The following is a 144,179-nucleotide window of genomic DNA, read 5'->3' as shown; positions in this document are numbered from 1 at the left end:
AGGGGGTTTCGTTGCTACATGAACAAGTAGCTGATGCTCCTGAGAAAGATGAGGTGCCTTTTGAAGTTCAACCATTAGAGGAATCTCCTGTGAAAGCGGGAAAAAGATGGGATGATTTGTCAGATGATGAGAGAAGTCGAGCATGGTTTATGGATGGTTCTTGTCAATATCAAGCAGGAAAAAGGCGATGGAAAGCAGGAGCTTTCAACCCACAATTAGGTCAATCTTTAGAAAAATTAGGAGAAGGAAAAAGAAGTCAGTGGGCGGAGTTGAAGGCTGTGCATATGGTGATCATGCAGGTAGGAGAAAAAGGAGTTAAGCCGAGTGCCCCTCCCGTTGAGGAGGAAGAGGAGGAGGATTCCGATGATGACATGGTGCACATAGCTGCTACGCGTAAGGTCAAGAAAGATAGAAAGAAAGGAAAGAATAAGGGAAGGCGTTCCCGGAGTCTTGATTGTTATGATGAGGATTAGGAAAATGGTCAAGCTCTTGTGGCCCGCCGAGATTTAACACAATGGTCCACAAGTGATATTAGGCCCTATGTTCGATTGGAAATTTATTGGATTAAATCAGTTCAAGTTACTTCGGCTTTAGTGGACACAGGAGCAGAGGCCTCATTAATTCATGGCAATCCAGAAAAAATTCAGGGACCAGCTCAGACCAGTACAGGTTCAAACTGATAATGGTACTCATTTTACGGGGAATAAAGTAAAAGAGTGGGCCAAAGAACATCATGTTGAATGGATTTATCATATTCCCTATTACCCGCAAGCGGCGGGACTAGTAGAACGAATGAATGGGCTCCTTAAAGAGACCCTATTGAAGCTGTCAAAAGATCGCACAATGCGACAATGGAAACAGGACCTGACTACTGCAGTGGATCAGTTAAACAATCGACCTATAGGGTCCGGATCCACACCATTGATAAGGATGATTTCAGGAGAAATGATAGAGCATACTACTGACAGCATCAAAATGTGGAAAATTGATCCACAAGCGGAATTACCTGTCAGAGCAACTCCAGGCTCAGCAGGACTGGATTTGAGAACATTGGCAACTGTTACATTGGTACCTGACCAAATTCAAGCGGTAAAAACAGGACTAGGTTTACAGTGTCCAAAAGGGACATATGGGCATGTCCTGCCACGTAGTGGTCTATCACTCAAAGGGCTAACTATTCAAGCCGGAGTGATAGATGCAGATTATCAAGGTGAAATTGGAGTGGTTTGTAGATTGTCTGGAGAACAACCCCTGATATTGAACAAAGGGGACAAAATTGCTCAATTAATAATTAAACCCTGTGAAATGGGGTTGGTACAGGAGATACCAAAACCCGTAGTAATAACTACACAAGGAACACAAGGTTTTGGTTCCTCAGATCAAGCAGGTGCCAAAGTTTGGGTTAAACAACCTAACGGACCGCCTAAAGCAGCAGAAATTATAGCTCAAGGGAATGATGCAACTGTTAGTATACTCTATCAAGGTGAAGAAAAATGGGTAAATGTGCCCATATCAAAGTGTTATGTAAGAGAAGATTAATCATTGTCATTCTACGATTAGTTCTCTTGTTTAATTTAGATCCAAATGCCCTGGTGGGAGCTGTTGATCGGGAAACCAACGAACACAAGAGGCGGACGTCGTCATGGCAACCGGTGGAGGCCTCGTGACTGGAGGTGTCGGCTGCTGGGTCATACTCCTCCTTGTAGGTGGTGCCATGGTCTCCAGCTGCTGGGGAATGACTGAAGGACATCCATTAACAGAACAGACTACAGTGACCCTTTCCTGGAAAAATTACACAAAAGAGAACACAAGATAATTTTGTATGTGAACCCAATAACAAATGTACCTTTGGCAATATAAGTAGCGATTGTACCATTTATGGATGTAGACAATGTTATAAAAAACTGAATATACCTGTAATAACTAAAGGGTGTAAGATAATTATTAATTCATCAGTGCATGTGTGTATATATAATCAAACGGCTGATAAATGTGAAGGTACACAAAACGGTACACAATGGAATATTACTGCAGAATCTAATATATGGATAGCAAATGGCACTGTCATAAACAATAGGACATCTTGGGGATATTTGATTTGGGTATTACCAAAAGAAGCTAAGGCAACACAAACCCAGGTTGCACCTTTAATTGATACCTGCACCTATTTGGCACAAGCAACTGTGAAAACAAAGGTATATTGGCAAATTACCTTTCCAAAGATTCCAATTTGCAAAAGACGTCGAAGGGCATGGTATGACACACTATTAGGAGGAACAGGAACTGTCTTAGGAGTATCAAACACAGTTGATAATGAAGTGACCAGAACAATGTTATCAAACACAGGGAAATATTCATCTCAAGTAATCCATCAGGTAGGAGAATGGATGCCTAAAGCCTTAGTAGGGCAAGTACAAAATACTAATTTGTGGCAAAAGAATTTCAAATGGCAATTGGCATTATGGAATGAAACATTTAATGTCTTCCAAAATTTATCTCATATGGGAAATTGGACAGCATGTGCTATACAAACTCTTCATGCTGAAGCTCAAAGAGAAAGATTTCAGCGTATAGTTACCACAGGGAACTATCATGATTGGAAATGGATTTGGAATATAACTGATACCTTATGGTTAAAGTTACATCCAGAATTTACACAGTGTAATGAAACAGTATGTACTGGACACTGGACCCAGTACAATGTGACACAACCAAAGGTTGTTTGTAAATATCAAGTGTTACCGGTAATTACGACTAATGGCTATTGGTTCTTGCATATGGATGGAGAGTGGTTAGAACCAAAAACTAATACGACTTTTGATACCAAAATGTGTGATACCACAGATAAAGGTATGGCCTGTGTGCTGCAAATGGGATATGCCAATCCATGTCTAACCGACTCAGAGGTTGTACTTTGTGATTGGACCAGGGAAACACCAAGAGAAATGTTGTGGCAAATTGGCCCACATGCTCTGTGTGTTGCAACAATGAAAAATAATTCACAGGTACCTTCGGTTCCGTATACTGGCTGCCTGAACAATGTGCATTTATGGCATTGGGGTGACCGGACGTATCGTTTGACTAATTATTCTGTATCGAGTCGGCTGACTTCGGTACAATGGGATGTATTGCATTCCCCATGGAGTCTTTCCCTGGAGCGTTTCAAATGCGCATTGGAACAATCTACGGAAATTCAGCAATTAATAGAGTCACATACGTCCAACATCTCCAGTCTCATGGTGTCTACATTGATAGCTAGTGACCGGGTAAAACGTGACAAAATTAGTACAGCAAGCATCAGCACATCATTGGTGGGACATCTTTTCAGGGATGTCTGTCACTGCCAGGAGTACCTTAGTGCCACCTTTGACAATATTAATTATAGCAATATGTGTGATGACTTTTTGTAACATTTTTACATGTATCTATGTTATACGTTTAAGGCGAGAGGTGGAATGGGTAATATTTCAACGAATGAGATGAAATTAACTTTGTTAATTCATGATCCTTTTGGAGTGAACGAATACAATGTCACATTAGACCCCACATCATCAGGTTTTGTATATGAGTATATTGTTTGGAACAGGTATAATCAAGACTATATTACTCAAAATTTTGTTTGTGAATCACTAGAAGAAATGTGGGAAATGCTATGGCAGGTCCAGCATTACCTGAATCGGCTAGTGGTTACATAAATTGACTGGTGCAAAACACCAAGAGTGGAATGTGTGGAGAAAAGATTATGTTGTTTTGCCCCTGTCTTAAAATAACCCTAATGATGTACTTGTTATTATTACACTGATTGCACAACTTTGTTTTTGTAGCCACTAACGACTGGGAGTGAAGCATGCTGGGGTCATTCTGAACTGGGAGTGAAGAGCTGGGGTTATGTTTTTGCAAGAGGAAATACCTTTTTGATGCCTGTTGATTAAAGGAATTATGTGCGCCAGAGAGTTTGAGATGGCCACTCACCCTCCCTTCGCGCACACACTAGAAAAGAGGGGGCAGAGCCATGCTCCGATAGAGTCTGCTGCGGGTTTCGTACGAATGCCCAGCCGGTTGACAAGCGCACTCTACCGAAAGGTGTTGGCTCTCCACCTTAAAGGCGTCACAGTAAGAGAGAAAGAGATATTTTATGCGCTGCAACCACTTGTGTTTGATGTAACTGCTTTTGTGGGGAATAAATATACGCCTGTTTGTTCTAGCAAAATGCAGTCTGTGTGATCATTTCTGTGTGCCGATCTGACCAAACCTTGTTTCAAAACAATATCGCATACCAGGTATCATGGATCAGTTTGGATATGTCAGAATACTTGAAGAGGTCATGTTGCCTTATGCTGAAGAGGACATGCCCTTGAAATGGGTGTTTCAACAAGACAATGACCTCAAGCACACTAGTAAACGAGCAAAATCTTGATTCCAAACCAACAACATTAATGCCTCGCAGATGTGAAGAAATCATGAAAAACTGGTTATACAACTAAATACTAGTTTAGTGATTCACGGAATTGCTAAAAAAGCAGTTTGAACATAGTTTTGAGTTTGTAGCGTCAACAGCAGATGCTACTATTATTGTGAACACCTCCTCTTCTACTTTTTTTTTTTTTTTTTTACCAATAGCCCAATTTCATAGTCTTAAGAGTGTGCATATCATGAATGCTTGGTCTTGTTGGACTTGTGAGAATCTACTGGTACCTTGTTTCCCATGTAACAATAAGAAATATACTCAAAACCTGGATTAATCTTTTTAGTCACATAGCACTACTATTATTCTGAACACTACTGTATGCCTACCCCCAGAGGAGAAGACCGGCTCAAATACTGGGCAACACGAGTCGCAGTCTATTCCAATTTACAGAGAATGGCAAAAAAAATATTTGTCGATGCCAGCAACATCTGTTGTGTGGGCTGCCAGAAGAGGAGGTACTGCTGGCCCACCACCAGAGGGCGCCCTGCCTGAAGTGCGGGCTTCAGGCACGAGAGGGCGCTGCCGCCACGAACACACCCGGGGGTGACAGCTGTCACTCATTATCTCATGACAGCTGTCACCCATCTACGCTTCATCATACTACTCCATAAAACCCGGACGTCATCTCCACCTCATTGCCGAGATATCATCTATCTGTGAAGGTAATTTCTCTGCTGACTTAAAACTAAATAATAGTCTGAACTCTTTTGCAGCCGTTTTCCTGTGGTGTGCCTTATCTGCTGGATTGGCGTTTGGTGTGAACAGCGACGGCTTCGCTTCACACCCAAACCAGATAAGTGGTTAACAGGAGCTGCACGAGTGTGTGATTAGAGGTGGAGGTGACTTTCCACCTTCTGACTGTTTTTGTTACTGGGTGTGCACACACCCACATCTCACTGTTTGTGCTCCTCACCAGCAGTACCAGATCCGACAGTCGGGGATGGTGATCACCTGGGAATTCGGGACTTAGCGGCTCCAGTATTCACCAGGTTCGGTGGCGGCGGAAATCGTGTGGTTCCGGCTCTTCTCAGGACAGACATCTTCTATCCTCGAGCCTGCCCACACATCACCTTTGTGTAATGACTGCTATCATATTCTGAGATTGTCTGTATATTCGTTGTGCACATTCACAACATTAAATTGTTACCTTTTGGCTCATCTATTGACCGTTCATTTGCGCCCCCTGTTGTGGGTCCGTGTCACTACACTTTCCCCAACAAACATCAGTGCCTTGCGAGCAGGTCTTCTCCAAAGCTGGAGAGGTGGTGAGGCAGAAGAGGAGCCAATTAAAGCCCAGCACCTTTGAAATTATTGTTTTTTTGAATAAAAATTGTTGAAAGTTGCACAATCACCCTCTCCTATCCTCTCTATTCTAATTTACAAATTACAGTAACATAAGCACCAGTTGCAGAAGCACATGCCTTTCTCACTTTTCCTGTCACATTTTATCCAAATATAGTTTGAGGAATGATAACACAAATCTACATATAGTCTACAATAAAGGCTTTCATAACCATTATGTGTGCATCTGTAGGGACTATTTATTACATTAAAAAGACACAATCATACATATGACGTTTTTTTATTATTATTTTTCAAGAACAAACCGCATGAGTCATGAATTAATGCAAATATTTGTCAGGGCACTCGCTCAAGGTAATACTCAAAGCAATCCAGCAGATGTCACCCTTCAAACTATCAAACACATCAAAGCAGTGTGTGGATTTTCAGCCAGATGTGTTACAGTGGCTCATTGGTTCATGAGGCTTCGAAATTGCCATCACTACTAACCAAAAGAACGCCCGAAACGTTCATTCTAAACGTGTAAATCACATGAAAACCGTGTACCAACCTTTAAAAAAAAAACCCAAACAGATCCACATAAAGGAATAAATTACAGTATAATGCCCTGAAATAAAGATTTTATTTTACCACTTATACCGAAGTCTACAGTCATGAACCCAAAAAGGATTCAGCGTATTGAAGTGTGGTTCGTTTCTATTTTTTCTTCTGATTTTAGTAGAGAAGCTTGAATCTTCGACTGGACTGGGTTGCTTGACGCGAGGACGTTTCGCTTCAAATCGCAGAAGCTTCCTCAGCTAAAATTCTTGCTCTGGAAGTCTGACTTCTGTCTTGACTCTTGTAGAGAAGAATAATCAAGAAGTCACAAAAGCTGGAGTTTTAAACCTAACCAGACCCCTCCTACCGAGAGGCAGACTGCTATAGGCTAGTGACTAAACAATAGCTCTAATTAGCACCTATTGTTCTCTAGTTAGCACCCTCCTAATGACAGGGCAGCTGCCCCTCTCCTGATGGCTCCCTTGACGACTCTGCTGATGATGTGAATCACTCATTACCATGAACAAAAGACTGAAACTGCTTTGACCTGAGTACCCCATTGTAAACAGGGGATAAAGCGTGTCTCAGACCCCCTCCCCGGTTAAGGCTGGGTTTCAAACGTTTCACAAAGAATGCCTCCTTGACCCCTCTCTCAAACCATTTCTTCTCTCTGGCTAATATTTTAACTTCTTTGTCCTCAAACATGTGGTTAGTGTCTTTAAGGTGGAGATGAACTGCAGACTGAGATCCACTGGCGCCCTCTCTGTGGTGCTGGTATAGCCTTTTTTGTAAAGGTTGCTTAGTCTCACCTATGTAGTGTTCGTTACAGTTTTCCTGACATCTGATAGAATACACTACATTGCTCTGTTTGTAACTAGGGATCCTGTCCTTAGGGTGAACTAATTTCTGTCTCAAGGTGTTAACCGGTTTAAAGTAAACTGGGATTTTGTGCTGTCTGAAGATCCTCTGTAGTTTTTCCCCTACTCCTGCTAAATAAGGGAGAGACACTCCTCTTCTTCTTGTCTCCGTCTCCTGTCTATCTGGTCTCTTTGTTCTCTGGGACTTCTGCACTTTGTCCAGGGACCATTGTGGGTCTTCTGATTTTGTTTACTTTTTTTTTTTACGACTGTTGCCACTTGCCAGCCAATTTTTAGTTGAAATACTGACACCTGCTGGATTGGAGTGTAAATAATGTTTCTTTGTGCAAGAAATCTCCCCGCCCTCCCCTAAAACACTTTGTGACATCATCAAGCAAAACCTTTTGATGCACGCTTGTAAAGCGCTTTTAGTCTAAACGTTAGTGATTAACCGTCAACACCATTTATTTTGTGCGCGTGTCTGGAAGCAGAAGGTTTTCTGGTTTTCTACTCCTTCTGTTTTCTAACACTCAGTACTGCCATCTCTTGCTGGACAAAGGTAAGTGCTCTTTCTTCAAGATACTTCTTCTTCTTTGTCTTTCGGCTGTTCCCGTTAGGGGTCGCCACAGCAGATCAATCATTTCCGTCTCACTCTGTCCTCTGTATCTTCCTCTGTCACACCAACCACCTGCATGTCCTCTCTCAGCACATCCATGAACCTCCTCTTTGGTCTCCCTCTTCTCCTCCTGCCTGGTGGCTCCATCCTCAGCATCCTTCTCCCTATATACCCTGGGTCCCTCCTCTGCACATGTCCAAACCATCTCAATCTCGCCTCTCTGACTTTGTCTCCAAACCGTCCCACCTGAGCTGTCCCTCTGATATGTTCATTCCTAATCTTGTCCATTCTTGTCACTCCCAAAGAGAATCTCAACATCTTCAGCTCTGCAACCTCCAGCTCTGCCTCCTGTCTTTTTGTTAGTGCCACTGTCTCTAAACCATACAACAAAGCTGGTCTCACTACTGTTTTGTAAACTTTCCCCTTCACTCTTGCTGATATTCTTCGGTCACAAATCACTCCTGCCACCTTTCTCCACCCACTCCACCCTGCCTGCACTCTCTTCTTCACCTCTCTACCACACTCTCCATTACTTTGAACAGTTGACCCCAAATATTTAAACTCATCTACTTTCACCACTTCTACTCCTTGTAACTGCACTATTCCACTGGGCTCCCTCTCATTCACACACATGTACTCAGTCTTGCTTCTACTGACTTTCATTCCCCTTCTCTCCAAAGCATATCTCCACTTCTCCAGACTAGACTCAACTTGCTCTCTACTCTCACTACAGATCACAATGTCATCTGCAAACATCATAGTCCATGGGGACTCCTGTCTGATCTCATCTGTCAACCTGTCCATCACCACTGCAAACAAGAAAGGACTCAGAGCTGATCCTTGGTGTAATCCCACCTCCACCTTGAATGAGTCTGTCATTCCGACTACGCATCTCAGCGCTGTCACACTATTCTTGTACATGTCCTGCACTACCCTAACATACTTCTCTGCCACTCCAGATTTCCTCATACAATGCCACAACTCTTCTCTTGGCACCCTATCATAAGCTTTTTCTAAGTCCACAAACACACAATGTAACTCTTTCTGTCCTTCTCTGTACTTTTCCAACAGTATTCTCAGAGCAAACATTGCATCTGTAGTGTTCTTTCTCGGCATGAAACCATATTGCTGCTCACAGATCTTCACCTGTTTTCTAAGCCTAGGTTCTACTACTCTTTCCCATAACTTCATGCTGTGGCTGATCAGCTTTATGCCTCTGTAGTTACTGCAGCTCTGCACATCACCCTTGTTCTTGAAAATAGGAACCAGCACACTTCGTCTCCACTCCTCAGGCATCCTCTCACTTTCCAAGATTTTATTAAACAATCTGGTTAGAAACTCTACTGCCATCTCTCTTAGACATTTCCATGCCTCCATTGGAATGTCATCTGGACCAACTGCCTTTCCACTCTTCATCCTCTTCATAGCAGCCCTCACTTCTTCCTTGCTAATCTCTTTTACTTCCTGATTTACTGTCACCACATCATCCAGCCTTTTCTCTCACTCATTTTTTTTATTCATCAACTCTTCAAAATATTCCCTCCACCTTCTCAGCACACACTCCTCACTTGTCAGCACATTACCATGTGCATCTTTTACCACCCTAACCTGCTGCACATCCTTTCCAGCTCTGTCCCTTTGTCTGGCCAATCGGTACAAATCCTTTCCTCCTTCCTTACTATTCAACTTCTTGTACAGCTCGCAATATGCCTTTTCCTTTGCTTTTGCCACTTCTCTTCTCGCCTTACGCCGCATCTCCTTGTACGTCTGTCTACTTTCTTCATCTCTCCAACTATCCCAAAACTTTTTCGCCAACCTCTTTCTCCTTATGCTTTCCTGGACCTCTTCATTCCACCACCAAGTCTCCTTGTCTTCCTTCCACTGTCCAGATGTCATACCCAGTACTGCCCTAGCTGTCTCCCTCACCACATCTGCAGTACTTTTCCAGTTGTCCAAAATTGCTTCCCCTCCAACTAGTGCTTCTCTCACCTGCTCGCTAAATTTCACACAACAGTCTTCCTCCTTCAGCATCCACCATCTGATCCTTTGTTGAGCTCTCACTCTCTTCTTCTTCTTTACCTCTAAAGTCATCCTACAAACAACTATCCTATGCTGTCTAGTGACACTCTCTCCTGCTACCACCTTACAGTCTGTGATTTCTTTTAGCTTGCATCTCCTATAAAGAATGTAGTCCACCTGTGTGCACCTTCCTCCACTCTTATGTTACCCTGTGCTCCTCCCTTTTCTTAAAGTAGGTATTCACCACAACCATTTCCATACTTTTTGCAAAATCAACTACCATCTGTCCTTCCCCATTCCTATCCTTGATACCTTATCTACCCATTACTTCCTCATCACCTCTGTTCCCTTCACCAACATGCCCATTGAAGTCTGCTCCTATCACCACTCTTTCATGCTTGGGCACACTCTCCACCACCTCATCTAACACACTCCAGAAATCTTCTTTCTCCTTCATCTCACAACCTACCTGTGGAGCATATGCACTGATGATATTCATCATCACCCCTTCAATTTCCAACTTCACACTCATCACCCTGTCAGACACTCGCTTAACCTCCAACACACTTTTAACATACTCTTCCTTTAAAATGACCCCAACACCATTTCTCTTCCTTTCCTCACCATGGTGCAACAACTTGTACCCACCGCCGATGCTCCTGCTCTTACTTCCCTTCCACTTGGTCTCTTGCACACACAATATGTCTACCTTTCTCCTCTCCATTATATCAGCCAGCTCTCTCCCTTTACCAGTCATACTACCAACATTCAAAGTCCCCACTCTCATTTCCACCCTTCTAGTTTTCTTCTTCTTCCGCTGTTCGTGGCAACGTTTTCCTCCTCTTCTTCGTCATCTTCGCCCAGCAGTAGTCCAATTTCCACCGGCACCCTGTTGGGCAATAGCACCGGTGGCGGACGTTGTTAACCCGGGCCGCAACCGATCCGGTATGGGAATTCGATTCTGAGTCTGCATAGTTGGGTTGGCTTGTTTTATGCCGGATGCCCTTCCTGACGCAACCCTCATTTTATCCAGGCTTGGGACCGGCACTCAGAATGTACTGGCTGCACATCCCATGTGGCTGAGTTTTCTTCAAGATACTTGATGTTTATAAATTATCATCTCTATTGACAGATAGTTTTTCTTGAAAATCGATAGTAGCGTGATATTTGGGCCGATGTGGAAAATATAAGTTTTTTTTTTTAGTGGATCAGGTATTATCATTATGAGACGTTTGAAAAATATATTTAATTTGTCTAAGACTCCTACCAAAGATCCATATTTTGTGGATCAAAAATATGAATTTTAAGGGGGTAAATTAAGAAAGTGGTCTCTGAATCAGCTCTTTATTTGTCACAAAAAATATTTATTTCATTCTCACGGAGTGAACACAACAAAATAATTAAACTTTTATGGTGTTAAGCCAAGTTTGTCAACTTGAAGATGAATATTTCTCGTGACGTTATCGTCTTTTATGTCAATCTTGGTGGAGACATGTTTGTTTTTTTGTATATGCACCCAGCATTGTTGGAAATTATGACTATTACTACATATTTCAGCATAATGTGTGTTTCAAGAGCGGTTTTGCAGCCTGAGGTTTCAGATTCAGACAACTTTATTGATCCCTAAAAGGACAATTCATTTCACACCCAATTACCTCAGATTGAGGCAATGTGAGTGGTGGGGGGGCGCAGCCATGAGTGAGTCAGTTAGAGGTGGGCGATACCGGGATTTTTGGTATTGATCCGATACCAAGTAAATACAGGCCCAGTATCGCCGATATCAATACCGATACTTTTTCATATTTAAGCTTCATAGATCCAAAGGATCCAAAAGACTGAGGATAGAATTTCATCAAACATTGTACAAAATACAAAAAAATACTTTTTAATCACAATCAACATTTTTGTTTAAAAAATATCACTCAACACAACTTAAAACAAACTCTCCTGAAGTAGAGAGCAGACAAACCACAATACAAGGGTGCGCTGCTCCGTGTTGTGTGACACAGCGCAGCACTGCTCTTACAGACAGAGAGTAAATGTTGATGAATCTCCGTGTGCAGCAGTCAGTGTGTGTGGGAGAGAAAAGAAAGCTTGAGTATTGATCTTTTTACACGAGGATCGTTCAATATCAATACTAGCATTGGTATCGATATTATCGATATTAGGATCAATCCACCCACCTCTAGAGTCAATCCCGAAAGTCACTGGAAAAGGCCAAAGTGATGTTTTGGCTGCTGCAGACTGACGGCTGCTTTTAGGAGACCAGGTTGGACCGTGGGTCTGCCAGCTGCGTTCTCAGTTTGGATCTGGGTTGGCTTTGTGAGGTGGTGGAGGAGGCAACAGGCAGCATCGTACAGATTTCCTGTTTGCACACCAGCACTGAGGCCTTAATGTTTCTGTGTTGATTTTCTGCTTCTTCCACAGCTCAGAATGGTGCTGACCACTTTGTTTGTTGTGTGCGTGAGCGTCCAGCTCGGTTCCTCCCTCGGCTGCACCCGGTGTTTCATCAACCATGATGATTTCACCACAATGTGCCAGAAACACCACGACGTCGGTCTGTGCGAGCGGAGGGTGGACCAGTTCTTCACTCACAATCAGAGAGTGATTGAGGCCGGAAAAGTGGGTGCGTACGACTCAGATTTCATCTTTTTTCTTCAGTCCGCTCATCATGAACAAGGAGTTGATGAAAGGATGAAGGTCTCTGATGTCACTCGTGTCCCTTTTGCAGGATGGGGCTACCACAGGCGTCTGGAGGACATCCCCAGACGAGAGATTCTGCCCATTGTGAAGGACTTCAAGAACTTCCGAGGAGGTAGGAAGGAAATTAGTGTCCGAATTGTTGAATCAGACCATAAACATGAAGTCGTTGGAGAAAACAAAGTGCAGACATTTCAGCAGAATGTGTTTGTTTCCCTCCTTTTCCATCCATCAGTGGCAGAGTTGGATAGAAGGCTGCAGACAGCAGCCGAAAACTTCATCTCAGCTGCTTCCAAACTGCAGAGAAGTGAGACACGATCACAACTCTCCTACATCTGCTCACATATATTGTTTTATCTTGATAAGTCTCTAAATTAATATAATAAATACACACAGTAGTGTTCAGAATAATAGTAGTGCTATGTGACTAAAAAGATTAATCCAGGTTTTGAGTATATTTCTTATTGTTACATGGGAAACAAGGTACCTGTAGATTCAGTAGATTCTCACAAATCCAACAAGACCAAGCATTCATGATATGCACACTCTTAAGGCTATGAAATTGGGCTGTTAGTAAAAAAAAAAGGCAGAAAAGGGGGTGTTCACAATAATAGTAGTGTGGTATTCAGTCAGTGAGTTCGTCAATTTCGTGGAACAAACAGGTGTGAATCTGGTGTCCCCTATTTAAGGACGAAGCCAGCACCTGTTGAACATGCTTTTCTCTTTGAAAGCCTGAGGAAAATGGGACGTTCAAAACATTGTTCAGAAGAACAACGTAGTTTGATTAAAAAGTTGATTAGCGAGGGGAAACTTATATGAAGGTGCAAAAAATTATAGGCTGTTCATCTACAATGATCTCCAAAGTTTTAAAATGGACAAAAAAAACCCAGAGACGCGTGTAAGAAAATGGAAAACAACCATCAAAATGGATAGAACAGTGGTGGCCAAGTTCGGTCCTCGAGAGCCACATTCCTGACACTATTAGTTGTCTCCCTGCTTCAACACACCTGAATCCAATGAAAGACTCGTTAGCAGACTTTTAATGAGCCTTTCATGGGATTCAGATGTGTTGGAGCAGGGAGACAACTAAGAGTGTCAGGAATGTGGCTCTCGAGGACTGAACTTGGCCACCACGGGGATAGAAGAATAACCAGAATGGCAAAGGCTCACCCACTGATCAGCTCCAGGATGATCAAAGACAGTCTGGAGTTACCTGTAAGTGCTGTGACAGTTAGAAGACGCCTGTGTGAAGCTAATTTATTTGCAAGAATCCCCCGCAAAGTCCCTCTGTTAAATAAAAGACGTGCAGAAGAGGTTACAATTTGCCAAAGAACACATCAACTAAAGAGAAATGGAGGAATATTTTGTAGATTGATGAGAGTAAAATTGTTCTTTTTGGGTCCAAAGGCCGCAGACAGTTTGTGAGATGACCCCCAAACTCAGAATTCAAGCCACAGTTCACAGTGAAGACAGTGAAGCATGGTGGTGCAAGCATCATGATATGGGCATGATTCTCCTACTATGGTGTTGGGCCTTTATATCGCATATCAGGTATCATGGATCAGTTTGGATATGTCAAAATACTTGAAGAGGTCATGTTGCCTTATGCTGAAGAGGACATGCCCTTGAAATGGGTGTTTCAACAAGACAATGACCCCAAGCACACTAGTAAATGAGCAAAATCTTGGTTCCAAACCAACAAAATTAATGTTTGGAGTGGCCTGCCCAATCCCCGGACCCAAATCCAATTCAGAACTTGTGGGGTGACATCAAAAAAGCTGTTTCTGAAGCAAAATCAAGAAATGTGAATGAACTGTGGAATGTTGTTTAAGAATCTTTGAGTGGAATAACAGCTGAAAGGTGCCACAAGTTGGTTGACTCCATGCCTCGCAGATGTGAAGAAATCATGAAAAACTAGTTTAGTGATTCACAGGATTGCTAAAAAAGCAGTTTGAACATAATAGTTTTGAGTTTGTAGCATCAACAGCAGATGCTACTATTATTGTGAACACCCCCTTTTCTACTTTTTTTACTAATAGACCAATTTCATAGCCTTAAGAGTGTGCATATCATGAATGCTTGGTCTTGTTGGATTTGTGAGAATCTACTGAATCTACTGGTACCTTGTTTCCCATGTAACAATAAGAAATATACTCAAAACCTGGATTAATCTTTTTAGTCACATAGCACTACTATTATTCTGAACACTACTGTAACTAAAACATTTTCTTTTCTTTTGACAGAAACTGGATGCGTCCCTCCTTGTGGTGCGTGCTTTTATTCTGTTTCATTGCTTCTGTCATAAAGCTACAGTGTGTAGGATTTAGTGCCATCTAGTGGTGAGGTTGCAGATTGCATTATGCCGTCACTGATCGTGATTTTGTTTCCTGCTGTGTTTTTGGTTCTTTCTGACGGAGTTCATGGCTTCTCATGTGATAATCAATATGTTTGATCCTCCATTTGATAAAAATGAAAGTTCTTACACTTGCTGTAGGTAATTATATGCTATTGACCATGTGAACAGCCCTAAATCCTGCACACTGTAGCTTTAAAAACCTTATTTTAACCTGTAAGTTGCTGGTTAAAAACTTGCCGTGTTCACATTGTGTTAAGAACAGAACATCTTGTAACACGTGATGTTTTCCTGCTGTCAGGTTACCAGAACCCAGTGGCTGAGTATAGCTGTGCTCGCTGCTGGTACCAGTCCTGTGGGTTCCCTCTGGACTGTCCAGATACGTATCAGTGTGACATCACAACGTTCACACAGTCCAGAGCTTCAGAACAACACAATCCTTGTTCCTTCAACCGTTTTTAGCACAAAGTCAGCAGAGCTGATGTTTGGATTTCCACATGTTTGTTTCAGTTGAAGGTCTGCAAGTGACGGAGAACCACAGGGCCCAGTTGTGGTGCGACGCCCCGTTCTTCATACGCAGTGAGGTGGTGAGGATCTGGAGTTTTGCAGCAAAGGTACACGTTGCTCACAGACACCATTCAGGCTCCTTCGTCTGTGAAATGTGTGTGTGCAGCTGTGCAGAGAAGCACCACTGATCTGTGTGTGTGTGTGTGTGTGTGTGTGTGTGTGTGTGTGTGTGTGTGTGTGTGTGTGTGTGTGTGTGTGTGTGTGTGTGTGTGTGTGTGTGTGTGTGTGTGTGTGTGTGTGTGTGTGTGTGTGTGTGTCACAGGTGAAAACTACCAATATGGCGTCATTTGAGGAGGTGATGGCGGGGCAGGACAGACTGTTTTCTTTCCGATCTGTCATACAGGAGCATGAGGGGACATACCGTTGCCAGGTCGTCAATGAGGACGGGCCGGTTGTCACCCTCTATTTTTAACTCACAGGTGCCACTTTGTCACAGTTTGATGTTTAGCTGCTTTTAAAGCTTCATCTTGTAAACCGTGTCTCCTTCAACTGTCTTCTTCTCATCACTGTGTCCTTTGTATCCTTTTAATTGACCCCGTCCACGAGTGGAGCATACCTCGAAGAAGCCCGGGAATTACAAAAGATGTATGACTGGATTGTGCTCACAGGGGATGCTGTGACGACCACCGGCTCCTCCGACCTGCTCCTGTCTCTTCTCCTGGTCACTGCGTGTCTCTCTGCGGTGTTCCTCCTGTTCCACCTCTCCCTGTGGTAAGACAACATCATTAATTCCACAAAACAAAAACACACACAACAAACATGCCGCTGCTTTTTTGCTTCTTTTTAACTCCTTGGAAAATGTTTTCTTATTGGAGGATTTTTCTTCTCCTGTTGCAGGGCTCTCTACCTCGGAGTCTGTCCACCTCAGGCCAGGATTAAATATTATCATGTTCTGCTTCGTTCTGCAGAACACAATCCTGTTTGATCCTGATCCATGAAGCCTGTGTCTGACTCCTCCCACCACCAGAGGGCAGGACTGCATTACTGGTGAGTTATTGTTTTACTCAAATACATTTTGTCAATCCATAGCACACAGTCTAATGTTGCGTTCAAAATCCTCGGAAGGTCAGAGATTCCAACCTGTAGCTCAGGGAAAAAATGCCTTGAATGTCTTGTCTGGCCGTAATTTTCGCTCAAACTTGTGAGAAAATTGAGCAACCCGAGGTATCCGAGTTGGCATCAAAGTCATGGCGGCTGCATTTGCGACTAGTGAGACAGCATTACTTATGTGAAAATGCATCTTTAATCCTCTGGGGTCTGAGGGCATTTTTTTGGATAGTTCACTCGCCTAGCATAAATGTTTCATTATTGCTGTTAACAGCTCTCCCTGCATCCCACAATCAAGTTTTATGTCTCTTTTTTTCAGGACAACCTATGCTTTCAGAATATATATGTTTTTGTTGTGTTTTATAAGTGTAATAAAGGTTTACAATCAAAAATAGGCAAAGAAAAAATAAAGCGAAAAATTATTTTCCACACACATTTATTCAAAACACACAGCAAACTATAATAAACAACTGTTTTGACACTTTATAAAGGTAATTTGAGGTCTTATGTGAAAGTCTGTACAACAAAAATGTTCAAACAATAAATGGTCTATGCATTTTGTTGTCCATTGATATGGTAAACAGTGCTTTATGCAGAGAAAGCTGCCGAGTCATCCAGTAACATTCACATGCAAACTAGTGGAGCAATCCTGATAGTTACACACTCTTTGTTTGAGCATGTGAGATTGTCATCAGAGGCTCTCCGTGTGCTCCTGCTTTCACTGATCGCTGTGCATAATGGCGCAAGGCACACTGAGTATGTACTAATAGTATGTACTCATTGGAGCTATTCAAACGGGCCACCTAGTAACACATCACTCTCACTCCTGAAAACAATCTTTGGCTTTTCACGTAAGGTAAATCTGCCCTATGATTGGATTTTGGAAAACCATGTGATGATGAACCAATTCCGATTGGACACTCACATTGCGCACGTCATCACACAGCTTCTATGAGGAGTACAAAGATGGCCGATGGCTGGCTGAAAAGTCTGCGGAGTTAACTTTTCTGCAAAAAAAAAAAAAAAAAATGTAAGTTTCTATCTCATATCATTAAAAAGGTATTTATAATTTAGTAAAGCTTGGTCTTAGCCGACCCCAGAGGGTTAAAAAGAATTTTTAACAAGACCTTACTGCTATATGTAATATATTAACATTCTATGTACAATTAGTTAAGCGAGCGGCACCACATATCAGTAAAAAATAAATAAATAAAATCATTTTGCCCAAAAGATAACGTTAGCCTAGCTCTTGTAGCGGGATGAAGGTCCCGGGTCCTGATTGAAAAGATGTTCCCGCTAGCTTGGCTAACGGGGAATTCCCCTTTGGCTGACCTGGTAGAGGAATGATCTTTAGTGCGATCAAGCCGTCCAGGTTCGATCCCACCGCTATCCCGGCCGCAAGGGTCCTGCGGTCACAATCTGGCGTTACGAACAGGATGTGGGTTTTCACAGAACATGCTTAAATGCACCTGTGACTTCGGGATGAAGTCAAAAATGGTGGGCAGATATGTAGCGGGATGAAGGTCCCGGGTCCTGATTGAAAAGACATTCCCGCTAGCTTGGCTAACGGGGAATTCCCCTTTGGCTGACCTGGTAGAGGAATGATCTTTAGTGTGAGCGTCCGGGTTTGATCCCACCGCCGTCCCGGCCACAAGGGTCCTGCGGTCACAATTTATTGTGATAGGTTGATCCATATTTGTCTCCAGTGTAATCTCATGAACGCACTTTTTCCAGAAGTAGGGCTGTTTTTTTATGTCAGGTCTTTCCAAGCTTATGAAGGTTCTGAATGCAGCATCAGTCACATAGAGAAAGTGCATTTGGGGATGTGTCCAACTTCACTTTATTTACACGGCAAAGGTTGTTGTATTTAGTCTGTTCAGTAAATGTGGGTGTGTTTGGGATCAGGTGTAATATGAAATAAACCAGTTATGGGGTCATCTGGCTTTTCTTTTAAGATCTGTGTGAAATTGAAGCTGACACATTGCTGTTTAGATGGTGGACTCAGAAGTGAGATGTTTTCTGGCGAGGAAACAGATCTGCCTGCAAATTGCCAAAGTCCACGTGCAGCTACGGTGCCATTGTTAGAGATTAAATGTGACATAATTTATATGTGTCATCAGTCTACTGGTGTACTGCTGAATGCATCTGCTTCAGAACTGTCACAAAGCTACGGCCTTTATCTGGGTGATAATCAGCAACTGAAAGTTGTGAAGTGATTGTTGCGATAAATGGCCGTGAGATATGCTGGTGTCCTGTCCGAGGTGTACCCTGCCTCACGCCCTGTGACTGCTGGGATAGGCTCCAGTCCATGAAGTCATTGAAAGCCTAGATCTCAGTCTTAATTCAGGACCATCACAAACCCAGATCTGGGTTTTCCATGAGATGTAACATCCGTTTCCACTTTTAGTGGTCCTGTTGTAATCTAGTCATCCCAGGGAATTATGGCTTGACCATTATTTATTAATCCGATTGAGAATAATAAGTCTTTGTGACAGATAGATTACAGCAGGACCATTGAAAGTGGAAACGGACGTTACAGTCTCATGGAATTGCCCAGATCCTTTGGTTCTTCAATCATCTTCCCAAGTGCTACAAACAGGGTATTTATAGATCCTGCAAAGATCATATCATCATCTGTGACATCAAGATCAGTCAACCATTCAGTGCCAACAAAGGTGCCTAAGATACTGGTTTCCACAACCCTACCCAACACCCAATCCATGCAGTCTTTGAACAGCACCAGCAGGTGTCAGTGTTCAGCAGGTGGCAGCACAGCATGCGATGTCTTCCTTTTCTGGGGTAATAGTTTGAACCAGGTGGTTCAAAGGTTTTCCTACATTTTGGAATTGTATTTTGAGTAATTTGCAGTCCTGGTGAAGAGTCTTGGTGTCATCCCCAGCCATACATTCTATTGATTCTTTCATTACTGTTCTACTTTCCTGATTTGTGTGTCTCATATTTTCTGATGTCGTTGTCACCATGTTTTTTCCCTTTGGGCACTACCTTAATGTTAGCTCACATGCAGGCGAGCGCCACATCCTGCGGTAAGCATTTATTGGAAGGAGTGCTTTCTTAGTGCAAAAAGAAGACTTTAGAGTTCTCAACACCTGTTGAAGGAGTATCTTATCCAGAATCAATATATGTGATGTCTTCATAAAAATATTGTCATATTTTTGCTTTTGCATTGAAAACTTTTTTAAGTACAAATCTTTTAAGTTAGCTTTTGTTGCATATATAAATTTTGTCCTCTCTGTGTTTGTCTCTGCAGGTATTGACACTGTGGCGTTCCTCGTGCTGAAGCAGCTGATTGGCACCCTGACTCACCCCGTGGTCCAGATGAGCCGGTGTACTCTGACCCCACTTATACAGCTAGTGCTTTCAGAAGTGTGTGCGCCCTGTTCACAGCTCCTCATACACTGCTCTTCTCATTGGCCAAATTGGGCTCCTCTGCAGACCGTGGACCATCCCTTGTGGGAGAGCGTCAGCACCTTACAAGTGGAGAACAGACTAAAATCCTCCACAATAACAGAGAATTGATCCAATTGTTTGATGGTGGAGAGTTACTATAATAAAGTGTTTGCTTCACAACCTTTCATACGTCTGCTTCACCTTATTATTTTTTATCTTTTTTTGTTGCATCCTGTAAATGACAGCTGTATGAACACAAAGAGATTGACACACACACACACATATATATATATAGTGAGAGACATAATCTAAAAATAAAAATCCGGAAATCACAATGTATGTTTTTTTATATATATATATAATTTATTTGTATGTTACTGCTGCAAATAAGTATTTGAACACCTGCCAACCAGCAAGAATTCTGGCTCTCAGACCTGTTAATTTTTCTTTAAGAAGCCTGTTTGAACTTGTTACCTGTATAAAAGACACCTGTTCACACACTCAATCAATCACACTCCAACATGTCCACCATAGCCAAGACCAAAGAGCTGTCTAAGGACACCAGGGACAAAACTGAAGACCTGCACAAGGCTGGGATGGACTACAGGACAACAGGCAAGCAGCTTGGTAGAAGACAACAACTGTTATGATTATTTATTAGAAAGTGGAAGAAACACAAGATAACTGTAAATCTCCCTCGGTCTGGGATTCCATGCAAGATCTCACTTTGTGGGGTAAGGATGATTCTGAGAAAGCTCAGAACTACAGAGGAGGACCTGGTCAATAGCCTGAAGAGAGCTGGGACCACAGTCACAAAGATTGCATTAGTAACACATGATGCTGTCATGGTTTAAAATCCTGCACGGCAGCAAGGCCCCCCCCGCTCAAGCCAGCACATGTCCAGGCCCGTTTGAAGTTCACCAGTGACCATCTGTATGATCCAGAGGACATTGGAAGAAGGTTATGTGGTCAGATGAGACCAGAATAGAGCTTTTTGGAATCAACTCCACTTACAGTGTTTAGAGGATGAGAACAACCCCAAGAAAACCATCCCAACCGTGAAGCATGGGGGTGGAAACATCATACTCTGGGGGTGCTCTTCTGCAAAGGGGACAGGACAACGGCACCGTATTGAAGGGAGGATGGATGGGGTCATGCATTGTGAGATTTTGGCAAACAACTTCCTTCCCTCAGTAAGAGCATTGAAGATGGGTCATGGCTGGGTCTTCCAGCATGACAATGACCCCAAACTCAGCAATATTAATATTAAATTCAGCAATATTTAAGAATTGAATAATTTGTCACAAAACTGCATATGCTGCATACTAGGGGTCTTACGGTACACAATAGTCACGGTTCTGTTCACACCTCATGGTTCAGTGTGAGTTCAGTTTTTGAAAATTCTTCAAATCTGTATTGAACATCTGTACATCTTTTATTTCATGTGGATAAACTGCTTTGGTGCTAGAAATGGGTTTACCAATGTAAATAAATGTAAACTAAATTCACTCACCCTTTCCAGTTAGACAATTTCTGTCTTCATGTCCATAAATATGTCACTGAATGAGACATTTCATGCATTTGATGTTATGCATAGGTCATAAATAATGTTTGAAAGGTTAAAAATACATTATTATTCTATGTCTTTGACGCTGCATGCACTCTGATTGGCTGATTTCTGGTCTGATATTTTCTCATATCAAACTTTTACCATCGCAATCACCCTGATCACGTATCAGATTTGTTACAAACCAGAAAGCTAAAAACGATTAGAAAAACCAAGTCGGACATAAACATACACCATAAATATCTAAACGGCATCAAAAAAAAACCACACAGATTGAAAGTAGAGCATGACACGGGAGTGGATTTTCACTCCCGTCCCATCCCGCTCCCAGAAAAAAAATCCTATCCTGTCCTAATCCTGGACTAGAGTAAAAAAATAAATCCCATCTCGTCCCACTCCTGTAAAGACTCCCAATCCCATCCCGCTCCCACTCAAAATCAGTCCCACTCCCATGCCACTCCCGTATGTCTCGCGCCGTGATGATCAATCAGGGACTGAATATGTAGTGACGTGGAGATGTCTGGAGTTTGACTGAAGATGTGAACATGTCCTCTATCTGGTAGCAGCCTGTGAGCAGGACTTATGTCTCTTTTGTCCTTTATTTCACAATTATGACAGTTTTTGGAGCGAACAGCAGCACCAGCAGCAGGGAGCGGAGTTTCTTTTTATTTTTATTTTACGTGCGCGCACGAGCAAATCATCCATGGAGATTATTTTACTTATTAACTACACAGATCTATAATAAAACAAATGGTGACTGGTTTCTAAACACAATTATGACAGAGTTTTTTGGGAAAGAGCGAGGAGCAGCAAGCAGCGGAGTTTTTTTTTTTTTTACATGCGCGCGAATCGTCTGTTGAGAATATTTTATTAATTAACTACACAGATGTATAATAAAACAAATGGTGACTGGTTTCTAAACACAATTATGACAGAGTTTTTTGGGAAAGAGCGAGGAGCAGCAAGCAGCAGAGTTTTTTTTTTTTTCTTTTTTCTTTTTACACATGCGCGCGCGAGCGAATCGTCTGTTGAGAATATTTTATTAACTACACAGATCTATAATAAAACAAATGGTGACTGATTCTAAACACAGTTATGACAGAGTATTGGGGGGAAGAGCAAGCTGCAGTCCCATAGCAGGCAGCAGAGTTTCTTTTTTTTATTGTTTACACGTGTGCGCGTGAATGGAACAGGAGGTCCTCAAACTGGGTCCTGCGGCGGTGGAAGGACCACTGAAAGCAGCCGTCATCCAGACGCAGCTCCTGCAGCAAATAATGATACTCTCTGTATTGGGAGCTTTTCATAACAACTCGCTCCGTGTGATGAAGGTCCATCATGTTAACTTGACTGACAGCCGGAGCCGGCGAGTGGAATGGAAGCTCCTCCTATTTGATGATGCACCGGGGCGAATTTTCGCAGCAAAAGCAGAGCGACACACCGGGCGAAGGAGGCGCGTCCCTCGCCACACAACCCCCGCAAATTTGGAGCGTCTGATCGCGCCCGGTGTGAATGCGTTTTGGTTGTTTTAAATAGATGAAAATCATCATCTATTTTTGTCATTCCCGCTCCTGCCCGCTCCCGTTCATTTTTATTCCCATCCCAATTACGGGATTGATAAAATTTTGACTCCCATCCCGCGGGAATCACGTGACCCACGGGAATTCCCGAAACATTTCATCCTCTACTTGAAAGCTTACCAGCTAATGACCGGACCATCTGTTAGCAAGTTCTTCACGGAAGGAACGAGCCCAAAACTGTCAGTAGCTTTCATATGGTAAATATATATATATATATATATATATATATATATATATATATATATATATATATATATATATATATATATATATATATATATATATATATATATATATATATATCCCGTACATACCTCGTGCTCGGGTAATAACCCTTTAACACTGGATGGAAAGAGTTCTCATGTTCAAAACGTATGTTTAATCTGTGAAGTCAGTGGAGGGCACTTCCAGTTGACGTCACTGGTTGGGTTCTCCTCTGCTTGGGATGAGTGCAGTCGAGATCCAACATGGCGAGCAACGCATCGCTGCACAAACACAAACAGAAGGCAAGTGATTCTGAAGATGTGCTTTCACTTGTTGATCCCAAAGCCATGTTGTTGGTGCCCAAAGAGGTTATATATAAGAACTAGAGTCCGCACTCGCACTGAGCCATGTCCCGGCAAGGAGGCGTGGTCACCATTTCATTTTAACTCTGGGCAGTTTACTGAGCTCGCTTATTGAGAGCAGAGTAGCTACCTAAACTCTGTAAGGGAGTTAGAGTATCTTGTCAATAGTTTTACATCCTCATTGAAGACAACTTTGGATGCTGTAGCTCCTCTGAAAAAGAGAGCTTTAAATCAGAAGTGTCTGACTCCGTGGTATAACTCACAAACTCGTAGCTTAAAGCTGATAACCCGTAAGTTGGAGAGGAAATGGCGTCTCACTAATTTAGAAGATCTTCACTTAGCCTGGAAAAAGAGTTTGTTGCTCTATAAGAAAGCCCTTCGTGAAGCTAGGACATCTTTCTACTCATCACTAATTGAAGAAAATAAGAACAACCCCAGGTTTCTTTTCAGCACTGTAGCCAGGCTGACAAAGAGTCAGAGCTCTATTGAGCTGAGTATTCCATTAACTTTAACTAGTATGACTTCATGACTTTCTTTGCTAACAAAATTTTGACTATTAGAGAAAAAATTACTCATAACCATCCCAAAGATGTATCGTTATCTTTGGCTGCTTTCAGTGATGCCGGTATTTGGTTAGACTCTTTCTCTCCGATTGTTCTGTCTGAGTTATTTTCATTAGTTACTTCATCCAAACCATCAACATGCTTATTAGACCCCATTCCTGCCAGGCTGCTCAAGGAAGTCCTACCATTATTTAATGCTTCAATCTTAAATATGATCAATCTATCTTTGTTAGTTGGTTATGTACCACAGGCCTTTAAGGTGGCAGTAATTAAACCATTACTTAAAAGCCATCACTTGACCCAGCTATCTTAGCTAATTATAGGCCAATCTCCAACCTTCCTTTTCTCTCAAAGATTCTTGAGAGGGTAGTTGTAAAACAGCTAACTGATCACCTGCAGAGGAATGGTCTATTTGAAGAGTTTCAGTCAGGTTTTAGAATTCATCATAGTACAGAAACAGCATTAGTGAAGGTTACAAATGATCTTCTTATGGCTTCGGACAGTGGACTTATCTCTGTGCTTGTTCTGTTGGACCTCAGTGCTGCTTTTGATACTGTTGACCATAAAATTTTATTACAGAGATTAGAGCATGTCATAGGTATTAAAGGCATTGCGCTGCGGTGGTTTGAATCATATTTGTCTAATAGATTACAGTTTGTTCATGTAAATGGGGAATCTTCTTCACAGACTAAAGTTAATTATGGAGTTCCACAAGGTTCTGTGCTAGGACCAATTTTATTCACTTTATACATGCTTCCCTTGGGCAGTATTATTAGACGGTATTGCTTAAATTTTCATTGTTACGCAGATGATACCCAGCTTTATCTATCCATGAAGCCAGAGGATACGCACCAATTAGCTAAACTGCAGGATTGTCTTACAGACATAAAGACATGGATGACCTCTAATTTCCTGCTTTTAAACTCAGATAAAACTGAAGTTATTGTACTTGGCCCCACAAATCTTAGAAGCATGGTGTCTAACCAGATCGTTACTCTGGATGGCATTTCCCTGATCTCTAGTAATACTGTGAGAAATCTTGGAGTTATTTTTGATCAGGATATGTCATTCAAAGCGCATATTAAACAAATATGTAGGACTGCTTTTTGCATTTATGCAATATCTCTAAAATCAGAAAGGTCTTGTCTCAGAGTGATGCTGAAAAACTAATTCATGCATTTATTTCCTCTAGGCTGGACTATTGTAATTCATTATTATCAGGTTGTCCTAAAAGTTCCCTAAAAAGCCTTCAGTTGGTTCAGAATGCTGCAGCTAGAGTACTGACGGGGACTAGCAGGAGAGAGCATATCTCACCCGTGTTGGCCTCCCTTCATTGGCTTCCTGTTAATGCTAGAATAGAATTTAAAATTCTTCTTCTTACTTATAAGGTTTTGAATAATCAGGTCCCATCTTATCTTAGGGACGTCGTAGTACCATATTACCCCATTAGAGCGCTTCGCTCTCAGACTGCGGGCTTACTTGTAGTTCCTAGGGTTTGTAAGAGTAGAATGGGAGGCAGAGCCTTCAGCTTTCAGGCTCCTCTCCTGTGGAACCAGCTCCCAATTCAGATCAGGGAGACAGATACCCTCTCTACTTTTAAGATTAGGCTTAAAATTTTCCTTTTCGCTAAGGCTTATAGTTAGGGCTGGATCGGGTGACCCTGGACCATCCCTTGGTTATGTTGCTTTAGACGTAGACTGTGTTTCATAATTATTGTATGGCCTTGCCTTGCAATGTGGAGCGCCTTGGGGCAACTGTTTGTTGTGATTTGGCGCTATACAAGAAAAAAGTTGATTGATTGATTGAAGTTCTATTAGTCTCCTCAAAAAACGGGTGGAATATGCCGGAAAGCTGCGCATATTGGCAAAGCCACAAATGGAGGAAGAAGGGACACAATATTTCCTTCCATACGTGAGTGGTTTTGGTTATTCTTGTCACTTTGTCCGTGACATTTGGTTGATAAACTGGTGTATGTTTCCTGCCAGTGCCTGTGTCATCCGAGGACATGGACAACACTCACACACAGAGATGTGCACACACACCACTGACTTCATAAATGAAACTCAGTCAGTAAAGGATAATTGTGTAAAAATATAATATATAAATATACATAAATATATATAAATGTTTTGTAATGGTTTTAGGAGCCGTGCTATGCTGAAAACAGCAGCAGCTGGGTTCAGCGCAGCTTAACAGCACAGATCCGTGTAACTTTCAACACTAACATTTCGGAATGTGTAGGTGTCAGAGTAAGTTTTATACTTTCCTGACAATGTGTAATGTTAGGGTGATTCTTTACGGGCACTATTGGCCTTGTAAATGTAATTTCCACCACACCATTGCCTTACAATATAAAGCGCCTTGGGGCAACTGTTTGTTGTGATTTGGCGCTATATACATGTGCTCTGATGTCACTGTTATCTCCATAGAAACTACCCAAACAATCTTTCATACAAACTGTTTAAAGGGACATTACAGTGTTGTGGTGGAAATTCCGGCAATAGTGTGGGACAACTACATTTTGTTTAAAAAAAATCACAACAGTTGTATGACATTGAATACCCCAATTATGTTTTGATTATTTTACTGATATTTTATTCAGAGATATTTTAAAATATTAGAAAAACGTTTCTTTACCATTCATTTTTCTCATTGAAGATCAAAAGTCTGGGTGTGGGACAAGCACAAAACGGCAATATTTGCATATAATGATGCTGAAAAAAGCTGATAAAGTCATCATAGACTACTAGAACAAATTTCTTAACACACTTTCATTGTAAAGATAACTATAAAAGTGTGAAATTTCCCCTTTTTTCTGTTTTTCATACAATATGATCAAAGGACATAATAAGTGCCCCTAGTCTAAGAATCACCCGTTAATTCATTTTACTGGCTCGATATCCAGGTCAGAATGGCATTTTAACATGTGTTTTTCTGAGTGTGTTCAGTTGCAAATCCCCATTGAAAATGCATTAACGTCCGGGAACTTCGTCAATATTTTGCCCGTTAGGAGGTGTCATGAAGGGACGTTCGCATTTGGTGGACAGCATAGGTAGTGCGGACTCTAGTAGTCATATATAACCTCTTTGTTGGTGCCTCTGGCAGGGAATCTAAGCATGAGGCTCATCTCCCCCCCAACCAGTGACGTCACCCGCCTGAACTGCATAAATGGTGGCAGCCGGTCGACGTCAAAGCCTCTCAGACCACGACTAAAACAAGGTTTTCTATAGCTGTTTTATGGTCTTAGTGTTTCTTGAACTATCAAAAGAACACGTTTTGTGTTTATTTATGCTATAAATAATCCATGGGTGTTTCTGTTCCCCTTTAAACTGATTACTGATTTGGAAATATTAACGCATTAGATTACTCATTAGTGAAAAAAGCAGTCAGATTACAGTAACGCATTATTACATGTCACACCAAAATCATAATTAAGATTTAGGCTGTTAGTGACCATCCAATGATCCACTGGGATTACTTTGTGCACTTCCCTGACCGGTTTCAAAGTATACGGCATTCACAGCAGACAGCTTTGTAGACTTTCCAAAAACAAACTTCTCCTGTGTTTCTGACAGGTGGCTAATTGAAGCATCCCAGCTTGTGCTTCAATGGAATGTAGCTGCTAACATTAAGAACTGAGGCACAGATTTTCCAAAAGTTGCTTAAGTGTGATGTCGTGTTATGATGACTTATTTTTAAGTGAAAACTGTTCATTTTGATGCAGTCACAGTAAAAGCAGCAGTTCTGAGAAGGTTTAGTGCAGCTGCAACCATGAGCCATAAATGCAGCCTGTCAGTTACCATCTCTGCTCGAGGCTCAGCTTTGTCCACGATTAATTATGAGTGTTGTTATCAATAAAAACAAAAACAAAAAACATACCTCTGCTGCTGGGGAAAAACATTGTAGAGCCATTCATGTTCAGTGGCAGCTGCCCATCTCATCAGCTGCAGAGCACACATACACACAGGCAGGTCCAAATTCACACTTAAAAAAAAAAAAAAAAGCTTGCCACAAAAGGGGGGGGGGGGGGGAATCCTGAACATGCCAGACTCACCCAGTATTAGATTTATTTCCAAAAGTAAACTCCACACAATCAAAGCACTCGCACGCGCGATCACCGGCTGCAGCTCCGTCTTTAGTTCTCTCAAGATTGTGGCACATTAAATAAAGTCCATTAACTCCTGGAGATAATGCATTCTGACTATTTCCAATATAACAAATCCATCTCCGTGTCAGGAAGTCCCCACGTCTATGTACACAGCTTCAGTAAACCAGCACCCACACAAACAGCACGTCACCACACTTTCGGTTCCAAAATCTAACACTCTGAAAAAGTGAAGAGTTTTGGGGTGAAGTGTATCGTCTCCTGTCTGTAAATCCGAGCCATCACTTTCAAACAAAAGCTCAGTTTCATTTTCGGACGGAGCAGGTTCGTTTCCCTCTGTCTGTCAGTCATTGGGATGTTTCTGCTCATTCTAAATGTACGTCACACGCTGAAAATTGCTGAGTGAGACGTTTTCCAGAAATGCACCTGCTAACGTTCAGAGTGAGAGGACTAAAATGCATCAGAGATCACTCATTATTAGCGCATGTGTGTGAAGAGACTTTCAATCACTTTTATGTTGTCTTGCTAACTGGGACGTTAAAAAAACGTGCGACATGTCCTTTAAGTAACGCATTACCAGTATCCCTGCACATAACTAGGATAACATTTTAGAAGATTTATTTAACTGTTGATTAGGAAAATCACATTTACTGATTATTTGTTGGAAGAGTTTTAACATCTTTGTTTACCTGTTTTTGGGGGCTGAGGAGTTTAATTAAGGAAGGAAGTGGAAGTTGGAATGAAAAAGTAAGAGCGGCACTTTTTTCTTGCAGTCACGATTTCTGAGAAACCTTTGATTCTCTGTGTCTCTGTGGATAGCTACTGGTGTCTTTAAAGAACCATCCATCCATCTTCCACCGCTTAGTCCAATTAAGGGTCGTGGGGAGCTGGAGCCTATCCCAGCAGTCATAGAGTGCGAGGCGGGGCACACCCAGGACAGGACGCCAGTCTGTCGCAGGGCCACAAATAGACAAACAAACACAGACACACCCACACACACACCTACGGACAATTTTAAAGATTCCAATCCACCTAACCCGCATGTCTTTGGATGTGGGAGGAAACCGGAGCACCCGGAGGAAACCCACACAAACACGGTGAGAACATGCAAACTCCACACAGAAAGGCCACGGGAATTGAACCCACAACCTTCTCGCTGTGAGGCAACAGTGCTAACCACTAAGCCACCGTGCTGCCCTCTTTAAAGAACCAAAGTAAGAATTAATGTCATTATATTTCACTTGTAAATTAGTCTTATTCTATTATGATTACTGATAATTTACAATCTTTTATACATTATTATGTTCCCTTACCTGGAATCATGCATTCAATTGTTCTAATTGTTATTTTTAAAGGCACATGAGTGAAATGGCCAACATCTCTTCCAGGAACATGTCAGAGACACACTGTCTTTTCAGTGTGACACCGGTTTACCTCTAAATGAAGGAATAGCCAATCATCTCTTTGATCAATTGACTCTTCTTTTCTTTTTGTTTTTTTTTTAAACAACATTCTGGTTCCCACAGTAACTTGACCACAGCACCACAGAGGACTTCATACACTGAGAGAAGGAGAAGCAGTAGGCAGACTGCACAGAGTTTTAAGGAGGCGTGGGCGCTCCACATCTGGTCCCAGTTCTGACTCATGTGGAGCTGATTTAGGTTTTGGACCAACACTCAGGTCTGCTGCAGCTAAAAATGTACACTGTTTTTCAAATGTTAAAGCGGTGTTGTGGTGAACTCGGGTTACCTCTGGGCTCTTGTGACTTGTAACTGTGCAGTAAAACTGGAACAGCCACTGTGTCCTGTGTCCTTGTCCACTGGTTCCTGGTTTCATAAGACTTTGTGCGCCAGAGGAGGTGTGGCTGAGCCGCCACACATTCCACATACAGCACACAGTTAAAAAACAAAACACTGGGCCGTGGATCAGCGTTTTTGGGTGAGTCAGCTGGAGCCTCAAACCGCTGTTTGAGCGGAATTGGCTGGTTCTGTTCAGTTAATCCTGCTGCAAATTCAGTGTGCCAATCTGTGGGTCACAAAACAGGTTTCAAGCCTGCGTTCTTTCAAGTACCAAAAATATTTGTGCTTGTTGGCGTGTTCATTCGATTTTGATGCACTGCAGGTGGAATACAATTGTGCAGACACAGAAAGCATTTGCACCACAGATCAGCTGGTCTGAACTTCAGGGTCGTGCGTAAAGACCACAGCAGTCAAAGTCTCACGTGGCGGGTGCACGATGCGCAGGCACTGCACAGAGTCGCTGTCGGATATGGATTATTTGAAGGAGTTCAGACATAATTGCAAACCTCTCTCCAGGCAAAGGGCAGCTACACAAAAAAATGAGACTTTATTCAGTGTCATTACTGATTGAAACATGATTCAAACTCAGGGTTCTCTAGCAAGTCCCTTCAGCTTCTCCTTTATTTGACTCTTGAAACAACTGATCACTGTAGTGACATGAAACTCAGGGTTCTCTCTGGGGTTCAAAACTGTTGGCCACTGTGGCAAATTGGTGGAAATTTCTATTAGCCACATGGGAAGTTGATCCACCAAACACATACAAAACAAGAGCAGTCAGAGATTTCTGATGTTCGCCAATCTGAATCCGGATGGCCTCCAAAATTCAGTGGAGTCTTCCATGCCTAATATCTATCTGTGGTGCAAATTTGGTGAGAATTCGTGAAGTAGTTTTGACGGAATCCTTCAAAGCCTATATGAAGTGAAATCAATCCAGATATGGATCCGGATCACCTCCAAAATTTAATGGAGTCTTCCCTGGCCTAATACGTATCCAAGATGAAAATTTGGTGACAATCTGTGAAGTAGTTTTGAAGTAATCCTTCAAAGCCTATATAAAGTGAATCTTGATCCAGAATTTGGATAAGGATCACCTCCAAATTCAGTGGAGTCGTCCATGGCCTAATATCTGTCTGTGGTGCAAATTTGGTGATAATCTGTGAAGTAGTTTTGAAGAAATCCTACAAAGCCTATATAAAGGGAAAACCTTTATCCAGAGTCTGGTTCTGGAGCACCTCCAAAATTCAGTGGAGTCTTCCATGGCCTAATATGTGTCCATCATGAAAATTTGGTGAGAATCCGCGTAGTTTTGACGTAATCCTTAAAAGCCTATAAAGTGAAACTTGATCCAGATCACCTCCAAAGTTTAATGGGTTCTTCCATGGCCTAATATCTATCAGTGGTGAACATTTCATCTAAATCCGTGCAGTAGTTTTGACGTAATCCTATTAACAGACAGACAGACAAATAAATAAATAAACACTGATGATTTTATTACATCCTTGGCGGACGTAAAAAAAATGCAAATATGCACAAGTGCATATTAAAAAAATTCAACTCATAAACTTTAATATAAACTGTTGTTAAAAAAAATTCTCAAACGCATGAGAGGTTAGACATGTCTCTTCTGATTTCAGGTGACACTGTCTGTAGACTCGTCTGCGCCTCACTCAGACTGAACTCTGTTGCTTCTTAATGCATTCTTGCTGGTGATAATCTTTTATTATTTTATGTGTTCATGTTATGTGTGTTCACCAAAAGCATTCTAGAAAGGAAGACCCTGTTAGTGTTGGATGTTGGCAGTGATCAGGATCAATATGGAGGTTCAACAGAAACACATGACATCACTATTTTGTTTCTTGTGAATTAAATATCAGATTGTAACATCTTGATCAGTAGGACCATTCTGGATCAGCATGCAATTATTGCATTATGGTGTGGAATCCAGATCCAGGTAAAGTCCGGGTCCCGATGTGAATCGCAGATCTTTTATTTTGAGTCCTCATCAACCCTTGGCGGGTGTCAGAAATCTTATATTGCTCTTGTTTTATTTATTATTTAGTCTGTTGGTTTGGTTTGCATTCTCAGTGCTCACGCTGTGTTAAGGCACTAATAGGGCACCAGTCAGGAAGGTTCTACACAAAACCTTACTGAATTTGATTTGAGAGTTGTCCCATTTTGTAAAGTAGCATGATGATTGCAACGGCTGAGGCTAGCAGCCCATGTTGTGTAACTGTTACAGCCGTTATATAATAGCGGCTGAGTGACATGGATAATTCGTCCCATTGTTGCATTTGGGATGCATTTTGGTACCATTGCACACTTCTGCTGTGACAGTCCCGAATGGGAGCAGCCAGAAGAAGAAAAGAAGAGCATGCTTCCACCACCACCAGCGCCATCCCACTAGTGTCAGCGTGTGCGCAGTGTGTGTGCACGCTCACACAAGTGGGACAGTGCTTAGCTTTAAAACAAACATGGCGGCGTTTGTGTAGCTGACGGACGAGGATTTGAAAAAGCTAATTGATGGTGCTAATTCTTCTAACACACGCAAAAAAAATCCACTCTGCTGTACGCTGCATGCTGTTCGGATGAAAAGATGCAAAGCGGACATGATTTTTCGCTGGACTGAGGAACTACACAAAGTTTGTTTTTTTGTTTTGTTTTTTTTTAAGTATGAAGTCAGCGCACAGCATCACCGGACTACACGTCGCAATTTGGACTCCTATTTAAAATTCATGTTGGACTTTAGCAGCAGAGGAACACCAAAATGTAGCTCCCTTTTCTGTTGTTTGTAAATTAATATAATATCAAATGACAAGGATCTATTTTAGCTGTTATATAAAACAAATAATGAATGTTTTTACAGTCTTACAATGGAACGAATATTTGTAATGCAACATGTTGGCACTTCGCCTCGTTGAATGGTATGTTCCAGCTTTGACCTCATGAAATATTCATACCATTGAACTCATAAACATTATTTGTATACCAGCGTTCTCTTTTGCCAGCTGTTCCTGTGTGCGCTCTGTGTCTACACAGTAGTGGTAGGCAGATTGATCAAAATAGTGATACTAATGTTGATATTTGTGACAAGGAGTTTTGGGGGCTGAATAATGATACCATTGTAATGAGATTGATGCTTTAGTTTCAGTTTCTCTCCTGTTTGCACTGCTGCATTCACAAAAGGAGGGGGGGGGGGGGATTTTGTTTTACTTTTGCATTGTATTTCCTGAGCACACGTTCTACTTCAAATTCTTCTTGTTTTGTAACATTTGTGGTGGAGTGGTAATTTGGTACTTTGTTTATTTAAGAAAAAAATCCAGAAAAGAAGTGCCATGATGGGAGAAATTTCACTTAATTTTTTTTTTTTTTTGTACTTTCTGAACACTACCTGGGGAAAAAAAGAATTGGTTTCGAATGGTTCTCAAGTGATAATTTTGTGCACTTTGTTAATTTAAGAAAACAATCCAGACATGCCAATGAATGGGGAAAAAATTGTTTTGTTACTGTTCTGTTGTTTCTGAACAAATACTTTTATTATGATAATAAAGTATTTTATATTTAATCATAAACCTTGCCCAAATTCTGCCCTGGTTTTAACTAATTAATTATCCAAAGGAAAAAAAAAATCACAAAAAACACTTTGCCATGAAAATTAATTAAGATTTAGCAATTTGATGATGTATTGGTATCTGCGATACTGGACCCGTATTTACTTGGTATCGGACTTTTATTGAATCACTGCATTTAAATCAGTACATTATGACTGATGAAAAGTATCATTCAAACCACTTTGCACTGAGTTGATGTTTCCTCTGTGTCACAGTAAGGACTTTGAAATGCCCTCAGTGCGTTTTTGTGTAACGTGCCAACTGTTTGTTCTCAGCCACTCCATCACTGACATGGTATGATTTTTGCTGTGCGTGTTTTTTTTGTTTGTTTGTTTTTTTTTTAATAGGACCCTTCCACACCAGTACTAGTAATGTTTCAGCTCGCTATGAGACGGACATCACTCCCGCTCGATGGACCTTCTCCATTTGGATGGTCATCTACACCTGGCTCTCCCTGATGGTTATATACCTCACTGCGTACACATGCCGAGGGTAAACCTGTGCTATTGTCTGTCTGTGGTGTTCTTGTTTTTAAATTACACCCACTGCTTCTTAATAAGATAAGATCAACTTTATTGATCCCACAGCGGGGAATATCACTTGTTGCACCTGCGACCCTACTCCGGATAAAGCGGAAGAAAATGGATGGATGGATGACTAAAGTATATTGCAGTGTTTGCTGGTGGGCGCATAAATACTGATGTGATCAGATTACGTGAAAATAGAATATACGAGGGCTGTCAATAAAGTAACGGTCCTTTTTATTTTTTTTTTTAAGGACTTTTCACGGTGCGAGACGTCGCGCAGCGCTCTCAGGCGGCGTCATCAGCCTGTTCAAGCTGAAAACCTCCACATTTCAGGCTCTATTGATCCAGGACGTCGTGAGAGAACAGAGAAGTTTCAGAAGAAGTCGGTTTCAGCATTTTATCCGGATATTCCACTGTTAAAGGAGATTTTTTTAATGAAGACGTGCGGACGGGTCCGCGCGTCGGGACGCAGCCGCCGCGACGCTCCGCCACAGGAAAAACACCTCTGTTGAAAGCCTTAAGGACAAGTTGGAACATGTGCTGCCTGTTAAACAATTTCTCATATACTCACTCCACTGAAAGCCATCAAAAGCCGCCTGGATTTTACAAATGGTTATCAACACGGAGGTGTTTTTCCTGTGCCGCCGCTCCGCGTCGGCTGCGTCCCGACGCGCGGATCCGTCCGCACGTCTTTCATTAAAAAAATCTCCTTTAACAGTGGAATATCCGGATAAAATGCTGAAACCGACTTCTTCTGAAACTTCTCTGTTCTCTCGCGACGTCCTGGATCAATAGAGCCTGAAATGTGGAGGTTTTCAGCTTGAACAGGCTGATGACGCCCGCCTGAGAGCGCTGCGCGACGTCTCGCACCGTGGAAAAGTCCTTAAAGCGACAGAATCACCTCAAAATCTCTCATCAGCCGTTAAAATTTTCACTGAAAACCAGCTTAATTTTTCGAACCGTGTCCACTTCGATGTGTCTCACAGGTTTAGAAAAAATTTTGATCAAATAACGCGCCAGTCTCTCAGCAACTTCTCAGACAAAGGAATTCCGACGAGGCGCTGGACGACTCCTCCCACAAGGAGTGCTCACAGGCGAATGACGTCACTGACAGGCGTGGAAAAACTCACGCATGTGCACGAGGGTTCAAGCATGTCTGACGTAAAAACATATGAATGAAATCCATATAGTTTTTGAAAAAAATAAAAAGGACCCTTACTTTATTGACAGCCCTCATAAATGAGTATGAGTATGTATAGATATGATAAAATTATTGAACAGGATAAATTGCACAGTTGTGCACGCAATAAAGCACAAAAGGTAGCGGAAGTCATAGTTAATAGTGCAAATCAGCAGGTAGTTATGGTGCTAAAAAGATTTTTAGGTATTATACAGTCTGACTGCAGTTGGAATAAATTACCTGCCATAGCGCTGTGTTTTGCACTGAGGGGGCAGCAGTCTATTATTGAAGGAGCTGCTTAAGGCTCCCACAGTCTCATGTAAGGGGTGAGAGGGGTTGTCCACAATTGATGTCAGCTTAGCTAACATCCTCCTCTCACCCACCACCTCTATAGGGTTCAGAGTACATTCCAGGTCAGAGCCAGCCCTTCGGACTAATCTGAGTCTCTTCCTCTCCCTCTCAGAACTTCCACAGCGTAAAGTATGGCTGATGCCACCACAGAGTCATAAAAGGTTTTCAGCAGTGCTCTGTACACAGTTTTCTATGTGAGTTAACTTAGAAAAGGTAAGACGTAGACTGTTGGTGTTTGTCTGAGCACCTTGGAACAGTGGTTGAGATACGTTCTCGTTGTTAAGACCGCGACAGATACTTGGTTCAGTCATGTACACAGGGTTCGTTAAAATGTTTTCACAGCTGGGGATTAAATCATTAAAACCTCTTTATTAGCACATGATTGAATTAATATGCAAATTTGTTTCTGGAACTCAGTTGTTTGACGTGAGCAACACTAACAATGGCAACTTCAAAGGTTCAGCATTACGTTATTACTGTGTGTGTGTGTGGGGGGGGGGGGGGGGGGGGGGGGTGAGCACAGTGCTGAAAGTGACATTTATCCTCTTTTTGTCCAGGTCCTGGTCTCAGTGTTTGCTGCCTTACGCCTTCTACTTCAGCTGGCTCGCCAACATGGTGCTGAACATGATGTGGCTTCTGCTGTTTGACCGAGAGTGAGCAACCTGCTGCTGCTATCTGCAGCTCTGAGCATTTTTACAGATGGGACCATTTTGAATGTTATGTGTTTGCGTGACGATTTAAAGGTGACATGTTGATGAACTGTTTTTGTGTAACAATATAACGTGTTGTGAACGTGACTTGTTGAAATGCTCTGAGCACCTTCATGACAGCACGTGTTTGCGTAGCATTTGGAACATGACTGTGTTGACACGTGACGTTTTGAAGGAGACTGTTTGACGTGTGACATTTTGAAGTTGACGGTACAGACGCGTGGCGTTTTGAATGTAACTTTGTTGACATGCAGTATTTGCTTGACATTTTGAAGATGACTGTGTTGACGTGCAGCATTTGCTTGACATTTTGAACATGACTGTGTTGATGCATGACGTTTTGAACGTAACGCGATGTGACTATTGATGCATGATGTTTGCTTGACATTTTGAAGGTAACAGTTTTGATGCATCGTGTTTGCGTGATGTTTGGAAAGTGACGGTATTGACACGTCATGTTTGCGTAACATTTGTATTGTGACATTTTGGTGCATTGAAAAGACCTTATCCACAGACATAGAAAACCTAGCGGATTTTCTTCAAACCTGGAGACTCAAGCTGAGCACAGATAAAACCACCTCAACCCCCTTCCACTTGAACAACCGGGAAACTCGGCGACAATTAAACATCAAATTCCACGGAAACACTCCAACACAACCCGCATCCTAAATATCCTGGAGTGAAGTTGGTCGGCAATTGACTTACATCAAATTGAGGATCTACGTGGGAAAATTTCTGCCCGTAATAATCTTATTCCATGCTTGGCGGGATCAACTTGGGGTGCAAATGCGACAACTCTTCGCACTGCCGCTCTTTTAGCGTTGCAGAGTATGCTGCCCCTGTTTGGAGCCGAAGTGTCCACACTTCCAAGGTAGATGTATCGCAGAGCGACACAATGTGGATCATAACTGGCTGCCTTAAGCCCACCCCCACACATCTCCTTCCAGTTCTTACAGGAATTGCTCCAGCCAAACTGAGAAGGGAATGTGCATCATAAAAAATATCCCAGCAGGCTTGGGCAAATGAAGAACATCCTTTACACAGCCTAGTCCCAGATCCCCAAAGCCTTGGCCCTCAATACCTGAAATCACGTTGTCCCTTCTACCGCCAATTTCCATAGCCGCAACTACGAAATCATTGAGGCGTAAAACAAAGAGTGGGCTCAAAGCCATCACCCTGCCCAGCTAACGGTAGCCCCTAATACTATCACACCCTCAGGTTCTGACCTCCCCCGTAGCTTGTGGGTAACCATAAATCGTCCCAGAGCCGGAGTGGGTTGTCTTGGTGCAGATATGCATCGATGGGGGCTGAAACCATCAGCTTCATGCGAGTGCGGAGCCCAGATGGCTCACATACTCGGTGAATGTAAGCTCCTTCGCTCTCCCCCCACCCGTCACTACCTTACAACCATAGATGACTATATGGAGAGATGGCTTCAACGCCTGACCAACATTGTTGGATGAGCTTTACAACACTCATACGCAAGAAGAAGGCGCGTGACGTACGAGGTCTGTTACAAAAGTATCTGACCTTTTTTATTTTTTTCAAAACCTGATGGATTTGAATCACGTGTGCTTGCATGAGCCAACCTTGAACCTTCGTGTGCATGCGTGAATTTTTTCACACCTGTCGGTTGCGTCATTTGCTTGTAAGCAGCCTTTGTGTGAGGATGGGTGGAGTTGCTTGTCGTTTTTTCTTTGCAAGAAAATGACGGAATGACTGGAACAGCGCAACTGCATCAAATTTTGCCAGAAACTGGGCGGCAGCCAGGTGGAAACCATTCGGATTATTCAGATGGCTTTTGGTGACGATCCTATGGGCATCACACAGATTAAGGAGCGGTACAACCGGTTTAAAGACGGCCGCACAACGGTGGAGAGCGAGCCGCGCTCCGGTCACCCATTAACATGCTGAAATGACCGGATCATTTCCAAAGTGAACGTTGTGGTGATGTGGGATTGTCATGTGATTATCCAAGAAATTGTGGAAGAAGTGGACATCAGCACTTTTTCTGCATATTCCACTGTGACAGAAGATTTTGCCATGAAAAGAGCGGCGGCGAAATTCATCGGCACGAAGCTGATGGTGCAGCAACAGCACCTCCGTGATGAAGCCTCACAGGACATGTTGTGGCATGTCCACCTCGTCCACAATTTCTCGGATAGTCACATGACTGAAAAGCCACCGAAAGCCGTTTAAATCTTCCGAATGGTGCAAGATCTGGGCATGTCAGGGCATGTCCTGTGAGGCTTCAACACGGAGCTGCTTTTGCTGCACCACCAGCTTTGTGCCGATGAATTTCGCCCCCGCTCTTTTCATGGCAAAATCTTCTTTCACAGTGGAATGTGCTGAAAAAGTGCTGATGTCCACCTCTTCCGCAATTTCTCGGATAATCACACGACGGCCCCACATCACCACAGCGTTCACTTTGGAAATGATATGGTCGTTTCAGCATGTTGATGCCGATCGGAGCGCGGCGCGCCCTCCACCGTTGTGTGGACATCTTTAACGGTTGTACCGCTCCTTAATCTGTGTGATGCCGAGAGGATCATCACCGAAACCCTCTGAATAATCTGAATGGTTTCCACCTGGCTGTGGCCCAGTTTCTAACAAAATTTGATGCAGTCGCGCTGCTCCAGTCGTTCCGCCATTTTCCTTGCAGAGAAAAAACGAAGAGAGACTCAAATCCATCAGGTTTTTGAAAAAATAAAAAGGTCCGTTAGTTTTCTAACAGACCTCGTATTGGCACGTGATGTTTGGAATGTGACTGTTGATGTGGCAGTTGCGTGATGTGTTGACGTGCACTGTTTCTGTTGCAGGCTGATGCTGACGGCTCTGGTGGTGTTGGTGCTGATTGTGGTTTCCAGCTACAGTGCGCTCTTCTTCTGTTGCTTTGCTGCAGATCACTATGGACTGTGGTTGAAGAGGTACCATCCCAAAGACCTGACCTGTGTCAGGATACTGGTAGGTCATTGCACGTGCACAGCTGGTTTCAGAGAAGCCACTGGCATGCTGAGCGCACTGCGGTCCTTCCTGTGTGTGTAGATCCAGAATGGTTTGGCTCTCTACGCCACGTGGACATCAATCGCGTCCCTGATAAACTTCTCACTGGTTCTCCACCTGTGGGGTGTGGACAAGAGCACTGCAGCCACCACGTCTCTGTGCATCCTGTTTGCAGAGCTAGTGGGATGGTAAGTTCTGATTGGAGGTCACACACCCACACAGGCTGCTGGGCGGAGCCGAGAATCCTGAATGTGGCAGAATGAATCAGCTCGTGACACTTCACTGGATCAGTAGTTTTCTGTTGCCATGGTTACATGAACATGGGAATGGGAGACTGACAGACGAGGTCAATTCAACACAGCAACATGACAGCACATTGAGGCTTGCATGTGCCTCGACTGCATACAGTGCTTTTTCATAGATTGCATTTTTTACCGTGTGACATATTTTCTTGAGAATGATCAAACAGGTAGCGATCTCATTGCTGAGGACAGCGGAGACTGTTGCACACTTAAAGGCTGTCCTCATAATCTCTAGCTTTGCCACTTCCCAGGATATGAGGGAAGCCCACAGAGTCTACACGTCTGACCTGCCGTGAAGCTAATCACAGCTACTTGAAGCCTATAACACCTTCAGAGGTGTCGTGAATGTCTTGGTGGCTTCCCTCGCTAGTCTCCATCATGCACACTCATTCTGGTTTTGAGGATATCCTACTCAGAACAGATTTTAAAGACTGTCATACTCTTCATATGTCTTAAGACTGAGTGAGGTGAACTCAGACTTCCTCTGTAATTTGTAAATGTCCCTCTGACGTGTCTAAAGAAAAGCAGCTGCATTAGTGATGATTTAGTCTGATGTATTTGAATTGCCAAATCCATTATTTTGTCTCCTAATGTAGCTCTATAAACCTCCATTGAACACTTAACAGTGCTGCTTTTGGCTCCTCCCATTTGTTTAGCCCCCTACAAATTAATTTTTATTTTATTCAACCAGGAAAAATCCCGTTGAGATTAGGGCTAGGTGATATGACCTAAAATGCACGTCGCAGTATAATTCGAATCCCTTCACAGTAATGGTATATATCGCAATATAAACTTACAGTAAGTGTAAAAATTGTAATGGAAGTGTTTCTGAATGGGTTATAAGGTCCCTTAACAAAGCTAAATTCATAAGATATAAAATGAAAAACGACAACAAAAAGCAAAAACAGATATAATGTAATTTTGAGAACATTTGTGCAGATCTCAAAACTAAAATTCAACACTTTATGGTGCAAAATAGTGCAAACAAACACCATTTTTATAAATTGTAAATTTCAAAAATGTGAACAAATATAGCAAAAAACAAACTTATATACAACTATTTACACTAAAATCCAGGAAATGCTTCAGGCATTTTTTTTGTACAACTATGTACATACAACCCCTGGCAAAAATTATGGAATCACCAGCCTCGGAGGATGTTCATTCAGTTTAATTTTGTAGAAAAAAAGCAGATCACGGACATGACACAAAACTAAAGTCATTTCAAATGGCAACTTTCTGGCTTTAAGAAACACTATAAGAAATCAAGAAAACAAATTGTGGCAGTCAGTAACTGTTACTTTTTTAGACCAAGCAGAGGGAAAAAATATGGACTCACTCAATTCTGAGGAATAAATTATGGAATCACCCTGTAAATTTTCATCCCCAAAACTAACACCTGCATCAAATCAGATCTGCTTGTTAGTCTGCATCTAAAAAGGAGTGATCAAATCAAAATCAAATCAATTTTATTTATATAGCACCAAATCACAACAAACAGTTGCCCCAAGGTGCTTTATATTGTAAGGCAAAGCCATACAATAATTACGGAAAAACCCCAACGGTCAAAACGACCCCCTGTGAGCAAGCACTTGGCGACAGTGGGAAGGAAAAACTCCCTTTTAACAGGAAGAAACCTCCAGCAGACCCAGGCTCAGGGAGGGGCAGTCTTCTGCTGGGACTGGTTGGGGCTGTGGAAGAGAGCAGAGATCAATCACTAATGATTAAATGCAGAGTGGTGCATACAGAGCAAAAAGAGAAAGAAACACTCAGTGCATCATGGGAACCCCCCAGCAGTCTAAGTCTATAGCAGCATAACTAAGGGATGGTTCAGGGTCACCTGATCCAGCCCTAACTATAAGCTTTAGCAAAAAGGAATGTTTTAAGCCTAATCTTAAAAGTAGAGAGGGTGTCTGTCTCCCTGATCCGAATTGGGAGCTGGTTCCAGAGGAGAGGAGCCTGAAAGCTGAAGGCTCTGCCTCCCATCTACTCTTACAAACCCTAGGAACTACAAGTAAGCCTGCAGTCTGAGAGCGAAGCGCTCTATTGGGGTGATATTGTACTATGAGGTCCCTAAGATAAGATGGGACCTGATTATTCAAAACCTTATAAGTAAGAAGAAGAATTTTAAATTCTATTCTAGAATTTACAGGAAGCCAATGAAGAGAAGCCAATATGGGTGAGATATGCTCTCTCCTTCTAGTCCCTGTCAGTACTCTAGCTGCAGCATTTTTAATTAACTGAAGGCTTTTCAGGGAACTTTTAGGACAACCTGATAATAATGAATTACAATAGTCCAGCCTAGAGGAAATAAATGCATGAATTAGTTTTTCAGCATCGCTCTGAGACAAGACATTTCTAATTTTAGAGATATTGCGCAAATGCACAAAAGCAGTCCTACATATTTGTTTAATATGCGCATTGAATGACATATCCTGATCAAAAATGACTCCAAGATTTCTCACAGTATTACCAGAGTAAGGATCTGGTTAGACACCATGTTTCTAAGATTTGTGGGGCCAAGTACAATAACTTCAGTTTTATCTGAGTTTAAAAGCAGGAAATTAGAGGTCATCCATGTCTTTATGTCTGTAAGACAATCCTGCAGTTTAGCTAATTGGTGTGTGTCCTCTGGCATGGATAGATAAAGCTGGGTATCATCTGCACAACAATGAAAATTTAAGCAGTGCTGTCTAATACTGCCTAAGGGAAGCATGTATAAAGTGAATAAAATTGGTCCTAGCACAGAACCTTGTGGAACTCCATAATTACCTTAGTCTGTGAAGAAGATTCCCCATTTACATGAACAAATTGTAATCTATTAGATAAATATGATTAAAACCACCGCAGTGCCTTTAATACCTATGGTACCTATGGTCTGTGATCACACCTTGGAGAGCTGTTGCACCAAGTTGACTGACATGAATCATGGCTCCAACACGAGAGATGTCAATGGAAACAAAGGAGAGGATTATCAAACTCTTAAAAGAGGGTAAATCATCACTCAATGTTGTAAAAGATGTTGGTTGTTCACAGTCAGCTGTGTCTAAACTCTGGACCAAATACAAACAACATGGGAAGGGTGTTAAAGGCAAACATACTGGTATACCAAGAAAGACATCAAAGCGTCAAGACAGAAAACTTAAAGCAATATGTCTCAAAAATCGAAAATGCACAACAAAACAAATGAGGAACGACTGGGAGGAAACTGGAGTCAACGTCTGTGACCGAACTGTAAGAAACCGCCTAAAGGAAATGGGATTTACATACAGAAAAGCTAAACGAAAGCCATCATAAACAAATAAATTGAAATTGAATTGAAATATTCATACTCACTCACTTCTGACAAATACCCAGTCAGTAGACAGACTCAGTGCTCAAAATGACACTCGACATGATTGCACCACCTGTGTTGAAACCGCGCTCCCCCAAATCGCAGTCACCTTGGTTCATTGATTACCTGTGTGATCTGAAGCATAAAGCAAGAGGTCTAGAATGGAATTGGCGTCGTTCAAAATTAGAAGTATTCCACCTTGCATGGCGTGATGCTATCTTAGACTATAAGCATGCACTATTGGCTACAAAGCGGACCTATTACTCTGATTTGATCAGCAGAAACAAGCATAACTCAAAGTTCTTGTTCAACACAGTGGCAACACTTATTTATGGACAACCACCTGTAGTTCGCTCTCCTTTTACAGCACAAGATTTCCTGGATTACTTTGAGAAGAAAATACATAACATTAGGTTGAACATATTCCAGCATGCCTTAACCCAGCCACTACACCCTGCTGTTGAGGTGGGCGCCACTACTGAGGTATTACCTAGATTTACAGAATTTGATGGTATCTCTCTAGACATGCTGACGAAACTCATAACGTCAACAAAAAGCACAACCTGTTTATTTGATCCTATACCAACAAAACTGTTTAAGGACCTGTGGTCCACTCTTGGGCGATTGTGCTGGAAATTATTAATCTTTCTTTAACTTCTGGATTTGTTCCTAAACGTTTCAAATATGCAGTGATTAAACCATTACTTAAGAAACCTAATCTTGACCCTAGTGTATTGACAAACTATCGGCCGATATCAAATCTATCATTTTGCTCTAAAATTCTGGAAAAAGTGGTAGCTTGTAGACTATCTTACTGAGAATAATCTCTTTGAGTCGCTGCAGTCTGCTTTTAGAAAATATCATTCCACAGAAACGGCTCTCACTAAAGTAGTGAATGATCTTCTGCTTACAATGGATTCGGACACCACTACGGTTCTGTTGCTGTTAGATCTCAGTGCTGCATTTGATACAGTGGATCATCATGTTCTACTTGATAGGCTGGAAAATCATTTTGGGATTACTGGGAGTGTCCTTGCATGGCTGATGTCATACTTGACCAGTCGTTCTCACTGTGTTTTGTACAGTAACACTACCTCTAACCTTAGTGACATGAAATTTGGGGTTCCTCAGGGGTCTGTCTTAGGCACCTTGCTTTTCTCCCTTTATATAGCACCCCTTGGGCACATATTGCGGCATTTTGGGATTACCTTTCACTGCTATGCAGATGATACGCAGTTATATATGCCGATAACTGCTGGAAATCTCGTTCACATAAAATCCTTAGAAGATTGCCTTGCATCAGTGAGAAGTTGGATGTCTAGAAACTTCCTACTTCTAGATTGGACTACTGCAATGTTCTATTTTCTGGTTTACCACAGTCTAGCATTAGGTGTCTCCAATTGGTTCAGAATGCTGCAGCCAGACTTTTGACACGAAGCAGAAAGTTTGACCACATTACACCCATTTTGGCGTGTCTTCACTGGCTTCCTGTCCCAGTGAGTTCAGATTTTAAGGTTCTGCTACTAACCTATAAAATTATTCATGGACTGGCATCTCCTTACCTAGCTGACCTAATTAAACCTTATGTACTGGCCCGGGCTTTACGTTCTCAGGGTGCAGGACTACTTTGTGTCCCTAAGGTGAATAAGAAGTCTGCGGGTCACAGAGCTTTCTCTTATCGTGCCCCTGTTCTGTGGAATGATCTCCCTGCGTCAATAAAACAATCAGATTCTGTGGAGACTTTCAAGTCCAGACTTAAGACGCACTTGTTTTCATTTCATATGGCTAGCATACTGGTGCAGTTTTGTTTTATGATTATTACTCTTTTAATTCATGTTATTAGTAATTGAAGTGGGCCGCGGCCTCATCTTCACCTAAATTCTGGGTCTTTTAGTGAAGCTTAGGGCTAGTGGCCGGCGATCACCTTAGTATTTCTTCTGTTTTTCTTGTTGATTAATGCTGGCAAATTATACAGTATTTTTGTCTTTCTGATGCCTGATTGTGTTTTTTCTCTGTTTAAGGTGCAGCTCCATCCAGAGATGGGAGTTGTTTGTGTTGGCGATCCTCCTGTCCTGTGCACCAACAGCAATTCTTGTATATTCGTCCGTGAATTGTTCTGTGAATTATTTCTGTAATTTATGTTTGTAGCATGGCCCAATCAGAGGGTCACCCCTTTGAGTCTGGTCTGCTTGAGGTTTCTTCCTCAGAGGGAGTTTTTCCTTACCACTGTTGCTCTGGAGGTTGGTAAGGTTAGACCTTACCTGTGTGAAGCGCCTTGAGGCAACTCTGTTGTGATTTGGCGCTATATAAATTAAAATAAATTGAAATTGAAATCATTAACACCTAAACAGAAAAAAACAAGGTTACAATGGGCTAAGGAAAAGTAATCGTGGACTGTGGATGACTGGATGAAAGTCATATTCAGTGATGAATCTCGAATCTGCATTGGGCAAGGTGATGATGCTGGAACTTTTGTTTGGTGCCGTTCCAATGAGATTTATAAAGATGACTGCCTGAAGAGAACATGTAAATTTCCACAGTCATTGATGATATGGGGCTGCATGTCAGGTAAAGGCACTGGGGAGATGGCTGTCATTACATCATCAATAAATGCACAAGTTTACATTGATATTTTGGACACTTTTCTTATCCCATCAATTGAAAGGATGTTTGGGGATGATGAAATCATTTTTCAAGATGATAATGCATCTTGCCATAGAGCAAAAACTGTGAAAACATTCCTTGCAAAAAGACACATAGGGTCAATGTCATGGCCTGCAAATAGTCTGGATCTTAAGCCAATTGAAAATCTTTGGTGGAAGTTGAAGAAAATGGTCCATGACAAGGCTCCAACCTGCAAAGCTGATCTGGCAACAGCAATCAAGGGAAGTTGGAGCCAGATTGATGAAGAGTACTGTTTGTCACTCATTAAGTCCATGCCTCAGAGACTGCAAGCTGTTATAAAAGCCAGAGGTGGTGCAACAAAATACTAGTGATGTGTTGCCAACCACCAGTAGGCCTCTACTGGTGGTTGGCTCTCACTGCGGTATTGTATCACTTCCTGTTCCGGAGCACAGCGGTGTTTTTCTGTATCTGTTAGCTGTTTAATCTGCGCAGTTAGATTGATCTAGTTATCTAGATTACGATTTGTTTCCCAGTGTAATCTTTACGTGCCTTAACTAAAGCACTCCTTCTGCTGAATCACCTCTAAATTATTTACACATTATTCACTTTGCGTGTTTTTAGGAATCCGCTAACTTAGCGTAGCTACTAGCTCTTAGCCGATTTAGCATGGCGGCTTCTCCTGTCTCTCCCGCACTTTTCTGCTCTGGGTGTGAAATGTTTAGTTATTCCTCGGCCTCCTTTAGCAGTAACGGTACTTGTAATAAGTGTAGCTTATTCGTAGCTTTGGAGGCCAGGCTGGGCGAATTGGAGACTCGGCTCCGCACCGTGGAAAATTCTACAGCTAGCCAGGCCCCTGTAGTCGGTGCGGACCAAGGTAGCTTAGCCGCCGTTAGTTACCCCCTGGCAGATCCTGAGCAGCCGGGAAAGCAGGCTGACTGGGTGACTGTGAGGAGGAAGCGTAGCCCTAAACAGAAGCCCCATGTACACCGCCAACCCGTTCACATCTCTAACCGTTTTTCCCCACTCGACGACACACCCGCTGAGGATCAAACTCTGGTTATTGGCGACTCTGTTTTGCGAAATGTGAAGTTAGTGACACCAGCAACCATAGTCAATTGTCTTCCGGGGGCCAGAGCAGGCGACATTGAAGGAAATTTGAAACTGCTGGCTAAGGCTAAGCGTAAATTTGGTAAGATTGTAATTCACGTCGGCAGTAATGGCACCCGGTTACGCCAATCGGAGGTCACTAAAATTAACATTAAATCGGTGTGTAACTTTGCAAAAACAATGTCGGACTCTGTAGTTTTCTCTGGGCCCCTCCCCAATCAGACCGGGAGTGACATGTTTAGCCGCATGTTCTCCTTGACGGCATCCATCCCACTTTGGATGGAGCAGCTCTCATTTCTAGAAATCTGGCCAATTTTCTTAAATCCTCCAAACCGTGACTATCCAGGGTTGGGACCAGGAAGCAGAGTTGTAGTCTTACACACCTCTCTGCAGCTTCTCTCCCCCTGCCATCCCCTCATTACCCCATCCCCGTAGAGACGGTGCCTGCTCCCAGACTACCAATAACCAGCAAAAATCTATTTAAGCATAAAAATTCAAAAAGAAAAAATAATATAGCACCTTCAACTGCACCACAGACTAAAACTCTCTCTCTTCTAAGTCCCTGTTGGTAAATGATATAATAATTGATCAACATATTGATTTATTCTGCCTTACAGAAACCTGGTTACAGCAGGATGAATATGTTAGTTTAAATGAGTCAACACCCCCGAGTCACACTAACTGTCAGAATGCTCGTAGCACGGGCCGGGGCGGAGGATTAGCAGCAATCTTCCATTCCAGCTTATTAATTAATCAAAAACCCAGACAGAGCTTTAATTCATTTGAAAGCTTGACTCTTAGTCTTGTCCATCCAAATTGGAAGTCCCAAAAACCAGTTTTATTTGTTATTATCTATCGTCCACCTGGTCGTTACTGTGAGTTTCTCTGTGAATTTTCAGACCTTTTGTCTGACTTAGTGCTTAGCTCAGATAAGATAATTATAGTGGGCGATTTTAACATCCACACAGATGCTGAGAATGACATCCTCAACACTGCATTTAATCTATTATTAGACTCTATTGGCTTTGCTCAAAAAGTAAATGAGTCCACCCACCACTTTAATCATATCTTAGATCTTGTTCTGACTTATGGTATGGAAATGAAGACTTAACAGTATTCCCTTAAAACTCTCTTTCTGTCTGATCATTTCTTAATAACATTTACATTTACTCTGATGACTACCCAGCAGTGGGGAATAAGTTTTCATTACACTAGAAATCTTTCAGAAAGCGCTGTAACTAGGTTTAAGGATAGGAGTCCTTCTTTATGTTCTCTAATGCCATATACCACACAGTGCAGAGTAGCTACCTAACTCTGTAAGTGAGATAGAGTATCTCGTCAATAGTTTTACATCCTCATTGAAGACAACTTTGGATGCTGTAGCTCCTCTAAAAAAGAGAGCTTTAAATCAGAAGTGCCTGACTCCGTGGTATAACTCACAAACTCGTAGCTTAAAGCAGATAACCCGTAAGTTGGAGAGGAAATGGCGTCTCACTAATTTAGAAGATCTTCACTTAGCCTGGAAAAAGAGTCTGCTGCTCTATAAAAAAAACCCTCCGTAAAGCTAGGACATCTTTCTACTCATCACTAATTGAAGAAAATAAGAACAACCCCAGGTTTCTTTTCAGCACTGTAGCCAGGCTGACAGAGTCAGAGCTCTATTTTGCTGAGTATTCCATTAACTTTAACTAGTAATGACTTCATGACTTTCTTTGCTAACAAAATTTTAACTATTAGAGAAAAAATTACTCATAAACCATCCCAAAGACGTATCGTTATCTTTGGCTGCTTTCAGTGATGCCGGTATTTGGTTAGACTCTTCTCTCCGATTGTTCTGAGTATTTTCATTAGTTACTTCATCCAAACCATCCACAGTTTATTAGACCCCATTCCTACCAGGCTGCTCAAGGAAGCCCTACCATTATTTAATGCTTCGATCTTAAATATGATCAATCTATCTTTGTTAGTTGTCTATGTACCACAGGCTTTTAAGGTGGCAGTAATTAACCATTACTTAAAAAGCCATCACTGAACCCAGCTATCTTAGCTAATTATAGCCAATCTCCAACCTTCCTTTTCTCTCAAAAATTCTTGAAAGGGGTAATTGTAAACCACTAACTGATCATCTGCAGAGGAATGGTCTATTTGAAAGAGTTTCAGTCAGGTTTTAGAATTCATCATAGTACAGAAACAGCATTAGTGAAGGTTACAAATGATCTTATGGCCCTCGGACAGTGGACTCATCTCTGTGCTTGTTCTGTTAGACCTCAGTGCTGCTTTTGATACTGTGACCATAAAATTTTATTAGAGATTAGAGCATGCCATAGGTATTATGGCACTGCGCTGCGGTGGTTTGAATCATATTTGTCTAATAGATTACAATTTGTTCATGGTAAATGGGGAATCTTCTTCACAGACTAAAGTTAATTATGGAGTTCCACAAGGTTCTGTGCTAGGACCAATTTATTCACTTATACATGCTTCCCTTAGGCAGTATTATTAGACGGTATTGCTTAAATTTTCATTGTTACGCAGATGATACCCAGCTTTATCTATCCATGAAGCCAGAGGACCACACACCAATTAGCTAACTGCAGGATTGTCTTACAGACATAAAGACCTGGATGACCTCTAATTTCCTGCTTTTAAACCTCAGATAAAACTGAAGTTATTGTACTTGGCCCCACAAATCTTAGAAACATGGTGTCTAACCAGATCCTTACTCTGGATGGCATTACCCTGACCTCTAGTATACTGTGAGAATCTTGGAGTCATTTTTGATCAGGATATGTATTCAAAGCGCATATTAAACAAATATGTAGGACTGCTTTTTTGCATTTACGCAATATCTCTAAAATCAGAAAGGTCTTGTCTCAGAGTGATGCTGAAAACTAATTCATGCATTTATTTCCTCTAGGCTGGACTATTGTAATTCATTATTATCAGGTTGTCCTAAAAGTTCCCTAAAAAGCCTTCAGTTAATTCAAAATGCTGCAGCTAGAGTACTGACGGGGACTAGAAGGAGAGAGCATATCTCACCCATATTGGCCTCTCTTCATTGGCTTCCTGTTAATTCTAGAATAGAATTTAAATTCTTCTTCTTACTTATAAGGATTTGAATAATCAGGTCCCATCTTATCTTAGGGACCTCGTAGTACCATATCACCCCAATAGAGCGCTTCGCTCTCAGACTGCAGGCTTACTTGTAGTTCCTAGGGTTTGTAAGAGTAGAATGGGAGGCAGAGCCTTCAGCTTTCAGGCTCCTCTCCTGTGGAACAGCTCCCAATTCAGATCAGGGAGACAGACACCATCTCTACTTTTAAGATTAGGCTTAAAAACTTTCCTTTTGCTAAAGCTTATAGTTAGGGCTGGATCAGGTGACCCTGAACCATCCCTTAGTTATGCTGCTATAGACGTAGACTGCTGGGGGGTTCCCATGATGCACTGTTTCTTTCTCTTTTTGCTCTGTATGCACCACTCTGCATTTAATCATTAGTGATCGATCTCTGCTCCCCTCCACAGCATGTCTTTTTCCTGGTTCTCTCCCTCAGCCCCAACCAGTCCCAGCAGAAGACTGCCCCTCCCTGAGCCTGGTTCTGCTGGAGGTTTCTTCCTGTAAAAGGGAGTTTTTCCTTCCCACTGTAGCCAAGTGCTTGCTCACAGGGGGTCGTTTTGACCGTTGGGGTTTTACATAATTATTGTATGGCCTTGCCTTACAATATAAAGCGCCTTGGGGCAACTGTTTGTTGTGATTTGGCGCTATATAAAAAAATTGATTGATTGTTTGATTGATTGTTGGAGCGTTCTTTTGTTTTTCATGATTCCATAATTTTTTCCTCAGAATTGAGGGATTCCATATTTTTTTCCCCTCTGCTTGGTCTAAAAAAAGTAACCGTTACTGACTGCCACAATTTTTTTTTTCCTGATTTCTTATAGCGTTTCTTAAAGCCAGAAAGTTGCCATTTGAAATGACTTTAGTTTTGTGTCATGTCTGTGATCTGCTTTTTTTCTACAAAATTAAACAACTGAATGAACATCCTCCGAGGCCAGTGATTCCATAATTTTTGCCAGGGGTTGTATAGCGCTTTTCCATCTGCATCAGACGCTCAAAGCGCTTTACAATTATGCCTCACATTCACCCCGATGTCAGGGTGCTGCCATACAAGGCGCTCACTACACACCGGGAGAAATAGGGGATTAAGGACCTTGCCCAAGGGCCCTTACTGATTTTCCATTCAGGCAGGGATTTGAACCGAGGATCTTCTGGTCTAAAGCCCAACACCTTAACCCGTGGGGGAGGAAGGTTTCCAGTTTGGTGGGCTCAGGGTGTTATCACTGCTTTTTGCAGATGATGTGGTCCATCGGCCGGTGACCTCCAACACTCACTGGATCGGTTCGCAGCCGAGTGTGAAGTGGCTGTGATGAGGATCAGCACCTCTAAATCTCAGGCCATGGTTCTCAGCAGGAAACCGATGGATTGCCTACTCCGGGTAGGCAATACAGCCTTGCAACAAGTGAAGGAGTACAAGTGGGTTTAATGGGCTTCCTCAGGAGGGTGGCTGGTGTCTCCCTTAGAGATAGTGTGAGAAGTTTGGTCATCCGTGGGAGGCTTGGAGTAGAGTCGCTGCTCCTTCACGTTGAAAGGAGCCAGCTGAGGTGGTTCGGGCATCTGGTAAGGATGCCTCCTGGGTGCCTCCCAAGGGAGATGTTCCAGGCATGTCCATCTGGGAGGAGACCTCGGGGAAGACCCAGGACTAGGTGGAGAGATTATATCTCCACAATGGCCTGGGAACGCCTCGGGATCCCCCAGTCAGAGGTGGTCAATGTGGCCTGGGAAAGGGAAGTCGGGGGGTCCCCTGTTGGAGCTGTTGCCCCCAGGACCTGAATCCGGAAAAGCAATTGAAGATGAGTGATGATGAGAATTTCCACTCCTCTTGCAACTTATTCCAAGTAAAAGGTGTGGAGTGGACAAAAGCCCTCTTACCCCAGTTCAGTACGGGCATATGGAACAGAAAGCAACAAGTCATCTTGCGAGTGGAACGAGTAAGGACCAGCACTTCTCTTTACAAATGGAGGAAGGCAACAGTCCGAGTATTGCCATCCATCCATCCATGTTCTTCCGCTTTATCCGGAGTCGGGTCGCAGGGGCAGCAGCTCAAGAAAAGCCGCCCAGACCTCCAGATCTACACACACCTCCCCCAGCTCCTCCGGGGGAACCCCAAGGCGTTCCCAAGCCAGCCGAGAGATGTAGTCCCTCTAGCGTGTCCTGGGTCTTCCCTGGAGCCTCCTCCCAATGGGACGTTCCCGGAACACCTCTCCAGCGAGGCGTCCAGGGGGCATCCGGAAAAGATGCCCGAGCCACCTCAACTGACTCCTTTCGACGTGGAGGAGCAGTGGCTCGACTCCGAGCTCCTCCCGAGTGAGGAGGAGGAGTATTACTCCGTAGTCAGCTGCTGGTGCCTAGCAGCTGACTTAGAACTGGTGCGGACCAGGGGAATTCGACTGTTTAATTAAAACAAAGCATCGCCCTTATTGCCAGTATTGGACTCCGAGTATTGCTTTATATATATAAAAGTATACCAATGACTGATTCTTCTGGTGATCAGAGCAGGTCCGTCCCACCCGAGAGTATAATTCAGAGGTGTGTCACACTTTGCAGTTTGTAATGAACCTCAGAGAAGCACGGTAAACAGTGTCTACTGTGTGAAAACATCAAGCAGAAGCATTCATATGTAAAAGATCTCCATAATCCAACACAGATTAAAAAAAAAAAATTGCGGCAATAAGCCGCAAAACAGTGTGTGTTGAACTGCTTGGATTTGAGGAGCTTGTAGGGGGCAGTCCTACAGCCCAGTGATGAGCTGTTGTTGTGAATGGAGACACTGTCTAAAGATGGTCTTTGTGCAGGTTCATCCTGGAGAACTGGGTGTTGGACCGCTGGGTGCGGAACATCCTGACGATCTACCCCGTGGTGATCGTGGCTCTGGTTGGAAACGTGCTGAAGCATTTTCACCCACATGACCCAAGTCCAAATTCTGTCTTCATGGGTAAGTTTCATAGGTGGCCAGCCTCATAGGTGTCAACCTGACTTCAGAAAGGGCAAAGAGGGTGCAGGTGTCTTTGTAACCACCAGGTGATTTAACTGATTAACAGCATTAACAGGATGAGTTCATCAGTGAAATCACCTGGTGGTTACAAAGAAACATGCACCCTCTTTGCCCTTTCTGGAGTCAGGTTGACACCTATGCAACCTTCCAAATGTCATCAAAACCAATTGTCTTAAAAATAAATGACAGTTTCCATGTTGTGACACAGATGTTTAATATTTTCTGATTTAATGAGTGTCATCCTTGTTGTTGTTAGTGGTGCTGCTGGTGTTAACGTGCATCATCCTGGTGCTGCGAGTGTGCACGGTTATCTGGAAAAACCGAAGGCAGCCTCTCCACTCCATCTTTGCACGTCAGCTGATCTCCTCGCCCCTTGATGGCAGCAAAATCAGGATCTTCACTTAAATCCTGACTCTGCTTCAGCCTGGTCAGCACAGCACTTAGCGACGACCTACAGGCTGCTTTTTTCCTCGTCTTCTCTTCACCTTCCTTTCCTCATTAGACGTCTTGGCTTGTATTACCCCCGGCACCGTCTTGTCACATACAGATGTTTGTTCGGGCACACGACCAGCTGAAGGTGGATCGTGGACGGTAATCTACCCTAACCTGCCTGTACCAGGGTTTTCCTGAGTAGATCTAGTGTATTTCACCTTTGTCAAGATATTGCATATACAAGATTGCACATACTTTGCCCTCTTGTGGCCACAATTCAAATCTAAACACTCAACACGTGGACTTGGTCTGAGGTCTCAGTGAATTGACCATGTGTATCAAGTTTATCTTGATAGCTGAAGACTTTGTTGGGAGCACGTCGACCACACAGACGCAGCTCCTGGACCTGCTGGACTTTCCAGGACTGTTGCACCGCCTCTGACGTTACGTGCACGCTGTCACAACAAGACACATAACTGTGGAATCACTTCCTGATCATAAAGTAAGGTTAGGGTAAGTTTTAAGCAAACTCACTGAAAAATAAACAGTGGCAGAGCACACACATGAAATCAGAAGCAGGGGTTTTTTATTTTTTAAATTAAGGATGTATTTTAATTCATTATAAATTTTAAAATGACATACCAGTACAGACACATTAAGCCCCACCCCTGCATGTGGGCGGGGCATATAGTCTTATTTATTTGAGGCATTATTAATTTACTGTTCTCATTTAAGTGCGTCATTTTACACGCGGACACCTTATCAAACATGATGTAGACAATTTTCTGGAGTTCTGAGTCTCTCACTGAATCTGGCGTGGTGCACATGTGCCAGGCCATCGTACTAAAGGTACAAGACATTTCTTAAGTAGACAGAAACGTTGCTTGAGGACCATTGTGTGTCCAGGATGGATTTGATCACATACGTTCTGTGTGCTGCTCTCACCAAGTGCCTCACAAAATGAAGAAAAAACAAATCTGTAAAATCTGCAGTGAAAATCTGATTAAAGATTTTGTAAAACCGTGTAAAGGTGTAATAAATGTTTCAGGTGTCGGTAACCTGACAGGTCCGTGGGTTTGATCCCTGTCCCGCTGAGTGTCTGTGGCCCGTACAGCACATAGAACAGAATAAGCAAACATTCAGCTTTGCATCACAAAGCACTGACTTTTATTCCAGTTTACTCATGTATTCTTACTGAGAATGAACTGTTTTTTTTTTTTTCCTCACTTCACTCCAAGCTGAACGTTTTGTGTCTGCAGCCAAAATGCAAAAATGTTTTTTTTTTTCTGAACTCTGAAATATTTTCTCTGTAACACTGAAATAATCTACAGCAACTCTTATGTCTGTTGTAATAAAGTTTATTGCATAAAATAAGCACTTGTAAAGATGTTAAAGTAACAGTTTGAGGTGATGTAAGAACGGCACGAGATATGACGACTGTTTCCGATCAAATTTAAGTGTTTGTAGAATCAGGTTTGTTCAGTAATTTCTGCTGTTTCTCTGTCGCAGTGCGCTCGCTCAGAATCGAAATAAACCACTTTGATTACACATTTGCTTGTTTGTGCTCACCTCAGGAACATCACAGCCGCGGTAAACTCCAGTCTTCCTGTCTGCAGCAGAGCAGCTCGCTGGCCGCGAAGGTGCGTTTGTAGACGGCTGCTAATCAGATACAGATTTCAGTCTCCCTGGCCATGCCCTGAAAAGCCCTGCAGGAGCCCGAGGCAGCCTCAGTCCAAATGGATGTTCAAGATCGTCTCTGACCGTTCTGACCTCGTTCAACAAATGGACTGCATTTATATAGCACTTTTCCATCTATGTCACAAGCTCAAAGTGTTCTATAGTAATGCCTCACATTCTCACACACACACACACACACACACACACACACACACACTGATGTCAGGGTGCTGCCACGAAAGGCGCTCTCTACAGGCTGGGAGGAACTTGGGGACAAAGGACCTTGCCCAAGGCCCCCTTAGTGATTTTTTTTTTTTTTTTTTCCCCCCAGCCAGACGGGGGTTTAAACTGAGGATCCTCTGGTCTCAAGCCCACTGCTTAACCACTAGACCATCAACCTGACTTCAGAAAGGGCAAAGAGGGTGCAGGTTCCTTTGTAACCACCATCTCCACCAGGTGATTTCACTGATGAACTGATCCCATCTACTGTTAGTCAGTGAAATCACCTGGTGGAGTTGGTGGTAGCAAAGAAACCTGCACCCTCTTGGCCCTTCTGGAGTCAAGTTGACACCTGTGAAAATATCACTGGAAGGAGATTGGTTTTAATTTCTTTTCTACTTGACTTCATCCTCAACAGTGTGAAAGGGTTGATCCCCTCCCGGTCGTTTTATGTGGTGAGCGAACTCAAAGACTCAAAAGACTGACAGGAGATGCACTTCAAAACCAGATACTGAAGAACAGTCAGCTAAGACAGCACTGGGGTCTTTAGGTTCAAATCCCAGCCTAACTGGAAAATCACTAAGGGCCTTAATCCACTACTTGCTCCCGGTGTGTAGTGAGTAGCCTGTATAGCAGCACCCTCACATCGAGGTGACTGTAAGGCATTAGTGTGTAAAGCGCTTTGAGCGTCTGATGCAGATGGAAAAGTGCTATATAAATGCAGTACATTTGCCATTTGAAACAAAACGTTGCATGCATCATTGAGGACAAGAGCCACGACATTAAGGTTTGCCTGCATCTGGCCCAACCCCAGGTGGGTGGGCCTTGCCCTGCCACATGGATTAATGGAGCTATGTGATTGGGTGAAGAGTGTTGTGTTTGACATTGTAAGTAGGTGCCCATGATCGCGTTGTTATATCTGAGCGGTATGTTATAACAAAACTTTGTGTTGCATGTGTTTGTGTCAGTGTGATAAGCAAAGAACAGAATGTTTCATGGCGCCATCCCAGACAGAGATACGAAGACCTTGGTTTTATTAGTTTAGACTATGCAAATGACATTTTTGGGCATGCGCCAGAGCTGCACTTAAAGCATTTAGGTCAAATCTAGTCTGAAACATTAAGTGGTCTGATGACAGGCGTCATGGAACATTCCATCCAACAACATTGGATACAATGCTATCACTGCAAATATCAGAAACTTTTACAGACTTCTTTTTGTAAATTAACTGCAAAAAATTATAGCAAAGAAAATAGAACATATACGACCAGATCGACGGGCGGATTGGGACAATGTCTGATGTTCTGGGGATGTTGTTCCGGACTGTCATGGTGAAGAAAGAGTTGAGCCAGCAGACTCCTATCCTTTCCTATGGTCATGAACTTTGGTTAGTGAACAAAAGAAAATCCTCACAGATACAAGCAATGGAAATGATTCCCTGTGGCCTTTTACCTCAGGGACAGCGTAAGGAGCTCCACTTTATGGGAGGGACTCTGAACAGAGCTGCTGCTTGTTCGCATTGAAAAGAGCAAGCTGAAGTGGTTCGGGCACCTGGTGTGGATGCTCCCTGGTTGTCTCCATATGGAGATCTTCCAAGCACATCCATTTGCAAGGACAACCTGGGAAGACCCAGGACACATGGGATGGATTATACACTCAACAAAAATATAAACGCAACACTTTTGGTTTTGCTCCCATTTTGTATGAGATGAACTCAAAGATCTAAAACTTTTTCCACATACACAATATCACCATTTCCCTCAAATATTGTTCACAAACCAGTCTAAATCTGTGATAGTGAGCACTTCTCCTTTGCTGAGATAATCCATCCCACCTCACAGGTGTGCCATATCAAGATGCTGATTAGACACTATGATTAGTGCACAGGTGTGCCTTAGACTGCCCACAATAAAAGGCCACTCTGAAAGGTGCAGTTTTGTTTTATTGGGGGGGGGGATACCAGTCAGTATCTGGTGTGACCACCATTTGCCTCATGCAGTGCAACACATCTCCTTCGCATAGAGTTGATCAGGTTGTCAATTGTGGCCTGTGGAATGTTGGTCCACTCCTCTTCAATGGCTGTGCGAAGTTGCTGGATATTGGCAGGAACTGGTACATGCTGTCGTATACGCCGGTCCAGAGCATCCCAAACATGCTCAATGGGTGACATGTCCGGTGAGTATGCCGGCCATGCAAGAACTGGGACATTTTCAGATTCCAAGAATTGTGTACAGATCCTTGCAACATGGGGCTGTGCATTATCCTGCTGCAACATGAGGTGATGTTCTTGGATGGCACAACAATGGGCCTCAGGATCTTGTCACGGTATCTCTGTGCATTCAAAATGCCATCAATAAAATGCACCTGTGTTCTTCGTCCATAACAGACGCCTGCCCATACCATAACCCCACCGCCACCATGGGCCACTCGATCCACAACATTGACATCAGCAAACCGCTCACCCACACGACGCCACACACGCTATCTGCCCTGAACAGTGTGAACCGGGATTCATACGTGAAGAGAACACCTCTCCAACGTGCCAAACGCCAGCGAATGTGAGCATTTGCCCACTCAAGTCGGTTACGATGACGAACTGGAGTCAGGTCGAGAGGACGACGAGCATGCAGATGAACTTCCCTGAGACGGTTTCTGACAGTTTGTGCAGAAATTCTTTGGTTATGCAAACCGATTGTTTCAGCAGCTGTCCGAGTGGCTGGTCTCAGACGATCTTGGAGGTGAACATGCTGGATGTAGAGGTCCTAGGCTGGTGTGGTTACACGTGGTCTGCGGTTGTGAGGCTGGTTGGATGTACTGCCAAATTCTCTGAAACGCCTTTGGAGACGGCTTATGGTAGAGAAATGAACATTCAATACACGAGCAACAGCTCTGGTTGACATTCCTGCTGTCAGCATGCCAATTGCACGCTCCCTCAAATCTTGCGACATCTGTGGCATTGTGCTGTGTGATAAAACTGCACCTTTCAGAGTGACCTTTTATTGTGGGCAGTCTAAGGCACACCTGTGCACTAATCATGGTGTCTAATCAGCATCTTGATATGGCACACCTGTGAGGTGGGATGGATTATCTCAGCAAAGGAGAAGTGCTCACTATCACAGATTTAGACTGGTTTGTGAACAATATTTGAGGGAAATGGTGATATTGTGTATGTGGAAAAAGTTTTAGATCTTTGAGTTCATCTCGTACAAAATGGGAGCAAAACCAAAAGTGTTGCGTTTATATTTTTGTTGAGTGTATTTTCCAGATGGTGTGGGAAGGCCTCAGGATTCCCCAGGAAGAGATGGGGGACTTGGCTGATGATGGGGAAGTGTGGAATGAGCTGCTTGGTCGACTGTCACTATGACACTGATCCAGGTAAGCATTGGAAAATGAATGAATGAAAACCACACGAGTCATCAATTGCATTTTTTCAGTCAGCATTTCCTCTCATTTCCAGTTATTTTTTTAAACTCTGGGCTGGTTGACAAAACAGGAAGTAGCTTTTCTGTCCATCACTGTTCTGTAAATTGTCCAGTCGATAGACACCAAGAAAATATTTTAAGACCAGCAACGAATGAGTTCACATATCATTAAAAAAAAGTGCCAGAATGATATTTTAGTTCATGAGCCAGTTTTATTAAATTTGGTGTTCTGAGTCTATTTCTTGTAACTTTGCTTTAGAGGTGGTAAATTTGGACAAGGCAGCTGGATGCTTTTTTCCACCGGATGCCTCCTTCGTCCTTGACTGACACAGTGTGACCGAACAGGATGTTCCTGTTTGCACATGAGGAAGGAGGTGGCGTAACTGTGACCACACCTTCCAGGAAGTGTTTCACTGACAGGACACGCCCTTTTCCCCAGCAGCTGGTCACTGATTGGATACGGCTATTTTTGAAACCATATGTGCCACAACAATGCAGTCCATGCCAGGCACGTGACGAGGGAAATAATCCAAATATTTAAAATGCTTGGATGCAAAAAAAAAGTTGCATCAGCCTGCTGGAAGGTTGTGTGTGAATGTGACGGGTGACTGAGGTAGAAGGTTGCATAATTAGAATCTTCAGATCTCAGATCAGTCCAAAAGTGATTCCTAAACAAAGGCTTCCCAGATCTGTTGCTCCACCCATAGCCATGTCAGCCAATCAACAACTGAGTAACACCAGCAGCCTCAGAATGACATGTATTTAATGTTAAGACAAAATATCTACTGAAAATCCACAGGATCAATATACTTTATGTATTTAGCTTTTATATTAGAAAATGACTCACCGGTTTTGGAGGGGGTCACGTGATGCGGAGCTCCCTTACAAAGCATGCTTTTTTAACACTTTAAAGATGCTCTGATACAGCTAAAACAGCACGACCAGAGAAGTAATGTCACTGCATGAACTGCGGTTGAAGACACCCAAAGGGACGAGGTTTGCGATCCAAATCTCAAAAAAACCTGCCAGGATCGACAACCAGTGGCTCAGACAAGATGGTAGACGGCAAGGAGATGGTCTGGTAGCCAAAAGAAGTGAGGGAGTATTCACCAAACTCAGTTCAAGTTTGGATACGAAACTCGACCAGTTAGCTAAGTCATTGAGCTCGGTGTGCGAGAAGGTAAAAGCCGTTGAAAAGCAAGTGGGGGATGCAGAAGAAAGAGTCTTCAACACAGAAGATACGGTGTCACAGCTGAACTTGAGCGCACCGAGGCACGGCTAAGAGAGGCCATTAACTGGCTGGAAGACCAGGAAAAGAGGCCCAGATGCAACAAAATTAAAATCGTCAACTTCCCAGAATGTACAGAGGATGCCAACGCTAAAGACTTCTTTGAAACGTGGCTGCCAAAAACTCCGGAAACAACCAGATCAAGATGGACAGCTGTCACTGCAAACCAACGCAGCGGACGGAGTCCACGAGACTGAGGGTCATCTACATTCGTCGCTATAACTATGCAGACAAACAACTTGTCATGCAAAAGGCACGGTGCATGGGTGAAATACAGTGGGGGGAAATAAGTATTTGATCCACTGTCAATTTTGCAGGTTTTCCCACCTACAAAGAATGGAGAGGTCTGTAATTTTTATCGTAGGTACACTTCATCTGTGAGAGACGGAATCTAAAAAAAAAAAAAAATCCAGAAAATCACATTGTATGATTTTTTTTTTTTTTTAGAATTAATTTGTTTTTTATTGCATGAAATAAGTATTTGATCCCTAGAAAAACAGACCTTAACAATTGGTACAGAAAGATTTGTCTGCCATTACAGAGGTCAAACGTTTCCTGTAGTTTTTCACCAGGTTTGCACACACTGCAGCAGGGATTTTGGTCCACTTCTCCAGATCTTTCAGGTTTGGAGTTTCAGCTCCCTCCAAAGAGTTTCTATTGGGTTCAGGTCTGGAGACTGGCCAGGCCACTCCAGGACCTTGAAATGCTTCGTACAGAGTTACTCCATAGTTGTCCTGGCTGTGTGTTTGGGGTCATTGTCATGCTGGAAGACCCAGCCATGATCCACCTTCAGTTCTCTTACTGAGGGAAGGAGGTTGGTTGCCAAAATCTCACAACACATGACCCCGTCCATCCTCCCTTCAATACGGTGCAGTCATCTTGTCTCCTTTGCAGAAGAGCACCCCCAGAGTATGATGTTTCCACACCCATGCTTCACAGTTGGGGCGGTTTTCTTGGGGTTGGTCTCATCCTCTAAACACGGAAAGTGGAGTTGATTCCAAAAAACTCTATTTTAGTCTCATCTGACCACATGACCTTCTCCCATGCCTCCTCTGGATCATCCAGATGGTCACTGGTGAACTTCAAACGGGCCTGGACATGTGCTGGTGTGAGCAGGAGGACTTTGCTGCCCTGCAGGATTTTAAACCATGACGGTGTCGTGTGTTACTAATGTAATCTTTGTGACTGTGGTCCCAGCTCTCTTCAGGTCATTGACTAGGTCCTCCTGTGTAGTTCTAAGCTTTCTCAGAATCATCCTTACCCCATGAAGTGAGATCTTACATGGAATCCCAGACCGAGGGAGATTGACAGTTATCTTGTGTTTCTTCCATTTGTCACCTTATCACCAAGCTGTTTGCCTGTTGTCCTGTAGTCCATCCCAACCTTGTGCAGGTCTACAATTTTGTCCTTGGAGTCCTTAGACAGCTCTTTGGTCTTGGCCATGGTGGATAGTTTGGAGTGAGATTGATTGAATGTGTGAATAGGTGACTTTTATACAGGTAACAAGATCAAATATTTATTTTATGCAATAAAATGCAAATTATTTCAAAATCATACAATGTGATTTTCTGGATTTTTTTGTTTGTTTGTTTTTTTTAGATTCTGTCTCTGAGTTAAAATGTACCTACGATAAAAATTACATACCTCTCCATTCTTTGTAGGCGGGAAAACCTGCAAAATTGGCAGTGGATCAAATACTTATTTCTCCCACTGTAAGGGAATCCGGGAACTGCATTAATCTCTTGGAGGATTTTTCACCAACAGTGGAGAAAAGACGGCGTGAGTTCCTGGAGTTAAAGAGGTCACTCCAAGCATTGGGGATCCCCTACAGGATGTTCTTCCCAGCTGTGCTACATATTACACATGACAATAAGGTCCAGCTCTTCAAAACTGCAGCAGAAGCACAGAGGTATGTCGAAGAGCTCAAGAAAAACAATACTTGAGAGATGATCATAAGGTAATTTGGAGCAATTAAGTCAAAGAGTCAGGCTCATGGCCTGACAGTTAAGACATTATACAGGGGAGGCCAATGGACCTTTTTATAATAGTCTATACTGTAAACCCATAAAAGTGACAGCGAGGCTGATGAGGATATCTGGATCGTGACTATCCATGAAAGAGGTTCTTATGTAATGTGTCGTCTAGGGAGCTCTGATTCATCCTACGTGCTTGATTCGAGGTTAAGTAGGAGGAAAATTAAGAGACCTCACATGCGCCCCACGGTGGAGTTAAGGTTACAGCAGGGGTATATATGTTCAAGTTGGTTAGTGCTTTTGTTTTGTTTTTGGTTATCTTCACCAGACAGGAATTTACACATGAACTGGGTAGATTAAGGCCACCCAATGCAGATGCCCAGAATTTCCTTAGAAAGACAGTATTCATCTGTGACATCAGGAAAAAGTGGTAAATGTCAGATATAAATGGCATCAGATTCTGTACATTTAATATCAAAGGGATCCACCATACAATAAAACGTAGGAAAATACCAAGTTTCCTCAAAAAAGACAACACACAAATAGCTTTCCTACAAGAAACCCGTTTGGTAGATAAAGAACATATGAAACTGAAACGAGACGTAGGTCAGGCCTATTAGCCATCATTTACTTTGAATAGCAGGGGAGTCGCCATTTTGATTCACAGGGCCACGTCATTTATACTTAGTATGTGTACGGCAGATCCAGAGGGTAGATATGTCCTCATCCACTGTACAATATATGGAACACCTCTTACTATGATGAACATATACATCACTAATCCACCGCAGCCATCATTTTGGACAAGGATAGCAACAGTATTGGAGGAACATAAATGTCACCTGACAGTTGTGGGTGGTGACTTCAACTGCAGCTTAGACAATAAGTTAGACAGATCTACAATAACTACTGACAGGCAGATAAATGCAGGTGCTCCACTAGCTAAAATGCTAGATGATATTAATCTGATAGATATAAGGAGAATTCTGAATACATCAGAGATTTTACATTTTATTCTAACCCACACAACTCGTACTCGCAAATAGATTTTTTCCCTCATCCAGGGTTTTTATGTATCCCATAATCCCTTGCACGCCAGAGAGTCGCTGCAGCCAAAACAACATAGAGAATCCACATGATGACAGTTGTAAATGAATATTATACTACAAAAATGTATTTTTTTTATGTTTTTCGTCACCTTAATAAGAGACTGCTGCATGATACCCTGAAAACTTGCTAAAACAATTATAACAAATAATCCGTGTCTGTTACGTTTAATCTGCATGGAATTTAATAAACGCAAACCGAATTTCAGACATATTATATATATTAGTCTGGAACAAAGAGGACAAACAGTGTTGTAAAGAACAATAATCAAGACGTTAAAGAGCAAATAACGGAGAGACAGCCTGTGATTCTCACATGTTTACATAAAGCAAACGCAATAACAACATCTATACACCCAGAGAATATATTCATGAGAGTTTTAGGTACAATATAAAAATAGTTTTATGTTGCGATGTTAATGGTGTTGTCCGTGTGCAGCGGTTAAAGTGCAGCCCGATCAGAGCGTCTCAATGCAGTTCTCAGTGTTACTGAGATCTCGCAGCACGGCGACCTCTCAGAGGTTTTGTTGGATTTGAAACCTGAAAAGGGTGGATACCACCCTATCCATATAAGTTATCATGCCCAGTCTATTTAGAATTGATTGTGAAAGAAACCACAGCAGGCATATGACAGTGGCGATTCCCATCATACCTACTTAATGACAAGGAATTTAAAGAGAAAATGGAGACGACGATAAAGCTACTCTTTGAAATGAGCAATAATAGCGAAACAAATCCTGAACATCTTTGGGAAGCTGCAAAAGCCTATATTAGAGGATTCACCATTTCATACGTGTCACGCCGGAGGAAACCACTGCTGCTGAAGCAAAAAGAACTGGAAGCAAATTTAAAAAGCGCAGAAACGGCTCACAAATCTAATCCAACTAGAACAAACCTCAAGATACAAATTAACGCAGCACTAAATTCGCTTTTGAACGAGAAGGCCTCTAAAGCATTATTTTATCAAAGACAATGTCTGTATGAATATGGGAACATAGTAAATTTTTGGCACAGATGTTAAACCAGAAACAAAATTGTAATATAACAGCAGGGATTAGAGACTCAGGAGGACAGAGACATTTTGACAGGAAAAGCATTAACTCAGTGTTTGTATCTTTCTACAAATCTGACAATAACAGCACTAAAGATGCACTTTTTCTCAAAAATTAAATTACCAACATTGACCAAAGAGCAACAGAAATCTCCAGGGGAATGTATTTAGGAAAGGGAAATCCTAGAGGCAATAACTCTCATGTGCAGTGGAAAGGCCCCAGGCCCTGATGGGATGCCAGTGGAATGGATCAAGGCCTTTAGCGACAAGCTCACCCCCTATCTGGCTAAAACATATAATTATAGCTACGAGACAGCCCACTACCTACCTGAAATGATGTCAGTGGCCAGCATTAGCCTGATCTTGGAAAAAAAAAACAAGGATCCAGAAGACCCAGCTTCTTACAGGCCCATGTCGCTCATTAATGAGGACACAAAGATTTTAGCTAAAATCTTGACCTTGAAGCTTGAACCACTAATACCTATTCTTGTAAGACCTGACCAAACAGGCTTTATTAAAGGGAGGAGCTCCTCTAATAACATCAGGAGGCTTCTGAACATAATACAGTTGGCCAGTGATAGCGATGTACAGGGACTTGTATCTCTGGACTCATTAAAAGCATTCAATAGGGTTGAATGGCCCTTCTTGTTCTATAAAATTTTAAAATAGGCATAGATTTTATTGATTGGGTAAAGTTACTGTATTACTCCCCAAAAGCGATGGTGATGACAAATTCTTATGGCTCCGACCCGTTCTGATTGAAGCGTGGTACCTGTCAAGGGTGCCCATTGAGTCCCCTCCTGTTTGCACTAGCCATTGAACCACTGGCAGAACTTATTAGATCTACCCCAATGATCAGCGGTTTCAATGTTAAGGGCACAATGCATAAAATCTCTCTGTACTGCTATACTTAATTGATATAGACACTACTATACCATGCCTGCTTGAATGCCTGCAACAATTTGGACATGTATCAGGCTTTAGGGTTAATCTACAAAAGACAGAGGCCATGCCTATGGGAGCTATGACAGGCTGTGCCCCGCCTAGTAACTTTCCCTTTCAGTGGTCACCTACAGAGATAACATACCTTGGAATGAGAATTGGTCCTTCTCTGGGAAAATCATTCAAGCTTAACCTTAAACCAATCTTGACATGCATTAGGGAAGACCTGCACAGATGGGGAACTCTACCTGTTTCTTGGCTGGGTAAGATAAGCGTGCTCAAAATGAATATATTGCCTAGGCTATTATACCCTGTACAGATGTTGCCAAAATTCAATTCCCAATTGTTATTTTTTTTAATAGATTTAGATAAAATATTTACACAATTCATTTGGCAAGGAAAAAGGTTAGAATGAAAATAGGAAAACTACAGAGAAACAAAGAACAAGGTGGATTAAGTGTCCCAAATATGCGATCATACTACTGGGCAGCATAACTTCAGTACATTTATGAATGGGTGAATCCAGACCAGTGGTGGGCACAGTAACCAAAAAATTAACTTCGATAACAGATAATCAGATAACTGAAAAGTTATCTTTGATAAAGTTAAAATGATAAACCACCCAAAGATGTATCTGAAGTTACAGATAATCGATAACTTCCAGTGTTGTCTCCGGTACACTTGCAACTATGAAACAAGCTGATTTTGAGTTTAACACCGATCGCTTCTGGAAGCATCAAAGGTGACGACAGACCCAAACAATGAGTCAGCACTTCTGTCTTTGAGTGTCCTGTCCCCTGCTGGAAGCTCCAGTTTACTACATGGCTTCCAGCACAAACGCAGCTGAGAGGAGCCACAAAGCTCAACTCTCTACTCAATCACAACGTTCCCATCAGGCGGAGGTCTTGGAAAATAAAGCAATGCTGACTTATGGTTTGGTGTAAATAAAATGAATACTGATAGAATAACTCCATTAATATCAATTCTGTCATTTGTGCAAAGTTAAGATATAACATATATCTTTTAATGTTGAATAGTGCACTAATAATAAGAGTTTCAGTCAGGTTTCAGAATTCATCATAGTACAGAAACAGCATTAGTGAAGGTTACAAATGATCTTCTTATGGCCTCAGACAGTGGACTCATCTCTGTACTTGTCCTGTTAGACCTCAGTGCTGCTTTTGATACTGTTGACCATAAAATTTTATTACAGAGATTAGAGCATGCCATAGGTATTAAAGGCACTGCGCTGCGGTGGTTTGAATCATATTTATCTAATAGATTACAATTTGTTCATGTAAATGGGGAGTCTTCTTCACAGACTAAGGTTAATTATGGAGTTCCACAAGGTTCTGTGCTAGGACCAATTTTATTCACTTTATACATGCTTCCCTTAGGCAGTATTATTAGAAAGCATTGCTTAAATTTTCATTGTTACGCAGATGATCCCCGGCTTTATCTATCCATGAAGCCAGAGGACACACATCAATTAGTTAAACTGCAGGAATGTCTTACAGACATAAAGACATGGATGACCTCTAATTTCCTGCTTTTAAATTCAGATAAAACTGAAGTTATTGTACTTGGCCCCACAAATCTTAGAAACATGGTGTCTAACCAGATCGTTACTCTGGATGGCATTACCCTGACCTCCAGTAATACTGTGAGAAATCTTGGAGTCATTTTTGATCAGGATATGTCCTTCAATGCGCATATTAAGCAAATATGTAGGACTGCTTTTTTACATTTGCGCAATATCTCTAAAATTAGAAAGGTCTTGTCTCAGAGTGATGCTGAAAAACTAATTCATGCATTTATTTCCTCTAGGCTGGACTATTGTAATTCATTATTATCAGGTTGTCCTAAAAGTTCCCTGAAAAGCCTTCAGTTAATTCAAAATGCTGCAGCTAGAGTACTGACGGGGACTAGAAGGAGAAAGCATAGTTCACCCATATTGGCCTCTCTTCATTGGCTTCCTGTTAATTCTAGAATAGAATTTAAAATTCTTCTTCTTACTTATAAGGTTTTGAATAATCAGGTCCAATCTTATCTTAGGAACCTCTTAGTACCATATCACCCCAATAGAGCACTTCGCTCTCAGACTGCAGGCTTACTTGTAGTTCCTAGGGTTTGTAAGAGTAGAATGGGAGGCAGAGCCTTCAGCTTTCAGGCTCCTCTCCTCTGGAACCAGCTCCCAATTCGGATCAGGGAGACAGACACCCTCTCTACTTTTAAGATTAGGCTTAAAACATTCCTTTTTGCTAAAGCTTATAGTTAGGGCTGGATCAGGTGACCCTGAACCATCCCTTAGTTATGCTGCTATAGACTTAGACTGCTGGGGGGTTCCCATGATGCACTGAGTGTTTCTTTCTCTTTTTGCTCTGTACGCACCACTCTGCATTTAATCATTAGTGATTGATCTCTGCTCTCTTCCACAGCATGTCTTTTTCCTGATTCTCTCCCCTCAGCCCCAACCAGTCCCAGCAGAAGACTGCCCCTCCTTGAGCCTGGTTCTGCTGGAGGTTTCTTCCTGTAAAAGGGAGTTTTTCCTTCCCACTGTCACCAAGTGCTTGCTCATAGGGGGTCGTTTTGACTGTTGGGGTTTTTCTGTAATTATTGTATGGCTTTTGCCTTGCAATATAAAGCGCCTTGGGGAAACTGTTGTTGTGATTTGGCACTATATTAATAAAATTGATTTGATTTGATTTCATTCTGAAGTTTTGTAACAAACACAGACAGATAGTATTCTGGGTCAAATGTGCTTCTGCTAACACTGATTGGTTGACTCATTCATTTTATGTAAACCAACACGTTAATGTGAGGTGTGTTGGTGTTTACAGATAAATGTGCTTTTGTAAAATATGCCATTTTTTATTTGTAAAAATAAAAAAGGCATTTAAAAAAAAAAGCCAAGTTGTAATTAGATAACTGTCTGATATAACCAGTGTCAAAATAAATAGAATAAATAATAACACTGCCATGATCTACTGGTGCCAGTGTGAGTTTTGGCCCTTTTTCAGCTGATTTTTCATTTGTGCGAGAATTTTTTGGATCGCACGGAGTTTCAGGTTAATCGTGTGTCCTGCATCGTTTAGTATACATGGAGTAACGAGTTGCGTTTAACATCTCACGACCACCTCCTGATCGGCGATCGTAGGTCAGATGAAAATCAAACCTGTTTGATATTCTGGTCGGCCGTCGTGAGGGTATCCCGCTGCTAAAGTGCTACAAGAGTCTAGCCTCTCGCACTGTACCTGTGCAAACATCGCAGACCTGTCTTGTAATGTTTGTTTGTTTGTTTGAAAAAAAGCTGTTTACGTTTTGCTTCTGGAAACACGAGTCTGACCTGTGGTTTTTGAAGGTACAATGTGTGTGAGAACATAAATTGTGCGCTCTGAACTTTTACACTGTGCGGTTCTGTCTTAGAGTTTGAGCTGGAACCGAGTACAGTGATTGAAAATATCAGCCCAGCTTCAGGGCGAATACTGCTATGAACACTATTGGCCAGTAGATGGCAGTAGAGACCTTGAAAACCTGCCAAAACAAAATTCCAGATCATCTGCGTCTGCTACGTTTAAGATGCGTGGAATTTAATAAATGCAAACACAATAACAACGTCTATAAACCCAGAGAATATATTCACAAGAGTTTTAGGCACTAGAGTTTAATGCTGTTGTCCGTGGAGCCTGATCAGAGTGTCTCAAATGCATTTCTCCTGTCATGAATGTACTGAGATTACCCTACCTACCCATAATGCACCTGGACACAGCATGTCCACATTAAAACCTTAAAAATTAGCGCATTACTTTAAAATATCTGATATTTTCACTTTCTAAAACTTCAGACGTGACGTTAATTTAAATAACTTGTCTGAAATTAGTTTGGTTAAAATTTGAACCATAAGATAAAAATGTATGCCTCTGGATGACTTGGGTGATATTGCCCACGTATCAGTATGGGGTTAAAAGAAATTTTTTTTTTTTTTTGTGGCCAGTTCTCCTTTGCCTGCAGAGAATAGAGCGGTTTCTTCTAGAAGCAGGTCTCCTCTGTTTGCAGAGGGTAGAACTACACATCTGCTACAACACATTTAACAGGTATGTGCTCAACTGATTTTAATTAAATTTTTTGTAGCTGTTCAGCTTTGTTTATCATGTTAACAGTCTAAAAATTATCAGACAAAAATTTATCTGAAGATAATTAGTCCGATAATGGTTTTCAAAGTTATCTGAAAAGATAATCCAATAATGAAAACATTATCTTCGATAATTAGCAGTTATTGGATTATCGGAACTGTGCCCACCACTGATCCAGACATCACAAATACACAGTTTGACATGGAATCTCGAAAGTGTGGCTTACTGGCACTGAAGGACTGCCCTTTTGTTAACTATAAGAAGGTAAAACTGGAAGTCCAGAATAATTTTATTGTCCGAATGGAATAAGATTAAGAAGAAGAATGGAGTCCTTTGAGGGCTTAAAAAGTAAATTCTCTCTACAGTAGTCTCATTTTTACAGATACCTACAATTAAGACATTATATACCAAAAAACATACAGGCTCCGAATGACTGTTTCTTAGAAAATATCCTTAAAAAAAATCCATGACGAAAAAATTTATCTCTCATGTGTACGAGACTTTAAGCCTAAACACTAACCACCCTACTGATCACATCAGCAAGCAGTGGCAGAGTGACATAAACTGCCAGACAGATGATGATACCTGGGCACCAATTATAAAAAATACATTTAGTACGCTGAGTTGTAATACGGATCGAGAGAGGTAATTTAAAATATTACATAGACTTTATTGGACACCACTACTGAGGGCCAGGCTCAGCCTACTAATTAATTTCATTAGTAGAGTGGGTCTCGGCCTCAACTTTATCTAAAGTCTGGGTCTGTTAGAGAAGCTTAGGGCTAGTGGCCGGGGATCACCTTAGCATTTCTTCTGCTTTCTTGTTGCTTAATGCTGATGAATTATGCCTTAAGTGTAGTTTTTCTGGCTAATTCTTTTTCTCTCTGTGGATCCACGTGCCGGATTAGATGTAAGTAAGTGAACTTTATTTATATAGCGCTTTGATTTCTGTGACGGACACGGGAAGGACTCTGCTAGTGGAACAGCTGGACTCTCGTCAATTGTGTGTTCTATATTGTATACCTTTTTGGTAGAATGGCCTAAGCAGTGGGCCACCCATCTGAGTCTGGTCTGCTTGAGGTTTCTTCCTCAATATCATCAGAGGGAGTTTTTCCTTACCACTGTTGTCTGGCTGCTTGCTCTAGGGGTTGGTAAGGTTCGACCTTACTTGTGTGAAGCACCCTGAGGCAACTTTGTTGTAATTTGGTGCTATATAAACTAAATAAATTGAAATTGAATCTGTCTGTCTCTATTAACAGAGAGTTACAGTAAAACTAAGAAAATGTGTTTCATAAAATCACAAACATCTAATTCAAAGAGAACATGAGAGTAACATTAGTGATCACATGTCCAAGTTTATTGTACAAAGAGAAAAATGCAATACACAGGCTGCACACAGACAGACGTACCGAACGAGACGAGAGGAACAGTCTTCACAGTCTCAAGATGATGCAGGCCAGGCGACAACTCAAGTCTCATTGAGTCAATTCCTGAACTACAAGTTGACAGAACAATGAGACGTTACTTTGTGGTGGCTTATAAGCTGAATCTTCAAAACGTGTAACCTCTTTGACGCTGAAGACCATCTACAGCGTAGAGGTTAGAGCTAACCATCGGATACCTGACCCAGACACGGCGTTAACTACCCAAGTTAAACCTAGGCAAATAAGTCAACAACTTATTTTACAACATTTACTTGGATCTTAAAGATGAGACGCGGACTCAAGCAGTTGACTTAATCATGACAAACTTGTTTCAATCTTCTACAAAGAGGGAAAAAAGCATGGACAAGTTCATCAGTTTTGTTTGATGAAATTTTGAAGTATGAACCAAAATCCTTCATGTTCCATCAACCACATTTGACCCGGTAAGTGTCAGATGTCATTTCAAAATTGATGAATTCTGGCACAAGAACTTTGGTTCTCTTATTAAGTTTTATCCATAAATATGATGTCATGCTGTTTATTTTTTGTTCCAGCAGACACCGCTCCTCATGGATTGGCTTTGGGATAAAAATCCCCCCACGAAAAAACAAACAAACTTCACATCCACACTGTAGAAAAATATATAAAAGGAAATTTTTCATCAATGTATGATTTGGTTTTTAAGCTGATAGTAGCAGAGAGCCTGTGTCACCTCCCACAGTCCAACATGCCACAATAAAAATGTAACCTGCCTCATCGACTTCAAAGTTCTTTGGAACCATTTCTGCCCTCTAGTGACCATTAGACGCCACAACACAAGATGGTGCAGATGTTTGATCGGATGGTAACTTACAAATGAAGCATGGAACCGGATGCATATGTCACTTTATGTAACAACACTTGCATTCACTACCAAAGGGTCACCCTGACTCAAAAGTTTCAAAATCCAATGCTTGGAGACCAGTTTGATCTTTGAAACCCTCAGTACTCCTTACAATCGTTTGAAAAAAGTTGCTGGTTGTATGTTATCTTGGGCGACTAGTCGCTGAAAGTTGCTGGGGATTCCACTGGAGACACCAATGTGCACTGGAGGTGTTTCATATCTGAGGGCACTTCGACTATTAAGAGAAGTTGTAGAGCACAGCTTGATGGAAATGCCAGGCTGTACAGAAACCTGAGACAGCGGGCTGCAATGGTCCTGAGGGTGGACACACTGGTTAGTAGAATCTATGTCCAGGTGACTTGACATCTGTGGTCTGGTGACTCTCGGCCTGCTTACAGTGGAATCAAAGCATTTCATTCCCCCAAATGTATACCTTGTCCCATTGCAATCATGGCAAGTGACAACTCAGTCCTAACAGATGCCTCTGCTTCAACCAGAGGCAGTGAAACAGCTAAGGGTGGGGAAGGCTCCAAGGATCTGGTATTGGAGCGGGCCACCTCTAGGTGAGGGAAGATGGTACTACTGATACTGCAAACAATCTTTGTTTCAGTCTGGAGACAAGCATCATTTCTACAGACTTTGAGGCCCACTCAGCTACAGAAGCATTACACTGGTCTCTGTGCTAGTAAAGGTGCTAACAAGGACAAGATACAGTTCAAGCTACTTGCCACTCGGTAGACTGGAACAGTCTGAGTTCACACCCAAGAAGTGAACAGTCAAATGTATCCTCGCTCTGCAAGAGCCCACTGAATAGAAGTGCAAATATTTATATAAAGATTTTTGTGTCCGTCCATCAGGCTGCTGTCAAAGACTTTCTAAAAGGTCACAGAATCCTAAAAAAAAAAAAAAAAAAACCCTGCTGGACATCATAGCTGGGTTATGCACAAGTACTGTGAGGTCTGTGTGGGGTGGAGGCAGAGTCTGACTTTTTCCCACTGAATTCATCAGGAAGGTGTCCTGGATCCTACATGGTTAAACGCTTGCATGGACTGGATGTTGGGTTGTAGAGTACAGCACCGTAGGTGTCAGTCTGTCAGGAAAAGGTTTGCCCTGAGTTTATTACTCCCCATCCCAAAAAACTGTAACTGAGAAGGGGGGTTTGGGGTTAAATTGGTGGGGAATAATACAGGTAACACAAAGGTTTAATGATCTTGACTTTACAGTTTGATGTGTAAACAATGGATGCTCTGATTGCAGCACCTGAGAAGCTGCCTGTATAGATTTGCAACTGTCTTGGATCAAGAGTAAGATCAAGACTTTCAGCGGTTTCCTGGCCAACAGAAGTGTATCTGAAATCACAACTTCTCAGCAGCCATGTTCAAGCCTGTATCCTTTCACATCAAGACACCCAGGAACAGCTTATGGAGTTAATGAGGTCATCGGACAGTGTTTGGTGATGCTGATTTTTTTTTTTTTAGGACAGCTAAGTTTAAGTGGCTTCACTAAACCTTTGCTGATTTACGAGCCGTTGACAATCTTCTGTTGCTCTGAAGCTTTAATGGCATCACATTAGCTTACTGTTCAGAATGCTAACAAAGCAAAAACAACACACAAAAAAAAACTAATGTAGGCTTTTAAAAAAATTAAAAAATGTAAGTCTAATCCCCCTCTGTGTGGGCCTGGTGTTGCGCTTTGGATGTCATGATAGCCTGGAAGACCAAACCTTAATGACAGAGTTTCTACACGCACAGAGAACTGCATGAAACCCTGAATGTGCACATATAAAACACAGCTAAACTGATTTTTTTTTTTTTCCCCACAATGTGACGACTTTGGTGAACCAAGGGTGTCAAGTTTCAGATCAAGTCAACTGCTCAAAATTCAAGTCGCACTCCAGTGTCACGATGGAAGGTAACAACAGGAGCAGGAAATGATGAAGAGCTGAAAGAGCGCAAATAAATTACTGATAAACACTTTAAGTCACTGTCACAAAGTACTGTCATTGTGTCTAATGAGTGTTATTGCTGAGCTACTGCAGCGCACTCAGGTTTCAACTGCAGTACAACAACAAGATGGACAAACGCTAACGGTGATCTGATCTTCACTACGATAAACATCTTGTGTATTATTCTGGTACTGTACAGAAAAAAAAACTGCCTGCCACTGAAGGAAAAACATCTAAGCAACTGTACAGCATGCAAAGTTCAACTGAAACGCAACATGGAGGAGATTTGAGCTGCTAAACACTGACCACTCCACCTGGGGACCTGCAAAGCCCCGCCCCCATCACACTGCAAGCGTGTGCAGATACTGCAGTGAATACTGTTGACTGCCCGACCTGTGGTTACAGACTCCTGCCAATGAATCCTCCAAATGGCATTTTTAAGGAACAGAAAAACGGGGGGGGGGGGGGGGGGGGGGGGGTCTACGAGGCAACAGATCAATACAACACATCCAACATGCTGTCACACACCAGCATTTGCACAAAAGCCTGAAACTAAATCCCCAAACATCGAACCGCCTTCTTACACCATCAACCCTCTCATCAGTCACCAACAGGTGGCGCTGTAATACGGACTGCTTTCATATATCACAAGGCGTGCCTAGTGTGGACACCAAGTCTGCCTTTTAAAGTCAGGCTTTGTGTGGCTGTAGTCACAGCCATTTGAAGAACAGCTAACCGGTGTTCTTCCATAAACTCTCAGACAACAGAGGTCACAGGTCACTTCAGAAGCTGGAATCTTCACAGTTCTCCATTTATTTGAAAGGACAACTTCAAGAAGTATTTAGAACATACATTTGCTATAACAGCAACAAAATACTGAATATTCACATTTGTCTGTATCCATTTTTGTAGGTTCTTTATGTTGGCTTTCAGACCCTTTACACAGAGAGTACCAGGAAATGGGGAGCCAGTTTATTTCCAAATTAAACACATTACAATACTCAGGAAAAATACTCGTTTGCCACTCTTCATAGATTTGTGTGCTCCTAAATTCATCAGGTTGGTGCAAAAATAAAGAATGAAGTACATTCAGCTAATGGTATTTGGAAGTGATGAGATTTGACTTCATGTTATGTGCTTACTGTACAACCACAAATCAGAAAAATTTCTGATAATATGAAAGTGATTCTCACATTTACTTTCACTTCTATTTGAATTGCAGACAACATGAACATATTTCATTTTTGTTTTTCTGGTCAGATAATATGAAAGTGATTCTCACATTTACTTTCACTTCTATTTGAATTGCAGACAACATGAACATATTTCATTTTTGTTTTTCTGGTCAGATTCATTTCATTTGATAATATACATCCATTCCTGCATTTAAGGCCTTCAAAACATTACAATAAATGTTTGGACGGGAGCATTATAGGGCTAGTAATGACGTTTAAAAAAATATGTTAATCTTATTTCAAACTAGTGTTGTCAACAGGTGATTGTAATCGTAAATTGTTACAAAAGCAGTGTTCCTGAAAGGCCGAGTCTATGAAAATATAGGTAGATCTACAGTTTGCAAACAAATGAATGAGGAAAGTACTGAAATGTTTAAAAACAATGTTCCTCAAAGAAAAATTGGAAGGGATTTGCATACTTCTACCTCTACAGTACATAATATCATTGCAAGATTCATGGAATTTAAAATGGCAAGGGTGCCAACCTAAGAGGAACACCCCTGATCTCTGGTCCCTCAGATGACACTGCATCAAGAATTGCCATACATCAATAGCCGATATAACCACATGCGCAAGAGAATGCTTTGGAAAGCTCTGTCAAACACTACAACACGGAGTTACATTCACAAACGGCATTTAAAATTTCAATTAAAAATAAGAAGCATTATGATAATGTTGATAAACCAGATGCGTCTGGGCTGAGGTATCTGGGTTGGACCATCACACAGGGGAAATGTGTACTGTGGTCAGACAAATCAGTAAACCAGATGTTTTCAGAAAAAATGGATTCCTTGCGCCCCAAACCAAAGACGAAAAGGACCATCCAAGGATGTATGCATTTTTCAAGAAGAGGAGATGACTGGTCTGTCTGCCATCCTGATCTGGCCCCAAATGAGAATGTGGAGAATTTAGAAATCAAAAATGTAAGAATGATGACCCCTTACTGTTGTACACCTTAAGATGTTTTTGCAGGAAGAATGGGACAACATAACACCTGAAACACTTCATTGGATGTATCTTCAATGTCAAAACTATCTAAACTCTTGTGAGAAGGCATGGCAACATCATAAAGTGGTAGAAGCTTAAGCATCCCAACTGTTTTTGAAATGTGTTGGAGCCCTTAAATGCAGGAATGGAAGTATATTAGCAAATTAAATCAAGCTGGCCACACAAAACATGAAATGCATTAAGTTGATACTGCCTGTAATTAAATAATCAAAATGTAATTATTACTTCTGGATTTTTGGGGGGAGGGCATACCATCCAAACTTTTAGGGTTGTGGATTTTTTAAATTCATCTAAGCATGAAGGCTGAGAGAGAGAATTATATTACCAACAGAGCTACATCGGCACGTAATGATTTTTAGTTCAAGAAAATTTACTGACTCTCTGCACTATGAAATACTGGGCTGAATAAAGTTATATTTGTATGTGTCTGTCTGTGTGCACACGTGTCACACGAAATATGGACTGGATCCTACTGATCTACAATTCAATGGAAACAACAAACCTTCACTTGTCCTTACTTTCTGTATGTCTGGACCAAAAGACTCGCTGTGTTTGCACTGCTAACTGCTGGTCTGAGAAACCATTACTAGGGGAGCTACAACCACTACCTTTGCGCACGCACACACACGCACACACACACACACACACGCACACACACACACACAGTGTGTTATCCAGTTATCCAAGATGGCGTCCAAGATGGCCACCAAAATAGGGTTTTTCACTATAACACCTTTAAACAACATATAAACAACTTAAATATCACAGAGATTCAATGGGAAGACTATTGCAGGTCACAGCAAACTCATTTGTGCCTAAACTAAATTCATTCATGGGTTTAAGATTTAAAATGGTGTCCAAAATGGCCACCGATAGACCTTTATCATTGAATCTCTCTAATATTTAAGTTGTTTATATGTTGTTTAAAGGTGTTATAGTGAATTATTTTTTTATATTATTATTTTTGGGAACATCCTGATTGTGTTTTGGGGTCATCTAAGGAAGCTAAAAAGGTTGGCTGGTCTGGGGGGGGGGGGGGGGGGGGGGGGGGGGGGGGGGGGGGGGGGGGGGTGCATAGGTAGTGGTCGTAGCTCCCCTAGTACATCTACGGACCTCTGAGCAGATTTTGTTTCCCCCCACAAAAGTTATGCGCATTCTTGTGCGAAGTCAAACACAAAGCATAAACGTGACCACATCGAGGTTGTGCTCGATGCCGGCTGTACTAATCTGTTACCTTCTACAAAGACAGAGAAACGAACACAAAGAACGATACAGTAAATATAAAACAAGTTTGTCTTTTTACAAAAGTCCTTTCGAGGGTTTCCCCGACTCCCCTCATCTCCTTCAGACAGACACTGCCCCGTTCTCACTGGTTTGTGTGCACACTGGTGTAGTTGTCAAGTCCCACACTTTGCTGCCCACTCGTGCCTGTGTGTGGATCTATTTGTGTTCTTTAGTGGGGGCAAAGTAGAGCTCCATGGGTTTGTTGACCTTCCAATATTTTTCACTGACCAGCTCCAGAGAGAAGGAACCGTTCAGAACCTGTGAACACAGTATCAGAGGTGAAGCATCCACATCAAAGACATTCCACGATCCTTCCTCCCTCCATCTAGGTGTTTATGGTCTGTTTGGATTGTATTGCTTTCAGCAGGATGACTTCAGATCTAATAATTCTTGTAATATAGCATATACTCTAATAAACATATGTATATCCTGTGAGGTCTCACGGACGTGGTTTCAGCTGTCATCTATTTTTAATGCTCCATGTCTGAGCAGAGACATTATGGCACACATCGACTCCTACTTTGAAGAAGATGATGTATCGTGAGGAGTGGCAGTATGTGGGCACACTCACCGTGAACTGGTTTCCAGCAGTGGGTATGTAGATTGTGTACTGCTTCTCTGACGCTGCCTCCACATTAACAGGACTAGCTTCAGCATTTCTTCTGAGCTCCTCCAGAGCCAGGCGGACAGCCAGGTATTTGGACAAGTGATCCACTGTAGCATTACCCGATGTCTTAATGTAGCGAGGGACAAACTCCACACTGAAAGGACACAGAAATGTCAAAATGGAAGGACAAAGTAACTGAACAAGTAAAATCTATAAAAGGCACACCGGTTCTCATCTCTGGATACTGTATCCTGAAGTTTTCTCTTGGCCCCTCCCCAATCAGACCAGGAGTGACATGTTTAGCCGCATGTTCTCTTTGAATTGCTGGCTGTCTGAGTGGTGTCCAAAAAATGAGGTGGGCTTCATAGATAATTGGCAAAGTTTCTGGGGAAAACCTGCTCTTGTTAGGAGAGACGGCATCCATCCCACTTTGGATGGAGCAGCTCTCATTTCTAGAAATCTGGCCAATTTTCTTAAATCCTCCAAACCGTGACTATCCAGGGTTGGGACCAGGAAGCAGAGTTGTAGTCTTACACACCTCTCTGCAGCTTCTCTCCCCTGCCATCCCCTCATTACCCCATCCCCGTAGAGACGGTGCCTGCTCCCAGACCACCAATAACCAGCAAAAATCTATTTAAGCATAAAAATTCAAAAAGAAAAAATAATATAGCACCTTCAACTGCACCACAGACTAAAACAGTTAAATGTGGTCTATTAAACATTAGGTCTCTCTCGTCTAAGTCCCTGTTGGTAAATGATATAATAATTGATCAACATATTGATTTATTCTGCCTTACAGAAACCTGGTTACAGCAGGATGAATATGTTAGTTTAAATGAGTCAACACCCCCGAGTCACACTAACTGTCATGCTCGTAGCACGGGCCGAGGCGGAGGATTAGCAGCAATCTTCCATTCCAGCTTATTAATTAATCAAAAACCCAGACAGAGCTTTAATTCATTTGTAAGCTTGACTCTTAGTCTTGTCCATCCAAATTGGAAGTCCCAAAAAACAGTTTTATTTGTTATTATCTATCGTCCACCTGGTCGTTACTGTGAGTTTCTCTGTGAATTTTCAGACCTTTTGTCTGACTTAGTGCTTAGCTCAGATAAGATAATTATAGTGGGCGATTTTAACATCCACACAGATGCTGAGAATGACAGCCTCAACACTGCATTTAATCTATTATTAGACTCTATTGGCTTTGCTCAAAATGTAAATGAGTCCACCCACCACTTTAATCATATCTTAGATCTTGTTCTGACTTATGGTATGGAAATAGAAGACTTAACAGTATTCCCTGAAAACTCCCTTCTGTCTGATCATTTCTTAATAACATTTACTCTGATGGACTACCCAGCAGTGGGGAATAAGTTTCATTACACTAGAAGTCTTTCAGAAAGTGCTGTAACTAGGTTTAAGGATATGATTCCTTCTTTATGTTCTCTAACGCCATATACCAACACAGTGCAGAGTAGCTACCTAAACTCTGTAAGTGAGATAGAGTATCTCGTCAATAGTTTTACATCCTCACTGAAGACAACTTTGGATGCTGTAGCTCCTCTGAAAAAGAGAGCTTTAAATCAGAAGTGCCTGACTCCGTGGTATAACTCACAAACTCGTAGCTTAAAGCAGATAACCCGTAAGTTGGAGAGGAAATGGCGTCTCACTGATTTAGAAGATCTTCACTTAGCCTGGAAAAAGAGTCTGTTGCTCTATAAAAAAGCCCTCCGTAAAGCTAGGACATCTTTCTAGTCATCACTAATTGAAGAAAATAAGAACAACCCCAGGTTTCTTTTCAGCACTGTAGCCAGGCTGACAAAGAGTCAGAGCTCTATTGAGCTGAGTATTCCATTAACTTTAATTAGTAATGACTTCATGACTTTCTTTGCTAACAAAATTTTAACTATTAGAGAAAAAATTACTCATAACCATCCCAAAGACGTATCGTTATCTTTGGCTGCTTTCAGTGATGCCGGTATTTGGTTAGACTCTTTCTCTCCGATTGTTCTGTCTGAGTTATTTTCATTAGTTACTTCATCCAAACCATCAACATGTTTATTAGACCCCATTCCTACCAGGCTGCTCAAGGAAGCCCTACCATTATTTAATGCTTCGATCTTAAATATGATCAATCTATCTTTGTTAGTTGGCTATGTACCACAGGCTTTTAAGGTGGCAGTAATTAAACCATTACTTAAAAAGCCATCACTTGACCCAGCTATCTTAGCTAATTATAGGCCAATCTCCAACCTTCCTTTTCTCTCAAAAATTCTTGAAAGGGTAGTTGTAAAACAGCTAACTGATCATCTGCAGAGGAATGGTCTATTTGAAGAGTTTCAGTCAGGTTTTAGAATTCATCATAGTACAGAAACAGCATTAGTGAAGGTTGCAAATGATCTTCTTATGGCCTCGGACAGTGGACTCATCTCTGTGCTTGTTCTGTTAGACCTCAGTGCTGCTTTTGATACTGTTGACCATAAAATTTTATTACAGAGATTAGAGCATGCCACAGGTATTAAAGGCACTGCGCTGCGGTGGTTTGAATCATATTTGTCTAATAGATTACAATTTGTTCATGTAAATGGGGAATCTTCTTCACAGACTAAAGTTAATTATGGAGTTCCACAAGGTTCTGTGCTAGGACCAATTTTATTCACTTTATACATGCTTCCCTTAGGCAGTATTATTAGACGGTATTGCTTAAATTTTCATTGTTACGCAGATGATACCCAGCTTTATCTATCCATGAAGCCAGAGGACACACACCAATTAGCTAAACTTACAGACATAAAGACATGGATGACCTCTAATTTCCTGCTTTTAAACTCAGATAAAACTGAAGTTATTGTACTTGGCCCCACAAATCTTAGAAACATGGTGCCTAACCAGATCCTTACTCTGGATGGCATTACCCTGACCTCTAGTAATACTGTGAGAAATCTTGGAGTCATTTCTGATCAGGATATGTCATTCAAAGCGCATATTAAACAAATATGTAGGACTGCTTTTTTGCATTTACGCAATATCTCTAAAATTAGAAAGGTCTTGTCTCAGAGTGATGCTGAAAAACTAATTCATGCATTTATTTCCTCTAGGCTGGACTATTGTAATTCATTATTATCAGGTTGTCCTAAAAGTTCCCTAAAAAGCCTTCAGTTAATTCAAAATGCTGCAGCTAGAGTACTAACGGGGACTAGAAGGAGAGAGCATATCTCACCCATATTGGCCTCTCTTCATTGGCTTCCTGCTAATTCTAGAATAGAATTTAAAATTCTTCTTCTTACTTATAAGGTTTTGAATAATCAGGTCCCATCTTATCTTAGGGACCTCGTAGTACCATATCACCCCAATAGAGCGCTTCGCTCTCAGACTGCAGGCTTACTTGTAGTTCCTAGGGTTTGTAAGAGTAGAATGGGAGGCAGAGCCTTCAGCTTTCAGGCTCCTCTCCTGTGGAACCAGCTCCCGATTCAGATCAGGGAGACAGACACCCTCTCTACTTTTAAGATTAGGCTTAAAACTTTCCTTTTTGCTAAAGCTTATAGTTAGGGCTGGATCAGGTGACCCTGAACCATCCCTTAGTTATGCTGCTATAGACGTAGACTGCTGGGGGGTTCCCATGATGCACTGTTTCTTTCTCTTTTTGCTCTGTATGCACCACTCTGCATTTAATCATTAGTGATCGATCTCTGCTCCCCTCCACAGCATGTCTTATTCCTGGTTCTCTCCCTCAGCCCCAACCAGTCCCAGCAGAAGACTGCCCCTCCCTGAGCCTGGTTCTGCTGGAGGTTTCTTCCTGTTAAAAGGGAGTTTTTCCTTCCCACTGTAGCCAAGTGCTTGCTCACAGGGGGTCGTTTTGACCGTTGGGGTTTTACATAATTATTGTATGGCCTTGCCTTACAATATAAAGCGCCTTGGGGCAACTGTTTGTTGTGATTTGGCGCTATATAAAAAAAAATTGAGTGATTGAAGTGAATGAGAGTCTATGACTCCCCCCGAACAGGAGGACAGTCCATCACAGGTTACTTCTCCAACCAAGGCTGATACCCATTTATAGCTGGGAGGACTGAGACGATGTAGGTGAAGTGTCTTAAGTGACACAGACTTTTATAACGAACGCTTTGTGTGACTCGACTGTTAAATATGCAAGCTGAAACTAACTAAGTCCCATTATGAAGCCCCCCACCCTCTGTATGGCTCATTGATTTAAAACAAAAAATTTTGTGTTTCTCATTTTCACCATCATAAAAATGTAAGGAATTGGGTCATTCCATGTCAATTCAACGAGGGCCTCACGCACTTTGTCTCAGATTTTCTTCAAATTTAATCAAATATTCCCAGACTGTTCAGAACAACAAATCTGAAGTTTGAGGCCTGTAGGCCAAGTAGTTTCTGAGATATGGCCAATTTAGTGTGCATGGGGTCTGACGTGTTTTTTTTTTTTTTTTTTTTTGGCAAAAATTATGGCCGTCATTTCTACAGCCATGTTCAAGGTAGAATATCTCAGCAAATAATGGACTTAGAGGACTGAAATTTTCTGTGGCAGTTGTCATGGACACCCAGACTTGGACTATAGTCAAACAACAGACACTGACACTAAACTGTGAAGTTTATGTATGCTCAAACTATGGAAGATATTACATTGACAATTGCAAGCATCCATGTTTGAGACACTGAAGCATACAATTACACTCAAAGAAGCATTTCCATTTCTTGGCTCCTTAATGCCAGCTATACTGGCTATGAAATATGTAAATTTGGCATCTCTGTGGTAAACAGTTATTGTGGGAGAAACCTCTAAAATCTGAAGAAAAAAAAAGCATTTTGTGGTTGAAATTTATTACAAGAAAAGCTCATGTGGGCAGTAAATAAAACTCTTCAAACTGATTCCATTTTGAAGGTATTGATATCTACTTTATGTGTTATAAATATGGCCTTCTTTATGAAACTCCTTCCTGGTTAATTTAAACATCCAATTATGGCTAATTTGTGCACTCGCAAATGTATTTCTAGTGCTGAAATGACAATTTCATTTTAACTGTATGAACACACTGCATTCATATGATTCATGGCACACCCCAGAATGCTTGCACATAGATCTGCCTGGGGGATTCCCCAAGGTTTCCACAGTTACTAGGCTTATATCCACCTGCATGATGAGTGTGATGTTGTGTGATGTGTCTGTTCTACAAAGCATAAGTTCTCTTGTTGCATCATCTAAGTCTGTGATGGGCTTGACCCCTTGTTTCCTACAAGAAACCATGAAATTGAAAAGTGTTATTCCAAAGCATTACATGACTCTGACAGGACTGATCAATACCAATAGAAAAACTGCATTCAGTGTTTATTGGTCTGTTTCAAGAAATTTGAAATGTAGATCATCAAAATATTCACCTGCAGAAAGAAGTGTGATGGCATTCACTTTCATAAGACCAAAAAGCACAGGGAGGAAGATGTGCAGTCATTCTTACTCCAACCAGACTGACAGCAGCAGCTTTGAACATGTCCAGACATGCAGTACCCCATTCACTGCATTGCTCATCATGCAGGTGGATAACCGTGGAAACCTTGGGGAATCCCCCTGGCAGATCTATGTTGCAAGCATTCTGGGGTGTGCCATGAATCATATGAATGCAGTGTGTGCACACAATTAAAATGAAATTGTCATTTCAGCACTAGAAATACATTCACGAGTACACAAATTAGCCATAATTGAATGGAATATAATACAGTGATATAGCAGCCACCACGGCAAACCATTTTTTTTTTTTAAATTGGAGCGAGACGGAGCGTGCGGCGTATCATCAGTGTATTCGTTGATGGGAAAAGTCAAAAGCGCATTCGTCCACCTTTTCTCGACGATGTGATTTTTTAAAACTTTTTTCCCTTCATTCAGGAATCATCGTATGCCGTGTGACCGGGTCGTAAGTATGTTCTCACCTCAGTGCAGCGTTCTGACTCATTCAGTGTTTGTTTACACATCTTCACCCACAATCCACAACTGATGTCTGTAAATTATTATTGTTTGATGGAGACGATACAACCCACATGTGATTATATAACAGAACACAAGTGTAAGCTGTACTTTACCATATATTTGTTTTCAGCCAATATGGTGCATCTCCAAGGTAATGTCTTCAGTTATGGCACACTGACTATGCCCGTCTGCCCTACTGAATCAGCAGTGGTAATAATTTCACAATGTACTATGTAGAGGGAACACTGGCGAGATGGGGAGAACCTGACACCAAAGCTGGGGAAGCCAATGGGACTTTTTTGTAAAACAATAATGCTGTGAGGTGCATGCCCCTCCCAATCAGTGCATTTTACAGTGACATGTTTAGCTTGTCCTGCACACTTACATGGTTTAACTGATCAATTTATGATGGTTTTAACATTCAAACTAAATACCAGATGTATTAAAATTGTTTTGTCCTGAGTGAGAAGTATGATCCAAAAACATCTATCAAAATAAATAAATAAATATGCCCCAAATTTATAATAAAAAAAAAAGAAGAAAAAAAAAAGTCACATTCCACCCTCGAAGACAAGAAGATGGAAACTCAGTCAAATGGCCACAGGATTCAACAGTGGCGGGTGTCCCGGTGTCACTTTGTACAATTCGCAAGAAGCACGTTTGTGATCAAGTCTGCTTACTGGCTGCGATGCGTCTATTCAATGGATCAAGGTGAGGCAAGCGGTATTATTGGCCCTGAAGATAACAGGGTGTCTGGATGCAGCCTGATGCACCTCAGTCTAGAACGAAACCGTGATTTCTGAATAACATTATAAAAATAATGAATGCTCATGAGAGGAGAATTTGACCGATGGTCGAACCTCGGATTCAGGAGGAGCAGTGTGGTTTTCGTCCTGGTCGCGGCACACTGGACCAGCTCTACACGCTCCATCGGGTGCTCGAGGGTTCATGGGAGTTTGCCCAACCAGTCCACATGTGTTTTGTGGATCTGGAGAAGGCGTTCGACCGTGTCCCTCGGGGCACCCTGTGGGGAGTGCTCCGGGGGTACAGGGTCCGGGGTCCTTTGTTAAGGGCTATCCGGTCCCTGTATGACCGCAGCAGGAGCTTGGTTCGCATTGCCAGTAGTAAGTCAAACCTGTTTCCAGTGCACGTTGGCCACCGCCAGGGCTGCCCTTTGTCACCGGTTCTGTTCATTATTTTTATGGACAGAATTTCTAGGCGCAGCCAGGGTGTAGAGGGGGTCTGGTTTGGGAACCACAGAATCTCGTCTCTGCTGTTTGCGGACGATGTGGTTCTGTTGGCTTCGTCAAATCAGGACCTTCAGCGTGCACTGGGGCGGTTTGCAGCTGAGTGTGAAGCGTCTGGGATGAAAATCAACACCTCCAAATCCGAGGCCATGGTTCTCGATCGGAAAAAGATGCTTTGCCCTCTTCAGGTCGGTGGAGTGTCCTTGCCTCAAGTGGAGGAGTTTAAGTATCTCGGGGTCTTGTTCACGAGTGAGGGATGGATAGAGCGTGAGATCGATAGACGGATCGGTGCAGCATCTGGGTCATGACCGAAAGAGCGAGATCGCGAGTACAAGCGGCCGAGATGAGTTTCCTCCGCAGGGTGGCTGGGCGCTCCCTTAGAGATAGGGTGAGGAGCTCGGTCACTCGGGAGGAGCTCGGAGTCGAGCCGCTGCTCCTCCACGTCGAAAGGAGTCAGTTGAGGTGGCTCGGGCATCTTTTCCGGATGTCCCCTGGACGCCTCGCTGGAGAGGTGTTCCGGGCACGTCCCACTGGGAGGAGGCCCCGGAGAAGACCCAGGACACGCTGGAGGGACTACATCTCTCGGCTGGCTTGGGAACGCCTTGGGGTTCCCCCAGAGGAGTTGGGGGAGGTGTGTGTGGATCGGGAGGTCTGGGCGGCTTTGCTTGAGCTGCTGCCCCCGCGACCCGACTCCGGATAAAGCGGAAGAAGATGGATGGATGGATGGATGGATGAATGCTCATGAGTGCAAGGGTAAAAAAAAAAAAAACTCGCATGAGTTGAAAGATGGAAAATGCTAAAGCTGCAATACTCCATCTTCAACAAATGAAAATATTTATACCATTACACAAATGGAAAACATTCATTATTTGTTTCATATGACAATCAAACAGACCTGCACCATTCGATAATTTACTTCAAATTAGACAAGTGTTTCACCTCGGAACAAGAAGTACTCTGCCCAGCAGTTGAATCCACGTAACAGGCGAGGCACCGATTCACCACTGGGTACATGGAGTGCGGAAGCACACATTTTCTTTCCTCAATCCAGCAAAAATAAATAATGACAATAGCAATTGCAATGCAACCTTGTTCAATTCTTCATCTGACAGTGATTTAACGGCCACAAAATATGTGCTCATAAACACTGTGGCTACTGGATTTAGCTTCCTCATATCATGGCAGCATTTTACCAAACAACTTTATGGAGCAATACATATCGGGCAAAAATGCACATGACTTCAGTCATACAATAGGACAAATAATGAATGTTATGTGACATACAAGCCACCAAATGACAAAGAGCTATTGTTTCTTGACTGAAAATGTTGAGATGTTGACTATCCACATGCTTTTTAAAGTTAAACATAATGAGCTAAGGAGAAGTACACACCGCATACATTTTCCTGCTGACTGAATTTTGGTGTAATGAAAAAGGGAAGTAAGTATTTTTCAGTGCAATGTGGTACACGTCAGACTTTCCAGAAAGTCTCAATCTTAAGCTGGTGGCTCACGAAAGGACTGATGCCCTCAAGCCATATAAAAGGAACACAGTACTGTAGCACTGCAAAGCACAAACGTACTCCAGAAGAATTGTAAAACACAGCACACACATTAACAGTGTGCATGTGCCTCGATCCATGCAGAAAAGGACAAGCAGAAGGTGTGCACTGTGTGCAGTGTTGCACAGGTTCTTTCTGATGCAGAACTTCAAAGAAAGAGAGAGAGGGGAAAAAAAAAAATTCTACTCTGTGTAAAAGATACTATTGTTTGCTACAACTGATATGTTCATGTGCACGTGTGTGTGTGTGTCTGTGCCAAAGTGCCATGGTGGGTGTTTATGTAGATAATAGTAAAAACAAATGTATTTACTGAGCACAGAACAGACACAGCTAGCAGACCCTTCATTTAAGAGGTGTGTGTGTGTGTGTGTGTGTGTGTGTGTGTGTGTGTGTGTGTGTGTGCGTGCGTGCGTGCGTGTACCTGTTGTGACCATCATCCTTCTCCATCAGTGTAGGATGTGGCCTAAAAACCAGTTCTATTTCACTGGCACCACCATCAATGACAGAGTCCCCACCCCCATTCTCAGCAGCATTATCCATGTCCAAGCCGCTATCGTCACTCGTCTTGGTGCGTTTGATGCTTGGACCCGCCTCCTAGCCAAAAAAAGAATACAATATATTTGTGCAAGTTGTAGCAAAGCTGAACAAAACTTTTGTTCGTTTTGACTTTGAGTTAAAAAAAAAAAAAAAAAAAAGAAAGACTTCACTGCTTGGTTGGGTGGGTTAAAAAAAGAAATGCAGCTCATCAGCATTTGACTTTTATGGAGTTTTACTGAACTTCTGCAGATGAATGTTGAGGGAAGGAACAGTCATCCTAATTGAAATGTTTCTTTACATTTACGTCCATCCTTGTTGCAAACTCAGGCAGTTCAATCTTAATTTTTCAAGACAAAAGCAGTGATTCATAACCATATTTTGCCATCCCCTCTTTGCTCAGTTTTCCCACACTTGTCCTCAATTTCTGTCAATCTACCTGCCATGATTTTATCCTAACTGCTTCGTGCGCCTGCGTTCACAGTAGGGATGGGTATTGATAAGATTTTATCGATATCGATGCCATTATCGATTCCGTTTATCGATCAGATTCCCTTATCAATACCTAATGGGAAATTTCTGTGTACTAAATGTAGGCTTTACAAGTTTTCTATGTCAAAAACAATTTATTGAGTCTTAAAGTAAATAAATATGAAATTGGTCACTGGATCCTTGATCTCTGAACATAAATAAAAAACAAAATCTGCAGTTTTTGTCAAAAGCATTTCCTTTCAGATACTGAGACAAATGTAACTCTACAGCCTCTGAGCTGAGCTCTTACAGCCGACTGCACTGCAGGTCAACATCAATGTAATTCACAAAGAATGGAGAACGTCTCAGTTTGGGAGAAAAAAAATCTTTTGGGCTGTTGTAGTTTTGGAAAGAGGTGTCGTTTGATTTAAAACTGCGATTCGCTTTGAAGTTATTAATTCTGACCAGACTCTATCTTTCTAACTTGACTTGGCAGAGAGCAGCACAGCATTTGGAGCTGTGCGAACGGACTTTAATCTGCACAAATGTGACTCACGACTGACATCTTTAAATGGCATTGAGATGGTTTAAGAAGCATACTTGCCACTTCTGAAAAGCAGCGAAGCAGAGAACCAACGAAGCAGCAGGTCGGAGCACTGCTTTGTTGATTCATGCTTCAAGCAGAGCCGCTGCAGAAGAGGTCGATTGTAGACACGTTGCAGGGTCTGCAATCAACGTAGAGAAATCATAATTTTCCCAACAAACACCCTCAAAAACAGCGGACGCTCTGAAGGACCCATAAGGGAATCGTTAAGCAAAAAGGCTATTGATGTCGGTGGAGGGAATCATTTCTTAACGATTCTGGAAAAGAACCGGTTTGCGATACCCAACCCCAGTTCACAGTGACCACAACACCATTGAATGTGCTTCAATTAAACTTGAACAGATTTAAGATGCTCTTCTTTATCATGATTTGTCACAAATGATAAAAATCGATAACACTTCTAAACATTTTGTTCCTTGTTCAAGACCCTCTGCGACAATGCTCAATGTAATGTGAAGTTGCGTCAAGAAAAGCATCTAGTGTAAAACATGATAAATCAACATGCAGATCAATGATCCACTGTGGTGACCGTGAGGAAGAACACACACACACACAAACGCACACCCTCTAAACATTCTAACAATGCATGTTTGACAAACGGTCTGTTTAGTTTTCTTTACAGTGTGGTTATTGTACAGCTGCTCCTGCTTTGACAGTAAAATGCTGGTACTGTGAGACAGTGTTACCAGAAGTAGTATTAAACACTTCATTTACTGCTGCCTGCAGCAGGGAAAATTTTCCCACAACAGCTCTGTTGTTCCGGGCAGACTAAATATGTAGCAATGGATAAGTCTGAAATAATGAGGATAAAACATATGGCCATTTAAAAGCTGAGCATCTAGTTTCCAAAAATTACATCTGGTTTGTTAAAATTACCCCAACACAGTTCAACTCAAATTACAGCTACAAGAGTATAAATGTCAAATCATGTGAATTCAAATGATAAAATAATATTTTCAGTGTCCAAATCCACGAGCGATGACATCGTCTAAGGTGAGCAGTGTGCTGGAACAGTGGTAACATCTCATAACCCACCTGATTGCTGTGGACAGAAGCATTGCTACAGTGAGAGGAGTCACCATTGTCTTCAGCTCCACTACCGTTCTCCACTGTGTGTCTCTTTCCACGCTGCAGCCTGACAAACACACAAAACGCTTCATTGAATACACAGCCGGTTTTCTCTCTCTCTCTCTCTGTGTGTGTGTGTGTACCTGGTCATGGCCTGTATCTTCAGTCCCTCTTCTATACTGTGTGATAAGGCTTGTTGGTTATTGTGTTTGCTGATGCGAGCCAAAACTCTCTCCTGGTGGGCTTCGTACTCATCACGGCTGGGATAGATCTTACCTACAATGATAGAAATTGCAAGGTGTCTATTCTCTCCCACTTGGAATTTTGATTCAAAGTAATCCTTCTGCTAGTTTTACTGTATTCTCCAGAGTATATAAGTCACACATGTCAGGGATGTCATTGGAAAATTTTAAAATTTGGTCTGACAAAAAGTTGGAAAAATACTGTTCCAAAGTGAGGGAACGAAGCATTTCTCTTTCAAATATATATTTTTTGTAATTTTAAAGTTTAAGTAGCAATATTTGGTGCACTGTCAAACATAAAATTCATTAAAATGTACATTTGGTATATGGTCAGTTTTCACTGTAGTAATAAATACTCCAACATATCACCAAGACAAATTACGCAGTGAAAACAAAGAAAAAAAAGTCAGCAGTAGTTAATGAAACCATGTGTTAGTTGATCTCAAGTTGTTCTGTGCATGTAGTCAATAATGACTATAATATTACTTGCTGTGGAAGCCAAAAGAAAAGTGAGTTTAAATATCGGTATTGTGCTGCAATTTATTTGACCAATAGATGTCAGTATGATGATGAGCAGCTGTGGCGACACATAACGAAGCAAATAAGTATGACTTTTCTAAATAATGACACCCAAAAAAAAACCTTTTAAGATACACTGTTTAATCTCATTATTTCTGACAATGCTTTGTGACATTCTCTTTTGGTTAGATTTTACCAATTATAACTTAGGTTGCAGCGACATGTTCCCAATTCAGAGCAAATGAAGCAATGCTTCATAACAGTTGAACTAAGAGTAGAGTAACGCATGCTTCAAACATGACTGTACAGATTTCTACCTGTAAGCCCATTTCTGTTGCAGCAGAAGTTTTTCAAGCATAAAACTGCGTCCTCAGTACTGACAATACGACCGAAAGAGTAGAAAAACTAGTACAGTTACATTTTCAGAATTTTACTATCAACTTGATTTCAGTTTAAACTTGGATTTGTATCTGTCCAACAAAGAGATGAGTCGCTGGTTTGAAACTCCAGCTGTGGGTCCTTGCAGGTAAATACTGATAATCCCGTATGTTTGGTTCTGCTCACGCGTCTCTTCCCTTCTCACCTCTCATCTTCGCACAGCACACACCGCTTTATCCTTAATACTTAAATGTCTGTTGCCGTTTTGTTTTTGTCATCTACTCGTGTTTCACTGTTGCTTTTCCCAAATGGCCATGAATCACTGTGTAGATGGTGTGGCAGCTTCTTCTGTTGAGTTTATTGACAGCTGTCAAACCAATGTGTGTGTATTACTGCTGCCAGGGGGAGGAGGACGATTTACAAGGGGTGTCAAAATCGTTTTAACATGCAAAGTTTCGCGGAAACATGGCTGAATGATATGCCTGAGCCGTTCAAAAATGTCTCAAGAGGAAAAAGCATACAAGTCACATTTACCACTTCGTGCAACAAGAAGTAATAATTATTTTAATCAGTGCATTAAAAAGAGCACAAGCTAAAGAGCTAATGAAGGGCAATAGTTTGTAAACCATTTCTGAGAAAAAAAATCTCAGATATTCCTGCTGCGTGTGGTGTGTTAAGTGTGCTCTCATCTGTTTTGAAGGACGCAAAGGACCGCTCAGACCTCAAATCATGAATATTCCAACACGTTGGGTTGTCTTAGCTTGAAGCATGTGGGCTGTGACCCGAGCACAAACAAGCATGCAGCCTGTTGAATGTGACGTGTAGCCAATCAGAAATTGAGGTAACAGAAGCACAGAGGGCAATTCAAGATCAAAACAGATCAGTCCTTTAAACAACACCTTTGCTTTTTTTGTATAATTTTTTTTTTCTCAGTTAGAAATAGTCTACAAAATATTGCCATTGCTTCTTCCTTGTCCACAATATGTTTGTTTACTGCAAAGTTGCGTTTGATCTTGAGATGTTTTGTGAGATTTCCCTTCTGACCTGGGAGTGTTCATGAGTGAACACTGTTGGTGTGTTGTCTTCAACACGTGGCTGCACACCACACACTGTATTGCCCAAAACTGTTATATCTATGATTTGGTTTTTTTTTTATCACCACGTGTGGGGTCTCTCAGGTATTGGAAACCTTCCGACAATTTTCAAATCTTGCCGTCTGAACCAGGCGTAAGGTTAAAAAGAAGTCACCAGACCATAGAGCTTTCTCTTCTTGTGTGCCTGTTCTGTGGAACAATCTACAGTGAGGAAAATAAGTATTTGAACACCCTGCTATTTTGCAAGTTCTCCCACTTAGAAATCATGGAGGGGTCTGAAATTTTCATCTTAGGTGCATGTCCACTGTGAGAGACAATCTAAAAAAAAAAAATAAAAATCTGGAAATCACAATGTATGATTTTTTTTAATAATTTATTTGTATGTTACTGCTGCAAATAAGTATTTGAACACCTGTGAAAATCAATGTTAATATTTGGTACAGTAGCCTTTGTTTGCAATTACAGAAGCAGAGTTGTAGTCTTACACACCTCTCTGCAGCTTCTCTCCCCCTGCCATCCGCTCATTACCCCATCCCCGTAGAGACGGTGCCTGCTCCCAGACTACCAATAACCAGCAAAAATCTATTTAAGCATAAAAATTCAAAAAGAAAAAATAATATAGCACCTTCAACTGCACCACAGACTAAAACAGTTAAATGTGGTCTGTTAAACATTAGGTCTCTCTCTTCTAAGTCCCTGTTAGTAAATGATATAATAATTGATCAACATATTGATTTATTCTGCCTTACAGAAACCTGGTTACAGCAGGATGAATATGTTAGTTTAAATGAGTCAACACCCCCGAGTCACACTAACTGTCAGAATGCTCGTAGCACGGGCCGGGGCGGAGGATTAGCAGCAATCTTCCATTCCAGCTTATTAATTAATCAAAAACCCAGACAGAGCTTTAATTCATTTGAAAGCTTGTCTCTTAGTCTTGTCCATCCAAATTGGAAGTCCCAAAAACCAGTTTTGTTATTATCTATCGTCCACCTGGTCGTTACTGTGAGTTTCTCTGTGAATTTTCAGACCTTTTGTCTGACTTAGTGCTTAGCTCAGATAAGATAATTATAGTGGGCGATTTTAACATCCACACAGATGCTGAGAATGACAGCCTCAACACTGCATTTAATCTATTATTAGACTCTATTGGCTTTGCTCAAAAAGTAAATGAGTCCACCCACCACTTTAATCATATCTTAGATCTTGTTCTGACTTATGGTATGGAAATAGAAGACTTAACAGTATTCCCTGAAAACTCCCTTCTGTCTGATCATTTCTTAATAACATTTACATTTACTCTGATGGACTACCCAGCAGTGGGGAATAAGTTTCATTACACTAGAAGTCTTTCAGAAAGCGCTGTAACTAGGTTTACGGATATGATTCCTTCTTTATGTTCTCTAATGCCATATACCAACACAGTGCAGAGTAGCTACCTAAACTCTGTAAGGGAGATAGAGTATCTCGTCAATAGTTTTACATCCTCATTGAAGACAACTTTGGATGCTGTAGCTCCTCTGAAAAAGAGAGCTTTAAATCAGAAGTGTCTGACTCCGTGGTATAACTCACAAACTCGTAGCTTAAAGCAGATAACCCGTAAGTTGGAGAGGAAATGGCGTCTCACTAATTTAGAAGATCTTCACTTAGCCTGGAAAAAGAGTCTGTTGCTCTATAAAAAAGCCCTCCGTAAAGCTAGGACATCTTTCTACTCATCACTAATTGAAGAAAATAAGAACAACCCCAGGTTTCTTTTCAGCACTGTAGCCAGGCTGACAAAGAGTCAGAGCTCTATTGAGCTGAGTATTCCATTAACTTTAACTAGTAATGACTTCATGACTTTCTTTGCTAACAAAATTTTAACTATTAGAGAAAAAATTACTCATAACCATCCCAAAGACGTATCGTTATCTTTGGCTGCTTTCAGTGATGCCGGTATTTGGTTAGACTCTTTCTCTCCGATTGTTCTGTCTGAGTTATTTTCATTAGTTACTTCATCCAAACCATCAACATGTCTATTAGACCCCATTCCTACCAGGCTGCTCAAGGAAGCCCTACCATTATTTAATGCTTCGATCTTAAATATGATCAATCTATCTTTGTTAGTTGGCTATGTACCACAGGCTTTTAAGATGGCAGTAATTAAACCATTACTTAAAAAGCCATCACTTGACCCAGCTATCTTAGCTAATTATAGGCCAATCTCCAACCTTCCTTTTCTCTCAAAAATTCTTGAAAGGGTAGTTGTAAAACAGCTAACTGATCATCTGCAGAGGAATGGTCTATTTGAAGAGTTTCAGTCAGGTTTTAGAATTCATCATAGTACAGAAACAGCATTAGTGAAGGTTACAAATGATCTTCTTATGGCCTCGGACAGTGGACTCATCTCTGTGCTTGTTCTGTTAGACCTCAGTGCTGCTTTTGATACTGTTGACCATAAAATTTTATTACAGAGATTAGAGCATGCCATAGGTATTAAAGGCACTGCGCTGCGGTGGTTTGAATCATATTTGTCTAATAGATTACAATTTGTTCATGTAAATGGGGAATCTTCTTCACAGACTAAAGTTAATTATGGAGTTCCACAAGGTTCTGTGCTAGGACCAATTTTATTCACTTTATACATGCTTCCCTTAGGCAGTATTATTAGACGGTATTGCTTAAATTTTCATTGTTACGCAGATGATACCCAGCTTTATCTATCCATGAAGCCAGAGGACACACACCAATTAGCTAAACTGCAGGATTGTCTTACAGACATAAAGACATGGATGACCTCTAATTTCCTGCTTTTAAACTCAGATAAAACTGAAGTTATTGTACTTGGCCCCACAAATCTTAGAAACATGGTGTCTAACCAGATCCTTACTCTGGATGGCATTACCCTGACCTCTAGTAATACTGTGAGAAATCTTGGAGTCATTTTTGATCAGGATATGTCATTCAAAGCGCATATTAAACAAATATGTAGGACTGCTTTTTTGCATTTACGCAATATCTCTAAAATCAGAAAGGTCTTGTCTCAGAGTGATGCTGAAAAACTAATTCATGCATTTATTTCCTCTAGGCTGGACTATTGTAATTCATTATTATCAGGTTGTCCTAAAAGTTCCCTAAAAAGCCTTCAGTTAATTCAAAATGCTGCAGCTAGAGTACTGACGGGGACTAGAAGGAGAGAGTATATCTCACCCATATTGGCCTCTCTTCATTGGCTTCCTGTTAATTCTAGAATAGAATTTAAAATTCTTCTTCTTACTTATAAGGTTTCGAATAATCAGGTCCCATCTTATCTTAGGGACCTCGTAGTACCATATCACCCCAATAGAGCGCTTCGCTCTCAGACTGCAGGCTTACTTGTAGTTCCTAGGGTTTGTAAGAGTAGAATGGGAGGCAGAGCCTTCAGCTTTCAGGCTCCTCTCCTGTGGAACCAGCTCCCAATTCAGATCAGGGAGACAGACACCCTCTCTACTTTTAAGATTAGGCTTAAAACCTTCCTTTTTGCTAAAGCTTATAGTTAGGGCTGGATCAGGTGACCCTGAACCATCCCTTAGTTATGCTGCTATAGACGTAGACTGCTGGGGGGTTCCCATGATGCACTGTTTCTTTCTCTTTTTGCTCTATATGCACCACTCTGCATTTAATCATTAGTGATCGATCTCTGCTCCCCTCCACAGCATGTCTTTTTCCTGGTTCTCTCCCTCAGCCCCAACCAGTCCCAGCAGAAGACTGCCCCTCCCTGAGCCTGGTTCTGCTGGAGGTTTCTTCCTGTTAAAAGGGAGTTTTTCCTTCCCACTGTAGCCAAGTGCTTGCTCACAGGGGGTCGTTTTGACCGTTGGGGTTTTACATAATTATTGTATGGCCTTGCCTTACAATATAAAGCGCCTTGGGGCAACTGTTTGTTGTGATTTGGCGCTATATAAAAAAATTGATTGAAATTGATTGATTGAAGTCAAACGTTTCCTGTAGTTTTTCCACCAGGTTTGCACACACTGCAGCAGGGATTCTGGTCCACTCCTCCATACAGATCTTCTCTAGATCTTTCAGGTTTGGAGTTTCAGCTCCCTCCAAAGACTTTCTATTGAGTTCAGGTCTGGAGACTGGCCAGGCCACTCCAGGACCTTGAAATGCTTCTTACGGAGCCCCTCCTTAGTTGCCCTGGCTGTGTGTTTGGGGTCATTGTCATGCTGGAAGACCCAGCCATGACCCATCTTCAATGCTCTTACTGAGGGAAGGAGGTTGTTTTCCAAAATCTCACAATATATGACCCTATCCATCCTCCCTTCAATATGGTGTAGTCGTCCTGTCACCTTTGCAGAAGAGCACCCCTAGAGTATGATGTTTCCACCCCCATGCTTCACAGTTGGGATGGTTTTCTTGGGGTTGTTCTCATCCTCTAAACATGGTAAGTGGAGCTGATTCCAAAAAGCTCTATTCTGGTCTCATCTGACCACATAACCTTCTCCCATGCCTCCTCTGGATCATCCAGATAGTCACTGGTGAACTTCAAACGGGCCTGGACATGTGCTGGCTTGAGCAGGGGGACCTTGCTGCCCTGCAGGATTTTAAACCACGACAGCATCATGTGTTACTAATGTAGTCTTTGTGACTGTGGTCCCAGCTCTCTTCAGGTCATTAACCAGGTCCTCCTGTGTAGTTCTGACCTTTCTCAGAATCATCCTTACCCCACAAAGTGAGATCTTGCATGGAATCCCAGACCGAGGGAGATTTACAGTCATCTTGTGTTTCTTCCACTTTCTAATAAATAATCATAACAGTTGTTGTCTTCTACCAAGCTGCTTGCCTGTTGTCCTGTAGTCCATCTCAGCCTTGTGCAGGTCTACAGTTTTGTCCCTGGTGTCCTTAGACAGCTCTTTGGTCTTGGCTATGGTGGACAGGTTGGAGTGTGACTGATTGAGTGTGTGAACAGGTGTCTTTTATACAGGTAACAAGTTCAAACAGGTGCAATTAATACAGGTAAAGAGTGCAGAATAAGAGGGCTTCTTAAAGAAAAATTAACAGGTCTGTGAGAGCCAGAATTCTTGCTGGTTGGTAGGTGTTCAAATACTTATTTGCAGCAGTAACATACAAATAAATAATTAAAAAAATCATACATTGCGATTTCCAGGTTTGTTTTTTTTTAGATTATGTCTCTCACAGTGGACATGCACCTAAGATGAAAATTTCAGACCCCTCCATGATTTCTGAGTGGGAGAACTTGCAAAATCACAGGGTGTTCAAATACTTATTTTCCTCACTGTACCTGCTCAGATGAAATAGTCTGACTCCCTGGATTCTTTCCAGTCTAGATTATAAGACTCATCCATTTTTCTCTTTTGTATGGCTAGCACGCAAGTGTCAAACCACTTTTCCTCTCCTTTTAAACTGTGTTATTAACGACGTGGTAGGTCTCAGCCTCGTTATATCTAAATTCTGGGTTAGTGAAGCAAAGTTAGCTGCCAGTGATCACAGTAGTATCCTCTCTCCTTCTCTGTTGATTTACTGTGAGCGGAACTAATGCCTTTGGTGCTGTTCCAGCTGACTGATTCTTCTGTCTTTTCTCTCTGTCTGAGGTACTACCGCTGAAACAGATACCGGGGAGTCTGGAGCTGCATGCTGAATGAATGGACAGGGTGTAGACCATTCCATGTGCAGAGGACAACGAGAACTGGGGCAACACAGAATCAAAACATCAACCAGGAGCAAAGACTTTTCTGACCAGATCTCATATGGACTCTTCTTGTTGTCTAAATTGACTGTTGCTTGCGTTCTGCGTGTGGTTGTTTTCTTGTCTCTGTTGTTTCATAGAATGGCCTAAGCAGTGGATCACCCCTCTCAGTCTGGTCTGCTTGAGGTTTCTTCCTTAAAAAAAAAAAAAAAAACAGACCAGAAGGACTTTTTCCCCTTACCACTGTCACCTACAGTAGTGTTCAGAATAATAGTAGTGCTATGTTACTAAAAAGATTAATCCAGGTTTTGAGTGTATTCCTTATTGTTACATGGGAAACAAGGTACCAGTAGATTCAGTAGATTCTCACAAATCCAACAAGACCAAGCATTCATGATATGCACACTCTTAAGGGTATGAAATTGGGCTATTAGTAAAAAAAAGTAGAAAAGGGGGTGTTCACAATAATAGTAGTGTGGCATTCATTCAGTGAGCTCGTCAATTTTATGGAACAAACAGGTGTGAATCAGGTGTCCCCTATTTAAGGATGAAGCCAACACTTGTTGAACATGCTTTTCTCTTTGAAAGCCTGAGGAAAATGGGACGTTCAAGACATTGTTCAGAAGAACAGTGTAGTTTGATTAAAAAGTTGATTGGAGAGGGGAAAACTTATACGCAGGTGCAAAAAATTATAGGCTGTTCATCTAAAAATTCTTGAAAGGGTAGTTGTAAAACAGCTAACTGATCATCTGCAGAGGAATGGTCTATTTGAAGAGTTTCAGTCAGGTTTTAGAATTCATCATAGTACAGAAACAGCATTAGTGAAGGTTACAAATGATCTTCTTATGGCCTCGGACAGTGGACTCATCTCTGTGCTTGTTCTGTTAGACCTCAGTGCTGCTTTTGATACTGTTGACCATAAAATTTTATTACAGAGATTAGAGCATGCCATAGGTATTAAAGGCACTGCGCTGCAGTGGTTTGAATCATATTTGTCTAATAGATTACAATTTGTTCATGTAAATGGGGAATCTTCTTCACAGACTAAAGTTAATTATGGAGTTCCACAAGGTTCTGTGCTAGGACCAATTTTATTCACTTTATATATGCTTCCCTTAGGCAGTATTATTAGACGGTATTGCTTAAATTTTCATTGTTACGCAGATGATACCCAGCTTTATCTATCCATGAAGCCAGACGACACACACCAATTAGTTAAACTGCAGGATTGTCTTACAGACATAAAGACATGGATGACCTCTAATTTCCTGCTTTTAAACTCAGATAAAACTGAAGTTATTGTACTTGGCCCCACAAATCTTAGAAACATGGTGTCTAACCAGATCCTTACTCTGGATGGCATTACCCTGACCTCTAGTAATACTGTGAGAAATCTTGGAGTCATTTTTGATCAGGATATGTCATTCAAAGCGCATATTAAACAAATATGTAGGACTGCTTTTTTGCATTTACGCAATATCTCTAAAATCAGAAAGGTCTTGTCTCAGAGTGATGCTGAAAAACTAATTCATGCATTTATTTCCTCTAGGCTGGACTATTGTAATTCATTATTATCAGGTTGTCCTAAAAGTTCCCTAAAAAGCCTTCAGTTAATTCAAAATGCTGCAGCTAGAGTGCTGACGGGGACTAGAAGGAGAGAGCATATCTCACCCATATTGGCCTCTCTTCATTGGCTTCCTGTTAATTCTAGAATAGAATTTAAAATTCTTCTTCTTACTTATAAGGTTTTGAATAATCAGGTCCCATCTTATCTTAGGGACCTCGTAGTACCATATCACCCCAATAGAGCGCTTCGCTCTCAGACTGCAGGCTTACTTGTAGTTCCTAGGGTTTGTAAGAGTAGAATGGGAGGCAGAGCCTTCAGCTTTCAGGCTCCTCTCCTGTGGAACCAGCTCCCAATTCAGATCAGGGAGACAGACACCCTCTCTACTTTTAAGATTAGGCTTAAAACTTTCCTTTTTGCTAAAGCTTATAGTTAGGGCTGGATCAGGTGACCCTGAACCATCCCTTAGTTATGCTGCTATAGACGTAGACTGCTGGGGGGTTCCCATGATGCACTGTTTCTTTCTCTTTTTGCTCTGTATGCACCACTCTGCATTTAATCATTAGTGATCGATCTCTGCTCCCCTCCACAGCATGTCTTTTTCCTGGTTCTCTCCCTCAGCCCCAACCAGTCCCAGCAGAAGACTGCCCCTCCCTGAGCCTGGTTCTGCTGGAGGTTTCTTCCTGTTAAAAGGGAGTTTTTCCTTCCCACTGTAGCCAAGTGCTTGCTCACAGGGGGTCGTTTTGACCGTTGGGGTTTTACATCATTATTGTATGGCCTTGCCTTACAATATAAAGCGCCTTGGGGCAACTGTTTGTTGTGATTTGGCGCTATATAAAAAAAAAATTGATTGATTGATTGATCTACAATGATCTCCAATGCTTTAAAATGGACAAAAAAAAAAAAACCAGACACGTGGAAGAAAACGGAAAACGACCATCAAAATGGACAGAAGAATAACCAGAATGGCAAAGGCTCACCCACTGATCAGCTCCAGGATGATCAAAGACAGTCTGGAGTTACCTGTAAGTGCTGTGACAGTTAGAAGACGCCTGTGTGAAGCTAATTTATTTGCAAGAATCCCCGCAAAGTCCCTCTATTAAATAAAAGACGTGCAGAAGAGGTTACAATTTGCCAAAGAACAGATCAACTGGCCTAAAGAGAAATGGAGGAATATTTTGTGGACTAATGAGAGTAAAATTGTTCTTTTTAAGTCCAAGGGCCGCAGACAGATTGTGAGACGACCCCCAAACTCTGAATTCAAGCCACAGTTCACAGTGAAGACAGTGAAGCATGCTGGTGCAAGCATCATGATATGGCATGTTTCTCCTACTATGGTGTTGGGCCTATATATCGCATACCAGGTATCATGGATCAGTTTGGATATGTCAAAATACTTGAAGAGGTCATGTTGCCTTATGCTGAAGAGGACACGAGACAAGACAATGACCAAAGCACACTAGTAAACGAGCAAAATCTTGGTTCCAAACCAACAAAATTAATGCCTCGCAGATGTGAAGAAATCATGAAAAACTGTGGTTATACAACTAAATACTAGTTTAGTGATTCACAGGATTGCTAAAAAAGCAATGTGAACATAATAGTTTTGAGTTTGTAGCGTCAGCAGCAGATGCTACTATTATTGTGAACACCCCATTTTCTACTTTTTTTTTACTACTAGCTCAATTTCATAGCCTTAAGAGTGTGCATATCATGAATGCTTGGTCTTGTTGGATTTGTGAGAATCTACTGACTCTACTGGTACCTTGTTTCCCATGTAACAATAAGAAATATACTCAAAACCTGGATTAGTCTTTTTAGTCACATAGCACTACTATTATTCTGAACACTACTGTATGTGCTTGGACAAGGGAGTTGGTAAGGTTAAACCTTACCCATGTAAAGCACCTTGAGGCAGCTCTGTTGTGATTTGGTATTATATAAATATACTGAATTGAACTGCAGTTGTAGTATCACTGCCCCCCAAATAAGAGTTCTTCCAAAGAGAATAAAAAAAATTGTATTCTCTCTTTTTACTTGACCATGGGCTTCCACTTACAAAACATTGTTTCTTCATAACAAAGAACATTGTTTTTATTTATTTTTCAACTACTACTCTGTAACAGCAGTACTAGTAGTAGTATTAGTAGCAGCAGCAGAAGACAAAAGTCTCTGCTAATATATTAGTATCAACTGTTTGGGACAACTCTAGTTTGTGATCAGATGAAAGACCAGGTCTTATTTCAGCCTATGTGCACAGGTTCAGCTGTGCACGGCCTATAGGCTTTGGAAATAAATGGTTCATCAGTCAGTAATACTGACGATGGACAAACACACTGTGTTCAGGGGTGGAGCTGGCTGTACAGCAAACAATTCATTTCATTCATTCAACAATTCAATTCTCTGCTATGTACTGCGGCAAAACATTTCTGGCACTGACACACGGGAACAGACGCTCATTTTGTGAGTTGTTTGTGTCATTGGACAAGACGTTTTGTTGTTTGGTAAAAACCACTTACTCATATTTGCTTGAAATGAGCATGATTACGAATTGTAGCTATTTTATATCTGGCCCCTGACTATCAACAAAGATTTAAGGACAAGCTCAAAGTAGTGACGCCACCACAATCGTTCATATAACAAAAGCCTTAGGTGATTTTATAGCAGCGGCTATGCAGGCAGATTTAAGTGCATACTGAAAGTAGATGAAAATTGTGATTTTTGTTTCTTCTTATGCAAGTCGACCAGACTACAAGTTGCAGGACCTCTCCAAGTAGTTAAAAAACAAAAAATAACTTGTACTCCAGAAAATACGGTAAGATTTTAAATTTTGGGGTGGGAAATACACTTACTAATAAGTGCATCAAAATTTGGGTCTGGGCGCAGTGACCTCTTGGATACCAGCTTCTTACGACAAGTAGGACACTCCTTATTCCTGTAAGGACATGGAAGGCCAAGAAATACAAAACAGATCAGTATCACTGATTATACCACAAATTTTTCAAATTTTTATTATCAGGACAAGACAAGCAGAAATCATCTCCAGGGCCACAATAAACAATAGCATTCATTCAGTTGATGAAGTCAAAGAGGTGCTGTGATCAGGAGTTTGGTATTTTGTGTGCAGTATTGTTAAATAGAAAACCCAAATAAATTTTGAATGATTAAAAAAAATGCTGCAAGCAGAATGAAGCACGGCCAGTGCCATGGAAATGTTTAGGAAAACCTACTTCTATAGTAGACATTAAAAAAAAAAACTAATCTGATGAGTGTGCATGGGAAAATTCCAAAAAAATGAATTTGTCATTCTGAATGACTTCAGAGTTTTTACTGTCATGTGCACAGTAAAAATAGGCAGTTATACCACACAATGAAATTCTTACTCTGTTCAATCTCTCTATAAAATATGCATGTAGAAAGTTAATCTCAGTTGATTGAAAAAAAAAAAACATTAAACATAAAAAAAATGCACATTATTAGACCGAAGAATACATTATATACAATTTTCAAAAATGTACAGTTTAGAGGATGTGCAGATGTGCAATTTATGCAGTATTGGCAATTTTGTGCAATCTTGTGTTAGTTTTAAGCTTGGAGGGCACACCTCTGACATATGGTCCATCCCACCAGATCCCCCAAGGCTGCGTTTTTTTTCTCCTCTACTCTTCTCCCTGTACACCAACATCTGCACCTCGAGTCACCAGTCTAAAGCTCCTGAAGTTCATCGATGATACAACTCTCACTGGACTCATCTCTGATGGGGACGAGTCTGCCCACAGACGGGAGATCGACCACCTGGAGCCTTGGTGCAGACAGAGCAATCTGGAGCTCAATGACCTCAAGACAGTGGAGATGGTTGTTGGCTTTAGAAAGAACCCGGTCCTGGCTGCCTCCATTACCCTCTGTGACTCCCCAGTCAACATTGTGGAGTCCTTCCATTACCTGGGGATCACCATCACCCAGGACCTCAAGTGGGAGCTGAACGTCAGCTCTCTCATCAAAAGAGCACAACAGAGGATATTCTTTCTGTGGTAGCTGAGGAAGTTCAACCTGCCAAAAACAATGATGGTGAACTTCTACACTGCCAGAGTTCATCCTCTGCTCTTCCATCACCGTCTGATACACTGCTATCACTACTAAGGACAGGAGCAGACTGCAATGTATCATCCATACAGCACAGAAGGTGATCGACTGCAGTCTGCCATCCCTACAGGACCTGTACACCTCCAGGGCCCTGAGATGAGCAAGCAAGATTGTGGCTGATCCCTCCCACCCAGATCACAAGCTTTTTGTCACCCTCCCCTCTCTGGCAGGAGACTTAGGTCCATCAGGACCAAAACGTCAAGACACAAAAACAGTTTCTTTCCATCCACAGCTAGACTAATAAATAATGCCAGAAACCCCACTTACCCTGCCCCGCCCCCAAACAAAAAGCACAGATTGGTCAACCCTGCAAAGGGAGTGTACATCTGTACTTCAATCACCTCTTTTTGCACAGTCCCATTTCATTACATCAAAAGCTCTCATACTCTGTCCTGTCAGTTTGAGCTCTTGAAGTCTGGGAAGCGCTACAGAGCTCCTCTGGCCAAAGGTTCTTTTAAAAAATCTTTTATACAAAATGCCGTCGCCATAATGAACTCAAAAAAGTGACCAATCCACAGATAAAACCTGAACTGCTTTACTTCTGTTTTATTTGATTAGATCTTATTTTACGTTTTATTTATCTTACTAGGTCTTATTCTACTTCTTCATTTACGTCTATGTATTTTATGTATCTTATCTTTGTTTTATTCTTGTGTTTGTATGACTATGTTTGTATTTTAGTGTTGTCTTTTTTGTGCTGGTGAGCCGAAGACAACTTTCCACATCGGTGGACAATAAAGAATTATTCTATTCTATTTATTTAACAGTGAATATAGTTTTGTCTATTTGACTCTTTTACTTCTAACAGAAGTGTTTGTCTTCTTATTGTTTATGCACCAGAATCAGAATTGCCCAAAGGGCAATTCATTTCAGTTACCCACCTTATTGATCCGTTTGAATAATAGGGAATGAAAAAAAAAAAAAAAAAAAAAATACAAGACTTTCCATAGCAGCATGCCAATAATTGCTCTCACCTGTCAGTATCCACAGATTAGCAAGATCAGCAATGATAATACAATAACTGACTGTAATACATCGTTCAGACTCCAATGCAGGCCAATCAGCCTCGGCCTACTTCCCAGCATTTAACAGCCTGATGGCTGATGGAATAAATTAGAGTATCTGTTCGTTTTCCTTGGGGGTGCATAATAGCGCCACCCGGAGAGCATGATGAGAGAATGTGTCCATGCTGATCAATGATTCCTCTGGCTTTCTGGACCACATGTTTCTCCCAGAGAGAGCTCAGGTCCCTCAGCTGCACTCCAATAATCTTGGAGAAGATTTTTACAATCCGGTTCAGGCATTTCCTGTCTTTTAATGGTAATCCATGAAACCAGCAAATAAAATAAAATGTTAAAAGACTTTCAATAAAAGAATAGGGGTGTAACGATACACAAAAATCACAGTTCAGTACATACCTCGGTTTTGAGGTCACGGTTGGGTTCATTTTCAGTACAGTATGGGAACAAAATGCAAAACCTAAACTTGCTTGTTGTTTAAACCAACAATTTATTGTAACATTATTCAAACAGGAAAATAAAGTAATTGTAAAGTGCTGCCTGGTTATAAGTTAAATAAAAAGTTCTCAAATAAATGACAAATGTATGAAATATTATAAAAAATACATTCCTAGTAAACAGCTTTTAACAAAACCTTTACACAAGTAAAGAGCAGCATAACGGTTCTAACATGAAGCCCTGTTCAATTTTATTCAACCTTCATATTTTTGCCAGAAAAATTAACTTGTCCAAAACTGTCACACTCTATAAGGGATTTTTAAAAGAGAATTAATGTTAAAGAATTCCTTTATTTTTGTACAATTTATTTTCTCTCTCTTTCTATTAATTGTTTGTTTAATGTTTGTTAATATATCTTTTTAAATAAAGTTTTGAAAAAAAAATTAGTGGGAGAGGCAAAAAAGAGAATAAAACCACCCTAAAAATATTTAGAACCATAAATAAACTTGATTCTTGGTTTGTTTATTTATTTTGCCATTAAAATTGGCCATCACTTATTAAAATAAAATAACTTCTCAAGGCCAGGGCTTCGCAAAGTCTGGGGACTATTTAATCACAGCGCAGCAAACGAGGTCAGTAGGCTGAGCGAGTCCGAGTGAGGAGGATTATAGATATCCCTCCGCTCAGTGCTTTCAGGCTGCTGCAGGCTGCGGAGGAGGGGGAGACCCACTGCCGCTCAGTGACAGAGACTTTCACTTTCAATCGCCAAACATCAGAAAAGTCTCCAGTGATGCCAGGAAAAGTAGCCAGATTTATCGCTAGTCGTCAGGTGGGTTTGGAAAGTCACCAGATTTAGCGAGAAAGTCGCTAAGTTGGCAACACTGAATGTAAACACACACAACACGAACTCACCCGTGAACAGCCCTGTACTGAACCAAACGTCCTGCACCGAAACAGTTCAATACAAATACATGTACCGTTACACCCTTATAAAAGAATAATAAAAACAAGACAGGATGCCTTCAGAAACACTAAAAGAGTTCAGCTTCCGCAACAAGTGAATTCTTTGTTGTTCACGTTTAACTACTGACCCTGTGTTCTGAACAATCTTTAGGTCAGAGTCAAACACAGTTCCAAGGTACTTGTAGGAAGCAACAATTTGTACATCTTCACCATGGATGATGCTACCTACTGGTGTAGGCCCCCGACCAGTCGTTCTAAAGTTAATTATCAGTTCCTTTAATAACACCAGATAAAATTCCTTGCATGTGCGAACTTACTTAGCAATAAATTCTATTCTGATTCTGATCACCATACCAGACTGTGATGGCAGTGGTGAGGATACTCACTCGTACACCTGTAGCAGTTGCTGAAAATTTTGGCTGATATACCAAATTTTCTGTCTTCTCAGAAAGTACAGTCTCTGCTGGGACTTCTTGATGATTTGTTGGGTGTTGTAAGCCCAGGTGAGATCATCAATAATGTGAGTGCTGAGGAATTTGAAGGTTTTGACCCTCTCCACCGCTGTCTCATGAATATATAGTGGTGTGTGCAGGTCCCCACTCCTCCTTGGATCAATAGCCATCTCTTTGGTTTTGTCTGCACTGAGGTAAAGATTACTTTCATGACACCAGACTGCCAAATCTGCCACCTCTCTTCTGTATGCTCTCTCATACCACCAGTGATCAGACTGATGACTGTAGTGTCATCCAAAAATTTAATGATGCTGGTGTTGTTCTGGGAAGCTACACAGTCATATACATGAAGAGTGTCCAGAGCAGGGGGCTCAGCATACATCCTTGGGGTGTCCCCATGCTCACAGTTCTTATGCTGAGCAGCACCTATACTCTTGCATCTTTACTTTCCCAAACTAATTTCAACTGGCACAGTATCTATATTATAACAGCCAATTGGCCTATGTGTGCGTGTAGGCGTGCATGTAGATGGCTTCTTTCACTGAGAAACTGGGGAGAGCTGAGATTTGGCGTTTGGTATGCTTATGTATTTTGGGTCAAGGACGAACACTAAAAAAGCGGAAAGTTGATAGGACAAATATTTTTGGAGAAAATAGCGATACCATCTAACTACAGTGAACAATGGATGTTGTGCTGCAATGCACCATGGGAGTTTGGGGTTTTGGGGGTTTAAATGCTGTTATTGTTGTAATGAATCTGACTTCGACTTAATCACACAAAGTAAAATACATTAATGCTTGCTTTGTCCAAGGAATTGTCTGGCCAAACTTTTCAAAGGCTGGATGTCTTAAACTGAAAGGACTGGGGGTTACAGCTTCACAGGGGATGAATTTCTGTTTCCCCTAGAAGCCCATGGCTGTTGAACACAACCACCCCACCCATCCCCACCTCAAGCCACTAATGCTCCTCTGAAAAAGAGAGCTTTAAATCAGAAGTGCCTGACTCCGTGGTATAACTCACAAACTCGCAGCTTAAAGCAGATAACCCGTAAGTTGGAGAGGAAATGGCGTCTCACTAATTTAGAAGATCTTCACTTAGCCTGGAAAAAGAGTCTGTTGCTCTATAAAAAAGCCCTCCGTAAAGCTAGGACATCTTACTACTCATCACTAATTGAAGAAAATAAGAACAACCCCAGGTTTCTTTTCAGCACTGTAGCCAGGCTGACAAAGAGTCAGAGCTCTATTGAGCCGAGTATTCCTTTAACTTTAACTAGTAATGACTTCATGACTTTCTTTGCTAATAAAATTTTAACTATTAGAGAAAAAATTACTCATAACCATCCCAAAGACATATCGTTATCCTTGGCTGCTTTCAGTGATGCCGGTATTTGGTTAGACTCTTTCTCTCCGATTGTTCTGTCTGAGTTATTTTCATTAGTTACTTCATCCAAACCATCAACATGTCTATTAGACCCCATTCCTACCAGGCTGCTCAAGGAAGCCCTACCATTATTTAATGCTTCGATCTTAAATATGATCAATCTATCTTTATTAGTTGGCTATGTACCACAGGCTTTTAAGGTGGCAGTAATTAAACCATTACTTAAAAAGCCATCACTTGACCCAGCTATCTTAGCTAATTATAGGCCAATCTCCAACCTTCCTTTTATCTCAAAAATTCTTGAAAGGGTAGTTTTAAAACAGCTAACTGATCATCTGCAGAGGAATGGTCTATTTGAAGAGTTTCAGTCAGGTTTCAGAATTCATCATAGTACAGAAACAGCATTAGTGAAGGTTACAAATGATCTTCTTATGGCCTCGGACAGTGGACTCATCTCTGTGCTTGTTCTGTTAGACCTCAGTGCTGCTTTTGATACTGTTGACCATAAAATTTTATTACAGAGATTAGAGCATGCCATAGGTATTAAAGGCACTGCGCTGCGGTGGTTTGAATCATATTTATCTAATAGATTACAATTTGTTCATGTAAATGGGGAATCTTCTTCACAGACTAAGGTTAATTATGGAGTTCCACAAGGTTCTGTGCTAGGACCAATTTTATTCACTTTATACATGCTTCCCTTAGGCAGTATTATTAGACGGCATTGCTTAAATTTTCATTGTTACGCAGATGATACCCAGCTTTATCTATCCATGAAGCCAGAGGACACACACCAATTAGCTAAACTGCAGGATTGTCTTACAGACATAAAGACATGGATGACCTCTAATTTCCTGCTTTTAAACTCAGATAAAACTGAAGTTATTGTACTTGGCCCCACAAATCTTAGAAACATGGTGTCTAACCAGATCCTTACTCTGGATGGCATTACCCTGACCTCTAGTAATACTGTGAGAAATCTTGGAGTCATTTTTGATCAGGATATGTCATTCAGTGCGCATATTAAACAAATATGTAGGACTGCTTTTTTGCATTTACGCAATATCTCTAAAATTAGAAAGGTCTTGTCTCAGAGTGATGCTGAAAAACTAATTCATGCATTTATTTCCTCTAGGCTGGACTATTGTAATTCATTATTATCAGGTTGTCCTAAAAGTTCCCTGAAAAGCCTTCAGTTAATTCAAAATGCTGCAGCTAGAGTACCAATGGGGACTAGAAGGAGAGAGCATATCTCACCCATATTGGCCTCTCTTCACTGGCTTCCTGTTAATTCTAGAATAGAATTTAAAATTCTTCTTCTTACTTATAAGGTTTTGAATAATCAGGTCCCATCTTATCTTAGGGACCTCATAGTACCATATCACCCCAATAGAGCGCTTCGCTCTCAGACTGCAGGCTTACTTGTAGTTCCTAGGGTTTGTAAGAGTAGAATGGGAGGCAGAGCCTTCAACTTTCAGGCTCCTCTCCTGTGGAACCAGCTCCCAATTCAGATCAGGGAGACAGACACCCTCTCTACTTTTAAGATTAGGCTTAAAACGTTCCTTTTTGCCAAAGCTTATAGTTAGGGCTGGATCAGGTGACCCTGAACCATCCCTTAGTTATGCTGCTATAGACTTAAACTGCTGGGGGGTTCCCATGATGCACTGAGTGTTTCTTTCTCTTTTTGCTCTGTATGCACCACTCTGCATTTAATCATTAGTGATTGATCTCTGCTCCCCTCCACAGCATGTCTTTTTCCTGGTTCTCTCCCTCAGCCCCAACCAGTCCTAGCAGAAGACTGCCCCTCCCTGAGCCTGGTTCTGCTGGAGGTTTCTTTCTGTTAAAAGGGAGTTTTTCCTTCCCACTGTCGCCAAGAGCTTGCTCACAGGGGGTCGTTTTATCAGTTGGGGGTTTTACGTAATTATTGTATGGCCTTGCCTTACAATATAAAGCGCCTTGGGGCAACTGTTTGTTGTGATTTGGCGCTATATAAATAAAATTGATTGAATTGATTGATAATGACAAAATATGAGAAAGGTCTTACATAAACAAAGGATGATTGATGAACACTGCTGCAAACAGAATTACAAAGTTTCTAGTAGTTCTGGGTGATGAGACCTCTCTCAAATTTTATCGCACCCTTTGACAAGAATATAATCGCACAGCCCAACTTTGTAGTGTTGCACAATACCAACAGTAATCAAATCATCACATCTACTTCATTATCAAGTGCACACTCCAGTCATAAGTCTGCTTCTCTAGCCTTTCTGTCACCACTTCCCAATCCAAAAAAAAAAAATATCAGTTCATCAGAAACCTGAACAATACAAGTTTCACCTACTCATGATAACTGTCAAAACGTACCCAGATCTCAACGCTGTGATGATACAGTCAGCGCAGAAGCGGTGCAGACATTCTTTGGTTGTCATTGTGTTCTTCAACATGTCCAGACAGATGGGACACATGAGCTCACTGTGCAAAGACCTGGGTGACACTGCTATCTCCAGTCCATCTGTTATAGCCTCCTGTAGCCACAGAACACACATGATGTCAGTCAGTACATGCTGAGAAAAGCTCAGTTCAACAGACACAGAGTGCCAGGACCCACACTTTTATGATCACACATTCTCTGTGGTAACTCAAGTAACTGTTGAGCCAGTGCTACTTTGGAAATGGCATTTTCCCAACTGGATCCACTCTAAATGCTAACAGTCAAGAGATCTGCAGCTGAAAACTCCAACACACAGACTACCTTCAGCAAGCAATGTTTAAAAAGAAATAAAAAAAAAAAAAAACACTAGGCAACTTCTTTTCAGCATTAGCACTTATGCAGAAAGAAAATGACAGACTGAGGATCATGTCCTGACGAGTGTGCTGCTACATCCCAGATGAAGATGACCATTTCAGACTGGCTGAATGCTTTAACCGTGAATGGAGCACGCTTCCCCTTTGGAGATGTCACATTTGATAGCAGGAGAAAAGCAGAGTGGCCGGAAGAAGACCCCAAAGACAGGTCGACTACACAAATATTATTTGGAGAGAAACATGGGTTTGGTGAATCCAAACCCAAGACTTACAGTGAGACTGTCCTGGGTTTCAGATGCTCTCCGTGTTTGTGTGAGTTCGATCTGGGTTCTCCATCTTCCCATATTCAACGACACGCACGTTAGGTGAATTGGAAACTTTAAATTGGCCGCAGGAGCGTGCGTGCGGGTGTGAACGTGTTTTTCTATATGTGGCCTTGCCATGGAACTGGTGTCATGTCTAGGGTGTACCCTTCCTCACACCCTATGACTGCTGGGATAGGCTCCAGCCCCTATGACCCTTACCTGAAGTAATCGGGTATATAAGATGAAAACAATGCATCCGTAAAGTATTCACAATGCTTCATTTTTCCACATTTTGTTATGTTGCAGACTCATTCCAAAATGGATGAAATTCATTTTTTTCCCCTCAAAATTCTACTCCCAACACCCCATAACAACATTTTTTTTTTTTTTTTTTGCAAGTTTATTAAAAATAATTAAAAAAAAAACTAAGAAATTAAATGTACCTAAGTATTCACACTGTTGCTCAAGACTTTGTTGATGCATTTTTGGGAGAAATTACAGCCTCAAGTCTTCTTGAATATGATGTCACAAGCTTGGTACACCTATCTTTGGGCAGTTCTGCCCATTCCTCTTTGCAGCACCTCTCAACCTCCAGGCTGGATGGGGTGCATTGGTGCACAGCCATTTTCAGATCTCTCCAGAGATGTTCATTTGGATTCAGGTCGAGGCTCTGGCTGGACCACTCAAGGACCTTCACACAGCTGCCCTGAAGCCACTCCTTTGATATCTTCGCTGTGTGCTTTGGGTCATTGTCCTGCTGAAAGTTGAATCGTCACCCCAGTCTGAAGTCAACAGTGTTCTGTAGCAAATTTTCATCCAGGATGTGTTTGTACATTGCTGCATTCATCTTCCCCTTAATCCTGACTGTTCCTGCCGCTGATAAACATGGTGGTGGCATGATGCTGCCACCACCATGCTTCACTGTAGGGATGCTGCCTGGTTTCCTCCTGGCCACTCGACCATACAGGGCTGATTGGTGGATTGCTGCAGAGATGGTTGTCCTTCTGGAAGGTTGTCCTCTCTCCACAGAGGAATGCTGGAGCTCTGACAGAGTGACCATCAGGTTCTTGGTCACGTCCCTGACTAAGGCCCGTCTCACTTGATTGTTCAGTTTAGACAAGCGGTCAGCTCTAGGAAGAGTCGTAGTAGATCTGAACTTCTCCCATTTACGGATGATAGAGGCCAGTGTGCTCAATGGGACCTTCACAGCAGCAGAAATGTTTCTGCACCCTTCCCCAGATTTTTACCTCGGGACAATCCTGTCTCGGAGGTCTACAGGACAATTCCTTTGACTTGGTGCTTGGTTTGTCCTCCGACATGCACTGTCAACTGTGGGACCTTATATGTAGACAGGTGTGTGTCTCACCAAATAGTGTCCAATCAACAGAATTTACCCCAGATGGACTCCATTTAAACTGTAAAAACATCTCAAGGATGATCAGTGGAAACAGGATGCACCTGAGCTCAATTTTGAGCTTCATGGCAAAGGCTGTGAATATTTATCTACATGTGATTTCTTTGTTTATTATTTTTAATAAATTTACAAAAATCTCAAAGAAATTTTTCACATTGTTGCTATGGTGTATAGAATTTTGAGGGGGAAAAAAAAATTTCATTCATTTTGGAAAAATGGCTGTAACATAAAATGTGGAAAAAGTGAAATGCTGTAAATACTTTCCAGGTGCACTCCACACACACACACACTTTTATTTTGTTGTTTCTGGTAAACTTTGAGACAATATATTTGCCCTCTTTTTGAACTATACGCACAAAAATTCCAATATTTGAGCGCTGAATTCAGTACATACAGCTGCTAATTTCAGGAGCTGCTCGAGTGTGCTGCACTTTGCTAAGAAAGGTGGTGCAGCAAATTATGCCATGAAGGCAAAGTGTGTGAAAAATTCTGTAGTCTTATATTTGAAAAAGGCAATGTTTAAAAAAAAAAAAAAATACATCTGTGATTAAAGGTATTGTTTTCCACAGGTCTTTTGAAATGAAACAGGTGTTGGATCTATTTATTCTTTTCACACCTCCAAAATTGGCTATAAATTTCTTAAGGTGAAGCAGAATAAAATAAATAATTCAATATTTGTAATGTTTTTTATGTATTGCAAGAGCCACAACTCAAGCCACTTTAATTTAAAGTTAAACTTCATATTTTATTCTTTTGTGTTACATTTCATGTTATACGCAAGTCATGAATAACATTTAAAATGTTAAACACACATTAGTACAGGACACACAGAGCGTTTGATGCCGTGCAGAGACGTGGGACATTTTAAATACTGTGTCCAGAGAGCTGTCAGCAAGTAATCACTTTAAAACCATAAGACAGAGTATAAATGTAAACTCTCATTAATAAATGTTTTTAAATTGTATTACAGCTCTTATTTACATTAGATGAATTTACTATGCAGCCAATATTTTGCCAATTTATTTCATTTTTGCACAAATTGCGGCATGTCATAATACCTCACTGTGTACAGATTAAAAATTATCGTAGGCAGCGTCGCTATTCGGCGAACATCCTATCCGTGAAATCTTAACGACAAATCAACAATAAGTAAGGAACTACATTGGTGGAGTTGTCTTCATAAACGTACATGTTTGATGTCATACGGGGACAGTGATTAAACACAAATGCGGATTTGTATGTTTTGCCTTTTAGGTTTGTTGTTTGAAAGAAAAAATAAGTTATGCAATTCAATTTTTTTCTTCCAAACTTTCTGGATGGTGCGATGCAGGCTGGTTTGCCGTTGTGTGGTCCACTCAGCACGTGTCACACATCTATGCTCAAACACAGGTCACGTTGACTCCACCCCCTGAGAGCAGGAGAGAGGGACAGAACCTGCGACTCACTGACAGTCATGAGGAGAAACAAACAAAACAGAGACGTCATTACAAAAATTGATTTTTGAATATTCTAATGCGCATTCCAGGGATGTGGTAAATGTTATATGTTGCGCTCAGCCTTGCTGATTTTGGTTTCAGGACAGTGTTAGCAAGAACCCTAAGTAGTTATTGGCTACTTTTACAACATCCATTGTAGGTGCCTCACAGGCCCCCAGCAGGCTACCTGGTGCCCACTCACGAGGCCTATTATAGAGTGTATATACAGTGGTCCCTCGTTTATCGCGGGAGTTACGTTCTAAAAATAGCCCGTGATAAATTCCACGAAGTAGCAGCGTTATTTTTTTACAATTATTATAGATGTTTGAAGGCTGCAAAAGCCCTCACTACACACATTTTCTCACTTTTCTCTCCTGTGTAAACACTCTCAAAGTTCAAACCTTAGTAGAAAAATAAGTCCAATATTATAGAATGAAACCAAAGATCCGAGTGATATGGGTAGTTGTTGGCGCTCTTTTTTTCTTCTGAGCGAGAAGATTCTTATAAACAGACACGCAGAACACAATGTGCGTGCTTTTTCGTCGCTGCTGGAGCGCTCTGCATCAAAACAGCGAGTGTAGTCTCTGGACTTGTTGCCAGATTTTGGCTGCAACTAAGCACAGCAGACAGTTAAAAAAAAAGAAGCATGCAAAATTGCACTAAAAAAAATATGCGAAACAGCGAGACCGCGAAAAGTGAACCGCGATATAGCGAGGGACCACTGTATTTGAATGTATAATTTTGACTCTGTGTGGATCAGGGAAAGTCCAAAAGAAATTCAAACCTTTGCATCCAATTCTTGTTTTTTTTTAGTCGTTAATGATGTATGCTGTACAATCATTCCAGCCTGGAAAATTAACAGTTCAAGGACACCAGGAAAAGCCCAAAATTACCATAACATTCATGCCCACGATGTGTAGGTAAAATTCCAACCACAACTGCATCTTACTTGTTACTGAAATAATTCCAGAGGAAGAACTTTTCTGCCAATCCTCATGTGTGTGGATGCAGAGCTCCAAAATTTTCATGGGGAGGAGGCAACATTTAAATAACAACAGATACAGATCACTGTCAACTGTTCAGTCTTGTTACCTGTGGAGTTCTCTGCAGCTCGTATAGGCTCAACTCCCAGGTCTTACTGAGGGGTTGCACTCCATTGGTCTGAACTGTCTGGGTCATCACAGCAAAGCTGGGGGGGGGGGAGATAAATAAATTCAGACTGAGAAATTCACGATGAAATGATACAACTGATGGTGAGGGTCACCAGTGTCAGTTTGTGGTTGCTAAAGCAGTAATTTAGAGGCTTGAGTTAAAATGTGAGGAACTGCACTTAATAACCCTTTGATGGTGGCAACATCGCCCTCTTCTGATGACACAATGAAATTACTATACTACAGGGCTGCACAGTTAATCAAATTTTTATTATTATTACGATAAGTAATGTGTGCACTGAACCCACCCGAATGGCTGTAGTAAATGATGATGAAATTAAGTCACAAAGCTTAAAACACAGAGCAATTCAATTCAATTTATTTTATTTGCATAGCACCAAATCACAACATTTCTGCCTTGAGGCGCTACACACAAGTAATGTCTAATGCTACCAACTCCCCTGACCAAGCACCTAGTCGATGGTGGTAAGGAAAAACTCCCTCTGATGATATTGAGGAAGAAACCTCAATCAGACCAGACACAGAAGGGTGACCCATTGCTTTGGCCATTCTAACAGTTACAAAGTTTTACAAATTTTACAAGAATTTCTTACCAAACAGAAGAAATGGAAAACAGAATAAAAAAGCAGAAGATAAACAAAACAGTCCTCAATTAAAATTAAAAAGCAGCCCATTTTGGATCTTTAAACTTAGTGCATCCAATTCAATAACACACAGGGCTTCCAACACAAGCAAGGCTTTCAGTCATTGGAGCAACAGGCAGGGGATCCTGAGGTCAGTCCAGCGCCCTGGGTTGCCAGGCCAGCGTCTATTGAAGTTCTCAGCTGTGCCATCAGCAGGCCTATTCCCACAGCAGAGTACACTGCATCAGCTTCAGGCATGGCATCTCACAGTCAATCCAGCACCCTGCGGTCTGGAGCCATCAATCCTGCAATCCTATGCGATGTCATTCGCATCTCAGACAGAGAGAAAAAGAGCAGAATCAATCAGCCGGAAAAAAACTACCCTTAAGGTATAATTTATCAGAATTAAATCAACAGGAAAGCAGAGAAAATACTAAACCATTGTTGGGGTCTTTTTTATCAGAAACGCCGTCTGCAGGGACTCCAACCCTATAATTTTGGGCAACCACAAACCTCCCTATCTGTCCAAGAGGTTCCTGGTCCCCAAGAACTAACCCACAGACTTGGACCCATGGACTTTAGGGTATGCACAACCTCAACACCCAGGGACTCTGGCCGACAACAATAGTGACTCTCTTCATTCAATGAAGGTTTTTCTAAAAAAAAAAATAAAATACTCTACAACATCAATCCATCAATTTTTTTATAACAGAATCGTAACTGTGCATTCATCTACCACTGGACATCAGTTTTACGAGCCTAAGCCCGGCAGAAATTTAAGAAAAGGTTTTCTGCTCACCTTGACTTGTGGCCACGGAGTCCAGCATCAGAGAATCAACCGTCAGATTCATAAAAACGTCGTGGATTTCTCAAAATTTCACTCAAAACCACATCCGGGTCATGGTGCCATTTTTTTTGGGGGGGGGGGGGGTGTCTTTTTGTCTGCCTGAACGCCCCCAGTAGTTTTATGTGGTGAACAAACTCAGTAACTCACAGTCGGTGGACTTAAAAAAAAAAAACAGATGCTGTATTAAGAGATGCCGACACACTGACAACAGAGTCATTAAGACAGGGCTGGGGTTTTGAAGGAGACGTCACATGCATCGCTGCAAACCAAGAGCCCCCACATTAGGGCTAAGCTGTTCTTATTCCTGCACTCGACCTGTCCCCAGGTGGGTGGTCTTTTTCCTGCCGCTGTGCATCAATGGGACTATGTGATTGGCTGCAATACTGATGCGTCGACATGGGAATGCAGGTGACATTATCACGTTGTTTGTTCAAGCAGCATGTCTCATATGTGGCGAACTTGTTTGTGTCAGCATGATAAGCAATAATTGAACGCTCCATCAAGTGCCTTGTCCCAGACAGATATGAAGCATTTGTTTTTATCAGTTTAGACTGCACTCAAAGCAGCCAAGTTAAATCCAGTTTGTAACATTAGGCTAAGTGATCTGATGATGTTTGGGTGTACGTCATGACTGTACGCAAAGCAGTCAGGTCAAATCCAGTTTGTGACATTAAGTGGTCTGAGGACATTTGGGTGTGCATCATGGAACATTCTGACACAGTCATTTGGATGGTCAGTTTTCCAAAAAGACGGCTGAGAAAATAGCAGATGGCTTGCTCAAAGCTGTCTAAAATTGGGAATGGGGCCAATCCTACAGAGTTTTCCACAAAAGCCGTCTGTGTAGGGATGGGTATCGAGAACCGGTTCCTTTCGGGTATCGTTAAGAAATGATTCGATCCACCGACATCAATAAGCTTTGTGCTTAACGATTCTGTTATCGGTCCTTCGGAGTGGCCATTGTTTGTCAGGAAAATGATCATTTCTCTACATTGATTACAGACCCAGCAGCGGGTCCTTAACGTTTCTGCAGCGCGGCTTTGCTTTGAACCTTGAACCAATCGAAGCATGGTTCGCAGATTGAAGCAATGCTTCGGTCGATTGCTTCGTTTATTTCTTTCGCTTAATTTTCCCCCGCTAAAACCCTAAAGAGCATACGTCTGTGAGTATTATTTACCTTTTCTAGGTTAAACCGACCTGTTATGGTCTTCTGAAACAGTTGATAGATATATTTTATAACTTAAAAACGGGAACGATGCTAACGCGTTAGCATGTCTATGGCATTTTCAATGTTAAAAGTTAGCATTTAGCAATTGCAGCCGTCATCACGTTCGGGTGCATTTGTTTTCAAATTGTAATATTCCTTAAATTTATTTTTGCTTATATATTAATAATCTAATGATTATTATATACAATTTTAGAGAAAGAGACAAAAAGAACCTGAATAGAAACACAACAGAAAATATATAATAGCAACTAACATAAACAAATAAATACATACAGAAATAAATGTTTCCTGTGAACACCTAGTGACTCTCACACCTCCATTTCATCCCTGACTTATTTAAGTTTAATGACAGTTTGTTTCGGTCAAACCATATTTTCAGTTTTTTAATTTCTTCAGTGATTTCCTCCAGAACTATCTGCCAAACTAGAAAATGCTGCATCCTAGTAAGAGCAGAATACTACTGGAATGAATCCGAATAAGGAAAGTTGTATTTTTTTTTCTCACCTAAATGGATTCAGCACTCACTCCAGTTTATTGTCTGGAATAGTCCCAGATTGCATTTCAGAGCTTCTAGAATTGAAACATTTTCGGGCAGGTGGTGTTGGGGGGTAATTTTGGGTTTCAGCTTTTTTTGTTTTTCACCACTTTCATCCCTGAATATGAGTTGTGATTCACTTTTGTGCGGATTAAAGTTACTAACTGGGACTCCTGTCTCGTTGCGAGAAAGAAACGAGAATCGTCCTCCGTTCTGTTCACACAGCTCCAAACGTTGCACGGCTCTCTGACAAGTCAAGATAGAACGATAGAACTCAGTCTGAATTAATAACTTCAAAGCGAAACAGTTTTATTTATTTTTATTTATGTCCAGAGATCAAGGATACAGTGACTAATTTCATATTTATTTACTTTAAGACTCAAGGAAATACATAGAAAACCTGTAAAGCCTACTTTTAGTACAAAATTCACGAGGTATCGATAAGGAATCGGATCGATAAGCAGAATCGATAATGGCATCAATATCGATAAAACCTTATCAATACCCATCCCTACGTCTGTGTGTGCGTGGAAACGTCTTACCTACTGCTCAGAACTGTCGGCTCACTGTGGAGTGCGGGGGAGGGGGTTTCATGAATGGAGGAGTGTTTCAACGAAACAGTGTATTCTAACACAGGGGTCGAAATACATTTTTTAAACCTACCTGCACTGGTGCTAGTAACAAAAAAAGTTACTTGCACCAAAAAAAAAAAAAGTTACTTGCACAACCAAAAGTCAGTCTTATATTAACCTTAAAACTCCTCTGATGTGTCAGACTCTTAATTCCTCTCTGGGGAGAGTTGGCCGCTGCTGCTCTCCCCTCAGTTTTTTTTTTTCAAGGAAGCGCGAACGAATCGTCCGTGAAGATTATTTTATTTATTAACTACAGAGATGGAAAATAAAACAAATGGTGACTGGTTTATAACACAATTATGACAGAGTTTCAGGCGAGAGAGAGCGAGAAACTATGGAGCCCTGGAAGAGTCATCGCAAAATGTTTTGCACATGGAGAGAATGTGCGCACGTTTTATTATATTGTGCCAAGGGTCGAAATACATTTTTTACATTTTTTAACCTACTTGCTAATACTGTGCACACGTTTTATTATATCGGGCGCTCATTTTATGATATTGTGCGCTCGTTTTATGATATTGTGCGCACTTTTTAAGCATCATTTGAGTAAATCAAGGGCACGATCTACTTAAATGTGGCCACAATTTGTACAACGTGCACTCAATATTGTCTTTATGCATAAATGCTGACGATTAGTCAACAAACCAGGAGACAGTGTAATACATTTCCCCATTACAAATGGATCTGGTCAGGGTGTATCATCATGGTTTGGGCGCACAAGGACATACAGAGAACTCCAGCTGCCCAGCATGACATCATCTGGAGTTTAAGCACATTAAAAAGGATGTTGAGGTCGAAGCGTCTCCCTGTCGTGAGGATGACACTTTAGGTCAGGGGTGGGCAATCATGTGCCATAAAGGGCCGAGACACTGCAGGTTTTCCGTGCAACCAGTCACCTCAGCAGGTGATTTCATTAATGATCAGGTGTCTCAGCAGGTGATTTCATTGACAACCAGGTGTTTATGTTCAGAGGAGAAGCTCATCAGCAACCCACCTGCTGAGGTGAATGGTTGCATGGAAAACCTGCAGTGTCTCAGCCCTCGATGCCCACCCTTGCTTTAGGTCATATAATGAAGTTAATTTTGAACGAAAGGAAAACCTGTACACGTTTTATTAATTTGAGGGCTCAATTAAAGGAAAACGTATGCACGTTTTATTAATTCGAGGGCTCAATTAAAGGAAAACGTGCGCACAAATTATCATGGCCAGAAAAAAAAAAATCACTTTAAGTGACGTCTCCTGGGTTCCGTAAAGGAACTGCAGCGGCAGCCACTTTTTTTCATGTGCGCGTGCGAACTAATCATCCGTGAAGATAATTTTATTAACTACACAGATGTATAATAAAACAAATGGTGACTGGTTTATAACACGATGACAGAGTTTGAGGGAGAGAGAGAGAGAGCGAGAGAGAGGAACTGCAGCCAGCCAGTTTTTTTTCTTTTCGTTGTTTACATTAAGAGAGTAGGAGACAGACACCTACTCTACTTTTAAGATTAGGCTTAAAACTTTCCTTTTTGCTAAAGCTTACAGTTAGGGCTGGATCAGGTGACCCTGAACCATCCCTTAGTTATGCTGCTATAGACTTAGACTGCTGGGGGGGTTCCCATGATGCACTGAGTGTTTCTTTCTCTTTTTGCTCTGTATGCACCACTCTGCATTTAATCATTAGTGATTGATCTCTGCTCCCCTCCACAGCATGTCTTTTTCCTGGTTCTCTCCCTCAGCCCCAACCAGTCCCAGCAGAAGCCTGCCCCTCCCTGAGCCTGGTTCTGCTGGAGGTTTCTTCCTGTTAAAAGGGAGTTTTTCCTTCCCACTGTCGCTAAGTGCTTGCTCACAGGGGGTCGTTTTGACCATTGGGGTTTTTACGTAATTATTGTATGGCCTTGCCTTACAATATAAAGCGCCTTGGGGCAACTGTTTGTTGTGATTTGGCGCTATATAAATAAAATTGATTAATTGATTGATTGATTGATTACATGTGCGCGCACGAACACAACAAATGGAGCACAGCAACTCGCTCCATGTGTCTGAGTCATAAAACGCAGGGAAGATGAAGACAACACACTGGAAATTGTTTTTTTCCTCATTTATTCCTTTATTGGTTCATTTTACTGGTACTTATAGTTGGTAAAACTTGGATAAAGTTACTTGCACCAGTGCAAGTGCAGTATAAAATTACGTGCACCGCTCGAATAATACGTGCACAAACTAGCACATGCATGTACTATTTCGAGCCCTGTAACATCAGTGCAGGTGAGACAGCTAGTACGGAGCAGAGAGGGAGGATTTTAACCCAAGTGTGAAGCAACATGTTATGGAAAAACAAAACTGTAGAGATGAACAGGGTGGACCCTGTGTTTCACTGACTGACTGTTGGGATAGGCTCTTCCAACTTCCCTGTGGTTCTTAATTGGAATAAGTGGGTGAAGAAAATACACAACAGACTCTGAACTTTGTGATCTGATGTTATGAGCCCTGACGAGGCAGCAGCTTGCATCCCTGTACATCTGGAAAAGTGAGTGCCATTTGGATTTCACGTACCGTTTTGAGAATGGAGCGCATTTCCACAATGCCAAAAAAAAAAAGTAGACAGGAGTGGACTGTGAGAGGCAGAAAAGTAGCGGCGAGGGCTACATATGTGGCAGTAAGCAACCATACGCAACTGTAAGCAAGACTAGGAACGCAACCATTACGCCATCATACACCAGCCTACACAAGGGACTAATCTGTGCAATTTTCCAGCATACTCCATACGCATCACAAAGCAGCAGTATCTAAGCCCGGTGTGAAAGGGGCTTCAAGGTATTGTGTCAAATATTTGGATCTGCTACAGTCGGTTCAGTGCACCTTTACCAGCAGCTGTCCTGTTACTACCAGGACAGAACCTCCAAAGGAAGCAAGCAGCATGTTGACAGCTGCATGCTGACTTTTTGTTGTATCAGTTTACAGTACTGTACACTTCTGTACCCAGAAGCACAAGTGCTCACAGCTAAAGTCCAACAGACCAAATTCTTGGACCCAAGCTGCGGAGTGATGTGAAATGTTCATGTGTGCATCTAGACCAGAGGAGGGATGTATCACCAGTAAATATTCGAGATATTTGTCGTCACATATCAAAGAAAACAAAACAATGGCGGCGATTTTTTGTTTTCATTTTCTGAGCATCACCTGTCAAACAAAACCACATGCTTAAGTAACTGACTCTCTTTAGACAACTGTCCTCAACTATTCAGTCCTTTCAGAAGCCAATACGAGTTGTTTTCAGTCCATCTTAAATGAATCAGATGCAGGTAATAGACAGGTTCCGACGGTGCTAGGCTCGTGCTAACTAGAAACCTCAGACGCTAATCCAAACATAAAGGAAGGTTTGAGATACAGCATGTAGATACAAAATGGGTGAACCAGCTAACGGTCAATTAGTTATGAGAACAGCACATGGAAACAACTAATAATAATAAAATGATAAATGTATGTTCTTGTTACAGACAGGAGAGGGGGGGAAAAAACAAGAGCCGTTGTTGAGCTGTTGTGGTTAGCATTCAGTCGTTTCTACGATATTAACCACGTTGAAACAGGTGAAACCTCATATGCAAATAACAGATCCTACAAAAGCTCACAGGTTACAGCCGAAATATCAATGCTAACATGAAATCTGATCGCTTATGGACTTACATTTTCAGTGGCGCTTTAAGAACCTTTCCAACCAGCGCATTCACCAAAGGCAATATGGAGGACATGCATGAAGAGTGGGATTGTGGGAAATGAAGTCACAATCAATACCGCTGGTGTCGACTGTGACCACAAAGAAATTGTATTTTTAAAGGCGATGGGTCATATATTTTATTTATAAACACATATTTAGCTTCTACGACGGCGTTTTAGGGCCACATAGAATTTTTTTTAGACTTCGAGAATAAAGTCATAATATTACGAGAATAAAGTCGTAATATTACGAGAATAAAGTCGTAATTTTAAGACTTCGAGAATAAAGTCGTAATTTTACGAGGAAAAAAGTCGTAATTTTACGAGGAAAAAAGTCGTAATATTACGAGAATAAAGTCGTAATTTTACGAAAATAAAGTCGTAAATTACGAAAATAAAGTCATAATATAATATTTCGACTTTTTTCTTGCAATATTACGACTCAAACTGTTATTATTATTGATTAAAAGTGAAACGAACATTACTGGCACCTGGAAGATATTAAATTAAATTATTAACAAGAGGAAAATAGTTAAAGATTATCCAACTTATTTTTATACAGGTTCTGATAAAACTGTAAAAAACAATAAAGTTATTGCAGATCTTTTCAATAATTATTTTGTTAATGTGGGTAAAAAAATTATGAAATTCAATTATATCTTCTAAAACACATTCTATAGACAACAGTACATTGATTATGTTTTGGATTCAATGTACATTAAAGAAGTAGATGAAAATGAAATTATCAAATGCTTATCAATTAAAGGGGAAAAATCAACTGACTGTGATAACTTTAGTATGTTTTGATCAAAAATATTATTCATTGTATTATTAAACCTTTAACTTATATTTGCAATTTGTCACTAATGACTGGGAAATTCCCTTCTTTCTTTGTTATCACAGTTTTCTAAAATTCTGGAAAAATATTTGTAAAGAGGTTGAATAATTTTATATCCAAACATCATATACTTAGTGAACAGCAGTATGGTTTTAGAAAAAGTCACACTACTTCGCTGGCTATAATTGACTTTGTTGAGCAAGTTACAAATGCAATAGAGATGAAGCAATATACTGTAGGGGTTTTCTTTGATTTACAGAAAGCATTTGATACCATAGATCATTCTATATTATTGGACAAATTACAGAAGTATGGCATTAGAGGATTAGCACTTGATTGGTTAGCCAGTTATTTATCAAACAGGTATGAGTGTGTTCATTTTGGAGGGACAAATTCAAAATTGTTGAGGAGCACATGTGGGGTGCCCCAAGGGTCAGTCCTTGGGCCGTTGTTGTTTTTATTGTATGTTAACGATATAGGTTTGGTGTCAAAGTCTGTGCGTTGTATTTTGTTTGCTGATGATACAACTGTGTTCGGTAGTGGGGACAATTTGGAACAGCTTTTGGAAAGGATTGAGAGGGAATTATTAACTTTTAAATATTGGTTTGATTCTAATAAATTGTCACTTCATTTTGGTAAGACTAAGTGTATTATATTTGGAAATAAGCCTAGGAATTTAAATAGAAACTTATCATTGAACAATGTTGAAATTGAAACTGTATCTGAAACTAAATTTCTTGGCATTTTTATTGATGATGAATTAAGTTGGAAAACCCACATAAATTATGTCAAATCTAAAATTTCAAAAGTTATTTCAATTTTGTACAAAGCACATTATTTTCTCCCCAACATTCGTTGGTCATGCTGTATCATTCATTACTTGTCCCATATACTGTATTGAAGTTTCGGGAAACACGTATAAAACAAAAACAAATTCAGTTTTTCTGTTACAAAAGAGGGCTATAAGAGTTCTAAGTAAAAAAAAAAAAAACATATTACGAACCAACAAACCAATTGTTTGCTTGTCTGGGTATTTTGAAATTTCAAGATTTGGTTGATTATTTTAACGATACAAAATGTACAAAAGTTAAAAATAATCTTTTGCCTCTACATGATCAGGAGTTGTTTAAAATGAAGGAGTCCGGTTATCATTTGCGAGGAACATTGAGATTTGAAAGAAGAAAGATTCAAACTACTGTTAAAAGTCATTGTATTTCTGTAAAAGGTGTTAGAATATGGAATAATTGTGCTGATAGTATTAAATCATGTGGTTCACTGGTAGGTGTTAAAGGCTCTATAAAACAATGCAATTTCTCACTATAGTATGTTATGTTAGGCTAATTGTTTTTGTGGTTCTCTTTTTTTTTTTTGTTTACTTGCACATCATATATTTGATTGTTCTGTTCCGTTCAGTTATGTTATTTCTGATTGTTATCTCGTTTTGAGTGTATTTAACTGTGTATAGTGGTGTACGTGTACAGGGTGGGCATTTATAAGCTTTTGCTACAGCCCATGCCCTTTCGGCCACACCCAATTTGGGAAATCATTTGAGTTATTGTTGTATTTTCTTTTGTTTTTGATTTGTTATGTTAGAATGAGTTTTTATGTTGGTATTTTGTTCATGTGCGTGCTGAATAAACTTATTCCTTCATTCATTCATTAATGGTAACTGTGTTCGGACAGGTCTTTCGTCTTCTGAAATCCACTACCAGCTCCTTCGTCTTAGATACATTGAGCTGGAGCTGGAGTCCACACCACTCCGCAAACCTGTCCACCACACTCCTGTACCCAGCCTCCTGGTCACTGCTGATGCAGCCCACAATGGCAGAGTCATCGAAAACTTCTGCAGGTGGCAGGACTGTGACCAGAACCTGAAGTAGAGTGTGAACAGAAAGGGAGACAGGATCGTTCCCTGTGGTGCCCCTGTGCTGCCCCCGTACTGCTTCTGATGGTGTTGAATGTAATGTCCCGAAGCCTCACATGATGTGTGTGGCCTGTGAGGTCACTGGTAATCCAGGCCACTAGTGGAGCCTCCACCTTATCGCTGAGCGCACTGGAGAAGTCAAAGAACATGACTCTCACAGTGCTGCCTGCCTCCTCCAGGTGAGAATAAGCTCTGTGTAGCATGAAGATGATGACATCCTCCACTACCCTGTTGGGTTGGTATGCAAACTGCAGGGGTCCAGTGATGATTCAGCAACTGTGCGGAGGTGCCTCAGGATGAGCCTCTCAAGTGACTTCATAACATGTGATGTTAGGGCCACAGGTCTGTCATCATTAAGTGTGCCGGGATTCTTCTTCTTGGGCACAGGAACTAGACATGAGGTTTTCTAGCACTCAGGAACAACCATCTGGCTCAGGCTCGACTGAAGATATGCTGGAAAATCCCACACAGCTGGAAAGCACATCCCTTCAGCACTCTGGGGCAGAGGCCGTAAGGACCCGCAGCCTTTCTTGGACACAGGCAACTAAATTCTCTTCTCACCTCCTCTGCAGTGATGGTGATGTGAGGCATTGGGGAGGATGAGGGAGTGGTGGAGGGAGGGGAGTGGGGGCAGATTGATGGGAGGAGGCTGGGGGAAGAGTGGAAAGAGTCCATGTTGTCAAACCTGTTCAAGAACATGTTTAACTCATTGGCCTCATGTATGTCTCCTAATGTACAGTGAGGAAAATAAGTATTTGAACACCGTGCGATTTTACAAGTTCTCCCACTTAGAAATCATGGAGGGGGTCTGAAATTTTCATCTTAGGTCCATGTCCACTGTGAGAGACAATCCAAAAAAAAAAAAAAAAAAATCCGGAAATCACAATGCATGATTTTTAAATAATTTATTTGCATGTTACTGCTGCAAATAAGTATTTCAACACCTGCCAATCATCAGAAATTCTGGCCCTTAAAGACCTGTTAGTCCGCCTCTAAAAAGTCCACCTCCACTCCACTTATTATTCCAAATTAGAAGCACCTGTTTGAGGTCGTTAGCTGCATAAAGACACCTGTCCACCCCACACAATCAGTAAGACTCCAACTACTAACATGGTTAAGACCAAAGAGCTGTCCAAAGACACCAGAGACAAAATTGTAGACCTCCACAAGGCTGGAAAGGGCTACGGGGCAATTGCCAAGCAGCTTGGTGAAAAAAGATCAACTGTTGGAGCAATTATTAGAAAATGGAAGAAGCTAAACATGACTGTCAGTCTCAATTGGACAGGGGCTCCATGCAAGATCCCACCTTGTGGCGTATCAATGATCCTAAGAAAGGTGAGGAATCAGCCCAGAACTGCACAGGAGGAGCTGGTCAATGACCTGAAGAGAGCTGGCACCACTGTTTCCAAGGTTACTGTGGGTAATACACTAAGAAGTCATGGGTTAAAATCATCAATGGCACGGAAGGTTCCCCTGCTTAAATCAGCACACGTCCAGGCCCGTCTTAAGTTTGCCCATGACCATTTGGATGATCCAGAGGAGTCATGGGAGAAAGTTATGTGGTCAGATGAGACCAAAATAGAACTTTTTGGTCTTAATTCCACTTGCCGTATTTGGAGGAAGAAGAATGCTGAGTACCATCCCAAAAACACAGTCCCTACTGTGAAGCATGGGGATGGAAGTATCATTCTTTGGGGGTGTTTTTCTGCACATGGGACAGGGCAACTGCACTGTATTAAGGAGAGGATGAATGGGGTCATGTATTGTGAGATTTTAATAACCTCCTTCCTTCAGTTAGAGCATTGAAGATGGGTCGTGGATGGGTCTTCCAACATGACAATGACCCGAAGCACACAGCCAGGATAACCAAGGAGTGGCTCCGTAAGAAGCATATCAAGGTTCTGGAGTGGCCTAGCCAGTCTCCAGACCTAAACCCAATAGAAAATCTTTGGAGGGAGCTCAAAATCCATAGCGACAGCCCAGTAACCTGGTTGATCTAGAGAAGATCTGTGTGGAGGAATGGGCCAAAATCCCTGCTGCAGTGTATGCAAACCTGGTGAAAAACTACAGGAAACGTTTGACCTCTGTAATTGCAAACAAAGGCTACTGTACCAAATATTAACATTGATTTTCACAGGTGTTCAAATACTTATTTGCAGCAGTAACATACAAATAAATTATTTAAAAAATCATACATTGTGATTTCCGGGGGGGGGGGTTGATTATGTCTCTCACAGTGGACATGCACCTAAGATGAAAATTTCAGACCCCTCCATGATTTCTAAGTGGGAGAACTTGCAAAATCGCAGGGTGTTCAAATACTTATTTTCCTCACTGTATCTGTGTTGAAACACCTGTTGTAATGTGGAGAAGTTCTGGAGCATGCCTCCGATTGACAACTCCATTCGGTGGTTGCCCAGATCGCCGCCCTCTCAGTCACATGAAATATCATAAATGCTATATTCGCCCGATCAGATGGAAATGTAGATGACATGAATTCAAAGTGAAGTTCACACTGGGTTATGAAAGGTTTCACATCACCTGACTCCCTGGAGAAGCATTCCAGGTGGAAGAGTTGATTACACATTACTGGGCTTATGATGGGTGCAGGGGCGTAGGTTTGCATATGGACCATAGGGACAAGTCACAACCAATATTTTGGGATGGCAAAATAGTCCCTACCAATATTTAGAATTTTTTTTATATAACAAAATCATTCACTATTTTTTTGCGAACTCGATACTATAATTTTAGTCGTCACGTTTTGTGTTTTCGACGTGCCAGAGTGACAGGGTTACCATTTTGCAATTTCATTAGCTCACGTTCTTCTCACATGGACGTAAACAAAGCGCATCTCGTGGCAGGCAGTGCTTCATTTGTAAAGTGGGAGGTCCCGGAGCGCAGAGGATGGGTGGCTCCGGTGCAGTGTTGCCAGATGTTCAAATAGAGGGATATGAGCTGTATTTTGTGAACAGAAGAGATAAAAGGGGCGGTGGTGTTGCTCTGCACATAAAGGCAGATCTGATATGTACAATTGTAGAAGAAATGACAACTGTGGATGACATCATAGAAATTGTAACAGTGGAACTTGTACATGAAACATCTAAAAATATTTTAATCAGTTGTGTATACAGAGCACCAGACACTTGTGTTATGAAATTTACAGATAGAATAATAGAGCTATTCCATCAAATTAAAAACAAAACGCTTTTTATATGTGGAGACTTTAACATTAACATAGAGAGCTCCAGTTGCTAAAGAATAAGTGATTTTGTGAATTCAATGTATAGTTTGGGGTTATTCCACTTGATAACAAAACCAACCAGAATCACATCGCAAAGTGCAACAGTAATCGACAATATATTTACAAATAGAACAGATGAAATTATCAGGAATGGGATCTTGATGACAGATGTTAGTGATCATTTACCAGTTTTTTCAATATTTAAATATAAAAATAGGTACAAGAAAAAAACTGTTATAAACTTTAAAAGAGACAAGTCAGTAAAAGCCTTAGAGGCATTAAAATATCTTAAAAATCAAAATTGGGAAGAAGTTTATGTCAGTGATGTTAATGTAGCATATAACTCATTTATGAAAATATTGATGAAATCATATAATAAAAACTGTAAATTAATAGAAATTAGTAAGAAAAGAGTAAATAAACCATGGCTGACAAAGGGAATAAAAAATGCTTGTGCAAAGAAAAACTATTTATACAGGTGCTTTTTAAAAATGCAAACAAAGGAAACAGAACACAGATACAAAAAATATAAAAATAAACTATTGACAATAATTAGGAAACAAAAAAAAGATTATTATAGTGAACAATTAAATAAGAATAAAGATAATATGAGGGCAACATGGGGAATTATAAAAAGTGTGATTGAAAGTGATGGAGCGAAAGCAACTTTTCCAAATTACTTTGTCAAAGAAAATAAAGAGATATATGACATAAAAGAAGTGGCAAATGGGTTTAATGATTATTTTTCAAATGTAGGATCAAGTCTGGTGGGAAATAAACCAATAGTAGAATATACATTACATACACTTGTAAATACGGTCAATAGTATTTTCCTGGACAATGTGGAAAAAGATGAAATAAGAAATATTGTAAAAACCTGTGTAAGCAAAAGACCAACTGACCATGAAGATTTAGACATGATGACTGTAAAAAGTATAATAGAAACTGTTATTGAACCATTTACTTATATTTGCAATCTGTCTCTGTCAACAGGGATTTTTCCAGATGAAATGAAAATTGCCAAGGTAGTCCCATTATATAAAAATGGAGACAAACATAAATTCTCTAATTACAGGCCAGTATCATTGCTTCCACAGTTTTCTAAAATTATGGAAAAAGTTTTTGTGACAAGGTTGGATAAATTCACTGAGAAACATCATATTTTAAATAATGCTCAGTATGGATTCAGAACAAAACATTCGACAGCTATGGCAATTATGGAATTAATAGAGAAAATATCAACAACAATAGAAAATAAGGATTATTTTGTAAGTATTTTTATTGACTTGAAAAAGCTTTTGATGTTATTGACCACTCAAGATTGCTTCACAAGTTACAACAATATGGAATAAGAGGTATTGCACATCAGTGGGTAAAAAGCTACTTAGAAAACAGAAAACAGTTTGTTCAGATAAATAATATCAAATCAGAATTGTGTAATATTGCTTATGGAGTACCACAAGGATCAGTACTTGGACCCAAACTGTTTATTTTGTATATCAATGATTTTGTGAATGTATCTAATGTGCTTGGTAGCATTTTATTTGCTGATGATACAACGCTGTTTTACTCTGGATCAGATATACAGGAAGTAGCACAAGTGATAAAAACAGAATTGGAAAAGGTTAAGCATTGGTTTGATATAAACAGACTGTCACTAAATATTAATAAGACAAATTTCATATTGTTTAATGACAGAGCAAAAAAATAACGTGTCATTACAAATAGATGGAATGGATATACAAAGGGTAAAAGAAATGAAATTTTTAGGAGTCATAATTGATGAAGATCTTACATGGAAGTCACACATAAATTACATAAAAGGAAAAATAGCGAAAGCCATTGCTGTTTTGCATAAAGTAAAATATTCATTAAATAGTTATGGTTTATTAACATTGTACAATTCATTGATTTTCCCATATTTAACTTATTGTGTAGAAATCTGGGGATCAACATATACAACTTATATACAACCTTTGTTTATTCTGCAGAAAAGGGCTTTAAGGGTGATTAGCAACAGTGGTTTTAGAGATCCATCTAATCCATTGTTCATTAAGTACAGGGTACTTAAATTTCGTGATTTGGTCGATTTGAAAATATTACAAACAATGTACCAAGCTAATAAAAATACTTTACCAACAAACATTCAAAATATGTTTGAGAAAAGAGTAAGTAGTTATAAACTGAAAGGAATAGAAGTCTTTAGAAAACCAAGATACAGAACCAGAGTAAAAGAACGGAGTATTGCAGTAAATGGTGTAAAATTATGGAACAATCTCAACAAAGAAATTAAAGAATTAAGGTCGCTTAAATTATTTAAAAAAACGTATTAAACTAGATGTATTAAGTAAGTATGAAACTATAAAATAAGTCAGTGGGCTGTAAGGAAGTTAAAAAAATGTAATTTGTTAATAATGTATAAAATGTTTTAAGTTTAAAAATGTAACCTGTCAGAGATGTAATCTATTTAATAATGGTCATAATTATGAAATAAGTCAGTGGTATGTGACAAGTTAAAGAAATACAATCTGTTAAATAAAGTTGAAAAATGACGCTGGATATTGAAAGATTGTATTGTAAAAAGGGGCAGAAAATATAAGACTTGTTCTTCTCTCTGCTCCTTTTCATTCTGGTAATGGAGATGCTTTATTTCTGCTTTTCTGTTTTTTTTTATTTTAAATGAATTAAATAAATAAATAAATGAAAATGAAATGAATGTACGATAATTATCGTATTTGTACGATAGTTTTGCCCTCTGTACGATGTACGATCAATAAATGTACGATCAATAAATGTACGATCAATAATGGGAAAAAATCCAATAAGTACGATAATTTCAGTTGGTTGCCCAAACACGCATCTCTCTCTGACACCCAAGAATCATTTTGCAGGTGTTGCACTCTGGCGGCAGAGTGCAGCTCCGGTGCAGAAAAACAATAAGGGCGGGGCTTGCGAACAATGCTGTGCGCCACACTTAAAATAAACTGCACACCCACACAAACACGCACACACACTTTCACAAATGACACTAACACCCTGCCTTTTCCTCAAAAATTACTACATTTATGTTTGCTGTCTGTCTCTGTACTTTTCTGTCACTTTTGCGCTCTTTTTCATACTTTTCCCTCGTTTCAAAAGTCACTGAACGCACTTTACCGTAATATATGCAACATATAGCACACTGTTGAAAGCACGGGTTCTTGGCTTGCTGTCAGTGTTGAAATTTTTCAGAGTGAGGGCTTACATGAGAACTTACGGTAATGAGAATCAGCGGCGCACTACTGTGAAACTTCCATGTTTTTCCTCTGCATTATGACATCACAGGCTTACGTTTACCGTAATACACCATATATATCATTGTAAAGCCCTTTTTTTTTGTTGGCAAATTAGGTTGCCAGATACCTACAACTGCATTATTGATGAAGAGAATAGATTATACATCTTGGTTGCAAAAACTTTTTTTTTTGTTAGCTCCACAAGTATTTTTTTTTGTTGTTGTCTTGTTCTCTCAGGTGTAGGCCTATAGAATAGATTCGTGATTTTGGGTGCAATTTTGTTATTTAAGCTATTTGTTTGTCTGCCTACACACTTAGGCTAAGGCTAAGCGTAAATTTGGTAAGATTGTAATTCACGTCGGCAGTAATGACACCCGGTTACGCCAATCGGAGGTCACTAAAATTAACATTAAATCAGTGTTTAACTTTGCAAAAACAATGTCAGACTCTGTAGTTTTCTCTGGGCCCCTCCCCAATCAGACCGGGAGTGACATGTTTAGCCGCATGTTCTCCTTAAATTGCTGGCTGTCTGAGTGGTGTCCAAAAAATGAGGTGGGCTTCATAGATAATTGGCAAAGCTTCTGGGGAAAACCTGGTCTTGTTAGGAGAGACGGCATCCATCCCACTTTGGATGGAGCAGCTCTCATTTCTAGAAATCTGGCCAATTTTCTTAAATCCTCCAAACCGTGACTATCCAGGGTTGGGACCAGGAAGCAGAGTTGTAGTCTTACACACCTCTCTGCAGCTTCTCTCCCCCTGCCATCCCCTCATTACCCCATCCCCGTAGAGACGGTGCCTGCTCCCAGACCACCAATAACCAGCAAAAATCTATTTAAGCATAAAAATTCAAAAAGAAAAAAATAATATAGCACCTTCAACTGCACCACAGACTAAAACAGTTAAATGTGGTCTATTAAACATTAGGTCTCTCTCTTCTAAGTCCCTGTTGGTAAATGATATAATAATTGATCAACATATTGATTTATTCTGCCTTACAGAAACCTGGTTACAGCAGGATGAATATGATAGTTTAAATGAGTCAACACCCCCGAGTCACACTAACTGCCAGAACACTTGTAGCACGGGCCGAGGCGGAGGATTAGCAGCAATCTTCCATTCCAGCTTATTAATTAATCAAAAACCCAGACAGAGCTTTAATTCATTTGAAAGCTTGACTCTTAGTCTTGTCCATCCAAATTGGAAGTCCCAAAAACCAGTTTTATTTGTTGTTATCTATCGTCCACCTGGCTGTTACTGTGAGTTTCTCTGTGAATTTTCAGACCTTTTGTCTGACTTAGTGCTTAGCTCAGATAAGATAATTATAGTGGGTGATTTTAACATCCACACAGATGCTGAGAATGACAGCCTCAACACTGCATTTAATCTATTATTAGACTCTATTGGCTTTGTTCAAAAAGTAAATGAGTCCACCCACCACTTTAATCATATCTTAGATCTTGTTCTGACTTATGGTATGGAAATAGAAGACTTAACAGTATTCCCTGAAAACTCCCTTCTGTCTGATCATTTCTTAATAACATTTACATTTACTCTGATGGACTACCCAGCAGTGGGGAATAAGTTTCATTACACTAGAAGTCTTTCAGAAAGCGCTGTAACTAGGTTTAAGGATATGATTCCTTCTTTATGTTCTCTAATGCCATATACCAACACAGTGCAGAGTAGCTACCTAAACTCTGTAAGTGAGATAGAGTATCTCGTCAATAGTTTTACATCCTCATTGAAGACAACTTTGGATGCTGTAGCTCCTCTAAAAAAGAGAGCTTTAAATCAGAAGTGCCTGACTCCGTGGTATAACTCACAAACTCGTAGCTTAAAGCAGATAACCCGTAAGTTGGAGAGGAAATGGCGTCTCACTAATTTAGAAGATCTTCACCTAGCCTGGAAAAAGAGTATGTTGCTCTATAAAAAAGCCCTCCGTAAAGCTAGGACATCTTTCTACTCATCACTAATTGAAGAAAATAAGAACAACCCCAGGTTTCTTTTCAGCACTGTAGCCAGGCTGACAAAGAGTCAGAGCTCTATTGAGCTGAGTATTCCATTAACTTTAACTAGTAATGACTTCATGACTTTCTTTGCTAACAAAATTTTAACGATTAGAGAAAAAATTACTCATAACCATCCCAAAGACGTATCGTTATCTTTGGCTGCTTTCAGTGATGCCGGTATTTGGTTAGACTCTTTCTCTCCGATTGTTCTGTCTGAGTTATTTTCATTAGTTACTTCATCCAAACCATCAACATGTTTATTAGACCCCATTCCTACCAGGCTGCTCAAGGAAGCCCTACCATTATTTAATGCTTCGATCTTAAATATGATCAATCTATATTTGTTAGTTGGCTATGTACCACAGGCTTTTAAGGTGGCAGTAATTAAACCATTACTTAAAAAGCCATCACTTGACCCAACTATCTTAGCTAATTATAGGCCAATCTCCAACCTTCCTTTTCTCTCAAAAATTCTGGAAAGGGTAGTTGTAAAACAGCTAACTGATCATCTGCAGAGGAATGGTCTATTTGAAGAGTTTCAGTCAGGTTTTAGAATTCATCATAGTACAGAAACAGCATTAGTGAAGGTTACAAATGATCTTCTTATGGCCTCAGACAGTGGACTCATCTCTGTGCTTGTTCTGTTAGACCTCAGTGCTGCTTTTGATACTGTTGACCATAAAATTTTATTACAGAGATTAGAGCATGCCATAGGTATTAAAGGCACTGCGCTGCGGTGGTTTGAATCATATTTGTCTAATAGATTACAATTTGTTCATGTAAATGGGGAATCTTCTTCACACACACTTAATTATGGAGTTCCACAAGGTTCTGTGCTAGGACCAATTTTATTCACATTATACATGCTTCCCTTAGGCAGTATTATTAGACGGTATTGCTTAAATTTTCATTGTTACGCAGATGATAACCAGCTTTATCTATCCATGAAGCCAGAGGACACACACCAATTAGCTAAACTGCAGGATTGTCTTACAGACATAAAGACATGGATGACATCTAATTTCCTGCTTTTAAACTCAGATAAAACTGAAGTTATTGTACTTGGCCCCACAAATCTTAGAAACATGGTGTCTAACCAGATCCTTACTCTGGATGGCATTACCCTGACCTCTAGTAATACTGTGAGAAATCTTGGAGTCATTTTTGATCAGGATATGTCATTCAAAGCGCATATTAAACAAATATGTAGGACTGCTTTTTTGCATTTACGCAATATCTCTAAAATCAGAAAGGTCTTGTCTCAGAGTGATGCTGAAAAACTAATTCATGCATTTATTTCCTCTAGGCTGGACTATTGTAATTCATTATTATCAGGTTGTCCTAAAAGTTCCCTAAAAAGCCTTCAGTTAATTCAAAATGCTGCAGCTAGAGTACTGACGGGGACTAGAAGGAGAGAGCATATCTCACCCATATTGGCCTCTCTTCATTGGCTTCCTGTTAATTCTAGAATAGAATTTAAAATTCTTCTTCTTACTTATAAGGTTTTGAATAATCAGGTCCCATCTTATCTTAGGGACCTCGTAGTACCATATCACCCCAATAGAGCGCTTCGCTCTCAGACTGCAGGCTTACTTGTAGTTCCTAGGGTTTGTAAGAGTAGAATGGGAGGCAGAGCCTTCAGCTTTCAGGCTCCTCTCCTGTGGAACCAGCTCCCAATTCAGATCAGGGAGACAGACACCCTCTCTACTTTTAAGATTAGGCTTAAAACTTTCCTTTTTGCTAAAGCTTATAGTTAGGGCTGGATCAGGTGACCCTGAACCATCCCTTAGTTATGCTGCTATAGACGTAGACTGCTGGGGGGTTCCCATGATGCACTGAGTGTTTCTTTCTCTTTTTGCTCTGTATGCACCACTCTGCATTTAATCATTAGTGATCGATCTCTGCTCCCCTCCACAGCATGTCTTTTTCCTGGTTCTCTCCCTCAGCCCCAACCAGTCCCAGCAGAAGACTGCCCCTCCCTGGGCCTGGTTCTGCTGGAGGTTTCTTCCTGTTAAAAGGGAGTTTTTCCTTCCCACTGTAGCCAAGTGCTTGCTCACAGGGGGTCGTTTTGACCGTTGGGGTTTTACATAATTATTGTATGGCCTTGCCTTACAATATAAAGCACCTTGGGGCAACTGTTTGTTGTGATTTGGCGCTATATAAAAAAATTGATTGATTGATTGACTTAATAATGTAAATAAAGTGTTAAATTATTCAGCATTATGTCGTCATATGTTATGTATTATGCTGTACTTGTGCATCTAATGGTATGAGTGGGTTAGGGGGTGGTGGTGGTGGGCAGGGGGGCGGGGGGGTGGTATTGTCCCTACCAAAGCTGAGACCAAACCTACGCCCTTGGATGGGTGGCTGTATCTCTGCAGATGGCAGCAGGTTAGCAGTACCTTTGGCTCTGGAAGCCTGTGGGAGCAGCGCGTAAAAACGGCTCAGGAGCTAGCCCACCTGTGTATTCAGGGATGTAAGAAGCAGCGGGTCTTGACATCTGGAAAGTTCACAGAGACCAGTACAGAGAGTGGTCAGTTTGTCGTCATGCTGCGCCAACTGTTGAGCTTGGGTGCACAGTGTTAGCCATGAGCCTGCTGTGTCCATGGTTGGTGAAATTCTTCTGACATGCTCGATGGCACAAAGTGGTAAGACACAAATGCAGGATTCAGAAATCAGTGTTACAGAGTTTAATGTCAGCCCAGGCAGGGTTCGGTACACAAAAAGGCAGGACAAAAATAGCAACAGTAGTCAAAGCATTAAGCAGACACAGGATCCAAGAAACAGGCAGACAGGTCCATACACAGGTAAGCAAAACAGGACTAGAATACTCAGAGGACAAACACTTGAAAGAGGCACAAGGCAAAATAATCTTGCAACTGGAAGAGGAAAAGTGAGTAACTAATATAGGAGGAATGATAATGAGGAAATGCAAGACAGGTGTGAGAGACAGGTTCAGAAATGGGGTGTGGGTCCATCAGCAGCACATCCAAACCATCCCTGAGGTCAGCTAGCCTTGAGTGAGATTTCGGACAAGTCTGCAGGCTTGGCAGATAGTTCCCCATAGGAAGCTGGACCAGAAGTGGTCTGCCAACACTTGGGAGTGTCTCCGGCGAAGGCAGCTCAAGAGTTCAGTCTTGGGGTAGATGATTTGGGGTAGGGATCTGTCTAGCCACCCCATGAGAAGGACAATGGGGTCACTGGATCGAGGTTGGTGATATTTTACGAGACATACCCCAATGGCTTTGAATTAAGAATACGTTCCACTTCAATCAGCACAGTTCACAGTACTTCCTCTGGGACTGACTGGGATCCCGCTGTAGTGAACAGGAGCATCTTTATTGAGTGGATCTCCTGTTCCCAGACTCCTTCAAAGTGAGGTGCTGCGGGAGGGTTGAAGTGAGCTGATCCTTTGCTTGGCAAGTGGCTGTTGCATACCTGGGGTCAGTGCAGCAAACGTCTCTTGCAGCTCCTTTTCTCCTCACGGAAATTTGTTCCCTGGTCAGCTCAGCTGGTGTCCCTCGGCGGGCAATGAATCACCTCAGGGCCATCAAGAATGAATCGGCATCGATTGCGTTCAGGAGATCTAAGTGGACGTTTCGAGTGGTGAGGCACTTTTATTATGCCCCACCTTTTCTCCATGCGCCTTCCTACTTTGACTTGAAATAGCCCGAAGCAGTCCATCCCTGTTGTTTGGCTCAAGTGGTGTAGGGTATGATGAACCCAAAGGGTCGTACTGACTCGCTAAGAACCAAATAGATGTTTCGCATTGTGGGAACGTCATAGTCTATGATTTGGTGCTTGTAGCTTATGGCGTCAGTTTGACAGTGCCAGGTAAGTCCAAGGGTGGATTCAGGGGAATCAACTCTGTGTTGGGTACAGTCTGACCTGACCTCTTGGGTAGATGTTCAATGACACTTGGCACGTTACTTGCCCACTGGTGCAGTTCAAATCCGCTGGATGCAAGAAGCTCCCGAAGCCTGTCTACTAGCTGTCTGGTGTCTTCAGGTTTAGGAAGGCTTTGCAGTAGGTTGTCTACACAGAAAGAAAGAAAGAAACAAACCCTAAACAAACCTTATACTAAAAATAAAATAAAACAAACAAAAAAAATGTATATATTAATCCTCAGACCACAGATACAAATAGAAAACACTCTTGGTATTCATCTGGGTCTGAGAAACATGACATCCAATGTTCAATACGTATGTACCACCAGAAGATGGTGATAAAACCATTATTAAGAGAAAAATATATACTGTCCAAGTTGCATTACAGTTTTTCTGAACTGCTAAACACTAACTCCATTCCCTGAACCAAATTCACAGTGGCCTGAACTAATTTCTTGAATCAAGCAACCCTTTTGGTCACATCTTAAGCACTAAAGTAACCTTGACCTTGACCTTTTCACCTAGTTAGACACAATTTGCAGATCTTATGCACACTTTTTGGAAAATTCTAAACACGTTCTCATTCACTGAACACAACATTACACGTGTGCTGCAAAATTGTAAACACGGGCAGCAAATTGTGAACACAACTCCAACATAGCCATCAGCTTTTACACACAACTCACAACTGAACACATAGGTTTCTAATGATGTGATCAGACAAAATGGGCAAGACAAAAGTCAGTTCAGAGTGCCCAGGTGGCACACATGCATCCGTCTTCCATGGACCTAAACATACAGAGAGACAGAGGAAGAAGAATTCATGACAGAGCTGGTGAATGAAGAGGAAGGGGATGAGGAAAACCAAGAACAATCATTACTGATGATATATGGGCAACTGGATCAGCAGCACTGCATCCTGTATATGCCATATTTTGGGACAATGTCGGTGTTCACCGTGTTGTCCTGATATGTGAGGGGTTCTCCAACAGCTAGCACTTCATAAAAGTTTTCTTTCCACCTTATAGCCCTTTTCTGAATCCAAAAGAAGAGTTTTTCACTGCTTGGCAGTGGAAGGTCTGTGACCGACACTTGACTTTGCAGTAGGTTGGTAGAGTCTCCTGGCTGGCTGTGAACAGCTTCGTGGTGCTGCAGGGTGAATGTGGCACAGCATGGACCACAGGTGGTGGCGAATGGTGTATTGTGCCACTCACACTGCTGGAGGGTCGTCTCGGGTTACATCACACAACACAAACTGCAGTAGGGCACGGTTTTCGGGCAGGAGGCGGACTTGATGGAACATCACCTTTATCTCGGCACTTAGGGTGACGGTGTATTCCCGGAAGCGCAGTAGCACTCTGAGAAGTGACGCCTCAAGAGTGAGTCCAGGCAGCAGCAACTTATTTAGGTTGTGACCCCTGTGCTGATAAGAGCAACTGAAGACAACCCCATTCTTGTTGTTGTGATTCAATATGTGGTGAGGGTTGTAACACTCTTCTCACTCTCGGATGACCTCTTCAGGGTTTAACCTAGTGATGCAACCTGCATCCACCAACTTGTGGATCTTGGTGTGGTAGGCTTTAGCCCACTCCAGATCTTTAGCCAACCATTGTTTGCTGCTCCACAGACTCAGCATGAAGGAGAGGCATATTTACCTTGCACAGAAACAGGGGTGGCATAGTGCTGGACTCCTGCTACTTCCACATGGTGTTGGGAAAGTGTAGTGACACGGACCCACAACAGGGGGCGTAAATGAACGGACAATGGAAGGAGTCAAATTATAACACTTTACTGGTGTGAATGTCACAACCAAACACAGCAGAATCAGAATGTGCAACAGTCAATTAATAAAAGGTGTCGTGTGGGCAGGCTCGACGATAGGAGACGCCCGTCTGGAAACGAACCGGAACCACACGATTTCCACCGCCACCTGAACCCGAGGAATACTGGAGCCGCCAAGTCCCGGAGTCCCCAGGTGGCCACCTTCCCAGCGTGTCGGATCTGGTACTGCTGGCAGAAAGCAAAAGACAGTCAAAGGGTGGGTGTGTGAACACCCAGTAACACCGGTGGGAATGCCACCTCCACCTCTCACTCAGCGCGTTGCAGCGGTCTCAGCTGAAAAGGAGCGCCGTCTTGCACAGCCTCCTCAAAAACGACCGGTTCTCCTGCAAACACTCACAATAAACAGATTTACAAAAGGCTGAGGATATTACCTCCAGATGAAGATGATATCTCGGCAGTTTGGTGGAGGTGTCTTCCTGCTTTTATACCAGATGTGTTGATTAGTGACAGCTGTCACGGATGATGGGTGACAGCTGTCACCACGGCTTGTTCCTGAGGCGGCAGCGCCCTCTCGTGCCTGAAGCCCACACTTCAGGCAGGGCGCCTTCTGGTGGTGGGCCAGCAGTACCTCCTCTTCTGGCAGCCCACACAACAGGACCCCCCCCTCAACGGGTGCCTCCTGGCGCCCGACCAGGCTTGTCCGGGTGGCGACGATAGAAATCGGCCAGGAGGGCCGGGTCCAGGATGAAGCTCCTCTTCACCCAGGAGCGTTCTTCGGGTCCATACCCCTCCCAGTCCACCAAATACTGGAAACCCCGGCCCATTCGACGGACGTCCAAAAGCCGGCGAACTGTCCAAGCCGATGAACTGTCCAAGCCGGCTCCCCGTCGATAATACGGGCAGGAGGCGGTGCCGGACCGGGTGCACAGAGGGGTGAGGTGTGATGCGGTTTTACCCTGGAGACATGAAAGACCGGATGGATCCGCAGTGAGGCCGGGAGTTGGAGCCTCACTGCAGTAGGACTGAGGACCTTGAGGATGGGGAAGGGTCCAATGAAGCGGTCCTTCAATTTGGGGGACTTGACCTGGAGAGGAATGTCCTTGGTGGAAAGCCACACCTCCTGCCCGGGCTGGTAAGTAGGGGCCGGGGACCGTCGACGGTCTGCATGGGCTTTAGCCCTCGTCCGGGCCCTCAACAAGGCCGAACGGGCGGTGCGCCACACCCGACGGCATCTCCGCAGGTGGGCCTGGACCGAGGGCACACCGACCTCTCCCTCCACCACAGGAAACAAAGGGAGCTGGTACCCCAGACACACCTCGAATGGGGAGAGGCCGGTGGCAGAGGACACCTGGCTGTTATGAGCGTACTCGATCCAGGCCAGATGTTCACTCCAAGCCGTCGGGTGTGCGGAGGTCGTGCACCTGAGGGCCTGCCCCAACTCCTGGTTGGCCCGTTCGACCTGTCCGTTAGTCTGCGGGTGATACCCAGACGAGAGGCTTACAGTGGCCCCCAGTTCCCGGCAGAAACTTCTCCACACCTGCGAGGAGAACTGGGCTCCCATGCAGCCGGACAACATGGTGGACGAGGAGATCCGCCGTCTCCTGGGCTGACGGGAGCTTCGGGAGGGCCACGAAGTGGGCCGCCTTGGAGAAACGGTCCACTATCGTGAGGATGGTGGTGTGCCCCCGGGACGGCGGGAGGCCCGTGACAAAATCCAGGCCGATGTGGGACCAGGGGCGGTGAGGCACAGGAAGTGGCTGTAGAAGTCCCTGTGCCTTCTGGTGGTCAGCCTTGCCCCTGGCGCAGGTGGTGCCTGGATGTAAGCCCGGACATCAGTCTCCAGGGACGCCCACCAGAAGCGCTGCCACTGCCACGGTCCTACGCACCCCTGGGTGGCAGGAGAGTTTGGACCCGTGACAGAAGTCCAGGCCTCTGGTGGGACGTATAATCTGTTCGTCGGTCCTGTTCCGGGATCCGGGCTCCGTGCCAGGGTCTTCTCCACGTCCCAGGTCAGAGCAGCCACGATAGTGGACTCCGGGAGAATGGGTTCTGGTGGATCCGACAGCTCGGTCTTGACTTCCTGTTCATGCACCCGGGACAGGGCATCCGATCTTTGGTTTTTGGTCCCGGGGCGGTAGGTGATCCGGAAGTCAAAACGGCCGAAAAACAGTGACCAGCGGGCTTGCCTGCGGTTCAGTCGCTTGGCGGTCCTGATATACTCCAGGTTCCGGTGGTCAGTGAAAACCGTGAAAGGCACTGACGCTCCCTCCTCAAGGGCCTCTTTCACTGCAAGGAGCTCTCGATTGCCCACGTCATAGTTCCGCTCTGCTGGGGTCAACCTGCGGGAAAAATAGGCACACGGGTGAAGAACCTTATCGGTTTCTCCGCTCTGGGATAGCACGGCTCCTATCCCAGAGTCAGAGGCGTCCACTTCAACCACGATCTGGTGACCAGGATCGGGCTGCACCAAGACCGGTGCAGTCGAGAACCGGCGTTTCAACTCCCTAAACGCGGCTTCGCACCGATCCGACCAGCTGAAGGGAACTTTTGGTGAGGTCAGGGCCGTCAGGGGGCTAACAACCTGACTATACCCCTTAATGAACCTCCTGTAGAAATTTGCGAAGCCGAGGAACTGTTGCAGCTTCCTACGGCTTGTCGGTTGGGGCCAGTCTCTCACCGCTGCGACCTTGGCCGGATCCGGGGCGACGGAGTTGGAGGAGATGATAAACCCCAGGAAGGACAAAGAAGTGCGGTGAAACTCACACTTCTCGCCCTTCACAAACAACCGGTTCTCCAACAACCGCTGCAGGACCTGACGTACATGCCGCACATGGGTCTCAGGGTCCGGAGAAAAGATGAGTATATCATCCAGATATACGAAGACAAATCGGTGCAGGAAGTCCCGCAAGACGTCATTAACCAAAGCTTGGAACGTCGCGGGGGCGTTAGTGAGGCCGAACGGCATGACCAGGTACTCAAAATGACCTAACGGGGTGTTAAATGCCGTCTTCCATTCGTCTCCCTTCCGGATCCGAACTAGGTGGTATGCGTTCCTAAGATCCAACTTTGTGAAGATTTTGGCTCCATGCAGGGGGGTGAACACTGAATCCAACAAAGGCAATGGGTATCGGTTGCGAACCGTGATCTCGTTCAGCCCCCGATAATCAATGCATGGACGAAGACCGCCATCTTTTTTCCCACGAAAAAGAAACCCGCTCCCATCGGAGAGGTGGAGTTACGGATCAGCCCGGCAGCTAAGGAGTCCCGGATGTAGGTCTCCATCGATTCGCGCTCAGGTCGGGAGAGGTTGTACAGCCTGCTGGACGGGAACTCCACGCCTGGCAACAAATCGATGGCACAATCATATGGACAGTGCAGGGGAAGAGTGAGTGCCCGATCCTTGCTAAAAACGTCAGCAAGATCGTGGTACTCAACCGGCACCGCCGACAGATTGGGGGGTACTTGGACCTGCTCCTTCACCTGGGAACCGGGAGGAACCGAGGATCCCAAACACCTCCGATGGCAGGTTTCGCTCCACTGTACCACCACCCTGGACGGCCAATCAATCCGGGGATTGTGTTTCAACATCCAGGGGAACCCCAGAATCACACGGGAGGTAGAAGGAGTCACAAAAAACTCAATCTCCTCCCTATGATTCCCTGACACTACCAGAGTTACTGGTGGTGTCTTGTGTGTGAGTAAAGGGAGTAGGGTGCCATCTAGTGCTCGCACCTGCAATGGTGTAGGTAGCGCCACCAGAGGGAGCCCTACCTCCCTGGCCCATCTGCTGTCCAACAGATTCCCTTCTGACCCTGTGTCTACCAGTGCTGGGGCCTGAAGGGTTAAATCCCCACTAAGGATTGTAACTGGGAGTCATGCGGCAATATGTGTGTGTCTCACGTGAAGTTTTTGGCCCACCCTAACCCAGTCTCTAGGGGCGGGCGTTGGTGTTTAACCGTTCGGGGCAATCGCTCAATTGATGCTCCATTGAGCCACAAACAAAACACGCCCCGCGTGGAAACCTCCTCTGTCTATTAGGTGGTGTAAATGTGGCCCTGCTCGTGTCCATAGCTTCGTCAGCAGGGGGAGCTGTCGCCCAATGGGACGTAGAGGCCAGGGAGCGTGGGAAGGGCGGACCCTTCTCGGACCCGGAAGGAAGAGGGACGGCGCGCGCCCGGCCACGTCCTTCGTCTCGTTCCCGACGGCGTTCCTCCAACCGATTGTCTAACCGTATAACAAGATCAATAAGCCCATCTAATTCCCGCGGTTCATCCTTGGCCACTAGGTGCTCCTTTAGGACTGACGACAGTCCGTTTACAAAGGCGGCGCGGAGCGCAGCGTTATTCCAGCCGGACCTCGCAGCCGCGATGCGGAAGTCAACTGCATAAGCGGCTGCGCTCCGGCGTCCCTGTCTCATCGACAGCAGCACAGTTGAAGCGGTCTCTCCCCTGTTAGGGTGATCAAACACAGTTCTGAACTCCCTCACAAACCCAGTGTACGTGTGAAGGAGCCGTGAATTTTGCTCCCAAAGCGCTGTAGCCCAAGCGCGTGCCTCTCCCCGAAGCAGAGTGATCACATAAGCTATTTTGCTTGCGTCTGACGCGTACATGACGGGACGTTGTGCGAAGACGAGCGAACACTGCATAAGAAAGTCCGCGCACGTCTCCACACAACCTCCGTACGGCTCAGGAGGGCTTATGTATGCTTCAGGGGATGGTGGGAGGGGTTGTTGGACCACCACTGGAACATTAATATCTAGCACAGGATCGACAGGAGGAGGAGCTGCAGCAGCGCCCTGAGCGCTCGCCGCCAATTTCGCGGAGAGAGCCTCCACCCTGCGATTCAGGAGGATGTTTTGCTCGGCTATTTGATCCATTCGAGCCGTAAAGGCGGTGAGAATATGCTGTAGCTCACCAATCACGCCTCCTGCAGATGCCTGCGCTCCCTGCTCTCCCATTGGTTGTTCAACAACCTGGTGACGCCCCTCGGAGTCCATGACGCTGGCCGAGATATCCTGCAAAGACCACAACACATGGGTGGTCTTTGCTTACAACAAAGCCACAACTGCTTGGTCTTGCTTCGACCTGGTTATGACCTTTTCGCGCTTGTATGGGGGAGTGTCCAGCTGCCACAGCTTCTCAACATGCTTAAAGAGCTCTGACACGTGTGGGGGAACAGACATCACCGGACACTGCTGGGGGCATAGAGGTTGCTGGATGAAACTTGCCTGTCCCTGAAGAGTCCAACCCAATCTGGTTTGAACAGCAGCAGACCCACCTGGAGGACCTAGTCTGGCTGGCTCAGTGGAGGTGAGCGTAGTCAGAACCAATAAGCACCAAGGGTCTGACATTCTTAAAGGACATGATAGGCAAGCCAACTAGGTGGGTGTAGCTTTTCTGGAGTCCATTTACTGGGTAGGACTGGTCAGCTAGACCAAGGCGAGATGAGGTGAAGGCCTTAGAGATGGGAAAACTGGTCTTCAGTTGATCAGCGGGAGAGATGTGGAAAGACACTGTAGAGCCGCGGAGGGTCTGGACATCCTGCCGAATGGTCCTCAGGGGCAGGTCTTCTTGGGTGCCTTGGAGGCAAAGCTCTTGAGCTGCTGCTGACAGAAGCATAGTCCTTTCAGAC

General features: G+C 42.0%; 2 protein-coding genes and 3 long non-coding RNA genes across 5 annotated transcripts; 3 read left to right on the top strand and 2 right to left on the bottom strand.

Moving 5' to 3' along the window:
* The first annotated feature begins 6,687 nt into the window (after positions 1–6,687).
* On the top strand, positions 6,688–18,238 carry LOC117521934. The gene is made up of 3 exons (XR_004564091.1): positions 6,688–6,698; positions 12,803–12,806; positions 18,151–18,238. It is a non-coding gene; the product is annotated as an uncharacterized LOC117521934 (long non-coding RNA).
* Positions 18,239–19,473: 1,235 nt separating this feature from the next.
* On the top strand, positions 19,474–54,883 carry LOC117522399. Its single transcript, XM_034183792.1, has 8 exons — positions 19,474–19,510; positions 19,735–19,812; positions 33,935–34,151; positions 36,275–36,370; positions 39,247–39,391; positions 39,473–39,618; positions 52,706–52,845; positions 53,162–54,883. The coding sequence occupies exons 1-8, from the start codon at positions 19,474–19,476 to the stop codon at positions 53,308–53,310; spliced, it is 1,008 nt and encodes a 335-aa protein (XP_034039683.1). The 3' UTR covers positions 53,311–54,883.
* Positions 54,884–70,486: 15,603 nt separating this feature from the next.
* Positions 70,487–71,557, bottom strand: LOC117521770. Its single transcript, XR_004564053.1, has 2 exons — positions 70,656–71,557; positions 70,487–70,615 (listed from the first exon to the last, which is right to left on the bottom strand). It is a non-coding gene; the product is annotated as an uncharacterized LOC117521770 (long non-coding RNA).
* A 5,221-nt stretch (positions 71,558–76,778) lies between these two features.
* rnf2 (ring finger protein 2) lies at positions 76,779–121,675 on the bottom strand. Its single transcript, XM_034183111.1, has 9 exons — positions 121,560–121,675; positions 113,946–114,042; positions 109,219–109,379; positions 101,312–101,394; positions 89,141–89,273; positions 88,965–89,064; positions 86,742–86,914; positions 77,499–77,688; positions 76,779–77,185 (listed from the first exon to the last, which is right to left on the bottom strand). Exons 1-9 carry the CDS (start codon positions 121,622–121,624, stop codon positions 77,084–77,086), a joined length of 1,104 nt encoding a protein of 367 aa, XP_034039002.1. The 5' UTR covers positions 121,625–121,675; the 3' UTR covers positions 76,779–77,083.
* LOC117521771 lies at positions 115,221–120,644 on the top strand. The gene is made up of 3 exons (XR_004564054.1): positions 115,221–115,231; positions 117,251–117,256; positions 120,506–120,644. It is a non-coding gene; the product is annotated as an uncharacterized LOC117521771 (long non-coding RNA).
* Positions 121,676–144,179: the final 22,504 nt, after the last annotated feature.

Source organism: Thalassophryne amazonica, chromosome 12 (assembly GCF_902500255.1).
Source record: "Thalassophryne amazonica chromosome 12, fThaAma1.1, whole genome shotgun sequence".
NCBI classification, from domain to species: Eukaryota; Metazoa; Chordata; class Actinopteri; order Batrachoidiformes; family Batrachoididae; genus Thalassophryne; species Thalassophryne amazonica.
Note: the sequence above shows the minus strand (reverse complement) of the source record. Positions and strands in the feature narration are given on the sequence as shown.

Coding starts and splice junctions, on each gene's coding strand:
- rnf2 (XM_034183111.1), bottom strand. CDS start 121,624: ATGTCCTCCATATTGCCTTTGGTGAATGCGCTGGTTGGAAAGGTTCTT. Junction 114,043..121,559: donor CTTAAAGCGCCACTGAAAAT/GTAAGTCCATAA, acceptor CCCCCCCCCCAG/CTTTGCTGTGATGACCCAGA. Junction 77,689..86,741: donor AAGGATGATGGTCACAACAG/GTACACGCACGC, acceptor GTGTCCTTTCAG/TGTGGAGTTTGTCCCTCGCT.
- LOC117522399 (XM_034183792.1), top strand. CDS start 19,474: ATGTTAGCTCACATGCAGGCGAGCGCCACATCCTGCG. Junction 36,371..39,246: donor CTTCTGCTGTTTGACCGAGA/GTGAGCAACCTG, acceptor TTTCTGTTGCAG/GCTGATGCTGACGGCTCTGG. Junction 52,846..53,161: donor TCCAAATTCTGTCTTCATGG/GTAAGTTTCATA, acceptor TGTTGTTGTTAG/TGGTGCTGCTGGTGTTAACG.